This window comes from Bacillus rossius, chromosome 1, assembly GCF_032445375.1.
Source record: "Bacillus rossius redtenbacheri isolate Brsri chromosome 1, Brsri_v3, whole genome shotgun sequence".
NCBI classification, from domain to species: domain Eukaryota; kingdom Metazoa; phylum Arthropoda; class Insecta; order Phasmatodea; family Bacillidae; genus Bacillus; species Bacillus rossius.
The window spans coordinates 138,107,234-138,251,412 of NC_086330.1; the positions used below are offsets into that span (position 1 = coordinate 138,107,234).

Here is a 144,179-nt window from a genome sequence, read left to right on the forward strand (position 1 = left end):
GACGATGAAGACAGTTCAACATCATCAACATCGAATTATTACGGTAAATTGGGTGAAGACGATTCCTTCTACAGTGATTGTTACAGTGACTCTGAGGCTGTTGACAAAGACATAGACTATGATGAAACGCCTAGAGCTGCCAAGATCGAAGAATGTGGAGGTGTCCTGAGACCGAAACGGTGGAAACGTCGTGATATATTAAATAAATCTGATCAAGCTTGTGATGATCACCGTCTCAAACATGAAAGTTACCCTGAGGTTGGTGGTAAAACGGAAGACACCAGAGATCATAATATTTATTATAAAGGTGCAAGGAAGATGGTGGTAGAGGAGAATGATTACACATCATGGAAAGATCCAAACATATTGGTTGACCGGCTAAGACTTCTACATGGTTCGCTTTGTGCAGGAAACTATTTGTGCATCAAAGAAATATCCTTCATACTCAAGGAACTGAGGAAAGCTGGCTACATACAATAATGGCTTGTTTTACTTGCATTTGTATAATGTAAAGAAATAAAATAAATAATTTAAATTATAAAAATTTAAGGTTTTTATTTCTTGTATTCTGATTTCTAACTAAGACTTAGATCTCGTAACTTGTGCTTCCTTTTTGCCTTTTTTTTTTGTTGATGGAGCTTCCAAGTGTGCTTCCTTATTCGATGGAGCTTCCAAGTGTGATTCCTTATTCGATGGTGCTTCCAAAATGTGCTTCCTTATTCGATGGTGCTTCCAAATGTGCTGCCTTTTCGTTGTCGGTGCTTCCAAATGTGCTGCCTTTTCGTTGTCGGTGCTTCCAAATGTGCTGCCTTTTCGTTGTCGGTGCTGCCAAATGTGCTGCCTTTTCGTTGTCGGTGCTTCCAAATGTGCTGCCTTTTCGTTGTCGGTGCTTCCAAATGTGCTGCCTTTTCGTTGTCGGTGCTGCCAAATGTGCTGCCTTTTCGTTGTCGGTGCTTCCAAATGTGCTGCCTTTTCGTTGTCGGTGCTTCCAATGTGCTGCCTTTTCGTTGTCGGTGCTGCCAAATGTGCTGCCTTTTCGTTGTCGGTGCTTCCAAATGTGCTGCCTTTTCGTTGTCGGTGCTTCCGAATGTGCTGCCTTTTCGTTGTCGGTGCTTCCGAATGTGCTGCCTTTTCGTTGTCGGTGCTTCCAGAATGTGCTGCCATTTTCGTTGTCGGTGCTTCCAAATGTGCTGCCTTTTCGTTGTCGGTGCTTCCGAATGTGCTGCCTTTTCGTTGTCGGTGCTTCCAAAATGTGCTGCCATTTTCGTTGTCGGTGCTTCCAAATGTGCTGCCTTTTCGTTGTCGGTGCTTCCAAATGTGCTGCCTTTTCGTTGTCGGTGCTTCCAAATGTGCTGCCTTTTCGTTGTCGGTGCTTCCAAATGTGCTGCCTTTTCGTTGTCGGTGCTGCCAAATGTGCTGCCTTTTCGTTGTCGGTGCTTCCAAATGTGCTGCCTTTTCGTAGTCGGTGCTTCCAAATGTGCTGCCTTTTCGTAGTCGGTGCTTCCAAATGTGCTGCCTTTTCGTAGTCGGTGCTTCTATTTTTAACGATGTTTTGACTCTAGTATTATTGTAGATGGTTCTTGATTTGACTAGCGTATTATTCCATACGGTGCATGTATATAAACGAGTCCTAGACAGCAGGACGCTCAGTTTTGTTACTGACGTCGACGGTGTACGGATCACCTAGTTTGTTTCTTCTGGTGCATAAGACGTGTAATTGCTTGTTCTTGAGACTTCGATGGCATCTTTGCCGACTTTAACGTCGTACTCGATGGAGGATGTACCATCGACTACGGGAACCATGACGTCAGCGCCGATGTTGGAGCAGATCCCGTTGGCAACGCCTCTGACAACACTGGAGGAGACTTCGATATGTGCTGTTCCACCATTAGCTGAAGTTTCATCAGCATTGAATACTTCAATTAATGAAGAGCGTACTTCGCATCAGTGCAAATACTGTGGTGCATCATTTACTATCACCTCAAATGCTCGCAGATATGAAAGAAGCGGTTGTTCTTATAATGTTCAAAGAATACAATTTCAGTGCAATAAGTGCAATAAACTAATTTCACGTCTCGATAGCTTACATCGTCATTATAAAAAATGCTCCGAGACGTATAATGAACATGGTTATTGATTTGACTCATGTGTTGTACCTGCTAATGAGACTATATAAGTGATATGAACTTCAGTCCGTCTCTGGCTGCGGTGATGACCGGATCGGATAGACATTTAAAGTCATGTAAAAGGCTTAGTCCGTACAATAAGAAGACTGTTTGAATCGAGGAATCCAAAAGGCTTTAGTAATTTGTCAGTGTTTTTTTTTTGTATTTGTAGTAGTGTATTGAATTTATGTAATAAAATTTTTTTAAAAGAACTTGTGGTGTTTTTATTTTCTCAAACCTAACACTTTTTTAGTATTTTTTTAAATTGAAGTTGTTTTGTATCGGCCAGGGATTGAACCAAGGACCTTAGTCGATCCAATCAATCATTATATGGATTACTAATTTATTTAATGATTTTTGAACTTTTTCCCGAATCTCTAGCATTACAATTACGAATTTCCAATATGGTGGTCTTGTTGTCTGATAGGATGATGGTAGTAGATGATTTAAAGTCTCTTTACGAATGTTGAACATGGTTTATTGAAATTATTATTTTTTACATAAAATTAAACATTATTGCATCGATCGGGTATCGAACCGAGGACAGGAATCGATCGAATCAATATGTAAGTTAATGAGTGATTTATTTAATGAATTTTGGAACTTTTCCCGAATTTCTAGCTAAATAATTACACGATTCCAAGATGGCGGCCAAATTTCAAGATGGTGGGTGTCACAGTACTAAATGATTACTGCACTCTAGCGGATAAGAACTAAACTAACATGGCGTCAGTGCACTCTCGCCGACGAAAACAAGATGGTGGTCTCCAGCAACGAAGACAAGATGGCGGACATGATGTCATACTAGGTGACGATATATATGCTTTGAAAAAAAGTGGTGGGAGTCAGTCTGCCAAAAGTCACCACGGGGGGAAGGATCGGTCGCCATTTTTATTTTTTTGCCCTCACCGGGTTCGAACCGAGGGCTCCGAGCTCCGTGTCGTAAAAGTAATTTTTTTATTAATATTTTATTAAATTTTTATTAAGTGAATTTTTTTATAAATTTTAAAAAAAAATTCGTTTAATACGGATAATAAATAAAAAAGTTAAAGATGGCGGCCGTAACGGAAATTGTAACGGTGACGTCATCATTCAAAATGGCTGTCATGGCATCCTAATTTTCAAGGTCATGACCTCTGCGGCTTAGAGCGGCTAGCTCTTAGGAGTTTTAAGCCGCTTTTAGGAATTTGGGTTCTTTCTAGGACAAAACGACTTTTGAGGATTTTCGAAATCCTGATTTTTAAATTGTGGAATTTTTTGAGAATTTTTGGCGGAATTTTTTTCACAGAAATGTAAATTTTAACGAATTTTGTGGAATTTTGGGCAATTTTTGCCCAATTTTGGCGGATTTTGAGGGTGTAAGGTCAAGGTCAAACTTGTCCCGTTACGCTGTGTCCCGTTACACTCATACAAGATGGCCGCCGTGACGTCATAATCCAAGATGGCGGACACCGGCTCCGGCTCCACGCGCCAGCGCCAGTCCTCGGTCCGGCTATCCTATACTACTATCGAAAGAAGATAGCTTAAAAATAGTGAAAATAAGAAAATAATGGTATACCTGGTTGAGGTTATGACCGTCCTCTCGAGATAATTTATGGATTCGCGAGCTCAAGTTTCGCAGGTGGGAAACCCCCTCACACGTATAGACGAAGAATTGCTGACAATCCGTTTATTGCTTCACGTGACGAATCAATCATTTTTATGCAGTAGATGGCAACGTCAAAGGTACTTCCATCAACTCAAACACATTACGTTCAGAATTTGGCAATCATCATTTTAAACAGGAACGTTATATATCTTACATCGTGCAGTTGTGCGTAGAGAAGTTTAGCCTAAGGTCATATATTTTATGGGCGGATTCAACTTTTGTTGAATGATTAAAATTCATTTATGGTATATGTTAATGTTATTCTCCAATTCAAATTAATGCAATACACTCAAAAATCTACAAGAATCGTGAGAAAAAAAATATTTATAAAGCAGCTGTATCCAAGCTCATCAAAGAAAATTATATTATGTCCAGGCGTGTGTAAGAAGCTGAGTCTCTGTCTTAAGTCGTATTTGAGTAAAACGGGAACGCGGAGGCTATTTAACGTACATCGTTTCTTGCTGTTCACAAGTAAATTAATTTCCCCGTTGTCTAATAATGTGAAACAATTAATAGTTGATCCAAACCTGTATTTAAATGCCTTTTTGTTACAATGTTGGAAATTCTGAAGAAAAACACACACTTATCTTCACAAATAATATTTTGAACTCACTGTTTTCACGTTACCACAAATTATATTTCTCAATTTGTTTCCCAATAATTTCAGTAAATAAGAAACGTAATTTTTCATATGTTATGAGGTTTAGTATAAACTTCGATAAACGATATTTTATTTATAGTTACGTTCCTTAGTAATCGATACCATAAAAAGAACCAGTGACTTGTGGGGAGTTTTAATGGAAAAGGTTTAGGGTTGATGAATAATTATTACCAGCGTGAAAAGATCAATAGCACAAGTCAGGGGCGCATATCTGTGGGCTATTCTGGTGGTTGGGGGGGGGGGGGGGACAGTTTTGCGCTTAGTTTTTAACTAACACAAGTCATCACTGAAAAGGGTGTTTGTATGTTGTATACTACCCACATTTTGGTCTATATGCATTCAATAAGCAAAAAATCTTAAAATACACAGAAATTTTTCCACACAAAATAGTTTTGAAATTAACGTTTATTAACTCAATTTCACAGCCACGACTAAGCAAGCACATGCGGGTCCCCTCAGTGAGGGTCTTTTTAATTCCAGCCTTGCCTCCCCGGGGGGGAGGGGGGATCTACGCCCATGGCAGAAGTGTATGTTCCCCACGGGTCAAACGTGTCCAGTGGAACAGTGTATGGAAGTCTTGAAAGCCGGTACAGAGAGCTCAGACTTGCTCATTCAGGCAATACCGCCCCAGGGTGAGTTTCAATCGTGCTGTCATCGCAGCCATATTGCGGGCCTCGAGGTCCGACTGCCAGCACCGGGCATCGAACCGCGGGTGCCAATCCAGAGGGCAGATCAACTCGAAAGTTGATGCTTCGCACCCGTCATCCAACAAAGTTCGTGTTCTCCTGCAGGCCCGACTATCGTATTGGTCAGCTGCCCTGACTATACACAAATACTCGGGGCTATGTGGTACAACCCCATCTCGGGCATTTGTGTAACCTATTTGTAAGGGTTAGTTAGATAATATGGAGTCTCCCACGGCCCAAAAATTATACTTTTATTCCATTACTAAAATAATAGTAACCATTAATCGGCGATTTTAATACAATAATATTATTAAACACTTATCACTAACGGTTGGCATTTTTCACGAAAAAAACATCCGAGCACCCGTTAGACTATAATATATTATTCTCGCACCAGCGGTATTTTTATTGTAATTGACGACCTTTTTCAAGAGAAACCATTGCCTTATTTGACCGAACCATTCAGGGCGCTTTTTCTTCCACACTGGATGGCTGTGATTGGTGCGCTGATAGTAGACATGTATCTGAAATAAACTCACCCAATCACGAAACAGACGATGCTACTGAGTTATAACTCTCAGCTCGTATCAAAATCTTTTCGCGAAAACAAATGTCCCTACTTATAGCTAACCAATTTTTATTAAAGAAAAATAAAGAAAACATACCTACAACGTACGTACAAATTACTTTTCTAAGGAAACTAAAACAAACAGTTTGCAGTAGGTCCCTGTAAGGCCCGTTCTATAATTACACGGAAAAGTAGAATCAGATACTGATCCAAACACGTGAGATATTTACGTTTCACTATCCGTCTGTCGCTCCTACAATGCACGGAAACGTAACAAACAGCAACTAATGAGATTGAATTTCACTGTTACGAAAAAAAAAATTAACTAAAAACATTTGAGATCAAAGGACAAAACACGGTCAGGATTTATATATATTTAACAAAAGAAAAAGTGAGTTAGTCTTCCAGTAGTTGCCAGTGAAGTGTAAAAATCTAACTTCGGTAACAAGCAAATTCATGTGTTCTCATGATGCAAATAAACTTACATATAATATGTAATTCTTGCGTTACTGTGTTTCCTGCATCTATACTAATATTATAAAGCTGAAGAGTTTGTTTGTTTGAACGCGCTAATCTCAGGAACCACTGTTCCTATTTGAAAATTTCTTTCAGTGTTGGATAGTACATTTATCGAGGAAGGCTATAGGCTATATTATATTATCAATAACATTAGGGATCCTTACTAAAAGTCCAATTTAGAATCAAATGCGTTGGAGGGGGTTAGATACAACATGCAGTACACGTACGAAGTGTGTGTTAATGCCGCAGGCGCTATTGCCTTATAACATTGTTGCAACGCACTAGATGCCTTATCATTCTTAATTTTCCCATACAAGTAAAAAACACCCGAGTGATATTAACAACGAAGCAATCAGTACCCTCATAAGAGTTCAATTAGTATTTAAATACTTTTTATCACTTTAAATCGCAAACCTAAACAATTGTTTTTTTTCCTCTCTCTGTGTTTAATTTGTTTTTTTTATTGCCCTTTTTTTTCAAGTATATATATTTTACAGACTTGAAACTTTACAGTAATGTTCCTTATGTTACGCAGGATGACATTTTCCGAAAATTAGATCCCATGGGTGGTTAAAACCAGGCAACAGTGGGTACTTTGTCTGCATGAGAACAGGATTTTGCATTGTTCATGCCTTCTGAGTCTCCATGGCAACGGGCATCGCGCGGCAGTGGCGTACCCACAAGGAGGGGCATGTATAATGAGCGGCGCAAGAGTGATCTGCCTGTAGACTGCAGACTGCGTAGCGAAGTACGGGTACATCAGTTGTACGTTGCGTGCACGAGTCGGGAAACCATCGGTGCTATTCATTTTCTCTCCGGTACATTATACAGCATTGTAATAAATTTTCACTGAATTTTTTTAATTTACCATTACTGTAAATGGGAGATGTGGCTTAATTTTTTTCCATTAGTATAGCCGTGGGAAGCCGGGTCGGGCAGCTAGTGGTTTATAAACGTGACCTTAGTAAGTGTATTTGGTATGTTCTGGCCCAGGGGGTGAGGGGTTGGGATCCCAGGATCAGCGGTGGCCATCTTGTATTACGTCTCTACCGGCGGCTATCTTGGATTTCGTCACTTCCGGTGGCAATCTTTGATTACGTCACCTCCGGCGGCCATCTTTAATTCCACCATTTTGTTTTCTGGAAAATTCTGCCAAGTTGTTTTCTAGAACATTCCACCGAATTATGATGTCATGTCCACCATCTTTGAATATCATAATTATTAACTTAGAAAGTCGGGAAAAAATTTATAAAAAACATTAATAAAATTTTAATTTAAAAACTTGATGACTTCGTCATCGAACTCCTCACTCCTGTGCGTTGCACTTTTCGTTACGATGCCATCATCATCAAGCTCCCCACTCATACCCATGCATGATAGTCTGCTGGAGCAACCATCTTGTTTAGTGGAGACCGCCATCTTGACTATATCTGATGGATGTCGTCATCGGGTGTAGGTTTCTAAAGTATGTTAGTGTATGTAAGGTCAATTTTCAATTCTCTACCGATGATGTTATGAACCTTATAAATTAAAAATCCACAAAATCAACAACCATTTCCTTAAACTTTTATATAACAATATATATGTTATCATATCTTATCATACATAAGGAGAAAAACTATTTTCAAAAAAATCTAGATATTCATTTAGAAAACACAAGAAACTCCAATAAATTGAGGATAACAGTTCATAATACCAGTCAGTATGAAAAGGGCACAAATTACATAGGCATACAAATTTACAACTTACTGCTACAAAATGTCACAAATATAACCGTATTATCTATATTTAAAAGAACAATCGAACAAGTTCTGTTAGAGCATCCTTCCTACTCTCAGATAGAATTCTTTGACCTAATAACAGATAAGAAAACTTTGGTAAATCTTGTTTAAATCCATCACAAAACGAGGAGAAAAATATTGAGTTTTGTAAACTAACTCTTCGCAGGTGACTGAAGTCGTGAGGTTAGTGGGGCGATTACAATTTTAATGACTTTGAGGCTGGTATTAAAAAAGAAACTTCAGAGGTCTTAAAAGTATTAGTAATGAAAATTTACGTAAGATGTTAGAAACCGAAGAGATTTATTACACCACATGGAAATATTCTAAAATATTGGTAGATAGGTTAAGACTTCTACTTGCCTCGCAAAAATTAAGAAAATTTACCCATACCAAACAAATATGGTCTATACTTCGTGAAATAAGAAATTCATGCTACATAAATAATAACTTGTTTTGTCTGCATGTGTATAAAAGTGAAAAACAAAATCTGGATAAAAAAGTTTGTTTTATTTATTGTACTCTAATTTCTAGCTATGGTTGGGTTCTCGTAGTACAACTTCTAACTTAAAGATGTAAAATTCGTAATAAATGACAAACAAAATGGAGACTCATAATAACGTCTTTCCGGCAATTGTGACGGGTACATGCTACATTGTAAATAAAATCATTTGGAGCCAAATGTGGTTGGAGGCATTGTAGCCGGCTTGAGCTGGATCCTATCGTTTCCTTTAGTATTTTAGCTAATGTATCCTAGATATCGTATCCTACTGAGTTGAATGTTTTATCCAAATGTGTGCCCGTTTCATTGAATTTTTGTTGTCAATTCTGTAGCCAGGGCTGAATATTTAATGGTTCAAACCCCCCCTTGGTCTTGTAGGAAGCATTAAATTCATACTTCAGGGATGTTTCGGCTCTACAGTAAGCTTTAAATTTGCTGAGTTGGTATTTTTATACCAAGATTTTTTTCTATGTGTTTGATGTATCCTTGTAGCCTCGTGGTCTTGTAGCCTGGTAGTATTGTAGACTCGTAGCCGATTGGACCCTTGTAGCTTGTAGCTTTGTAGCCAAGAAGTCTTGTAGCCTTGTTCGGAATAAATAATTAAACTATGTTCACAGAGATAAAAGGATGGGTGGATGAATTATTTAATCCAACTCTAAAGGAAGCCATGTGAAGGGAGTTCGCAGCAAAAGGGAGTAAGTAATAAGTGGATTTATATGTAACAGAAAAAAAACAGAAGAATTGGCATGGTGCCTTATATTGTAAAAGATAACTCACTCCTGTAAACTGTTTATTGCGATGCAAATAAACTAGAACTAGACATAATGAAACTTAGAGCTAAAGTTGAAGATTTTGTATGTACTTCTAAATGGTCGACAGAAATATTCCGTGTTGTTAAAATACGTAATTACCGTCCTAGATGTTACTACTTGGAAGATTTACGAGGTTCGGCTATACGTGGCGGATTCTATGGGGAATAAATTCAGCCTACCAAGTACCCAAGCGATTATTAAGTATAAAAATTGATGCATTAGAAATATGATCCCTTGTTTGTGAAGTGGCTAGGATTCAATAAATGTGAAAATCAGTTGGATAAAATCTACTGATGTCATATAAATTATAATGTGTTTTAAAGTTGTTAATTTTTATGTTAATAAATGCAAGTTTTGAAATAAATGAAAAATTTATTTATTTAGGTACTGTTTGAAACTTTTCACTAGTTACTACCAGAGGCCGGGATGCTCATCGAAGGTGCTTGAAATTGTATTATGAGGCTGGGGACGTGTGGCGACAGGTCTAAATGACGCAGCTATTTGGGCTGGGAAAGGTCAGTGTGAGGGGGGAGGGGGTACGTCTGCTGACGTCAAAGGCTGTGCGTCAGTGGTGTGTGCACGAACTGGGCTGCAATAGAAAGGGTAGAGGGGTGGGACAGTAGTTGAACTATTGCACCCTTAGGATGTATCATTCGTAGTTATCAACAGAGCTAGTAAGATGTGTCTTGCCAGCGATGAGAAGATTGTTGAGGAGGAGTTCTATGCGTGCTGTCAGGAGGCTAGCGGTCGGGAAGAAGATCTTGCGATGGACGAAGACGAAGAGTCCAGGGAAGACATCACAGATGTATCTGTGAACACCTCCACTCTGACTGGGGAGTATATTGCTAACGTAGTGGGGGAATATTAGGCACTTATTCCTGAACTATCGAACTTGGAGCTGTGTGATGCTTGTATAGTAGTGTGGACAAAGTATTTGATGGGTAGTATGGAAAGTACTGCGGAGCGGGCTGTTGTGAAGGGGGTCGGTAACGCCCCTCTGAATGATATTGTGTTAGTGGGGGAGAAGATAGTGTGAAGGTGTGTGTGTTTTTTTTATTAAATAAATTTAAATATCTTTATCTTTATATATATATTTCTTGTGTGCGTGTGTATGTCACTGAACTCCTCCTAGACGGCTGGACCGATTTTGATGAAATTTTTTGTGTGGGTTCACGGGGATTCGAGGATGGTTTAGATTCACAATTGGATATATATATATATATATATATATATATATATTTCTTGCAGGGAATGAAAAAGTGAACATTTCATTTTATAACAGAAAAAATCATAGGTCATAGATATACAAATAGTGAGTGAGTGTCATTTCTCTATGTCTGCCACACGATCATACACATAGTAAAGTCTGGCAAAATCATATTTTTCTCCTTGGTGAGACCAGCCCGCTTAGTGGAGCTCGCAGCGGCTAGCAAAATAAAGGCGCTAATAACAGTTTTGTTCTTAACTTCGTTAATTGATAGAGTTGCCTTGAATTTTAAACGCACCATCGTTTGATGCGTTTGTCATGTCTTTAATTTTCGTTTGTTTGTGCCTTATGCTTTCCTATACCATTCATCCAATTGCGATGAAATTTTGGTGATTTGTTATGCGCATGCCTATGAAGGTTACTGAGACGGTTTAACTATTTTTCAATAGTTGGAGCACGAATCGTGTAAAAAAATGTGTTTATTTCATTTTATATAGCGGCACTTCGTCTGTTTTTGTTGTATAAGTGCGCACGTATGACACAATGTATTTAAATATAAAAGAGAGACAGAGATAGAGTGATATATATATATATAGAGAGAGAGAGAAATAGAGAGACAGAGAGATAAGTTGAGATAGAGCGAGGTATAGAGAATGAAATGGTTTAGATAAAGAGATATATAGATGTATAGCGCTATATAGAGATTTATGTATAGAAGAGATATAGTGGGATGTATATATGTAGATATAAAGAGATAAATAGAGATAGAGAGATACATATATATAGATGTAAATAGAGATAAATATATATTTTGAGATATGGATGGATGATTTGTATATGTGTAACTACTTTAAACATATTACAAAACAAAACTGAATGAGGCATTGCAATGCATGCTGAGCATTAGCTAGATAATGGAATCATTTCAATATTACTAATCTCTTATTTTTCAGCTTTTTTCTATAGTGCTTTATAAAGTCTAGATTACATACAGCCCACCAAAAAACTATACACTGGCAGAACAACGTCTGTCGGGATCTGAAAGTGATATAAATTATTTTGCACACTTGACATTCAAATTAAGAATACAATTACTAACTACGTCTGATTTTGAAAAAGGTCCCCTTCACCCTATTTTCAGCCCGGGCAACCCCGGGTACTGCAGTGGCGTGCCCAAGAGGAGGGGTATGTATAATGAGAAGATACAAAATGTCCAGCGTAGAAATACTTACCGCCATATCCATATCTCACAAAAAGTACATTTGGGCAGGACAATGTATGTCGGGTCCGCTAGAGATATAAAGAGAGATGCTTTCAGGGTTGGCACGTTTAAAACAAAATGTTTAAAACAATATGTTCAAAATTGTTTTAAACAATACACTCTGAATAAAACAAGTTTAAAACACAATGTTTAAAAACATTCTGTTCTAAACATGTTTTTTATATGTATTTTAAAAAAAGTTTTATTTCTTACGAAAACGAAAACTGCTTATTGACATTTTCATCGCAAGCATCACTGTCTCATTGTAAGTCACCAATTGTGATAAATATCCAGACTAGGATGAGAAGTTTTGTAGTGAAACACATTCCTCACGTAAACATAAAATACCAGCACTTCTTGGGGTCAAACCAGTCATACCTTTTAGGGTGCCAGTTCCACTAAGTTCATCTAACCTAATTAATATCTGTTTTTGTTGGTTAAGTGCACGGAAAACAGTTACAAGTTTGGCAGCCTTCAATACCAGCTGACGAAGCCACTGCACTGTGTAACTGATGTGCCAGGTTCAGAGTTGCATGATGAGTACTTTTCTCCAAAGCCATCCACCATACTAGAGGTTTAATCTCTTTTAGTGTTACAGGACTGAATAAGTACTCCTTGAAAGGTGAACTTTTTGCCTTGTACTTAACAATATCCGGAATGGCTACAGTCAGGGAAAACCGGGCAATGTCAGGGAATTCCATATTCAAAAATGTGTAGCAATATACCTTACAGCTGATGGGATTTCTGCTGAAACTATATGTGCAAAACATATTCTGGTGGTTTTGATTAAAATTAATATTAAAAACAGTTAAACTAAAAAACTCTTTAAAACATGACAAACTGTTTAAAAAAAACAGTTTAAAACAATAAAAACATGTTTTTTGATTTTTTTAAAAAAACTGTTTTTTTCCCAACCCTTTAGTATACGTTTAAAAAATTAAAAAATTAATTGAGGCATTGCAACTCATGCCGGGCATTATCTAGTTTTTATATATATTTTATTTACTTCGACTACATGTGACGACTATAAAAAACTATTTTTATTCGATATGAAGTGCATCTAGTAGTGGCAGTAATGGCTGAGGTGAGTACTGTAACTATAGCGATCAGACATTAAGTTGAAATTTAAAATGTTATGTGTTGGATGTGGTCTCTCTCGTGAAGAGCGGGCACATCTAATAATGTACCAATGTGAATCGGCATTTTTGTTTCTAGCATAATATTCTCGTGTACGATTAAGGCTGCATGTGTTTATTCGTTCATTAAAAATTTTAGGGGGGCGGATATTTACACAAAAATTTAAAATATCTGCTTCCATGCAGCTTTTTAAACATTAATACGCGAACATGTTCCTACTTAGAAGAGATACCTATCTACTTGTGGGTTAGGACTCTGAACAATTTCTGGTGTCTGTGATGACTATGAAGTAGTAAGTAATTAAATTTGATGGAAGAAAAAGTTATTAAGTATTATTAGTATAACCATCGCATCCTCAAAGCTGAAACTTTGTTTTATATAGTTTCCGTTTTTTGTTGTAGTTTCCGTTTTTTGTTGTAGTTTCCGTTTTTTGTTGTATAGTTTCCGTTTTTGTTGTATAGTTTCCGCTTTTGTTGTATAGTTTCCGTTTTGGTTGTATAGTTTCCATTTTTGCTATATGGTTTCAGTTTTTGTTGTATAGTTTTGTTTGATGTGTATGTATTTTTTCTTTTCTTGAGAATTTTGTTTTTGTAGTGTCCGAGCTTATTTCAATAAATATGATTATACATACATACTGCTTTTTATTTTTAATATAGAACCTTTATTCTTGAAGTAAATCATATTAAAAAGAGTGTAATTATACGCAAACATTAAAATATCTGCTTCCATGCAGCTTTAAAACACGAGTACGCAAACACGGACTTGTGAGGACTCTGAAAAATTTCTGGTCCTGAATGGAGTAAATAAATTAAATTTACTAATTGTTTTTTTAATTATTATTACTACAGCCATCACATCCAAAACGATGAGATGTTTAATTTGATATATGATAATATATATCTTGTTATATGAATGTTTAAGGAAATGGTTGTGGACTTGGTGGATTTTTAGTCTATAAGGTTCATAACAACACCGGTAGAGAATTGAAACTTGACCTTACATTCACTTACATACTTTAGAAACCTACACCCGATGACGACATCCATCAGATATAATCAAGATGGTGGTCTCCACTAAACAAGATGGCTGCCACCAGCAGACTATAATACATGGGTAGGAGTGGGAAGCTTGATGATGATGGCATCGTAACGAAAAGTGCAACGCACAGATGTGAGGAGCACGATGATGAAGTCATTAAGTTTTTTAATTAAAATTGTATTAATATTTTTTAAAAAATTTTTCTCGACTTTTTAAGTATATAATTATGATTTTCAAAGATGTTGGACGTGATATCATAATTTGGTGGAATGTTCTAGAAAACAACTTGGCGGAATTTTCTAGAAAACAAAATGGCGGAATTAAAGATGGCCGCCGGAGGTGACGTAATCAAAGATGGCCGCCGGAAGTGATGAAATCCAATATGTTCTCCGGAAGTGACGTAATCCAAGATGGCCACCGGAAGTAACGTAATACAAGATGGCCACCGCGGATTCTTAGATCCTGACCCTTCACCCGGTGTCCCAGGATGAACTATATATACCTACTGACCTTAGAAAAATCACATGACAATGCGTCGCGCTGTTCAATGCCGAGCGTGATAAACTGAAAAAAAATATTCGCTTTTCAAGTACGTATTTCTGACCCCGCCACTAGAATTCGCTGTCTGAATAGTAAGCATTGCCACCATCAAGCGCAGATGGCAGCTCGAAACAGCACGAAACAGAAGGAAATTTTTAACTATCAGAAACAGCTCCGATAAATCGAAAAAGACTTGAAAAAAATCCTAAACCCCGGCTTTGGACCTGATTTTCGACAAGGAATTTTATCAAAATATTGCCCAACTGGTTAAAATTCACTAAACAGTTAATACTATAATGATTCCTTACATGTTAGATGACTATAAATTATAATAACTTTTTAAAGGATAGTTGTACAATTATTAAGTTTTATTTTAATACTTATGCGAATTCATAGACATTAATTTTCTAATAAATATAATTAATTCAATTTTATTGTCAATAAAAAGAAAGGGTATAGGCCTACCTAGTATGAAAAATCAAACCAATCGACTAAGCTATGTATTTAGATAATAATACTGATATAGCGATAAGATAAATAAAATGTATTCATATATTTTTGTTTACAACACAATTATTTATATCCAGTAATCTGTTATTAAAAAAAATTTAAAATAAAGTTTTTCCAGCCAAATACTCGGCTTCTATTGATCGCACGGAGTAACATAAACGAAACAGCCAAGCGTTGCTGAGCTAATCCGTACGGGTGCTGATACGCATGCGTGCCATTGTCGATACTCCGTTTAGTAAGATCCGTCTCAGTTTACGTGATCCGTCTTCGTTTCCGCGTCAAGGTAGAATGAACCTTAAACTTGCAAAACCTTTCGTGAGAGTTTTGTTTGTGTTGCTGTAGCTTTGTTCAAATCAAGAAACGCTGGCTGGATGGAGAATCTCAGACAAAAAATAAATAAATAAGAAAGAGAAAAGAGGAACGACGAAAAGAAAGTTATTTTTAAAGTTTGAAAGGTTGGTCGCACGGACCCGTAATTCGCCGCTTGGCCGCCAGGAGCCGCCAGCGTCGAGGGTCAACGTAGTAATGGCGCACGCCGGCCGTGCCGTGGCACGTGCCACGCTCTCCAACTTAACGACCGTGAAAATACCCGTGATGTTTTTTTTTGGAGGAGGGGGGTGTCTCCCGCCCAGCCGCGTGGGGGCACTGCGCGTCGGCCACGGGTACCTGACTCACAGCTGCGAGACACCTGATTGGTCGTGGCGCCAGTCGTCCAATCCTTCCACCACCCCTCCACCATCAATAACGAGAACTACCTGGAAACACAACATGGTATACACCACGTTTTACAGGTTGGTTTAGAGTGCATTGAATTAAGTTAAATATATTTGCACATTATTTGTATTTGAATGTTGTTTCCATACCATAAATATTATTGTGCAGGTGTGTTTATTTTGCAATTGAAACTGAGGTTATCATTTTCAACATTCATACTTTGCGGCTATACAGGTTTTTTTTATTTTAGCAAAACATAAGATAAACCATTTTAATATAGTGTTTTTTTTTTCATATTGAAAAAATTAATATACTTAAGTATTATATCGTTAATATTTCCAGCACGACCAACCACCAAAAAATCAAGGTTGCCAACAATTACATTCGAAAAGTTAACGACTTTTAGTTTGTTATGTTGGTATGAATACTGCACAGTTCCCGGTTTCTAACGAAAATAAAAGCTTTAAGTTAGTTATTTGACACTCTTTACCTTACTTGTTTTGTGGTATACACCGTTGAAGTTGCCGTTACCAACAAGTGGCATGCTGCTTGCTAGGCAGTGCAGTGGTGGAGCACTTTAGGTTAGTAAATCAGGCCCGAGCGACTAAAATTCTCCATAGTTATAGCAGTGTCGTCTAACCAAGTATTTGTTCACGCATTAGTGAAAATATACACTATTGAGTATAGCTCTCGCTGGTAGTGTCGAGTGTTGGATGTACATGGTAGCATAATCAGGTTAGATTTATTTAATTTGATTAATAGGTGCCGCACACATACTTTCCCCTTCTTAGTGTTAAGGTCAGGCTGGCTAGCAGCCGGGTGTGAAACGATGGAAGTCCCCCCCCCAAAAAAAAATCATTACCGCCCAAACTGATCCAGACAACCATGCAGTGTCCAGTTCCCGCCCCTCGCTTAGTTGCATATGTTCTGCCCCGACCAGCTCTTCTTCCTGGACCATGCCTCTTTTACCTGTAACCAACCTGCTTGCTGGATGCATGATGCTTGCACCCGCATGAAAAACCAGGATTTTTCTGTGTCTATGCAGGTTTTACCTGGACTCAACTTAACTAGTTTTAGTCTAAAGTTAGCCATGGCTGGTCAATCCCCTCCTAGCACAAATTCCATACTACCCCTCCTGCGTGGCTTACACCCAGCGTGATTAGGAGTGTAGGTAGGCCTCGGGTTGGAAGCACTTAGAGTCTTCCCTACCTGTACCCCCTGTTTTAAGTTAGGATTTGGGGGAGAGAAAATTGCGTCGCACCATTCCGGTTACCGATGTTACTCCTTTTTACGAACACTCAAGTTAATCATACTTAGAGACCCGAAAAATTCACGGGTTCATTACGTGTTATGCTAAAATTCAAATAATTATACCTTAGTGCTGCTTCTGTCATTGGTTCACTATTAATCTGGAGGACTGAGAGCCAATTAGAGACCCTCACTCATAGAACTGTCGAATCACAGGCCACCCAGTTGAGACGACTCACAAGTCAGCAGCCAATGAACAGTTGGCATTTTCCCGAGTATGTAGAGGATATTGGAGTCTATCCTGGAGGTCATTGAACCCGCGAATTTTCCGGGTCTCTAATCATACTCCTGGTATAAAACTTGCAAATTAAAGCTGATTCATAATGTCTTATCCTTAGAGACCCGAAAAATTCGCGGGTTCATTTCGTGTTATGCTAAAATTCAAATAATTATACCTTAGTGCTGCTTCTGTCATTGGTTCACTATTAATCTGGAGGACTGAGAGCCAATTAGAGACCCTCACTCATAGAACGGTCGAATCACAGGCCACCCAGTCGAGACGACTCACAAGTCAGCAGCCAATGAACAGTTGGCATTTTCCCGAGTGTGTAGAGGATATTGGAGTCTATCCTGGAGGTAATTGAACCCGCGAATTTTCCAGGTCTCTACTCATCCTTCCCAGGAACTGACAGTCAATGCATGCAGCATCAGGCAAGCATTTTCCACGGAAAAAAAAAATCTGAACACCCGTTGGACTGAAGTATGGTAAGCCTGCGTCAGCGGTGTCTTCCTTGCAATTGGCTGCCGTCTGCAAGAGAAGCCATTTCCTTATTTGACAGGGCCATTCAGGACTCGTTTGCTTCCGCACTGAAGTAACACTGTGGTTAGTGTTCCAACAGTAGACACGTACCTGAAAGAAAGTCACCCAATCGTGAAACACAGACGAATATACAGTGTTTTAACGCTTAGCTAGTCCCGAAATATTTTCTTGAAAATACATGCCCATGCATCTTTGAACGTGAATAACTTACAAGTTATTTAGTTTATTTTCCCCCTTGCCTAATAGGAAGTACAATGATTATCGTCGTCCGAGTGTACTCCTAAACCAGGGAGGTCAAACACAATGATTTCCCATAGCCAAATCATGCAACAAATATTAAAAATAAAATAAAAATTTTAAACCAGTTTGTAAGAAAAAATATTTCGACAAGGGATTTGAAGTGATTTTTAAGGTCACTTAAGGGCCGCTTACAGATTCGGGTAAATAAATTTCAAGCAAAATCTTTGCAGGTTAATCAAATTGAGAAATAACTTACTTTTCCTCAAGTCACGGTAGTGCAAGCCAGTTGAGTATTGTATGCCACACACTTGAGACCGTTTGCCAACAACCAGCTTTGCGAATTATTTTTGTGAAATATTTGCAAGAAACCAATTTCATCAGGGAATAAGGACTGGCGTCTGTAACTGCTTGACATTGCCAGTCATAGAAACAAATTTATGTAGTATCCTTAACTATAGGTATATTTGAAGTGTTATTTCTTTTACGAGCTATTTCTCACGAACAAAAGAATTTTATAGGTATGTTGTAATGACACTCGTGTTGCATTTTGTAAATGCAGTAAATTGCACACATTCTTAAATCCATTAAATTTGAGTTGATAAACACTGTTTTTTTTTTCTTTTTCTTTTGGGACTTGATTAGCTAAAATTTCAACCTTGTATGAAACAATCCACAGAAATTCTAACACGACCAAAACTTCATAAAAATGGCTAGCACTTTGTAAAACCTTTCACAGAACCATCCATACCTTCTGGCATGGAAGTTTCTAAGCAACTTTTCAAGGAAACTTCCATCGTGGCCGTGATTTGTTTGGTTTCAAGCACGGAATCATGATGTAAGAACAAGTACGTGCTCCCGAGGTAGGGTGTGCCTTAAATATGATTATTTTTGGGGACACAAAACCTCTCAGTAATTTCTTTCTAATTTTGTAATTCTGAAAATCAATGAGTTCAAATTGTATTATAATGGAAGCTGTTGCGGGATAAAAATTAAATTACCCATAAAAACAAAAATAAATCTATAAATCCTGAACAACAATTTTTATACTGAAGTTCACCAATGAAATGAAATCTAGATTACTCTACTTAAAACGATTTTGCCTCACAGCCAATAATTTTATTTAAAAACTAGGTAGTTTATCTACCATACATTCAGAAACGATATTTTCTTGCAGTAAAAATTAAATTATTCTACTTTATTTTCCATTACCTTGAAATGCTGTTTGATTTTACTTTCTAGGAATAAGAAAACTAGTTTGTTTACATGTAATTCGATATATCTAATCAGGATGAAGTAAGCAACCCTCCGAAAGCCCCATGCAGCCCACCGGCAGACAGTTTGACCCCTACCATAAACAATAGCGAACGCATAATTTATTTGTGGATGAGTATAAAATTACTTTGCACGTTGTTTGTTCTCAAATACTTTGCTCTTGGTGGATTAGGATTTATCTCTCTCTCTCACTCTACCACCCCCCTTCCCCCCGTACGCCGCCACTGTCCATAAACTGTAGTGAGATGTGTACCACCCAAGGAATCTCAATTTGAATTCATCTACACCGCTTGTACTCTAATTTTTGGCTGTTAGTTTAATTCTTGGCTGCAGTAACTTTAGTTGTGGGCTGCTGGTCCTTTTAGTTTTAGACTCCTTGTTTAATCTTGATTTTAGGCTGATTTTCCTCTCATTTTTGGCAAAAATAAGTAGAAGAATATGAATTTAAAGGACTATCTTAACAAAATATTGTTAAAACTTTTTAATTTAGTAAATGATGTCTTTCTTTATTGTTATTGTTTATTATTATATGGCACCATGCACCGTTCTCCCCCATGAAAAAGGTGAGTTCCGAAAAATGCTTCCCACTTCCCTCATTTCTGTCGAATACCGAAAGAAAAAAAAATATCCCTTCTCTTGAGCTGGATATGCCCGTGCTAGCAGCCTAAAATATGAGAACCATCATTCAATATAAAGGACCAGCAGCTCAGAATTAGTGGAACAGCTGTCCAAATGAGAGGATAAGAGTACCAAGAGTCAAAACGGAAACGACCGGGCAGGCTAGTCTCCAGAAGGGGGAAGGGGGTTATGCTTTCCCGAGATATCTTTACTTATTTTTAAGGGTTATGTTTACTTAAATACTCATATGTTTAATTTTCTTTCATTTAATCTAATTATTAAGGCTCAGTATTTGAGACCATGTATTTGTAAGTATTCAAAGTCCAATCTCTGACTTATTTAATGTAATGTTTTGCAACTGCAGCCTTTCTTTGTACAATAGCCCCTCCTGAAAAGTCTTCCTAGGACCGCCCTGGGACCATTTGTCCAAAATAAAAGGGCCAGCAGACCAAAATTAATGTAACAGCTTATCAGACCAGTAACCACAATTTAGAGGAACCGGAGCTAAAATTAGTGTACCAGCAACCCAAAATTTAAGGAACAGCAAGGAATATTATGTACCCAACAGGCAAAATTAGAGGACCAGCAACCTAAATAAACTGGACCAGCATCCTACATTTAGAGAAACAGCAGCCCAAAATTATAAGAATAGGATCCTAAATTTAGAAAAACAGCAGCTTAACAAAAAGTCTCAAATCAAAGGACAGCCAAAAGTGTTATGACAACTATCTAAAAATTTGAGAGCTAGCAATCAAACATAGGATTTATGTAGCAGCAGCCCATAATTTGAAGAACAGTAGACCAAAATAAAAGGACATACAGCTCCAAGTTAAAATGTCCTGAAGCCAAAAAGTAGAGAAACATCAGCCCATAATAAAAAAAGACCAGTGGCTTAAAATGAGAGGAATTTCAGTCCAAAAATAAAAGCACACCAAAATTGCAAATACCGCAACTCAAAATTTGAGGGGAAATATAAAATTAAAGGAATCACAGAAAATATTAAAATAATGACTTACACTCCAAGATAAAAGAACCAGCAGTAAATACTTATTAGCCCATTAGGTCTTATTTTAATACTAGCTTTAATCCAAAGCTTCGCTCGCGTTGATGTCCTTAAATAAGTATCAAAAATCATTGCAAAGAAAATAAAATAATATGGTAATTGGTTTTTTTAATTGCGTGACTGGGATCATCTGTATTTAAAAATTCTTACAGACAATTTAGCTTAAAGAACTGAAAACATGCTTATTGAAATATGTTTCAATATTACAAAAATAAATAATTTTAAATACTAACATTTTAAAAAGTTAAAAGTATTAACATATAATAAATTAATTTTTCTTTAAAAAAGCTTAAATCAGAGTATAATTCTAATATGCTCCTGTATACTATGTTACATGTTTTTCTGTCCGGGGCATATATGTGCAGATTTCGGGCATTGGACACACGCGAACAGGCTACATATAGTTGGTCATGGGAAAAGTATGGCTTTTCCAAATGCACTCCTGCTACCTGCAATGTTTGCCCTTGCGCTTTGTTGATAGTAACAGCAAAACTAAGCCAGACGGGAAACTGAACTCTTTTGAATTGGAATGGTAGATCAGTGGGGATAATGGAAATTCGAAGTATGATAACACTTTCCCCTTTACCGACACCTGTTAAAATAGTGGCACCAAGTATATTCTGCCCCAATTGTGTGATCCGAAGCCTCGTTCCATTACATAGTCGAGGAGCATCTAGATTTCGCATAAGCATAACTTGTAAATTTAGTTTCATTTGAAGTTTATGTGGGGGTACACCCGAAAGTTTAAGTGAATTTAAAAACTCCGCAGAATATAAAGTGCTTTGTTCTGTGTCCATGATTGTATCTGTTTACAAATACTCCTTCATTTCCCCTTGTACATCTTTTAAAATATAAGTGTTGATTTTATTAACGATATCATTTGTTGGCGCCAATAATGCTCTTGCGCACAACCACTGACCACTATTCAAATTTTGTTGCAAGTCCGGGAAAACTTGGAGTAATAAGATCCACATTATGTTCTTCTAAATTTAGAAATTCTCTTGAAAGTAAAATATAATCATCATCATCAACGTTCAAACAACCATCGCCGAAGAAAATAAATAGACACCTAACCTCACAAATTAAAAAAAGTTTAAGTATTACTTGGCGGTGACAGAAAAATAAAATTTAATAGTGTATTGACCACCGGTATTACAGTATTAGATTGCGAATTATTTAATTTACTTATTTAAACGCCAGATGGCATTAAATTTCATTTAAATTACTCAAACTCTCAGTCGGACGATCGTACACAACAAAATAATTTTTTTTTGCCCTTCAAAAAAATATTGTTTTTTTTTTATTTTATAAAAAGTGTCCTATGTCCTTACTATACCCTTGAAAATATGTGTATAAAATTTCATGATTATCGGTTGAGTAGTGTCCGCGTGAAAGCGTAACAAACAAACAAACAATCTCGCACATTCGCATTTATAATATTAGTAAGGATGGCAGGATAATAAAGCCTATGGCTTTAACCGACAAAATAATGAAATTATACGCTAAATCTTTTACTTCAGATCAATAATAATTTTAATGCAGTTATTTCACGTGTAATACTTAAAACAAATCTATAAATTTCTTTGCCTAATCGCCATCAAGCCACTCAAAAGCATCAGCATCTTCCTCTGATAAACTGACACACTCCTCGTGATACCATTTGGCGCATTATCTGAATTGTCTCATGTGACCCATCCTGCTGTGCAGCTCTGGCTTCAGTCGTCTACCTTTAAATATGTGCATGGGAGGTATAGCAGTACCAAGCGCATTTACACATCCTATGTGTTCTGATACCTGTAAATGCACTCGTTTGGCTTCTTTTTTAACCAAAACAGTTGGTTGGTGGTGGATTGTGAGGCGGCAACCCTTCTCAACGATGTTGTATAATTTTTTCGGATGATTGTGGAGAGCCAGGTCATTATAAAGTTTTCTTTTGTTTTAAATGATCACGAACAATGAACTTGTCGAGTTTCTGAGCTTAAGAGGCCACTCCAGTGTTTCAGGGGCACTACGCAACCCGCGTTAACCTCATAAGATTCAATGCTATTTTCATTTTGCTTATAACTTATTAACTAATATAGATTTCGAAATGATGCTTGCTTGATATGTAAGACAACGATGCTCTTATCAAAGCCCCTTTCTTCAAAAACGTGCATAAATTATGGTTCAAACCTAGACAATACACTTATGCATATTAGTAAAGATTAGTATAAAACCATAATTTATGCACGTTTTTGAAGAAAGGGGCTTTGATAAGAGCATCATTGTCTTACATATCAAGCAAGCATCATTTCGAAATCTATATTAGTTAATTAGTTATAAGCAAAATGAAAATAGCATTGAATCTTATGAGGCTAACGCGGGTTGCGTAGTGCCCCTGAAACACTGGAGTGGCCTCTTAAGATTTTCTTTTAGAAATAATAGAATATCTCATTATAAATTCTTTAAACCAGTCTTTGCCTGCTTAGTGGTTTCGTTGAAATTATGTTTGATGTTATTCTGCTCACAAAATCTGAAAAACCTGGTGATGGAGCAGTCCAATTTCAGCAAACCTGATTATCGTTTTCATAAGATCATCTTCCTGTTCGTTCAGGATGGCTATTCGAACAAGATATTTTTTTTTAATCTGCCACTCTGGAGATGGTTTCTTATGGTTCTTCTAGGGACGATGTACCTCTCTGCAGCTTTATATATGCTTAGGATATTTGTACTGCTCTAACAGCCGACACCAAGTTTTCTTCAGACCATAATACCAGTTTGGTAGACATTGTGGTCATTAACACTGAAAACATAGTAAAAAAGTTGGTTGTCTGTAAAGTCGGTTTACTGACGTCGGACGATAGTTTAACGTGATAACGTCATAACAAAACATTGATGAAATGATTGATCCAGAAGAAAATGTAATATTCAATTTGGCCTGTGACTGAGCCGTAATAAGTTTTTGCAACCAAACCATTTAGGCATTAAAAATATGTTATTCTTTGAGGAAGTAATTTTTTTTTAATTTTTCTATATTTTGTATGATAAAATCTACCTCTGCATACTTTTATGAATAAAATTGAATCATTTTTATTGAATTATCACTATTTTGTATGGATACAAAGAAGGAGTGAAATGAAATCTACAATTTAATTGATAAATGTACTTTTATTTGCACTCATTAATTCAAATATATGTATTGCTTTTGTATTGTCGCGCGCCGTATTTATTTTTACAAGTACAAAAATGGGATGTATCGCGGCGGGGAATCGATCCGTCAACCTTTGAATAAATAGCCAGCGATGCTAACCGCACGGCCACGAGGCCATATTGGAAAAAAATAGTTTCAGATGTTGTATATATAATTATAAAAAATTTGTTTGGTGTTGTGGAAGTTTTAAAAATGTATGTAGTCCACCATGTTTATTTCTTATAGTGGTAGGCGGGAAATTAAAAATATATTGTCGGCTGCTAGTCGGCCACCATGTTTATACTAACTTCAAGATCGTCGAGAATGTTTTACGCTTTTTCGCAATTACACATTTAACGACGAAGTGGGTTCGTCGTGAAATTAAACGTAGAATTTTATAAAAATAACCTTGCTGTTAATAAAATAAGTATTAGTAAGTTTAAGAAAGAATTTCGGCTTTAATCTCCAACCCAGACGATCGTGGTGCGCTGGGGCCGAGATTAAAATTCGTCGAGAATATTTTACGTTTTTATATCTTCCAGTGCTCAAAATGATATGCAATTGTGGCCCCGGGCACGAAATTTTATTTATAATTCATTAATAATAACGCCCCTCGCGATAAAAAAAGGAAAATATGTATTAAGGAGTGCCTGGTTTCCGCGGAAGACAATGAGCGTAACGGGACACTTTATCGAGCGTGCAGCCGGCATTCATCTATTTATTAGACGTCACGTCAAAAATAAACAAAATAAAGTATAAAGTAACAAAATAAAGCACAAAAACAAATCAATAATTTATTATTTACATTGTTAGTACATTTAAGCTTTTAAAATAAGGTATTGTAATTGCAAGGCCTATAATCAAATCTGATAGGCTTTAATATCAAACAAACTAAACAATATTTAGTCTGTGATACTAAATTCAAACTTTAAGCATAAAAAACATGAATTTGTAAGTAAATAGAGCAGAGGTTTACATAATTAACAGTAAAGTTAGTAAAAAATACTTACGATTGTTTGCCACTGATTTTATTATTCTTTCGACATGGCCTCTCCGCACGAAATCCGGCTCAACACTGGCAAGGTGGAGTGGGGGATCACACGTTTGTGACACTGAAGCAATTCGACTGTTTGTAATTCGTATGTTGGCGTGTCAGTTGAATGCGAGCGTCATATTAAATAGGATTTCTGTTTGTTTAGGTCTTACTAGCAGACAGGCCTTATTACCCATGGGTACCTTAATTCAACCTGCTGGTTCACAAATGTTTGGCTGCTGGTCAAGTGTTTGGCTGCTAGACATATATTTTTAATTGTTGATTTTATATTCTTAAGCTGCTGGAGCTTAAATTTTGGCCTGCAGATTTTCAATTTAGGCTGTGTATTGACTTACATTATGGCTTTTGATCCTTAAATTTTGGGCTGCTTCTCCTCTAATTTTTGCTGTTAGTTATTTAATTTTGACACCATTCTAGCTGCCCTAGTTGTTGGATTAAGATGTTGATGCTCCTGGATGCCAACTTTTATAATGCACATGTGCACTAGTTCACATGAGACTTTTCGCAGAGTCGTGATGTGGCCACCTGGCTGGGAAGCAGCAGGGTTATAATCGACAGGGTTGTGTTATGCTAATAATTGGTTGCACTGGATATTCTGGTAAGAGCTGCAGTCATTTGTCACATGGTAATCATACAAATGCTGTCCCAGGGACCTGGAATGTCTCGCTACAGAGCCATAGATCGTCTCAGTCCATTTTGTGCAAATTATCAGGCGACGCGAACTATGCGTTATGCACTATGTTACCTAGAATGCATAATTACATAAGTCCGAGGGCCTTACGTCAAGATGTTGAGAATAACAATGAGCAGCCATGCGATGGTGTGCAGCATTGAAAATAATGTTACGAACGTGAGCAGGGCCGCGGCGCGCGAAGCTTCGGAGTTAGCTGGCGGCCCCACAAGGCCACTGACATCACGTGGCCGCCTAATGTGAGACGTGCCACATGCGCCTGGTGGATTTCGGGTGTTATCGCTTCCCCCCTCCACCCCTCCACTACCCGCGCAGTGCTCTGTCTCAGCGCCGTCAACCTGACACCTGACAGCTACGGAGTTACCCGAGCCGCCGACTCGTGTCTCGAGAATTCTGCCGTCGGGTTTTGGCCGCGGAATGACGCGACAGGGCCCACCCGCACTCGCTACTTCTAGAAGTGGTGCCTGGGCCTATATAAGCCCAGGATGCTAGCCTCCGAATTCAGTGAGGAGTTGGGAGTTTTCATGCGGCGGAGTTTCCGGGGCGATAGTGCCGCGGGTGCGGCGGAGCAGCGAAGTCCCTGGACGAAGGTTCCAGGGCGGAGAGTTCAGTTTTGAGTGGAGTTTTCCGGGCGATAGTGCCGCGGGTGCGGCGGAGTTCCGGGGCGAGTGTCTGAGCGAGAGTGTCGTGGGTGAGGCGAGAGTCCTGAGTGAAGTTCCGAGCGAAGCGTCGAGTGAACCTCGGCAAAGGGAAGTGCGACGGCAGCAGTGGAGTGCGATGATGGAGTCCCGCGACGGAGGTCCACGAGGAGTGCTGCGGCGCGAGTTGCGCCAGAGGTGCGGCCCAGCGAGGTGTGCGGTGTGTAAGAACCGAGTGACTGGGAAATTAACATTTAACTGTAATTGATTATTAGGCATTTTTAGAAGATTATTTGTTAGTGATGTAAGTATTGGCAATCAATAAAGCTGTGTAGTAGTAAAATCTTTGATTGGGCTATCCATTTACGAACCCAGTAGTTTTCCCACGACGAATTATTGTTTTCATTTTAATAATAATTCGTAACAATAAATAAATATGACGGACCGAAAGGCGCGGGCCGATTAAAATGGAAAATCACTGGTTAGTGACGCAAATGGGGAGTTGTAGATTACAGATAGGTAGACACTGAGCCGAATGACTGAAGGAACGATGTCACTGATGCTAAGAGAGATGGCTGCAGGCAGAAGGTCTGAGACAGCGTGAAGCACGGTGGACCAGTCTTGATGCTAAGTGAGATACAACTGTTCGAACTCCCCAATAACCACTGTCATTAGGGGTCGTTTCGCGCGCAAAATGTTGAGAGAACTTAGGTTCGGGCGATGCCAGGATTTGAGTTCTAGTGCACTTGTGAAAAAAGATGATAATTAAATTTATTGAATGTTAATTAAGAAATGTTACTAAGATGAATATCCATGAAAATGAGTTTAATGAAATACAAGAAAAACCCAAGTTGTTCATAGATTGTCGACCACGCAACAATCGATACACTGGTGATGGCATCAGTTCGATGTGCTGCACCTGTGACGTCGCACATGTAATGTGCCTTAGTGAGGTGCGGATGAAACATAACAGAGTAAGGCGAGCAGAGCAAGCACCAATGGTTGTCATCTATTTTGTGATGCCACTAGTTATCATTAATTTTTTCGGCTGGTTATTTAATATTATAATTGTTTGTTGTTCACTAATTTTCTACTGTTGGTCTTTAGGTTTTGTGTCGCTTGTTGTCTAATTTGGGGCTGCTGGTTCTTATATTATGGATATCTGGTCTTAAAATTTGTACTATTTGTGCTTTATTAACGAATTGGAACAATAGCTGGCAACTTAATAGGATTAGTAGTATAAAAAGTTTAAAGACGAAATTATCAAAATTTAATGTCTAGGATAGTAACACAAAATTAGAGGACCAGCGATCCTAAATGAAAAATCATTACAGCCTAAAATAATAGGACTGTCGGCCCAAATTTAGACGAAAAATGTCCTAAATTAGTGAATCAGTGGCCAAAAATTAGTGGACCAGCATCCTAAAAACAGATTAGTATTAGCAGCCTAAAATCAGTGTACCTAACACCAACCTAAATTTGAGGAAATGGCATTTTTGATGCCTAGCCACCTTGCTGGGTATGGTAATAATTTAGACACTGGCTAACAATGTACTTGATGACTCTGGGCTCTTGGGCGCGACGATGTTACATAGCTGCAAGGCAAAAACACAGAGGCACAGACAAAAATACCCCAGGGTGTAAGCCCTCAAGGATGCTATACTACTGAAGACGTAATTAAAAAGGAGTTTAGGTGAGATACTGTTTTATTACTAGAGAATCACTCATACATATGCCATTTTAGTATATGGCTTGTTCCAGTCCTAGAGTGGGAGCTTGTTACAGCATATGTTTTAAGTCGCAAACTATGTGGATATTATGTGATTTGGTTTGACAGCATTATGACCCGTGCCCTCTCCATGTGGTCGTACACGTATGCAACAAAGAGACAGAAATGCTGAATGTTCTGAATGGTATGGGGAGTGTAAGGTTATCGTCCACGTGATAAGTGACTGACATTTACATTAAGAGGCACACTTTTAAATCTGACATATTACACTCAAAACACTGAAAAAAAACCACCATATCCCTGTTACATAAATACTAACATAAAAAAAATCTAGCACCTAAAAGCCATAAGCACTTGATCATGTGGGTCGAATAAAGAAAGGTGTCCCAGAAGACCCTTGCGATTACTTTAAAACATGTCAATGCACCTAACCAGTGGCCCTGTGCGGACGAAGCTGAGCAAAGTCTTGCCACACGTTAATTTACAGTGAGATCCAGGCCACATCCTGTGAGTAGACAGAGGCGTCGGAGGGCTGACCACAGAGCATGAAAATAAAGATTATTAAAAAGAAAACTTTATTTTGTATAGACAGTCCATGAGTACAAAGGATGAGGGGCTGCACTATGCGATATGTGTCTAGATATGGGGAACTAACTGTAACTCCGAATGGTTCGTTCTGGCCACTAGAGACCTCTTCCCATGAAAAGACATGTGCAACTGTGGAGTAGACGAAGCCATGTCTTTGAGATGAGTCATATCATTTCAAAAACTCTTAATAATTATTAATTAAATACAGTGAAAAAACATTGTCTGGTAGACCATTTACATTATAAATAAAGCATGTTTTAAACAAAAATGAGCACTATCGGTTGTCGCGCGGGCGGCTTTCGATATGTCGGTGATGCCGTCTGTTCGCCGCGCAGGACCACGCTGCAATCTTCTGGCAATGAGTGTGTTCGATGCAAAAGCATAGCCACACATTCGCCGTAGTGATGCAATGACAGTCCCTAATAGCCTGTGTGAGCAGAAGAAGCACCAACATATGTTGTCAAATTTATAATTGCATAATAATAGCTTCAAATTTGAGAACTATTAGCCCAAAATTTGAAATCCAGCAAAAAGAACTTAAATAACCAGCAGCTGAAAACTATAGGGCCAGCATCCTAAAATTAGTAAAACACAGTCAAAATTAAAGGAACTGTCAACCCAAAATAAAAAGAACTAGCAGTATTTGTGCTGCTTTTTGTTTAGTGTAGGACTTCTGGGATTCAACTTTAGGGTAACTGTTCCTTAATATTTTATTGCCTTTGGTTAAATCGTGCTAAAATATAAAATAAATTAATAAAAAATATTGATAACCATAAATTAAAAAAAAATTATTTCATTGCTAGAATTATGTTTGGTATTGTACTTCAATCAAATATCTGTATATATTGAAGTTGATTCTAAAGAACTCTTCAAAACTATATTTTTAAGGGGTTGGGGATATTATAATAACATTAAACTTTATGATTAATAAAAAAATCAACATACGCAATATTCGTATCACCCGATTTTATTAAGCCAGAACTATTTCCTGTCATTTATTTTCAAAAATTGACTCTGTTAAAGATAGCATTTAATTTATTTAAATACTTTAACTCAATAGTGATTGGCCATTACTGTTAGTTTTCATTCAAGTCATTGGCAATTTTATTGTTTTCTATTTGGATATTACTTTTGAATTTCTCAATGTTAATTATATGCCTTACCAAAGACAAATTTGACTATAAAAAGTATTTCAAAATTAAGGCAAATTGTGGTTGAATCCAAATCGTCGTGTTTCAGTTTCATATTTCCCCCCCCCCCCCCCCCCCCCCGTCTTAAAAACAAACATTGTCTATGATATTAGCCCTGGGATATGATTTGGGGGAATTATTAGTGTTATATTTAACAACATTGGCTGTACTGATACGGATGGCTCAATTGTTTAAATGTTATCAAATCAAATCGAGGTACGGAGGCTAATTGACCTGTCAACGTTTTGTGCTTAAGGCCCTGTCACACTGTCAAATTTTAGCTTCCAACACCTTCCAATATGTTGGATCCAATATCTTTGAGGGTTGTGACGTCACGTTAAACGTCACTATCGCAGCCATGTTTATTTGAGAGATTGAATGTCTAGAGTTTCCTTCAAATATTTTACGTATAGGACTGGTTCTAAAATATGTTGGATGTTGGATGGGATCAGCCAATCAGAGTTATCTAAAATAAAGCGGCCGCTTTTGTTTCCGTTTCCAAAGTGTAATAGTTTAAATATCAGCAATGGCGAATGGGAAATAAATGCAGTAATTGAATTAATACTATTTTATTTCCTGCTGGAATAATTGTTATTGTATATTTTCCTCCAATTGAATCTGTATGTACGGAAGTGCAGGTTAATATATTTGACTAAAAGAAGTTACTGTAGTTTTGGAATATTATGGTCCTTAAACCAGAAAACATCTTCTATTCAACTTATGATCATTATTTGATTGCTATACCAGTTTTGCTTATGTTCAGGTATTGTTGATACACTAAATTAAAACAGCAAGCATTGCGTACAAAATGTGCCATCAGGAATGAGGTATCAAAACTAGGATATGCATTTCGGAACTTTTACCTACAAATCCAAATTAATAACACCTAAAATAAATTTTAAAATATTTCAATTCAGAGACTTAATGTAACTAAAATTATTTTGGCTTACCCAATCAATCTTTCTTATAAGTCATTGTTCTCCTTATTTCACAATAGCTGCTACTCTGTAAGTATTGTCTGGAATTTTCTGGAATATAGACTCATAATTTCCTGACAATAGATGGTACTGACTTATGTTAAAGCAGCATCTCTGAGTAAGCAAGTAGCTCTGGTGATTTGCAAGAAATGCCTAGAAATATTAAAATTCTGCCTACGTGTTCAATTATTATTATTTAAGTTTTGAAAGTAATACCATTTTTCGTGAATGTAAATATTTGTGTAGCAGATCCTTGTCAGTAAGCCTATACTTCCCAGGCTGTACGAAACAAGCATACCTGGTCTAATATCTCGTTAAAAAAATTATTTTAAAGAGATAATGTGACTGAGGTGAAGTTAGCTTAAAGGCTCAGGTTGAGGTTTGTAACAGTAAATACACTTAATTCAAAATAAAACAAAATTGCCAATTTCTAAACACAGCAAAAATTAACACATTCACTTTAAAGTATAGAAACAATTTTGATGAAATACAAGTGAAAGTGTCCATACAACAGCAGCTAGTTGGGTGAGAAAATAAGCGGGAATGAGAAGGGATATGCCTACTTGCAGATTTAAATTTAATTATATGTTTTATTCTTACTAAACATACCTTTAAATATTGTTTTTGAAGAGCACTATAAATTGCACTACAAATTTCAGGTAAAAATTTTGAGATGGTGTTGTGTGGAATACTTGTAGAGAACATAAGGGACTTAAATGATTCCCCTGTCGCCAAAAATCTTAATGTAACTGCCAGCCTCTGCTTTGCTGGTATAGACTGGCACAAATGAGTATCCTTCTTTGCAATGCGAGACTCCACAATTGAAAGAAGAAGATCAAAACTTTCAGATTCCATTATTACATAGTTCGGAAATGAATCGGCATCTTCGTATCGAAGTTCATGACAAAAAGGGGTAAAACACCATTTGTTTGCCGGGAAAGTATCCACTGTCTCGTCCACCATCTGCATTTCCTTTTCTTAGATTTCTCTTCTAGTTTACTGAGACTTGCTACAATTGCAATTACAGCTACAGCTTTTGAAACACTTTGATGCTCTTAATCCAGGCATTGCAAACACCTGGAAAACGTAAATTTTAAACTGTGTATGATCACAATATACCTAAATTGGAATATAACCTACTTAAAAAAGCACGCGTTCCTTGACCCAAAATTTGTTTTTGATTCTAAATACTGTCATTTACAGTTCTCTACAGAATGTTTGGTAAAACGAGCTCACTCAAAGAAAATTGATAGTGTGAAATGACTTCAAATATATTTTACATTGCTCGTCAAATAATATTGAATACAATATATTTGAAGACGTATTTCATCCAAAATCACCCTTCAAATTTTGTTGTCCAATTTATTGGATACAATATATTTGACAGTGTGACAGGACCTTTAAATGTGTTAAAAGAAAGATTATAAACATGAATGTGTTGAAAATGCCTGTCGGAGTAGGATGTTTAGAAGAATATGGCATTGACGGGCCAAGTGTCTTGCGAAATTCATTAACTAGTTGCACAGATCCACGGTCTAAGAAGGGGAGGTCTGGACACTCCCCAACCAGGCCAGCATGCAAAAGTGGCACACCTAATGTCTCCGTAGTTCTGCTCCGCTCCACCAGCTGACCTGTAGCGCTGCTTGTTCTGCGGTGGTATTTTAACCTTTGTTGTTATGAACAACTCTACATAATAATCATTTAAATTTTCATTTAAATGTTAAAAATGCATTATTCCAGATATCGATACAGTATTAAATTGGATGTGTTTTTGTTTCATAAGTTTGGGAATTATTTCATAAATGAGGTACTTAAATTAGGTTACGTAGTATTGTTTCCACATTAGCATTGGCGGGAAGACGGGAACTTCATTGTGAGCAAGGAGCATTGATTGTTAGTAAAGAGAATAAGCGTGTATTATTGTAATTGTGAAAATGCTTAACCATTGTGTTGCACCTGGATGCAAAACAAATTATCAGGCAAAGTCGGACGAGAAAGTTGCGATATTCCGAGTTCCCAATGATGACAATGTTAGGCAATTGTGGCAGAAAGAAATTCCACGAGACAAGTTTGTCCTTAAAATATCCCATTATGTATGCGAAAAACATTTTGTGGAAGACGACATTCTCACAAAAAAGGATCACAAAGATCAGTTCGGAAACGTCATTTGAATAGTAAGTTAAATTTTATTATTTGTATGAATGTAGTCTAAAGAATACCTACTTATTTTTGTATAGGCCCGACTTTTTAAAAAATGGAATGTATGATGAATTTTATTAATGACCAGCAAAACCCTGATAGCCTGTTTGTAAGTAGTTTGACAATACACCATTTTTTATTAAAAAAACAAAATTTGCAAAACGAGTGCGGTCTCTTCCTTAAAAAAAATAATAAAAATCCCAAAATACTTTTATTCAGTGCTCTAAACTTTCCTTTGTTATTTCAAAAGGCGGAGATACGAAATTTCAACTAGTTTAGGAGTAATCGCCGTTTGTAATTTACATTTCAATACCTGACGATGGCACTTATTCGTGTAGTAAATAATGTATTGTAAATGCAGGTTTGGTATTGTTATTCAAATTTAAATTGCCGTCGTCCGGGGTCTCGGGCTCGAGTCCCGGTGTGGCTCCTAGTGGGAAAAGGCGGTTCTTGATCTGTGTTGTCCGGGTGGGCGCCAGACTAGCTCGTTTCTAGTCGTGAATTTGGGGTCGTGGATGTATGTGCCCCTGCGTGGCCCACTAGGGCCGGCGGCGGTGTTGCGTGAGATGATTTTAAATAAGATACGTGGAGTTGAGGTGGCGGTGTCGTACCTTTTATTCAGAGGAGCGAGTCGTACACGATACAACACTCTACAGAGGTCCCCGGGGGGTTTTACTTGTTATTCCGTGGCGCCGTATTGTTTGTGTTCCGCGTTACGTGGCCTCGGATGCTGTTATGTCTCAGACGTCTCACTGGGTAAGCAGGTAACGTAATTTCGTAACACAAAGGCGGGACACAAAATACACTGAATTAAGGGGGTGCGCACAAGTTACGTGGCACTCGTTACTCGGGTAACGTAAGTTAGCAATACAAAATACGGGATACAAAAATACACTGAATTAAGGGGGTGCGCACAAGTTACGTGGCACTCGTTACTCGGGTAACGTAAGTTAGCAATACAAAACACGGGATACAAAAATACACTGGATTAAGGGGGCGCGCACAAGTTACGTGGCACTCGTTACTCGGGTAACGTAAGTTAGCAGTACAAAATACGGGATACGAAAATACACTGAATTAAGGGGCGGGCGATTGGAGACGGCCAATCCCGTATGCAAATGTCTCGGCGCGGGTGTTGTGCCCACTGTGGTGAAACACGCACCGCAATTAAGTTTGTCCAAGTTCCCTTGCGGGTTTGTGGTCAGCGCCGTGCGCGTGACCTTAAACAAAGTTCTGTACGTTGCGGGAGACGGCCCGTGCCGTATGCTGAAGAGCAGCCCCGCTAACCAAGTGTGGTGCGGGGTGTCCTTAAGTTGATGCGGCCGGAGTAGGTCCGGGACCGAAAAAAGGGACCAGGTACTCACGGAGAGGTTAAGTAATAAAAGGGGTTTGGTTAATTAGTGACTATATTTACCGGACGTTACTTTCAATGTAGACAAAGGATGTTGCCTCTCCGTGGGACGTAGGTCCGCCCCGGTCCATGAGCTGCGCTGAACTGCCGAACTGGCATGGCGTCCGAGGGAGGCTCGGCCTCTCTCGCGCCAGGCGTGACCTCATTACGCTAGACTCCAAACTGGTGTCTCTGGAAGAGATTTTATTGTCGCTAAAATCCTCATTTAATGTTTCAGGAGGAATGGGTACGGTTCTTCTCTTGTCTACTCAGGTTTCCGCGGCTTTGTCTTTAATGGCTGTTCGGGTTGACAGTTCATGGACTGGTACGGGGTCCGTTCCCGTTCGGGTATGGCGGCTGATGCTGAGGCGGCGATCTCCGAGTCGGTCTCTCCGGGTTGCGTGACGATCGGCGTTGGCCCGTCGTCGTTGCATGCATCGGATTGACCTATGCTGTGCGACAGCTCGGCGATCTCCACGGCCTCTTCGTCCTTGCCCCGTGGGTAGTATTGCGGTGGGGGGCTCTCGTACACCACGCTCCCCTCCCAAGGTACTACTGCCGTCTCCGGTGCGTCCTCGTGGATCTCTTCCGGCTCGTCTGGCACGTCGTGGGCGGGGTCGCCCCCGGTGTCCCCCGTGGCCGTGCTAAGTGCGTAATCGTCGAGGTACGTGGGCGGGCGCCGCCACCGCCGTGGTCGTGGCCTCGCCTCGTCGTCTGACGCGGCCTCTGCGGGTGATGTCACGGGCGTGTCCGCGGGTTCGTCGCGGGGCCTGTTGGACGTGGTGTTCGTGAACACCAGGGTGCGATATGGGCGCGGTTCGGGTCGGCTCCTAGCGGGGGTCGCTTCTGGCGAGTCGTCCTCTTCCTGGACTACGTCGCTTTCCGGCGTACGGCGTCCGTTTTCGTCCGGAGTGGGGGGTCCTGCGTCTCCGTCTGGGTTCCTCTCCCCAGGTAGGGCGGTGAGCCGGATGTCGTCCCTGTGCACCTTCTTCAGGCGCCGTCCCTCCGTGCGGACTAAGTACGTCGTCCTGCCTAGTCGTCGCCGTACCGTGTATGGCCCGCCCCAGCGCGGGGCCAGTCCCGCGCAATAGTTGCGGGGTGCGGCTGAAAGTGGGTGTAGTCGCGCGAACACCTGATCGCCGACCTGCACGGCGGGTGGAGGATGATCTGTTGTTGGGGTGATCCGGTTGGCGTACCTCTCCTGTCTACGTCTTGCCTCGTCGTGCAGAGTCACCCGTCGTTAGTCACGTTCCTCCGTCGTCTCGTCGGGGTGTGGAGTGCCGTGTGTGGCCCATTCTCCCGGTAAGGGCAGGTTGTGGCCCTGTATCATTTCGGCCGGTGTGCGGCCGGTTGCGGCGTTGGTGCGGCGTCGTACACAGAAGAGGGCGCAGCCACGTGCAGGTCCCACTGCGTGTGGTCTGCCCCCAGCCGGATCCGTAGCTGTGCCTTCAGTTCCTGGTTCCGGCGCTCTGTCGGGTTCGCTCTCGGGTGGTAGGCGGGCGTCGTGTGGTGCTCGATCTGGTGTTCGTCGCACCAGCCCTTCCAATGTCGCCCCAGGAACTGACTGGCGTTGTCCGTCAACACCGACTGGGGGTATCCCCAACGTGACAGGAATTCCCTGGTCAGCAGGCTGATGATGGTAGATGTGCGCACGTTCCCGCATGGATACGCCTCCGTCCACCGCGTGAAGAGGTCTGTCACGACGAGGAGGAAGCGTTTGCCGCGCGGCGTGCGGGGGTAGGGGCCCATTACGTCTAAGGCTATCGTTTGGAAGGCGGTGGTGGGTTCCCTGGGTCGTTGTTGCTCCTCGCCGTCACGCCGCCTCGCTTTCCTCGCCTGACAGACCTCGCATTCGCGCACGTACGTACGTACGTCATACGTGACGCGGGGCCAGTGGTAGTGCCGGGTGACTTCTCGTCGTGTCTGATCGGTCCCCGGGTGTCCAGCGAGGTCGTGGTCGTGGAAGAACCGAAGGACCGCTTCTCGGGCTTCCGTCGGGACGTAGGTCCTCCAGTCTTCCTGGTGTCCGGGTGTGTGAGTCTGAATCAGGCTGTCTTGCACGCGCCACGCCTCATGTCCGGCGGTCGCTTGCTGGCGGCGTCTTGCCGCGTCTATTGACGTTTCCTGTGCTCGACGTACCCGGTCTTGGACGTCGGCCACGGTGTTGGGTGGGTCTTCGTCCCCGTCCGCGTCGGCCGTGATGCGCGCGCATGCCGAGTCGTGCGATGCGTGTCCGTGTGGTGTGTCCGGGGGTAGAATCTCCTCCCAGTCGTCCTCGTCCGTCAGCTCTGTTCGGTCGTCGGGTTCCCGCGACAGTAAGTCGGGGAGCTGGTTCACCGTGCCGGGAACGTGCTCGACGTCGAAGTCGAACGACTGGAGGAATAGCGCCCATCGTATGAGTTTGCCTTTCCGCCCCTGCATCGTACGCAGCCAGGTGAGGCAGCTGTTGTCCGTCCTCAGTGTGAAGCACTTCCCCTCCAGGTGGGGCCGGTACTTCTTCATGGCCCAGACTACGGCTAGGCACTCTTGCTCGTTGCTGTGGTACCGGCGTTCGGCCGGTCCGAGCTTTGCGCTAGCGTAGTCGATGACCTCGCGGACCCCGTTCGGGTCCGTGTGGAAGAGCACCGCGCCCACACTGAGTGCGCTGGCGTCGGTCTGGAGGTAGAGGCGGCGTCCGGGGTCTACTCGTGTGAGGGTGTGACAGCGAGTGAAGGCGGCTTTTATTTCTTCAAAGGCGCGTTGCGCGGGTTCGCCCCAATGGTACCGTGCCCGTGGTGACAGGAGGTCGGTCAGCGGTGCGATGGTACGGGAGAAGTCGGGAATGTACCCCCTGAGCCAGTTCACTAGGCCGATAAACCGTTGGAGTTGCTTCCTCGTCCGCGGTGGTGCCGCCTCAGCGATCTTGCGCAAGTGAACGGGTTGGGGTCGGTTGCCAGCCGCTTTTACTAGGTGGCCCAGGAATTCGACCTCCTGGGTCCCTATATGACACTTGTGGTGTGCGGCCGTGAGATGGTGTGTGGCTAAGCGTTCTAGGACCAGCGCCAGGTGTCTGGCGTGGTCCTCCCACGTCTCGGAGAAGACGATCACGTCGTCGAGGTACGCGATCGCAAACCGGCCCAGGTACCCCTCCAACACTCGGGTCATCATTCCCTGGAACGTGGCCGGTGCGCACTTTAGCCCAAAAGGCATGGCGCGAAATTGAAACTTCCGCCCGTCTGGTATCGTGAACGCGGTTTTCCCCCTGTCTTCCGCCCGTATGGGCACTTGCCAATACCCAGCCTTCAGGTCGAGCGTACTGAAGACTTTCGCGCGGCCGAGTCCGGCTACGGCGGCGTCGACGCTGATTTGAGGTGGGGGTGAGCTAATCGTGATCGCGTTTAGCGGCCGAAAGTCGACGCAGAAGCGTAGCGAACCGTCTTTCTTTGGGGCTAATACGACGCAAGCATTGTAATGACTGTTGGACAGTTCGACTACCCCGTCGCGAAGCATGTCCGCCACTTGCTCCCGGATGGCCCTCTGCTCCCGGAACCTGTAGCCTCTCGGGGCCTCGTGTACTGGGTTGTCGTGGGTGGTCGGGATGTGGTGTTCGGTGATGGTGGTGCGCTTCAGTGGGTCGGCTACCGCGAAGACGTCCTGCCTTTCTGCCAACACGCGTTCCACTGCTGCTCGGTACTCGTGGGGGACGTTGTGGCGGAACTGGTCTAAGGTTACTTTCTCCCCCTGACTCTCGGGGGTAGTGCCTATGGCGTACACCGTGAGCCGCTCGCGGGTACCAATGTAAACTCGTCTGGGTTTCATTTCGATCACCGCATCTTGTCTCGCTAACCATGGTTGGCCTAGTACTATCCCTTCGTGTAAGTCCTCTACCACTAGGGCGGTTACCGTGGTGACGTCGTCCCGAATGCGTACCTCGAGTTCGGCTTGCCCCACTGTCCTTCCCGGTTGCGTGCTGGTTGCTAACCGTAACTCGGCTTGGTGGGGCTGCAGCGCGCCGGGGGGTACCAGGTGGGGGGCCACAAACACGTGGCTCGCGCCCGTGTCTACCAGGGCCGCCGTGGGTTGTCCGTTGACTTCCACGGGGATGCGGAGTAGGCCGTCGCGGGGACGGACTAGCTGGTTTAGTTGCGGTGTGGCTATTTCCGCGGCGGGTGTGGGTTGGCTCGGTTTGCTCGGAGGCGCGGGTTTTACCGCCGTGCCCCCGGGTGGGCGTTTCCCGACGTGTTGGTGACGTGTGGTGTTTGCCGGCGTGGGCAGTCGACATGCCAGTGGCGGGTACCTGCGGGGCAGCCCAACTGGCATCGCGGTAGTGGGGGTTCCTGCTGTGTCGATGACCCATCGGGCCTACCAGGTGGTGGTGCGTCCTCGATGGCTCGTCGCGGGCGGTCGGGTGGGTAGCCTCCTGCTTCCCGGTTCTGGACGCTGGCTATTCTCTGACCCATTGGGCGTCTGGCCAGGTCCCGGTCGGTGTTCGGGGGGTCGTAGTGTCGCAGTCCCCGGATGTTCCGTTCCGTGTCTATGGCTTGTCGGACGTAGTCCTCAACTTCCTCTGCGCGGTAACACCGCATGAACAGTTGCAGTTCATTGTGTAGGAGGGTGGTAATGGTTGCGAGCGCGGTGGCTGGCGCGGCGCCGGGTGCTACTCGATTGAACAGTTGCATTTTCTTGGCCAGAAACTGCTCGACGGGTTCACCGTCGCGTTGGCGTTCGCCATAGAACTGTGTCGTGCATTGGACCAGTGCGTGTTCCGTGTCAAATCGGCGGTTGAACGACATGGCAAACTCCTCCCAGGGCATGCCGAAGCGTCCCCAGGTGTTCCACCATTGGCGGGCGGTCCCCTTCAGCTGTTCGCTCGCTCGCCCCGACCACTCATCGGTCGGTATTCCGGACCGTGCCAGTCTGACCTCGCAGTGTGTTAGGAAGTCTCTGGGTACTTCGTGCCCTATTCCGCTGAACTCGGGTAGTGCTAACTTCCCTGTGTAGCATGGGTTGTGTGTATGCATCCCCGTGTTTGGTCCGGTGATTGCGCTTGGTGGTGGGATGTATTTGGGTGCCGGATTGGTCCGCGCACTCGTGAGGCCCATAGTCGGTAGTATGCCTCCCAGTGTGACGTTAGCTTGTGCCTCCGCCTAACCGGTGCCCATGACCACGGTAATTGGGTGTGCGGCTCGCCGAGTAACGTCTCGCTCCAGGGCTTGCCCCAGGTCTGCTCAGTGACGTTGTCCCGGGTGTTCGCGCATTGGCATGTCCTGTACCACGGCAGTGATCCCGTCAATAGGTCTATTTCCCTTGGTAATAGGCAACGCGTGCACACGAGGTCTGTAGGTGGTGCCTGCATGTTGAGTTGTATGTTGTACGTTCAAGTTCGCCGTCTGTGACGGGCTGTTTGTAGTCTGGGCGCATGTTGTAGCGCGCGGGTTTGAGATCGGCGGCGGGCAGGTGCCCGGACAGCCGCACAAAGAGGAGGCGAAAACGGTCCGCGCGGAGTGGGGGTATCAGGATGGTTGCCCGAAGCGGAGAGCGTGAAGCGGGGTGACGAGGTGGGGGTAGGTGCCCGGACAGCCGCACAAAGAGGAGGCGAAAACGGTCCGTGCGGAGTGGGGGTGGTGACGTCGCTCCGTTGCTCGCCTCGCCGTGATGACGTGCGGGGGTGGGGGTGGTTGGAGTGTCCTTTGTCCGCTCGCCTCGTCGCGCCGGTCTGTCTGGCCTTCGACCCTTCCTGTGTCCAAAATGGCCGTTTCTTGTCTCCGCTGTCGCCTGTTGGTGAATTTATTTCGAAAATGTCCAGAAGTGAGAAAAAAAAAATTTTTTCACGTTATTTTCTGCCCCACGCAGCGGGCGCCAAATGCCGTCGTCCGGGGTCTCGGGCTCGAGTCCCGGTGTGGCTCCTAGTGGGAAAAGGCGGTTCTTGATCTGTGTTGTCCGGGTGGGCGCCAGACTAGCTCGTTTCTAGTCGTGAATTTGGGGTCGTGGATGTATGTGCCCCTGCGTGGCCCACTAGGGCCGGCGGCGGTGTTGCGTGAGATTATTTTAAATAAGAGACGTGGAGTTGAGGTGGCGGTGTCGTACCTTTTATTCAGAGGAGCGAGTCGTACACGATACAACACTCTACAGAGGTCCCCGGGGGGTTTTACTTGTTATTCCGTGGCGCCGTATTGTTTGTGTTCTGCGTTACGTGGCCTCGGATGCTGTTATGTCTCAGACGTCTCACTGGGTACGCAGGTAACGTAATTTCGTAACACAAAGGCGGGACACAAAATACACTGAATTAAGGGGGTGCGCACAAGTTACGTGGCACTCGTTACTCGGGTAACGTAAGTTAGCAATACAAAATACGGGATACAAAAATACACTGAATTAAGGGGGTGCGCACAAGTTACGTGGCACTCGTTACTCGGGTAACGTAAGTTAGCAATACAAAACACGGGATACAAAAATACACTGGATTAAGGGGGCGCGCACAAGTTACGTGGCACTCGTTACTCGGGTAACGTAAGTTAGCAGTACAAAATACGGGATACGAAAATACACTGAATTAAGGAGCGGGTGATTGGAGACGGCCAATCCCGTATGCAAATGTCTCGGCGCGGGTGTTGTGCCCACTGTGGTGAAACACGCACCGCAATTAAGTTTGTCCAAGTTCCCTTGCGGGTTTGTGGTCAGCGCCGTGCGCGTGACCTTAAACAAAGTTCTGTACGTTGCGGGAGACGGCCCGTGCCGTATGCTGAAGAGCAGCCCCGCTGACCAAGTGTGGTGCGGGGTGTCCTTAAGTTGATGCGGCCGGATTAGGTCCGGGACCGAAAAAAGGGACCGGGTACTCACGGAGAGGTTAAGTAATAAAAGGGGTTTGGTTAATTAGTGACTATATTTACCGGACGTTACTTTCAATGTAGACAAAGGATGTTGCCTCTCCGTGGGACGTAGGTCCGACCCGGTCCATGAGCTGCGCTGAACTGCCGAACTGGCATGGCGTCCGAGGGAGGCTCGGCCTCTCTCGCGCCAGGGGTGACCTCATTACGCTAGACTCCAAACGGGTGTCTCTGGAAGAGATTTTATTGTCGCTAAAATCCTCATTTAATGTTTCAGGAGGAATGGGTACGGTTATTCTCTTGTCTACTCAGGTTTCCGCGGCTTTGTCTTTAATGGCTGTTCGGGTCGCCTGACTCGGGTGGGCCATGGCCAGGGGTGTGTTCCGTTAGCGGGAGCGTATACTGGCGGGTGCAGGTCGGGCTCTGGGGTGGTCGTCGGCCAGACGACGTCAAAATGTTAAAATATAGTGTAATTATTACTATTCGATGAATTTTAAAACGTACGTTTTAAAGAACGATGTTTGTTTATTAAGTAAAGTATAATTTGGAAATTCGTCGTACAAGTTTTTTACTGTGTAGACAAAGTTTCAGATTGGAACAGAAACGTAAGAAATAATTTTTTACAAATTAGAAATAGGATGTATGTTTTTGTTTTTTATTATCGCGTATTTTCACGTTTTTTGTTCTTATCTTAAAATAGATAATATAATAAAGCCGCTCTAATGAGATTTAATTGTTTCTTGTTTAACAAAAACGGTTAATTATCAAATATTGTTAAATGTTAATATTCGATTTATTATTATTTACGCGACGTCATACTGTACGCGTATGCAATACGACTCGATTCGTTGCTGTAACATAACATAGCAGGTTATGCGGTATCAGAAGTAATGAGTACTGTAACGATACGAAAGTAACGAGTACTAATTGTTATAGTAACGAATACATACGGGTACATTTTTTTCGTTACTTTTACACCTCTAGTTTTTAAACTATCGTTGTATCGTATATGTATTATTTACCTCTTGTTTGTTTTTCAAGAGAATTGACAAATTCATAATGTCTAGTGATATATTTCCACCGCAAGACACCTAGCGCTAGAGTTGAATAGCGGACGTCGAACGAACTATGGAGACAGTAAGTAGTCACTTTTATCTGGCGAGTGTCCAGACCTCCCCTTCTTAGACGAATTTCTCAATGTTAATTATATGCCTTACCAAAGACAAATTTGACTATAAAAAGTATTTCAAAATTAAGGCAAATTGTGGTTGAATCCAAATCGTCGTGTTTCAGTTTCATATTTCCCCCCCTGTTATAAAAACAAACATTGTCTATGATATTAGTCCTGGGATATGATTTGGGGGAATTATTAGTGTTATATTTAACAACATTGGCTGTACTGATACGGATGGCTCAATTGTTTAAATGTTATCAAATCAAATTGAGGTACGGAGGCTAATTGACCTGTCAACTTTTTGTGCTTAAATGTGTTAAAAGAAAGATTATAAACATGAATGTGTTGAAAATGCCTGTCGGAGTAGGATGTTTAGAAGAATATGGCATTGACGGGCCAAGTGTCTTGCGAAATTCATTAACTAGTTGCACAGATCCATTGAAAGCTATTGAGGAATTCCAGGTAATCGCAGTCGGTATATTGTACAGTGTATTAAAAGATTCACAATAATTTCTGCACATGTTTATTTGTTTGAACAAAGCCTTTCCCTATTTTGAAGGAAAGATACTTTTCTGGGGGAAAATAAATAATTCCAAAATGCTATTTGTTTACATTCTGATAAGTTTTTTTTAATCATTCTCTTAAAGTCCTGGCCACAACTAAAATAAGCAGTTAGAGACTTTATGTAGTAATTTTCCACCCGTGATATCGTGATACATCGGTTGAGTTAGGATAGCCACATATAATATGCTTTAAAATAGTGTGGATGGTTAGTGAGGTTAGTTGGGCCGCATTTGAAATATGGTAAAAGTATCATGTATCCAAGTTCATCCTTTGATCCTGATAGCATGATCCTGTATTCATTGATGCTGTCGTACATCACGCTTACTATTTTAATTTAGTACGTCAAAAGATCGGGACATAAAAACTTGTGATATAACAGTGAATTAGGAAATCATAGTTTTTACACACTACACACATCCCTAAATTTACTCCGAAGAGATAGTTGTGTAATTCTTACTAGTTTGTGAAAAAATTCCTATTTTATATCATACATTACAATACCTGTGCTTTTACTCTGCTGCCGCCATTCATTGTTTACCGGCAAAAAATAGGGGTAGGATGTTTTCTATATACTTGAGATGTTACTGAATTAACTCTGAAAGGAAGGTTTAATTCCTACTGGTTGATGAAAAAATAACAGTTTACAGCTTACATTACAATACTTATGTATTCACGCAATTGCCGACATTCATTGTTTACCTGTGTGGGTTTTTAAACATTTTTGAAGAACTTAAGTCAATATAGGTGTAATAATGAAATTTGTTTAAATAAAAACTGTATTGCCATTGTAAAGAATTTTTAATGCTAATATTTCATTTTAGTTATTTTATAGAATAAGTAATTGTATTACAAAATGTATGTTTTGTTATATTGATCTAAAGTACATACCTACTATTTTGATTCTCGTAACAGACAGTTCTAATGTGAGGCAAATATTTGAATAGAATTGTTAACGTCGTTCATTTGTGAGGAATATGTGCTGTGCACTGAAGTAGCTGACACATTGAATTTTGCAGTCTTTGCAAGGAATTCTTGGATTACAGCTGTGGTATATTCGGTGTTTGATATAGCTGGGGTTTCATGTATCCCAGTTTATCCCTGGATCTTGAAGGCTTGATCCTCATGGCATGATCCTTTTGGCTTGATTCTGTGGAACATGATGCTTGCTGTTTTAGTTAAGTATGTCGGAAGATCCTGCACATGAAATAAATTGCGGGAAAAAAAAATATTATTCTGGGTTAAAAAATATATATATATTTTTATTCAACTTACGATCATAATTCATTATTATATGACAATTTTTTTTTTAAGTACAGTATCATCCGACGTACTGAACTAAAACAGTAAGTGTTATGTACCTACCACAGGATCATGCCATAAGGATCTTCCGTTGTACGGAATTAAAACAATAAGCATCATGCACCACAGGATCAAGCCAACAGGATCTTGTCATCTGGATCCAGGGATAAACTTTGATATATGAAATGGAAGCATTACATAATTTTTAATTCTCCATAATTGGCTACAGTTGTGTTAAACAAAGAGATACACGATCGCGGATAAACAATGAATGGCGGTGGCACTGTGTAAGCACAGGTATTTTAATGTAAGCTTTAAACTGTTATTTTCATGAACCAGTGAGAATTAAGAAACCATCCCTTCAGGATAAATTTAGGAACGTGTGTAGTGTGTGAAAACCATGTTTTCCGTTTTTTTTTTTCTTTCCGTTCTAAAAAGCAGCGATGTCCAATAATTACCAAATTTAAAAAAAAAAAATACTTTATAAGACATGATATAATTGTACGTGTATTGTGATATTTTTTTTATAACCAAGATGTTTTGATGTTCTAAATCAAAACACAAGTGTCATGTACAAGAGGATTAATGTATTTAGGATCATACCATCAGTATCAAGGGATAAACTTGGATACATGATGTGGAAAATTTACCAAAATTCTTGCTTTTTGTTGTGAAAAACTACCCTCTTACAGCTTTATTTTTTTAAAGGCTTACTTCGTAGATGACTACTGATACTCAATGATTTAGTCTCAAAGTGAAACATGGTCTAATTTCTTTATACACTTGATGATGAGTTGTTTTACCCATTTCTGGGTGTAGTTAGCACAGGCAATGCCATGGTCATGACAGCCGTGACATCCCTATGCTTGCCTAGGTAGGATGATTCCGTGGTGTTTTGCCATGGTTTTCTGCAGGATGAAGGTGAAAGGAACATCACATAGGTACATCCAAACTTGAACCCAGGAAGGAAGTCATTTACACTAATATTGTAAAAAAAAATATTAAAAATTTTAAAAATGTACAAAACTGAACGATAATCATGCAAATATGTATTTCAAAAAACCAAAGAAATAAAATAGATTATACTAAGTTTCATTTTTCAGAATGTGTAAAATGTTTACACAAATGTATACATATTTATGCCAGGAAAAACCTTTTATGCCAGGAAAAACCTTTTAAATATTTTTTTTGGGGTGGTGGGGGGGGGGGGGGGTGAAATTTTATTTGAAAAGCTCTGTACCTGCCATTCTGTAATCCAACGCAAATTAGTTGCTCTCATTCAGATTTTTTTGGATGGATTCTAGTTGTTGACCTTCTGTCAAGTTTTCTTTTCAGTACATCATTTTCTGTTTTCTAGTGTGGTACATTTCCTTGATTTCATAGTTAAATTTCCATAATGATTTTTTTAAAGATAATCTGAATTATTGATGCAGTGTGATAGCAGCTTATTAGAACTTCTTTTGAATACTTAATTTGAACCATATATTATTTTTGGTATTCCTGTTAAAAAGATATTGACAGTTGATAATCCAGCAAAATCGCTAATCTGGTATGCTGCTGTTAGTGCAGAATGTGCCAGATTATAGACCTTTCTCTGTGCATGCTATTTATGGTGTTTAGTTTTAAAAATCTGTTAATTTGTTTTAATACAGTAGCATACTGTTTTCAGTTGAAGAATGGAATTTCATTACCATCTCTTCGACCAATGTTACCTCTTTTGGATCTGCATGGTGTTAGGAGATTGGATTTCCATCAGTCTGTGCTGGAGGTTGGTAGAATTGTTACTTTCATTGCATGTTTAAGAAATATTGTATGTTGTTAATTTTGGCATGGAGGGTTTGTAATAAGAATGTGGCAATTCATTGATAGGAAAAAAAATTGTGGATAACTTTCTTGGTGAAATGTTTTACAGTAAATGTTAATACTAGAATAAATATTAGGGAATGAAATTTGGAGACGAGATCGCTAAGTCGAGATCTCGAGGGATCAGAAATTCGATCTCGGCGAGATCTCTGAATTGTCGAGATCTCGAATGGATTTTGAAAAGTATTGTTTTAATTTGATAACTGAAACATGATTGAAACTGCTTAGTAGTTGTGATTATGATGCGAGTAAGATACAACATGAATTATTGAAGAAAAGTCTTTACTTTTAAAATTTTTTACTTATGCTATGTTAATGAACACAAAAATTCAGACCAGTAAAATCTCTTATAAAGAAAGTAGGCTACTTATTTTAACAAAGATAATGATAGTGAAAACAAAAATTTACAAAAATTGTTATTTCCAAAATCACTCCTGAACTAGGAGTGATTACGAGTGATCACTCTTAACTTAATTAAGAGTGATTTTGGAAATAGCTTCTTAGAAAACAAATAGTGCTTAGAGTGCTGTCGGATGAACGTCATCTTATGTCAGTCGCTATGTTGCCAGCGGATGAAAAGGCCCTCTCAGATTCAATGCTAGTTGGTATCAGCGTGAGCAAGCTGTTGTATGCAAATTGCAAAAACATACCCCTCAATCCTCCACACTCATAGAGATCCATCTCATTTTTAATCACGGACTCTAGCCTGTCTGTAATAGTAGCAACCAGCAAGAAAGGACTTTTACAGGCTTTCAACGTATCTTCTAGTTCCTCTTGAAGACTTCTATTTGATCTTACAGCAGCACGTAAATTCATATCCTCTGCAATCATTGAAAGAAGCAAGTCATCCTCGTTTGCCAAGTTTGCTGCAGTACTGGTATTTATTTCATTACCAGAAGATGAGGTCGAGGCTTGAGAAAGAGTATCTGGTTGTGTAGTGCTGCGATGTAATCGTCTGATTATATTATTAATTTCCTTTCTTATAATATACTTGCTATGTAATTGAAAAGTTTCGTCACCCTTCAATAGTTCTAAATCATCCTGATAACTAGCCGGATTTTTTAAATACAACAATGCAGCAGTTGCATTTATACGACGCTTGGAGATCCGCTTTTTCATCGACTCGGCTAGTTTTTCTGACAGTGGAGTCTTCTGGTCCTCTAACTTGCAAAGCATGAGCCGCAACGTATATTCTGCACTTACTAAATCTGTATCGCGGCGGCACAATACCTCGACTGCCAGTTTTATTGGCTAGAATGTGTTTTCAAAGTCGCTAAGGACTACATGTTCTTCATCCGTTAAAGAGTAATCGGAATTAGAACTGAGAGAGAGATTGATTAAAGCATTGGCCACTCACTGCTTTACTTTATTTTATGTGCTTATCATATTGCAAAGTCTAGACCAACTAGTTTAACAGTCAATAATCATTTGAATTGTCTTGCCACCAAACTCCTGCTGAATGTAATTCTGAAGAATATCATTCTTGGTGAGAGAGTTCTTAAAAAGCCTGACACATTTTCTTAGTTTTGCTACAATCAAATGGTATTCCGAAGCCAGATCAGCTTGTCTTACAGGTAAAGAAAAGTATAAACCATCGTAACTATCTGGGTTATCTTCCAATTCTTACTCCTCTTCTGTGCTGTGATTTGTATTTTGTTCAGGATTAGGTTCTAGATTTTTTTTATAAATGATGTCTGTTATACCCAACTGTATCCCGTGCGCGTAGCAAAGCTGTTGAAGCGGTTCAATCAGACGTCCGATTTTCTTCATGACACTGGCTTCGTCTGTGGTTATACCAACTATGTCATTGTCTAGGGATAAATCATAATCTCTAGGGATAAATCATAATCTGATAGTTTTTCTTTTAAAAGCTGAACACAAGACTCTGAGGACATACTTTCCAAATATGCGCGCGAGTCCAAGATTCCAGAAAGTAGGCTGGTTGTTGATAGTTGTATGAACATTAATATTCAGAAAGTGCCTACTCATTCTAGACGTCCATTCATCAAAAGAGAGTGTAAATCTATAGTCTTTGTTCTTTAGCTTTCCAAGATCTTCTTTCACTTTCATTTTGAGTGTCATACCATAATTCATCACAATTAATTTAATAGTGTGTGGTGAAGAAGGTAATTTATAATTGTTACCTTTTGAAGCAAAAAGATTCTTTATGTCCTCGGATGTGCAGAAAATTCGAAAAGGCAGTCCATCTTTCGCTACCATTCAAGAAATCAATTTTTTCTTTAGTCACGTCACAGTTGGATTGAAAGTAATCACTGATTTTCTTATCTTTAGGGGGCTTTTGGCATTCACTATTTTCTTGAGCCTCTTTGTCTATATATATTGTAGTAGACGCTGACGACGACGACGACGCAGCATCAAGTTGCAGAGTGGTTGATGTCCTTCGAATTCCCGCATTCAATATTTTTGTGTCAATTTTGTGGATTGACTTCATATGAACATGTAATCCTTTTGTGGAACTGGCTTTAGTTTTCAGAATAGCTTTACATATTTTGCATTGAGTTGTCAAATTATTCACCGCTTTCTTAAAATATCTCCATACCGGCAACTAACTATTAAACTCCATGTAAGGTTCATTTTTATTGTTTGTCAACATTTTAAAAGTATTAACTTAACCCTCTAGCACTTGCGTAACAAAATAATACAAATTTTCATTCAATTAACCCATAAAAACACATAATTTAAGCACACCATGACAGTAACTGCACAACCAAAACAATTGTAAACAAAAAAGTGCCTGCACGCACTCGAATATCATCCGCTCACTTACTCTAGTCAGAACTATATCACTTATTCTTTTCTATTCCGCTCGCCCAACATCGTGAATACTCGGGAATAGTCGGGATAGTTTGCGTATGCAGTCCGACATTTTCTTTCACCAGTCAGCGACTCGCTCGCGTGCAGAGAACACGCGTCATGCGTCGCTGACCACTGCCGCTCGATCTCGTCAATCTCGGCCGAGATATCGTAATTTTATGCTTCGAGATTGATCCGGAAAAGTGAAGCGAGATCTCGGATGATCGGGATCTCGCAAGATCGAGATTGCATTCCCTAATAAATATACTACTTAATTTCTGTAGTTTATTTTCTTTCTGTGAAATTAAATTGAATATTGTATATAAAATAGCTTATTTATAGAATGTACTAGTTTTGCATTAAAATATTATACTGCCCTTAGTATCACGTAAGTATTAAGAAATAAAATTATCTACCCTAATTATTTTACCATAGAATCTTTCCAGTGGTCTCTCTCTACTTGGCTTACATGGACAGAATATGAACGACCCAAGATCATATTTTGCTGGTCCACTGCAGCCCTGCCAATTGTCCCCAGATGCTGCGAGAGAAGCTGGTTCAGCAGATCACCGAGATCGGCCAGAAAGAAGGCAAAGACAAGGACCGTAAGCTGCGGGATCTGCTGGCCAGGAGTTTCCCTGTTGTCAGGATCAAAGCTCTCCGTCCCGTCGTCATGTGCATCCTCCGTAACATCCCCCAGATTGAGGACAAGTACCTCAAAGTGCTGGTAAGCTCCATCCGAAAATACTGGTTTATGGTGGTTGAATGGTCAGATCTTTTGCCTCCCACCAAGGTATTCTGGGTTCGATTCCCGATAGAATCGGTCCCAGATTTTTTTCAATTGGAAAAAATGACTGACTTTTCAAAAGCCTTCGTGTTTTCTCTGGTTTCTTCCATTCCACCCACTCTTTCATTTCAGCTCCCTTCATCATTTATAATGACTTTAATCACAATTAAATGTTAAATCTTAATTTATTCATTTAATTATCAGGATTCTGTGATAAAAATGTTCTGATATCAGAGTCTTTTTCTGTGATTTGGTATGATTAGTTTAGCAAGTCAGTGTTTTAGGACCCAGGGTGTTTTATTAATTTATCCCTACATAGATAAGTGGTTTGCATTGTTAGAAAGTAAAATATATCTACTGTGAAAGTCTTTAATCTGACACTTTCTAGACCACAACTATTTTGCCAGATTATTGAATGGCAAAATAATTGTAATGGGAATAGCAAATGTGAAATGTAAGTTGCTATAAAACAGTAAACACTACTGAAATTAAGAACTACAGTAATGATAACCTCAGAGCAAACTAAAAATACTAGCATCGCAGTAATAAGGAGGAGTCCACCGGAAAAAATCTGAACTAGAGGTGCTTGATTGTTGCTGGATTATAGTATCTACCAAATAATAGAATGCTGAATTAAAGTAAAGACCTTACCCTGTAGAAATTTCTCCCTTAATAACCATAAGTAGGATACCTTGACCAGCAGTGCAAAACCTTTCAGCTGATAACCTTTTTCAGTGGGAAATATGCGTTTAGAAAATTGATTACCACATTTATGAATGGAGTTTCACATGAGTGCTGATAGTTTTCTTCAGATTTTATTTTCATAGGTAGTGTTTTGTAACTAAACATTTTATGTTTTTTTAGAACATCACCTAACCAGCCCACTATTTGATAAACTGTACATTTATGTGCGTTTCTATAAATCTCATACATTGTTAATTTTTAATTATTATAGTATTTTAATCATTTTGTTTATTAATCTTTGATGAACTCCTCATTTAAAATGAAATCATGAGGCTGACTGAACAACACATGTCTATCTCCTAACAGACTATGGTAAAACAGTAGGTTGATGTTGAACACGCTGACCCGAGCAGTGACAGTGGTTGCTCGACTTGGGAGGCTTGCACGTGTCTGGTGTTGAGGTTCGCGACCGGGAGCTGTACAGCGACACGGACACTGAGGTGAAGAGGCAGATCTGGAAGGACAACCAGTCGCTGTTTGGAGACGAGGTGTCGCCTCTGCTCAGCCAGTACATCAAGGAGAAGGAGACGGTGCTGTTCGACCACTTGAACTTGAATAACCTCTTCTTCATGCCATCGCCGAAGGTGACCACACTTTTAAATACAACTTGAAAACTGTTGTAATTCACATCAATAATATTTTACAAAAAAAAATCAAATTTAATTAGTTAGTTAGTGCAACATTATAACAAAATTTCTTTGGAATAATTTTTTACTTAAATGAATTGCATGTAGCAGACTGATATTTTTAAAAATCATAAAAACATAATGGGTGTGTAAAAACTAGCAAGACGAGTGTTAAACTGCTTACATACACTATTGAACTGGTTTAATCGAACTACAGTAGAATCCTACTAAACCAGATACCCACTCGTCGAGACATCCGGTTAATCCAGATGGAAAAAAAATGTTTGGTTAATCCTACATCAGTTTGTAGATTAAAAAAACTTTGGTCTATGTAAACGTAAATTAAAATGTTGGAAATATGTAAAAAAAAAAGTTTTACCCGTCTTAAACTAGTGTTACTTCCACTTTAAAGCAAATTCCGTTTACTCCGGACTTTGAGTGATCTGGGCAGGCTCCACTCCCATCTAGTCCAAGCTAGCAGGACTACTGTATACTAAATGTTGGTTGTTTCTTTTTCTACCTTTAGAAGCGTAACATTGTGAGCAGCGTTGAAGCGGCAGGGTGTGGTGCGTGAACAGGTGCGTCGCCAGGGCGAGGTGGTCCAGAAGCTGGCGCACATGATCGGCAGCAGCGTGAAGCTGTACGACATGGTTCTGCAGTTCCTGCGCACCCTGTTCCTGCGCACGCGCAACATCCACTACTGCACGCTGCGCGCGGAGCTGCTCATGGCACTGCACGACCTGGAGGTGCAGGTGAGGGGCGGTCTCCGTACTTCCGAGCGGGGGGGCAGCACGTCCTGGTACAGGAAAAGGTCCGTGATACGACACATTTGAGATGATGGTCATGCTGGATGAGCAATTTTGCCTGACTATCGAACACCGATGTGGGAATACTAAGTGTAAAAATGTGAATTGTAACCGGTTATAAGACAAGAAACACTGAAACACAACGAAAACCATCATAAATGATAAACTCCTATCGGCCAAGGTTAAAAACCCAAAAAAAAAAAAAATCTTAATGCAAGCGGACAATGGACGACTTGAAATGGGGAGGAGCTAAGTTGTTCAAGTAACCACCAGCGGAAGTGCCACTGTCAACTGTGGGAAACAGTTGGTAAACAAACAGCGGTTAATCATGGAAGAAGCTACGTTGAGAGAGTTGTCGTGGATAAAATCTTTATATGATTTGAATTCCTTTGATATTAGATCTAGTTTTAGGTTTGTCGGGGATTTAGGTTGTAAGAGGCTTTCTAAAGAAGGGTGTAGTTTATTTGTTTCTTCGTACTACAAAGATGTGTGGACTGCGACATGTGGGAAAGGTGTTTGTGAAAGCATACTGCTATCCACGTCAAATAAAAAATGAAAACGCCCGGTTTCTCTATTTTCGTGGAGAGGAGAAACCTAACGGTTTTGAAGTTACTCACGAATACCGTGCGTGTAAAGCAGGGTACGTAATTATTATTTACGGTTTATATAGAAAAGTTGCAGTTTTTACGTGTTGATTTACAGCACGTGATTCGGAACTAAAAAGTATTTATCACAAGATTAATCTTCAGTGCATAAACCAGAAAATCTGTTTACATATAGCCTATTCTAATGTGGATCTAAATATATTTTGTGTTTCTAAAGTATATAGTATGATGCCCAAAATCGGTTTAATAGTGGCTTGACAACTCCCGGCCCCGTATTAAAATGTGATATGAACTTGAATCTCTTCATATGTTCTGTCTTCTTTACTCCTGTAACGGCAACTTCTGCTATTTATAAAAAATACTGCCTATCAGTATTATGTTTACTGAAAAACACATATCACTGCAAAAAAAAATAAATAATATTTTTGCCCCCTCCCTCTTCCCAAATCCTGTATCATTCATTTTGCTTTTGTAGGCACACGCCTATTTAGAGAATAATTTAGGGCCTGTGTTGTATGAAATACATATTTATATAAAACTAGTGGACCCAACAGACGTTGTTTTGTTCAAACGTTTTAAATTTGAAAATTCACAGGAAATTTCCCTGAATATAATCGCAGCACCATCTGCCGGGTCGAACTGAAATAAAAATAAAATATTTTTGAATATTCGATAACGCGACCACAGCGCTTCCGACCGGATCCTATGTAAAACATCGAACGTTCAACAACAACATTAATTTAATTAATTAATTAATTAATTACAAATATTATTTATCGGCTTGAATTGTGAATCTAAACAATTTTTAAATCCACCTGAACACACACTTTAAAGTGGACCCGACAGACGGTGTCCTGTTCAAACGTTGTAAATCCAAAAATCACTATAAATTAAAAAATACAAAACTTTAATTTTAAATATACTTTAAACTATAATTACTATAAGTAATTTAAATTATATAAATTTTATAATTTATTTTACAAACTTATATTTTTATTTTCAAAGAGACATCAATACTTCATAAGTTGCATAGAATAAAATGAGAACTAACAATTTAAAATTGTAGGTTAAGTTGATTGTTATTGAATGCACGTCTATACATAATTAAAAGTAATGAAAAATCGTGTTAAATACTCACTTTGATACTGCACCTTACATATTTTGCATAATGTATATTTTTTATTACATTTTAATATGTAGAATAAAATGAGAACTGACAATTTAAATTTGGAGGTTAAGTTGATTGGTATTGAATTCACGTGTATACATAATTAAAATCACGAAAAATCATGTAAAATACTCACTTCAATACTGCACCTCACAAAACCTATATTTTTAATTACACTTTAAAATGTTATTTCAATAAATAATAATATAATAATCTCAATAACCAATTCTATTTTAATTTTAATGTAATAACATTAATTCATAAAATCCATCCAAAGATTAACAACAACACATAAATAAATACACAACACACACATATATATACTGTAAACCTAAACCATTCAAAGATCAACAACAATTTATAAATAAAAAATTAATTAAATAAACGTTTTCCAGTGGACCAAATTGTGAATCTAAACCATCCTCGAATCCCCGTGAACTCACACAAAAAATTTCATCAAAATCGGTCCAGCCGTCTAGGAGGAGTTCAGTGACATACACACGCACACAATAAATATATATATAAAGATGTGTGTTTTATTTGCAATTTAGTGTGTTTTTTTTACTGTGAAATATTTCTAACATTTCGTAAAGTATTATTATTTTATTTTATGTAGCTAACATAACCCATCCATCAGTAGTGGTGTGAAAAAATGGTGTAACCATTTTTACGCGAAAAAACGCGAAATAACGCGATAATTGGACTTAAAAACGACATAAAACGAAAATCCGTTTTTTAAACTACTAAGTCTGAAAAACAATATACATCGTAAATCAGCTATATCGGTGAACATGTTTTGACGTTGTAAAATACTATACATATATACATTCTTTTATTTTTATGAATGCACTAATTTCTTAGCATTTTTAACATTGATAAATGGTTAAATATCACGTTCACTGAGGTAACAACATAAATATTATTCCGTTCTAACGTTCGCTTTGTTTTAGCAGAATCGCCAACATACGAGAACACATAACTCCATGAACTCGACTTAAAACTAATTTCAAAAAGTTAAATATTAAGTCCATTTCCAACTAATTTCGCGCGAGTTAATATACGTTTAGTTTCTTCAAAACGTAACACAATTTCATTGTAATTTTATTTTACCAGCACTTATAGATACTGGTATTTTTATTACAACTTTGGCTTGGTAACGTTTGCTACGCGTAAATACTGGCAATCCTTTGTCACGTACACACGTTACGTTGCTGCTTCAAAACAATGCCGAAATTAAAGCCTACAGCCGAGTCCCGAGCAAAATAATTTAAATGTGAGGGTTTATATGCTTCTAACAAGATTTTATTTGCAAGTGGTGCAATTGTAGAGTTGACCACGAAAGGCGCGACACTGTTGTAAAACGTCAACAGTAAACACCACGTTAAAGTTAGGTTAGGAAGTGCAGCTGGTGTCAGCAGCAAACGTTTAGCCACGATGGAAGAAGTGACTACTGTTGCCAAAAAAATGAGAGAAGACAGAAAAGTTCATCATTAAAACTACACAGGCGTTTATCTCTGCAAATATACCACTTGAGAAATTGTTTTTAACAGAGATTAAATGCGTATAGTGGTGAAACTATGTAAATTTATTGACTAGTCATAAAGTTAATAGTCCATTTAAAACAGTTTAAACTGTTTCCAATAGCATTACAGTGTACATGGTTACAAATTTAAAAATACGTATATTTTTATCCTTATTTTCTGCTGCAAATTCCTATAAAAACACAAAACACCGAAATTGTTGATTTTGGAAACGAAAGTGGCTAAATTATAAAACCATAATTTCACACCCCTACCCATCAGTTAACACATTTTAGAGTATTTTGATGTACCTCACCTAACCGTTCACATTTCACCTAACCAAACATTCTCATAGTTGTATGTAGATTTTATAATACATAACCTAATGAACCAATAAAACAGCATACTACTTGTAATATTACAACATCCTCTTAGCATGCCAGAAAGTAAGAAATTTCATTTCTAAATATTTGATTTTTTTACAGGAAATTATCAATATACAGACATACTGTAAATTTCGTAGAACACATTTATATTGAACAGGCGAATGTTTATGCTGAAAATATAACACTTTGTCACCCTTTCAAGGCATTCTTTATAAAATAGGCTATATTTGAACTAAATAAAACATTGCATAGAATAAATAAATAGTACCGTATATACTTGTGTATAGCGCACCTTTTTTTCCCCTCAAGTAAAGGAAAAAATAAGGATGCGCGCTATACACGGAAGAAAAAAAGGTTTGGGGGGGGGGAGGCGGGGAGGAGTGAAAGTCGTTAACTGCCGGGTGGCGGGTGACGTTTCTGGCCAGCCCCCACACATACGCACAAGCAACAAGGCCTCTCTTTCACACACACACACACACACACACACATATACACACACACGTGCGCGCGCGCGCGCGCGCGTGCAAGCTCGCACATCATGGTCTCTTGTTTATTTTTAGACCTCCCCCCTTTACAGAAAGCCAGCTCAGAAGCTAGTAAAAAGAGAGAGAGAGAGAGAGAGAATGTTGTCACCAGTTTACCCCCCCCCCTTCCTCCCCGGTCCACTTTCTTCGCTTCCTCCATTCCTCGTCCCAGCAGCGACCGGTGAGTCATCTAGTGCTCCGCGCCAGCTTAGCAACGTAGCGCGGCACGTCTCCCTCCCTGCCTCCCTCCCTCCCACCCTCCCACCCTCCCATGTACCAGTTGTGACGATACAGTGCTTCATTATCTTCCGTCTACACAGCAGAGTTTAAGTATTTTCCTGACGCATCACCACACATCAATTTAAATAATCAGGTACCACAAAATGTTAGTAAAATTTATTTATGGGGAAAAAAAATTTTCAATTTTTTTTTCTTTGGAATTTGTTGCAAAAATCGTGGTGCGCGCTATACACGAGGGCGCGCTATACACGAGTAAATACGGTATATATATTTAACAAATATAACTTATAGTTAAAATAAACCATTCGCTTTTCAGTGCAAATGTCTAATGTATTACATAATATGGAATAGTTGGGAAATAAAGTGAATATTAAATAAAATTAGATGTTTTATTGTAAAGGTGTAGCCATTTCTTTGAAAGTTTATTGCAGTTTATTTAATATTTCTGAGCAGGCAAATTATTTTCTAATATCTACTCATATTTGCAAGCATATAGTTTAAAAGATTTGTTTTATTAAAGTCCATTTGACCATATAGATGTTTTCACATAATGATATAGAACATGTAAAAAAAAATGGGTTATTAAGCAAAAGTAGACAGGCATGTAAATATAAAAAGATAAAATACAAAAATTACAGGTACAAAAGTAGTGTTAAAGATAAAATCACAAATAAGTATACACAGATGTTTTATAAGCAGTAATACAATTACATAATAATGCATAAATATAGGTCCAAAAGTAAGGAATAGGCCACAGACTGCAAATCCTACTATAAATTGTTTTCAATGCATAGGAAATTCTTAGGTAGAAAATTCATTTTTGTTAAAAGTGTCAGTCCTAATAAATTTAAAAAATACTAATTTTGTATTAATTTGTAAACTTGTAAACAAATTAAATGAGAGTAGGTACATTTAGTAGCAGGTATTAATGAACTATTAATTCAGCATGTGGTAAAATAAACACAGAGTTTAAAAAATAAAATATTTCTTCTTGTGTATTTCAGTAACAGCAAATATAAATTTTAGCAAGCTTAAATTATGAAAACTACAAAAGTGTTTTCTTTAATAGGTACCTTCCTAAGTTTGAAATAATATAGTCTAATATGTATTAGCCACATCTGTAAGACATTACTGCCTAGTGATGTAGTTAGGGGGGAAATGTTTTAATTGAGAAAAAATAAAGTTTATTGCATAGTTTAAATTTTAACTTACGGAATATTACAACCACTGTGCTACAGAGATGAAGAGTAAGAGATGACTTGGGGAAGAAGGGGGGAGGGGAAGCAGGACCTATTTTTTTGCCTTTATCAGCTGGTGTGTTTAAAACATTTTTCCAACAAGAATTTGAATGGTTTGAACCGGGTGCAAAAATTATTAATATTTTGCCTATTCAGAAATCGAGGATAATTTCTGGTGTTATTCAATACTTAGAAAAGGAATCTGCAAAAATTAATAATCTAATCAATAATTGTTTAAGCCTTTGAAAGTAGGCTGTAATTCGGTTTATTCCCTCCATTTAGTTTTTTTTGTTCAAGTCATGTTAACACTAAGGTATAATAAAGAATTTTTTAATGAGTTCACAAAAACTCATATTAAAAAAATTACATAACCTTTAATTATTGAGTTAATACCTAGGCCATGTAGGTGTGATATGTAAATCTTAATAATTTAGGGTGTTTTTGTGCTGATTATGGATATTATGTTTGAAAAAAATAATCAACATGTAAATAATTTGTAAACTTAACACTTTTTATGTCTTAGTACATAACTTTTTAAATTAACGAATAAGCAGTATGTACCAGCCGTTAGGTTTATGCTACCCGTACAAATTCGTGATTTATAGTGCTTAATTTTACTTAATCTCCCGTACAAAAATATTTAGATTGGTAATATCGTTCATTATTGAATAGTTCTCGGGCATGCGAGCGCAATCATGTTTACGGCCTACTTACATTAAATATGTAAAGAAGCTTTCTGCGTGGGGATTTCAGTTTCCTTGGAGACGTGAAAGTAAAAACTCTAGGCACTGCAGTCTTCATTAAAAATTTACCGTTGCATTCTACTTTTCTATAATCTGCAGCGACGAAATGTTTTGAGCATACACGCATGTGCGCTGAGACGACATTTTCGATCGTCCCTGCGAACTTTTATTTTCCATAATTTTAAACGTTCTGGATTTTTTGGAAAGGCGTGGAATGCTATTCCAGGCGTTAAACTTGAGCTCCTACAATGAGGAACAGAACAGTACTGCACCATTATTAAACAATTTAACGAATAACCATCACTTAATGCGCCGTTGTAGGTTGCAGCCATATACAACAATAGATAGCAACTGTTTTGTTTCCCACAGTTCATCCCCTCTCCAAGTGTATCACGTGACGCCGTGACGTCAGAGGGCGGGTACCTCTAGTCGTCCATTGGTGCAGGATTACCGAATATGCCAAACCATAGAATTATGTATCAAAGACATTCACTGTATGTAATTTCTGGACTTAGTCTTATAACAAGTACATATAAATGGACAAGTCTCTATTTTAAAAAGCCCTACTTTCAGGACATTAAAAGTTTGATGTGTTGTTCAAATAGATGATGTACCAGAGACTTTCATCCCAAAAAGCCTTGCCAAACGTAAATAGCGGGATGTACATTTTCCAGGCATTGTAATTTTATAAAATAAACCATACATCAAGAAAACAGCTTAAATTCAGGAAAATGTGAGTAGTGAAAAAATATGGATACAAGGTTTCCCTGTTACATGTTTTCATAATACGGATGATTGATTTTGTATTTGGTGCACATGTCAAATATGAATTGAGTTTAATAAAAATATTGACCATTCTCGTTTGGCCAAGTACAATTAACATTTTACTTAAAGCTAAGTTGAGCTGATGCTATGTTCTCTACTTGGCTTGAGTTTTATAGTTTGTCCATTTCTAAAAAAAAAAATTACATGTTTGAATTTGGTAACAGCTTAAATTGGTTTATTTTCATTTATATGCATTAAAACAAGATTAGGTGAAATAGCAGAAAAATTTGGGGTTTCAAAAAATTTAACATTTTCGGGTTGCTCATTCAGCTCATGGTTGATGTTAATACAAGGTGTGTGGGGGGAACGATACTAAAAGTAGAAGAGAACACTGGAAAATTATTATTTAAGTGTGAACCAGCAGTAGGTCCTACCCTTTGAAAAGACACAACAGTTATGTTAGGGAAATTAGTACGTACCATTTTGGATTATTTTGAGTTTTTTTTTTCCACTACAATTTATTTTACTAAAAGGTCCTGAAAGAGTTCTGAAATTTATTATTATTTGTTGTAGACCCTGTGTAAAATGGTTTTACTGTAGTATTTTTGGTAATTTTAATTATGTTTATTTGATTATGCATTGATGTTATTTTCACCAGTGCATGCACAATTTTGTCTTATTATTTTTATGGGTAAATGCTGAATTATCGATTTTTTTGTGCTTCATTGTAAATTTTTAAATAGTGCACATCCTGTCAAGAAGAAAAATATAAGTATGTACAGTAGAACCCTGTTATAATGTTTTTCAAGGGAGCACAAGAAAAAAAACATTATAAGCAGGAAAATGTTATAAGCAGGAAATCTCAATTTAGCACTTAACAATATTCGAGCTTTGTACCAATGGACTCACCAAGCAATGTAAACAACTTTAATGTTAAAAACAAAGATAGTATACTTGATACATGAATTTTCTGAAACAAGCCAACAATTTTTCAACTTCGTCTTGTTCCCTGGTTAAATTTTGTTTGTCTTTAAAGATACACTGCCACATTTTTTGTTAAATTGTCTCACGATTCATGATGACAACATTAAGAGTGAGAACGTCTACTCCTTCGCTACCTGAAAATGTTTAATTTTGGGATTCCTATGTATGAATGAAAAAAGAATTATTTGTAAGCGATAGAAAACACTTTTAGTTATGCCCTCGCTCAATGGTTGGCAACTTAAATATCGTAGGACTATGTACGTGCGTCTGAATACCCACTGGAATGGCAAGGAAGAGAAGAGTTGACTAAGGGTGCCAACTGACACGTAACTATGAACATTGTGTACCTTCAGTATATTGCATAAAATTGTATTTTAACAAACTTCATGTATTGTATGGCAGTGATTGTAAACATAAACATACATAAAGAAAACTTTTTATCGTAAGTGTTGGAATAATTTGGTTTTAAAACATTTTTTCCCCATTTATTGACTGTTAGAAAGCAAACATTATAAGCAGAAAATTACACTACGTATTTATGAACGTTATATGCAGGAAATAAATACATTGTCCTTATGGGGGAAATATTGGGACTTTAAAAATATGACATTATAAGCAGGAAAACATTATATGCAGGAACATTATAACAGGGTTCTACTGTACTTAGTTTCAATAATTGCAGAATATTAAACATTTGTATTTGACTGGTAGTGTTATGTATGTTACTAAGGGTCAGTTATTGCGTTTACAACATTCTTTGAAAGCGTTAAAAAAATATTTTAAGTATTCTGTTAAAAGATGAAAAAAAAAATTATGTGCTTAGGCAGTTGGTTGGCAGTATTGATAATGGAAGCTCATTCTTTTTTGAAGCCTTATTAGTTGAGCACAAATCCAAGTTCAGCACTTCAGGTAAAACTGTATTTACTTCAATATAAGACTCTGTTTATTCTAAGACACATTCATTTTTCAGACCTTAAGTTTCTATAAAGAAAGGTTACCTACAAATGTAAAATGCATTTCAATTATTTATTTGTAGTGGTGAATGTTAAGATTCTACTGGTATTAGCTGCGCACCAGGCAATCTGAATTTCTGTCTCTGTCTTACACTCCCTACCTTTGGATGCAGTACATTTCCCCTTCCGTGGCTCAACTTCCCACCACATTCTTCAGCGCACGCCCTCCCCTACCGCCCGCCCCTTCTTGGTTGATAATGTCCAAGGTTAGTAGAAGGGGAGGTTGCCTCAGACGGGCGAGCATCTTTCTGCGCAGGCAGCGTAGTGAAGTCACGTGCAGTACACCGCCTCGACCTTGCTCCCGTCCCGTCCCATCAGACAAGACGCACGCGCTTTCACAAATATATTTTTGTGTTCCGACAAAACTGGACATACTGTCAGAGGCGATCTCATGACACGCGTATTTATAGTTTCATGTGCACGACGAATTCAGCCACCTCATAAATGTATATTACAAATTCCCTAAAGAAATTGTTTTCAGAAGCCAGAGTGCAACACTGCAAACGACAAGAAAAATTCAATTATGATATTTCATATGTTTGTTCAGATCTTTTTATGGTAGAGGACTGTGGAAGAGATCTGCAGGCAGAACTAATATTTACATGTAGTCATACATTGCAGCAACAAATCAGTACACTCTATACTAGTGACAATTCAATATATATGCTTGAATAGTTGTGTAGCATCAATAATTACAACATGTTCTTTGCTTTAAGGTACTCATGCTTTTGCTAAGTACATTAGTTACCAATATTTACATGAAGTCATACATTTTTATATACCTATACAGTTTATTTACAAAAAAAAATATTTCATGTGAGCGAGCATGTTTGCTTGTGAGCATATACAGTAATTATTTTTCATTAGTTTTACGTTTTGGTGTAGGGAAAAAATTGTAAAATAAAACACGTTAGCGCCTGAAATTTTTTGCTTTTCCAATATTTAATTGTGAACTTGCAATGAAAATAATCTCAGGCACATAAAGCAAACATAAAAGCTAAGGCAAGCACGCACACGCATATATATATATATATATATATATATATATATATATATATATATATATAGATTATTGTATTAAAAGGTATTTTTTTTATCTAATAAGCTACCTTTTTAATTACATAATCATTTTTATGTACAATTATTTACCATGCAATCATAATATTTTTTTTCAAACTGATATCCTTCTTTCTTGTGCATTGTTTGTAATTTTTAAAAATTAAGTTAGCAATAATAATTATAGGCTCGCATAGTATTTACTTTGAATTTGATAAATTTTTAAGAATATTATGTGGTTTGATTAGAGTTTAAGATAATTTAAGATAATTGTATGAACTATACATTTAACCCTTAAAATTCATCTAGGCTATCTGGTTTTGTAGGTTGTTTAGATTGTAAAACACGTACATGTGTAAACCGGCCTGTGGCTGAATATGTCGTGTATAAATAAATTCAAATACAAATACGAAATACATCACAACTGTATCAGTTCTAGAAAAGTAAAATTGAGAAAACAGTTATCATCACAATAAATATCTTTCAATATTAATAACTACACATGTAAAATTGTTTTTTTTTTTTAACAACAGGATAAATACATTCATATCGATAGCTAAATTATGAAAGCAACTAGGCCTATACATCATCATGCCAAATATGATTACAAACGTAACTTCCTGAGATGCTTGGGAAAGATTTTTGTTATCATGTTAGTTTTTATAATAAATTTGACATTCGTATTCAGAAGCTAGCACAATTTACCATCGCGCTAAGGTAACAATTTCATAAATTGTCAAATAGAATTTGAAATCTGAATCGTTTTAGGATGATGCTTGTCCATGGCTTTGTTTTTCACTATATTTCTAATTGTGAATATGGCCACAACATTTATGATAAAACACTTTAAATCTGGAAATTTGTTAACAAAAATATTCATTTTTTAAACATACAAGTAAGAACACTTCAAACTGTAAACAGTTTTTTCATAGAATTCAAAACTGCTGTTTCACACATAAAAAGCGGTAGAAAAAATAATTTCTTAACAGTACTGATAACAGGTATCAATAGAGCAAATATTGTCTCCATTGGGATATTACGCCCTGTCTATGATACACGATTTATTATAAAAATTATACATATTGCACATTCAAATAACTTTGTTGTAGACAATTTAAAAGAGGGATTTATTTTTATTCTGAAATTAATTGTGAAATGGAAAACTTGCGCCAAAATGTTTGTCTTGTATCTGCTCCCCTTGTCTTGGTACGTTGTTGACCTGAATGAGTCTGTTTTTTACTTAGCACGTGTCTTTCAACATCTTTACTTTTGTGTGTTTCATAGTTGTGGACTTCGCTTGAGCTCTTGTTATCCATTCTGGATCTCTGATTGGCATGGAGCGTGGGTGGCGGGGATCAACAAGCTCTGGTAATATACAGTCTGTATAAAATTTTGTCAAGTATGGTTCCATTTCTTCTTTCCAGAAATTGTCATCTCTCCGGATCTTTAAAATTTGGCACCCTTTGATGATCAAATACAAAAAAAAAAAAAAAAAAAACTCCCTGCCGGTCACACGTAACTGTCCTTGGACCTGATAGTGATAATTATGCTTTCTATTAATTTAAATGTGGTTATCTCTTACTTTCAAAAACTCCAAAATTCCATCTTCAGCAGCTTGACATAGGTGTATTTTTTCGATCCGCTGAGGACATTTGATTTCAACAATTCCTTTATCATCAGTTACTAACCCATCAGGAGTTGCTGATATGTATTGGTATTCACTGTCAACAAATAGCCCACACTTCTGTATTTCCTTTCCAGTCATGTGCTCTACAGCCTTGATTGCGCGTTCTTCATGAAAGTGCCCATACATCATGGCTTGCGTAATTCTAACCATGCCGTAAAGTAGATCACGGACTAGGTTTTGGCAAATAGTTGTAGGCCTTCTTTTGCAGATTCTTCCGAAGTTAGATGCTGTTACTCTCTTCCGGCGTTCCTCTAACCACTCTGGTGACTCACTATGCTGTCTAGTTTTCCTTTCAAGTTTAACGTAAAGGCATGTTAAAACTTCTCACAAGCAATGTTAATGATTATTTACAATGCCATATTTCTTTCCAAAATGATATAACAAGAAGTCTTAATAAAATATGTCTAGCGAATGACAGGATGCCTGGTCTACTCAGAGGATCTTCGGGGCATACTTCACAGTTTGGGTTCCCCTCCATTTTATCTTACTTTTAACATAAATATAACTTTTTCAGCAACTTGTACACCATTGCCCCCCCCCCCCCCCCAATTCTCCTTAGTGGTGGACCTGCGAGGTAAAATGCAGTAATTCGCTCTTTTATAACATTCTTGTACCACCAACCAGCCTTCACTGAAAAAAATATAGCAATACAAAGGAAAACATCGTGAATAAAAATTATCTCTGTAACAAACCCAACAGCCTTTTGTATCATACGCATCACATCCTACGTGTAGTAAGTTTAGCTGTCTACAGTTTTGGGTAAGTGTTTTCTTTGAAACCACGCAAAACAATTTCTTACATTACAACTTAAATAATCAAAGAGAGTTGCTCACAATCAGTTTTTGAGGGAGGAAAAATGTGAACATAAGAATACAAGTAATACTTACTGCCTATGGATATTTACACAATGGTTACAGTAATGGAATATCATCCTAAGGATTGAGGGTTCGATTCCAATCTTCACCTTATTATAAAATTTATCAATGGATGTATACAACGTAATCATTGTAATGTCTTCTTTTATAACAGTACTTTCAAGATAAAAAGTGGTTTACTATAAATAATTGCATAAAACGAATACGAATAAAACATTCATACTAGTACACACATTTCTCATAGCCTTAACTGTAAACAATTTGAGCTGCGTGTTTCATAGCAGTTAATTGTAACATGAAAACAGACACATATTTTCTTGACTTCTTAAAAAAAATAAACAAACTCGTTGACAGCTAGTTACAAAATTTTGTATTGTTTTAGCATAAAGTATGTTACAGTACAGCTTACACTGTGTATTATAGGGACTTATGAGCATCTAAGCTGCAGTTTTGATTAGCATTAATTTAGTTTCTAAGTCACTGTATCTTTTCAGAGCAAGTGCGCTAATACCACGGTAGAAAAAAATACTAGTTAACATAATCCCTATGCTAACTTCTCATTGAAAATGATTTCTGGTAATAGAATATAATTATACGTATCTATAGCCCGTACCACTCTTAGATTGCAGTACACGGCTTATGGCGTGCGCTGTTGCCAAATCTCTAACACATTACGAATTTCAGGAGATGCGTGTATTTGTAATTTGGATCGAACAAGAAGCATTTTAAGATATCATATCGTAATTTATAATATTTTATACTATTACACATATAAATTTGTAATAATGTCACTTTTACGTAAATTTCAAATAAAAACTACCTATTGTAGACAAAAATTTCTTATAGTTTTCTTTTCTGTTCTAAAAATCCCATATATATATATATATATATATATATATATATATATATATATATATATATATATATATATATATAATTATTTATATATATATCACATTTTAATGGGCCCGATAAATGCCGTATTTTTGGACAAGTCATGTCCAAAATTATAAATAAAATACGGTAATGGAAATTCTCGGTCGAGTAAGTTATGGGAAAAATCCGAACAATTGGTTCGAAATGGGGAAGATTTTTTGAAAAACAGAAAAATCGCAAAAACTCTCATAATATGAATAATATCGAATCCGTTTTAACATATGATAACTCGGATTACCTAATGCCGAAAAATGTTTTCTAAATACATTTTTGATACGACCAGCCATAACTGCATGGGTTCTGTGCACGTACTCGTGGTACTACACTAATAATAATATGACGACAGACAACTGTTATGATGGATTGGAGTGACCCAAACGTAAACAAACACCTCGTTTGTTTACAAACACAGGACTGACTGAATGGTAGATGATATTTATCAATACACGAGTGCCTAACATTACTTGGCCCTGTTTGCCATAACTTTTAAATATTATCAAGGAGACTAACCTGTAATACAAATAAACAATATATGATTTTAAAAGAAATTTTAATAATATTGATGAATTTGAGGCAAAAACAATAACATAACATATTTGACAATGGCTAAAGTTCTCTGAGGCACAATGTGACTAGCAAAAGTAATAATGTTATTGAAACTGCAGGACGTTACGGAGGGCACCCGGCTCGACAAAAGTCCAATTCAAGTTCAGTCTCTATTGTTGACATCCGACACAACACGTAGATGCCGCCTACACATTAAATAAGGGTGGGGTTTGCTCCGGGCTAAACTCTGTCGGTAGGCTATTTCTACCCCCAGGACCTCTGGGGGGACCGCGTACATTTACTATTAGGAGGCACAGTCTCTGCGATAACGTCTCGTAGCTGGAATCACCGCGCAAGATGAGGGGAGTTTGCAGTTCAACAATGGGCTGGCGCCGACTCAAGGCGACCGCGCCTTACCTTGAGAATGCTGCGCTGGCTCCACGGTCTCCAGACTGCGTGAAGGCTGTCCCATGAAGTGCGTTGAGATGCACCAGTAGGCACCACACACTTTTAGTCACCAGAGCACTCACACAGGCGAAGTTCCGGCGCGCGCGAAGTCGTTTCCCGGACCGCAGACGCGTTGATGAATTCGATAATTACCGTCCCAAATGTTGATAATACCGAACGTTCAACTTCAAATCGCGATTCCGCAGCCCGGAATCGCGGGTAGCGAAAATTTCTTAAGCGGAGCGATACGTGCTCCGACTCAGTGCAGCGGACCGACTCCCTGAGAAATCGCCAGAAGGCTCTTTTATACTTCCGCCGAGCGTCCCCAGCGGCCTCTCCTATTGGCTCGTTTTTAAGTTCAGTCGGTTGCCGATTGCCGCTAATTCTCCTGGCGCTGGCGCGCATGCGCCGTCACACTGGCACTTCGAAAGTCGAATATTTACTACTGCCTCGGACCATTGTTGACTAGGTCCCTTCAAACACAGTTTATATTTAATTAAATAAGCCATATTGACAATATATATTTATATGTGGGCCGTGTATCGGTACACATTTGCCGCTTCCTGTTGCCATTTAAACTTACGGTCCACTATCGCACCAAGGAAGTTTTAAGTGTCAACAGTATCATACACAGTTCCACACAACACTTATCTGAGAGAAGGTGGTGAAATCGCCGAAACCCAATAGCACACGACGAACCAGAGTAAGGGATGGCAGCAGCCTCCATCAGGGTTTGGAGTGACGGTAAGAACAGCCCGCCAACAGCTGGTGTCGGGGCCTCCAGATGACAGCTGCTACGCCTGGTACAGGATCCAGGGCGTTCCATGTCTCGTGACAGCGACAGCTCCCGCTGGACACCGAAGCCGGGGAAGGACTGCCCATTTCTGCCGCAAGCTGCTCCTTGACACACTACCAGTCCAGTAGCAGGATATGTTGACCAACGTTCACCAAACTCATGGATAAATTCACTCAAAGTTTATGACGAAGGTGCCATTATTCTCTTGCTCACTCTTCTGTTCTTAATGTTCTAGTCACATTAAGCCTTTTCTAATTTGCCAGTAATAAGAAAAAATAAATAAATTGCCTTCCTCTGAACATGGTCTCTGTATACATAACGATTAACCACAATCATAAAAATTATTAATGAAATTGAGTACAGAACCTACAGCTATTACAAGAAAACTTTGCTAGGTATGAATTTACCTGCCTATAGTCTCCATCTCAAATCATAACTTCAGCAGCTGGGTTGAGTGGCTCGTTGCGGGCAAAATAGCCCTGCTGTGATGACGCTTCTCCCTGCTGCGCCGTGATGTATTGTTGCGCGCTGCCGTCACTTGAGACGCGCTGCAGCGGGACACTACGAGCGGTGTCATTTTGCAATCTAGTCTTCCCCTGCGTCTGTGCGTTTCTCGTTTCCGCCGGGCCGTGGGTCTCGGCTGTCTGGCGTTGCAGCCCGGAGTTATCGTACTCATTTTCAGAGTGATACCGGCGCCCTCGATCGCGTGACCTTGACCTACACCGGTCGTCTCGCTGTTGTCGTCGCGCGCTGCGGCTGTCCTCTCCATCGCTGTTATACTTTGACGGTGATGACCACCAGCTGGTTTTCCGTTTGCCGCCTCTACTGCGGCGCTGACGTCCACCCTGTTGTTCTCCGTCGTTCGGCCCGCGTTGTCCGTAGCCTGCGTCACGCTCACAGCGCAACATGTTGACGGGTACCTGGCGGCTGTCTCTTTGCCGATCACGCTGCTGCCAATAATTATTGACCGGCTGCGGCTTCGGCACGAATGGCGCCTTGTCCGTGCTGTCCTGTGCTGGCTGGGTCTTGGTCAGCTTTTCCAGCCTATCTAGCAACAGCAGTTGCTCCCGGAAATCGGCGACGTCACGATACGTCCGTCCAACCAGCTGTTTCTGGTAATGTAATGGCAGCTGTTCCGTGACAGTGGCGTAGAATTCTTCGTCGCTCATTGTGAGGGTCAGGTATCTCGTCTTCTCATATATCTGGGATATGTGAGATTCCAGTGACGAGCCTCGCTTGGGATCGTAGCGCTCCGAGTGCAGTTGCGCCCTTAAGGTGCCTTGTATCCGCAGACTCCAAAATTGTTGAATAAACAACTCACGGAACTGCGCGAAGGATGTCGTGGCAGGGATGATAACCTCCCACCAATAATAAGCATGGGACTTCAGTGCAGTGCTGAGACATTTTAACTTGTCCGAGTCAGTCAGTCCAAATGTCCGTGAATATTCGTCCAATTTATTAAGGAAACGTATTGGGTTCTCCCCAACTTTGCCGGAGAAACTGGGCATCGACTCCGACCAGTGCCTAGCCGGGTGGTGCCGTAGCGCAGCCGAGTCCAACAATGGTGTGCTGAGTGGCGTGCTTGCCTGCGCTGACGCAGAGTCCGGTACAATAGGCTTGGTCATTGCGGTAATTCCCGCAGCTGGCTCTGAGTTACCGCTGCTGTAGGTGACACTGTGATGGGGCGCGCTGCTACACACGGGATTGGAACCCAGGTTAGCCAGGCGCTGCTCCAATTCCTGGAATGGACGGTCAGATGCAATGATTGTTGCCGAGTCCCGCGATACAGCTGGTCGATCTTGTATTTGCACTGCGCTGCTGGCCAACGCATCGACTCTACTGAGCAATGTCGCAGCAGATCCTTCAATTACTTCCAGGCGCGACGCGATCATTGTTGTCTCCTCTCGGAGAACTGCATAGTTTGCCAGGCAGCGATGCTGTAAATCCTGCCGCTCCTGCGCTGCAGACTCAATGCGGCCCTCAACAATGCCTAGCTCCTTAGTGACGTCATCCAGGCGCGACGTGACGACAACGACCTCATTCTCGACGTGACCAACACAGGTAGTGAGTCCGTCCAGACGGACGCCCATGTCCGTCATGGCCGTGTCCACCCGCGTAGTGATGTCGGCGACGTCCGTCCTAATTTGATTGATACTGTCCGTAACACTGACGTGAACGGCTTCGAGACGTACACCCATGTCAGTCATGGCAGTGTCCAGTCGTGCACCCATGTCAGTCGTGGCAGTGTTCAGACGTGCACCCATGTCAGTCGTGGCAGTGTTCAGACGTGCACCCATGTCAGTCGTGGCAGTGTTCAGACGTGCACCCATGTCAGTCGTGGCAGTGTTCAGACGTGCACCCATGTCAGTCGTGGCAGTGTTCAGACGTGCGCTGATATTTTGATTAATGTCCGTGGTAGCTGTGTCTAGACGTGTACCCATGCCAGTCGTGGCAGTGTCCAGTCGTGCCCCCATGTCAGTCGTGGCAGTGTCCAGCCGTGCACTCATGTCAGTCATGGCCCTGTCAAGGCGAGTACTAACACTAACATCGAAATCAGCCACAACACTGTCCAAACGTCCGTTCAAATCGGTACGGACAGCACCTATGTCGATCGCCAGCCTCAAAAGTAGCTGTTCGATCCTGTCCGTCCCCGTAGACGTCGGCTCTGGACCGCTGCTCGGCTCGTCTCTAGACGCATAAGCGGCCGCCAATACATTGTGTACTACCCCGTCATGGTACACACCGGTGGGTACATATAATGGTTGCACACCCAACAGAATGGTGGAGTTCTCGGCCTCAGGACTTGAACCCGGCGTAGACCTGCCTACAGCCACGTCCGCCGTGTGAACTCCAGCACCGGCTTCCGCCGTACTCATTACCCTAGTCGGTGAACACTCATCTACAGAGGGAGCCGTGTCCGTTTCACTGTCGCGACACAAGTTGTCACCCTGCTCCTGCTGATCCTGCCCAGGTCGCTTGCGGACCTCACGCAACGGTTGATGGCGAGACATAGTTCAGGCAAGAAACTGTCACTACTAAAATAATATGTGTACTGGTCACCTCTACTCGAGCCCCACTTGGCGCGACAGATTATGTGCACGTACTCGTGGTACTACACTAATAATAATATGACGACAGACAACTGTTATGCTGGATTGGAGTGACCCAAACGTAAACAAACACCTCGTTTGTTTACAAACACAGGACTGACTGAATGGTAGATGATATTTATCAATACACGAGTGCCTAACATTACTTGGCCCTGTTTGCCATAACTTTTAAATATTATCAAGGAGACTAACCTGTAATACAAATAAACAATATATGATTTTAAAAGAAATTTTAATAATATTGATGAATTTGAGGCAAAAACAATAACATAACACATTTGACAATGGCTAAAGTTCTCTGAGGCACAATGTGACTAGCAAAAGTAATAATGTTATTGAAACTGCAGGACGTTACGGAGGGCACCCGGCTCGACAAAAGTCCAATTCAAGTTCAGTCTCTATTGTTGACATCCGACACAACACGTAGATGCCGCCTACACATTCAATAAGGGTGGGGTTTGCTCCGGGCTAAACTCTGTCGGTAGGCTATTTCTACCCCCAGGACCTCTGGGGGGACCGCGTACATTTACTATTAGGAGGCACAGTCTCTGCGATAACGTCTCGTAGCTGGAATCACCGCGCAAGATGAGGGGAGTTTGCAGTTCAACAATGGGCTGGCGCCGACTCAAGGCGACCGCGCCTTACCTTGAGAATGCTGCGCTGGCTCCACGGTCTCCAGACTGCGTGAAGGCTGTCCCATGAAGTGCGTTGAGATGCACCAGTAGGCACCACACACTTTTAGTCACCAGAGCACTCACACAGGCGAAGTTCCGGCGCGCGCGAAGTCGTTTCCCGGACCGCGGACGCGTTGATGAATTCGATAATTACCGTCCCAAATGTTGATAATACCGAACGTTCAACTTCAAATCGCGATTCCGCAGCCCGGAATCGCGGGTAGCGAAAATTTCTTAAGCGGAGCGATACGTGCTCCGACTCAGTGCAGCGGACCGACTCCCTGAGATTTTTTTTTTTTTTCCTAACCTAACTAAAAACTAAGTGTGTTTGGGAGGGGTCCGGGTTAGGAGGGACTTAAGTGTGTCTCAGGCCGAAGCCTATACGCTCTACTCATGCAGGGAGTACCATGCAGACAAGAGAGCATGCATATTGTGCTAAGGAGGGGATTGGCCAGCCATGGCTGCGATTGGCGCCATGACTAACTCCCCTCACTTGACTATTCTAGACTAATACTAGAGATAAGTTGGGCCCAGGTAAAACCTCCATAGACAGAGGGAAAACCCTGGGCACTCACATGCGGGATGCAAATTTCATGCATTAATAGCAAGTAGGTTGGCTACGGGAACAGAGGGATGGTTCAGGAAGAAGAGTTGGACAGAGTAGAAAGTCACTACTAAGCAAGTTTGGGAGGGAACTTGGACTTTTTGTCCGCATTATGCTTTATTTGGTTGGGTACTGGTCTTTAGGGGGCGACTTCGTGACTCCCTGAGAAATCGCCAGGAAGCTCTTTTATACTTCCGCCGAGCGTCCCCAGCGGCCTCTCCTATTGGCTCGTTTTTAAGTTCAGTCGGTTGCCGATTGCCGCTAATTCTCCTGGCGCTGGCGCGCATGCGCCGTCACACTGGCACTTCGAAAGTCGAATATTTACTACTGCCTCGGACCATTGTTGACTAGGTCCCTTCAAACACAGTTTATATTTAATTAAATAAGCCATATTGACAATATATATTTATATGTGGGCCGTGTATCGGTACAGTTCGAAAAAAATTTTCACCGGACAAAAAAACGTAACTGCCTTAGTAAACACCTTATCAAATCTGTTTAAATTGTTTGTAATAATATCATAATTATTTTCCAAAACTTTGTCTAAAACAATGTTTGATAAGATGCTTGGTGTTGAGAAGGATAGAAAAATAATTCAAAATTTTGTACCATGATCGCTATTGAATTCCTTCGTATTTATTTCATACATTTTACATATTATGTTCAAGAATCGATTATAATATTTTTTGTTGACTAAGGAAGCCATGTATTTGAAATTGCTTGTAGGACAGAACCCCACTTATCTAAACACACGACCCTGTTTCCTCTTACGACGGCAGCGCGCGCTCTTGTACTGATAAGACACATCTTTAACAGCTATTTCCACGGAAACTGTAGAAGCAATTGAGATGGGGCTGCTTTTAAAAACTAATTCAATTCATTGTGAACATTTTTCTCGCTTTTGTCTCCCATCTATCTTTAACAGAAAAAAAAGTTTTCCGCGGGTCAACTTTTTTATGTGTCAGTTTATGAGAAAATGCATTTTAATATATTTAAAAAAATTATTTAAGTGAAACCTGTACAGTTTTTGTCTTAACATTTGTTCGGTGGCGTCCTAAGGCATTAATTTACTAATAAAAAAAATCTGAATGAAATACACAAGTAGGTTTTCTTTTTTTGATGTGAAACATATCGGAATACTTCAAAACAGTTCGCAGCGAATAAGTTACGTTTTTTAATTTTTTCGGACACTTAAAATATTGTTAAGTATTCAAAATAAGCATTGCCTGATGCGTACTTTGATTCTATACAATATGAAATAAAGCTTGGTCCAAAAATTAAAATTTTAAATTTCGTTTGATATTTGGCAACAACGCACGAAGAAACAAGGACAGTGCTAACGGCAATCGGCGTGTGTTAGAGAGAGAGAGAATGCGCCCATTTACTTCCACACTGCAATCTAAGAGTGGGATGCTCTATAGTAATATACTTCGTATGCATAATTTAAATACGTTGTTCGATTCCCGGTGGTGTCGGATCCCTATTTTTTGTATGTGAGGAAAATTACTGACACTGCTATTAGTAGGCTAGTTTTTTTTTGAGATCTCCCATTTCCCCCACCTTTCAACTTATGTAATTTCTCTATTGTAAGACTATAGCTCATTTTATTCTTCAGGGCGTGCAGATTCCTACGGACACAGAACGCTACTATAGACATTTGACAATTACTACGTTTCCATGTCGGTTTCAAAACGTTTTTATACTGAATCCCGATTGGAAACCGATACCATTTTCCCTGCAAAATTGCGAACCGACAAAATCTGACGAATTTGTGCGAGTGTTAAAGTTGTTTCAACTTCTATTAGGTAGGTTACCTTATCTTAAAAAAAAATTAAAAACACGTTTTTATTCCTGCTGTCTCTGTAATATGTGCGCATACATCCCTGACCATAATATTTAATTTTTTTTCTAAAACAAGAGGACATTCCAACAATTTAAAACAAAGTCAAATTATAAAAAAAAAAATGACAAATGTTGCCATGAGCATCTTAGAAAACAGTTAAATATGGTAATAATTAATAATTGCAAAATACACACACATTACATTTTTTCAAGCAACATCGTCAACAGCCTAGCTCAAAATCATGAAAATTAAAGTTAATGGAATGTAAAATAACATGACAAAATTAGTGTTTGCATGTAAAAGTTTACATTTTACTCAATATCTTACAATTGTCCGATCCTGGGTCCCGGGTTCGATTCCCGGCCAGGGATGACAGATTAAATGTCGCTTTCTGGATTCAGAATCTCTATACTACGAAAGGCAATGGTGAACCACTACAGAATCACTTCGTCTAGTCCGCCTCGGATGTGTCTTGGTTCCACCACCCGGAGTCCCCCGGGGATCCAACTTGCCCTCGGGATGCCAATCCATCATCATAATCATCTTAAAATCGACATGAATAGATTCTAAATAAACAATAATTTATCCGGTTCATTTTTACAAGCTTGAGCGCTTGTAGTGTCTACTCAGTTTGTTGGTTTGAAGTTACCGACAGTAGTATTATTTCTGCCAGTCTAAGTTAACCAGCAGCTGAGTGTCTGCCCCCCCCCCCCCCCCCCCCCCCCAACCATGGACGCAGAGAGAGCCCTGGGCAGTTGCCTGGATCCGCCACTGTTCCCTAGCCTTTGAAATAATTATTATTGCATTAAAAAAAAACAGACATATTTTATTCCAGTACTACAACAAATTGGCACCTGTTCTTTTCTTTCTCTTTGCGCTGAGGATCAATGTTGATCGCTTTTGATCCTTCTAGCTGAATCTGGAATTACGCTTCATGTTGTCCACTTTGCACTAGCGTGTTACCGGCAAGGAACTTGTGAAGGACGAGGAACACGTGGGCGGCTCCAGATAAACAGCTGGAGATAGCGAGTGAAGGGCGGGGGTGAGTCACAGGAAGTATCGCCGAAGGAGGGGAAAGTCGCCCGCTCCTCTGCCATGGAGTGGGGGAAGAGGAGCGTGTGTGCTGCCTGCTGACGGAGGGGAGCTGAACTACGCGCGCGTCCGTTACAGTCGAGGCCTCGCAGACAATAAGGAATTTTAGCATCCTAAATGCTCTAAAATGGAAGAGAAAATTAAATAATTTGAACTGCCGTTACAAAACTGTTGTAATTCTGAATACGTCTATCTGAACAAAAATTTCGAAGGTTCTGATTTGATGATAATTACACTTAATATTGAAATGTGGTAATACTTAAATTCAATGGACATTATTGGAAATTGGAATAGATAGCCGGGTTTAAAAAGGATTGCTCCTTCATATAATACCTTAATCCTTAATCCTTATGTTAAATATGTTCACGACTTCCTAAACAGCATGCGAAGAGGTAGTAAAACCTCTTCAATTTGCATCTCACCACAAGGGTACAGTAGAATCTTAACTATGGTGCATTATTTCTTGTAAGTAGCACTTTCCAGCAAGTTTTTTATATACAGGCTGTACTGATAGACTTTTTACTTTCTTAGCTTTTTCAAACTAAGTAAAGAGAGGTTGTTCTTTGACAGAGTTTTTTTTTTATAAACATGATTTTTGTTTACTTGGTGCACCTGTGATAACCACCATTTTATTGTAATATTGGCTGTTCTGCCCCTATTTCTGTTTTTTGTCCTGAATTACTATCTTGTTTAATAATTTGTTATGTTTATACTTATGCAAATGTTGATGAGTGTGCCTGCAAACATAGCAAGTCATCAATATTGCATTGTGCAATCAATTTTCTGAACTCAAAAAATTTACTAAATAAAGTAAATTCTGTAACTTTTTTTTTCCATCCCAGATTCTCATTTTATCTGCCCAAAATCTCTTAACAATAGAATTTAAGGCCCATTCTATTTTTAAACCACTATGCTGCATTTAAAAAATGGGCTTAAAGTACATAATGTTTAATTACGACTTATGTCAAATGATAATAAATGCATGAAACTGTCAAAACCAAAAGATAAACAGTAATAATTTTTAAACAATGTTTTGGGTACATGTCATCACATTTATCATTCATGTTAGAGAGACAAAAATATGTTTTAAATTAATTCAAAGTATGGTTACTGCATAAAAAAAAGTTATTACCTGGACATCTGTCAGAAGTTCCATGTTAAGGCTGGAAGGACTTCTTTTCTTCATACATTTTGTTTAGTTTGTATGTATATTTGTTGTGAAATATTCTTGGCAGATATATTATTCTCTGTTTTCAGGACATCATTTCAGTGGACCCTTGTCACAAGTTTACATGGTGCCTCGATGCTTGTATAAGAGAGAAGAATGTTGACATCAAGAGATCAAGGGAACTGCAGGTAGAAAACATGAGCTTAAGAAATTGTGATGCAGTAAATCATCCACTGTTTCTTGCCCATTCTTGTATGATGACTACCAACATAACATTGATTTTTCTCAGGAAGACTTTCAAGTTTTGAAATTGCCCTTAAATAAATCCAACATTGTGAAATGAAAATCGCACTAACATCTTGCTAGTTAATTTTTTTTAGTGTGTAAAAGCCTAGAATTAAGATTTGTATTTGACATACAATTGTTGCTTATCATGAAAATGCTTCCCTTGCTGTGTGCTTCAGTATTCTTTCAAAATCTTGGACTAAATGAAGGAGAAGCTCTCCAAGCCATGGTTCGAGCATGATATGGTCAAAACAGGATATTAGCCAGTAGATGCAAGAAACAATGGATATGACAATGCAACTGAAGCATAGTAGCAAAATATCAAGATGTGGCAATGTAATTACATTGCAACAGTTTTGAGTTGGACACATTCCAGTGCTCACCAAAAGGTAGATGTAGGTAGACCACATTTTGCACTCAAACTCTACATTCACCAGTTGACAGCATGTGGTGTAACAAATGATACCTTTTTTCGATTTTTAATTTTTATCCTTCCAAAAATTGTATTACATGTATTTTACTGCAAATTCCATTTAATCCGCAGTTCAGATGATCTGGACAAGATCTGGTCCCATCTAGTTCGTATTAGCTGGCCTCCACTGCACCTCTTTGTAATTTCTTCTGTTTCATATATATAATCTAATCATCATAGTTGAGCCTCACGCAAAGCTTGTGTGGTAACCTACAGTCAATGGTTATTGCTGTCATACATCAGGGTTTCCTGGACAGCATCAAGCGAGGCCACGAGCAGGTCCTGGGAGACCTCTCCATGACGCTGTGCGACCCGTATGCCGTCAACTTCCTCGCCTCGTCCGCCACCAAGATCCTGCAGCATCTCATCAACGTCGAGTCCCTGCCCAGGGTAACGGCAACTCTAGTGTTGCTAGGTGCTTGGTGGTGCTCGTACTCCCCTTCTCTTTGACTGCCACGGTGATGTTGTGCTGCCGCAGGAGAACACCGTGTTGATCCTGCTGCTGCGGATGCTTGCGCTGGGCCTGAGCGCGTGGGTCATGATAGACTCGCAGGTCAGTGGTCGCTGGCAGTGTTGCCTATCAAGGAAAGATTAATTGGAACATTATCCTAGTTACCGTATTTACCAGACTAAGCCAGGCCTTTCAATAAGTCTCGCACTCCTTGTATTTTAACCATAACCAAAAATATTTGTTGTTTACCAAGTGTTATCACATAATCGTCGCACAATTTATACTAAAATATTGTTTGAAAAGTAGGGGTGTGACGTTTATGTGGGGAAAAAAAATTTTGTTAGGTAAAGTTATTCATAAAAACAAAACCCATTCATGGAAAGTACGTTTATTTAAAAAATGAAGCATAAAAGAACACACCAAACAATTTAAATTAATAAGTCGTGCAACACGATCTGTGACCCGAATATGAACCTGAACGAACGCGTAACTATTGTCGTAGTACATACTACGAAAGAGTGAGGGCCATCAAAGGTAGTTAACTCGGCACTCGACAGAGAATGCATGTTGCATGCAATCGGCGAAATATCGATATTCGACTACTTGTGTGCACTCTATACGGGAAGCAACAGCAACATAACCAAACATGTATGATGCCAACTAGCGCTTGCTACATTTTTGTAAGTGGTACACTACGGCGACGCAAACAAACCGATAAACGGATAAAGGTTATAATGTTTAAAAACGTCTTTAATAGAAAATTTACACATCAGACAACTTTGTATTTCCGTTAATTAGGTAACTTGACAAGGTGAAAACCAGTAAAGAAGTAGTTAAAAGGCTTTTCAAAATCAAAATAATTACTTATCGGAAAATATAACAAAATATTAACGACAGTAAAATACAAATACAATTACAATACCATGACCTTGAACCTGTGTAATAAGCTGTAACACTTCATTACTAAGAAACATTATTTCATAAGAATACTCTGCAAAACTGGGGAGTGCAGGGGCTTGCAATGCCACAATCATTTGTCTTTTTTTTTTTTTTTTTACTTTATTAATTTAAATTATGGTAGAACTCAGATTTTACATTTATCTCGGAAAAGAGAAAAATTTAGGATAAGGTGAAAGGGTAAGTTAAGGCAAACATAAAATTTAATGTAAATTGCTATCATACTATTGCAACGTGCTTGAATCAAGGTTCGAACACGCTACAATCTCTCACGCGTGAGACGATAACAAGGAGAGGCAATCCCTTCCAGTAGGGATCAACAGAGTGTGACCTAGAGTATGTTAAAACTGTGCCAAATGATTACCGAGATCAAATATCTAATCAAAATATTTATTATTAACAGACAACGTGATGACACAACTCTCCGGTTACAAATGTACAATTACACAAATGACGTTCCGATAACAAAGACGGCTAGGAACTGCCAAATTGCGGGCATACAAATAAATATAGGGGCCTAATTTTTGATGCAAAAATGTTCACGAGTATTAAGCACAAGCATGAGTAAATAGCCCAAAGCCCAGCCCACATGAAATAAATATTTAGCAACAAGAACACATGCATGCTCTAAACCAGGGTCCAATTACTGTAGCATGCATTGCTGGCCAAATGCCTAGATTTAATTTCAAGTTACATAGAGTTTGACGAGGCGTCAACAACAAGGCCGGCGGTTCAGTGCGGGCGGAGGTTGTCTTAAACTAGCCCGTGGGATAGGGCCCGCTCCACATGACACGATAACAATACAGGGCAGAAGAATTAGGAAAACAATACGTATTAATACTGCCCAACTGAAAAACTAGGCGTCCTATACAACTGCGGACGCATTATATTAAAAGTAGGGATGGGCCGGTCGAATCCTCGAATCCCACCGAATCTCTAGTATTCGAAAGATTCGAAATTGGAGGGAAAAGATTCGGGATTCGAGGAGAAAAATTGATGTAAATGTAGTACTTTAAAAACTTAAATGCTTACAATTTACTTGGCCTGTTTACGTTTTCCTTGGAACACATCCTATTAAGGTACAGTAGAACCTCGTTAATACGTGATGGTCAGGACCGAGATAATCACGGATTACCGAATTTCACGGACTAGCGATTAAAAGCCTGGAAGGTCTTGTCAAGCTTCTCAGACACTGACGTGCAGCTGGGTTAAGGCCGTTCACGGTAAGGGCCGGCCGTCTTCGAATTAGTGTCTCGGCTTAAAAAAAATACAGCACTGCCTAGCCATTAGTTCACGGTCATTTACAACAGCCGAAGAGAGAAAGATAAGATCGTGCTGACCTTTCACCCCCCCTCCCCCTCGTACAATCGAATGCCAGCCAGACACGTCACTCGCCAGGCGCCTGCCGTGCGTTGGCGGGTGGAAACAAACAAAGGGAGACGGGAAGCAGAAGTCAGGACATCCCCCTCAAGTTTAATGAGTGACAAATGTGACAGCTGAAAGGGGGGCGACACAAAGGGTCCGTACAAACAGCGTTGTAGAGTTTGGCGGCCCACGAGATGGCTTGTAGTGTTTTGCCAGCCGCCGGCCCGCGTGACGTTAATTTTAAACGCTGACAATTTTTACTTCTCTTTTTTTTCTTCTCTTTTAAATGGTCCCGGATTATCCGATTCCCGAATTAGCGCATCACGGACTAACGAGGTTCTACTGTATTGTACTTTAATTCGTTATTATATAAAAAATATTATGAAGCATGTACTGATTTGGGAAACTTACTTTATATTCATGAACATGGATGCATTGTCGCTATATTGGCATTAAATAAGACATAAATCACATATGTATTCTCATAATATGCTAAAAAATAAAATAAAGCACATTTAGGATCTAGACTAAATATGATTTTTTTTTTTTTTAAATAACTTTACCGAGAAATCTGTTATTTAGTAATACAACAATAATGCCGACTTTCATCACAAGTTACGGTCGCACATGTAGTAATAACAATGAAATAATGAATGACAAAAATTAATACATTATACAATTATTATTTTAATCGCAATTCAATTTTAAATATTCTGATACACGTTCTATTTATGAATTTTTTTAGGACCAAGTTTGGTTTGTGTAGACTACCAACGTTAAAATATGTATTATCTGAGAATTCCATGATGGCCAACCAATGAATTTGTTAGCCAGTCATTTTGAGCAATATAAAAAATAACTAATTATTAGGTAATATAAAAAATTTTAATGGGTAAACTAGAGAAAACACCTGTCACTTTTAACTTCGGGCATATTAATCACTATGCTTTAGTGAGGCTTAATTTTAAAAGACCCACAACAGTATTTCTTATGGCCTAAAACCATTGAAGCCAAGATGGCGTCTTTCAGTTTCCATTAAATATTTCAGGAAAGCGTTTACCTTCATTTGGGACTTTAAACAAATGTCAAGTTGGTAACTACAAAATATTGTTCCGTCGGATGTTGAATTTCGTTTTCCGATTTCCGTGGATACATGAATCACTGTACAGATAATGCTTGAATGCCTTAAATCCACCAAGTTGGATTCTACAGCAATTGATGAAGTGACCAGATTCTTACATGATCCTACAGTTAACCCAGAAATAAACATTCTCGAATACTGGAAAACTCAGTCTGCGTGTTCACCCAGGCTACATAAACTGTCCAAAAAATATTTTGTTCACCACCTGCGACAGTGTTCTCTGAACGTTTATTCAGCACTGCAGGAAACATATGTGACCAAAAACGGAATCGTCTTGATCCAGACCGTGTCAAAATCCTTGTTTTTTTAAATAAAAATTTAAAGGGTTAAATAATTCTGCATAATGTTTAATTTTTTCTCTTAACTTATAAATTATTTTATATTTAACCCTTGAGAACTGGATTCGGATTCGAGGGGTGGATTCGAGGTACTGTTTGGGATTCGGATTCGAGATTCGGATTCGAGAAAAATGGGATTCGAACCATCACTAATTAAAAGCATGAAATGCTACAAGGGGAAGACGAACAAGTGGCAATGCAAGCCACACAACAAAACAGCAGGCAGATCGGCTGGGCGCAAGAATTTACAGCCCAATAGCATCAAACTGCTATGGTGAGTTACGTTAAGACATCTACGGGCAATGTAAAATGGTAAAATGGCCAAATAAAGGCACGGCCATATCGTGCATGCACTTACTATCTACAGTTTTCGCTCGACAGCACCGCCGATACTGACCCGTCCTCCATCTCCGACCGCAACCAAACGACCCGAGACAAGCTCATACAGCAGCTTAAATAGCAGCACCCAACAGATAGCGCTAGTGCGGCGGAGGCGAAATAAAAAGGGGTGGAAGGTGGAAATGGAGAGGGAAATCTAGCGGTAGAAGCGGCGGTGGGGAACGGGGGGTGGGGAATGCTGATGCCGCGCGGGAGCTATTAAAAAAGCAACAGCTTCACTATCTCACAGACACTGTACACATAATTTGTGCCTGTTAATAACTTATCTTGGCTAATAATCCACAATTTTGTGTACCTCGGGAAACTTTTCTACAGATTTTATTTTAGTTTAATTTTTACTATTTGCAGTTTATGTGTGGCCAAAGAGTTAGTGTTTTCCACACCAGCTGTGAAGAGTTACGTTGCTGGTTTCTGTGCTTGTAGGAGTTCAAAGAGCCCAAGCTGGACAGCCAAATCGTGACAAAGTTCTTGCCTGCTCTCATGTCCCTCATGGTGGACGACCAAGTGCGTGCACTCAACAGCAAGTTGCCACCCGACGAACGAGAGAGTGCAATCACGATTATCGAGCATTCAGGTACTATGAGTGTTGGTCTATTGTAGGCCTGTGCAAATACTAGTTTTTTGATGTGAATCAAATATCAAATCGAATGCTTAAAATATTTGTCAAATCGAATTGTGAACATTGTTCTTTGAAAAGCTGTTTTACACTTATTTTATAAAAAACGTGATTGCGTAAAAAAAATAGTTAAATATTTGTTATGTTTGAACGTTTGAACTAATAAGTGACTAACCAGTTGGGCCCTATATACAACATTGTTCAATAAAATTATAAAATAACCATGCATATTATTAATACTGATATTTCATAAAAGCAAACGGAGCACATTCTTTTGATTTGTTAAGTAAACAGGTTTATTCAAGCAAAACATAAACAACACAAAAAAAAAAACAACGTAAACATTAAACTTCAAGTGGTTTAAAACTTAGGAATAAATTTGAAGCTTCACATCAGACACACAGTTTTGCATCACAACCGAAGCTTCAAATAAAGCAAATAGCAAATTTCCTGTGTGAAAGTCAAATTGAAAATTAAAAAAAAGATTCGTTTGATTGACTTAGTCGAAGCTTCGCACAGGCCCAGTCTATTGTCAATGGTAAATATGCAGCTTGTAGGCTAATTAAGGCTTAAATGCCATAATGTTATTTTTTTTTGTTTTAATGAAATTGTACTGAACATTGTTAATAGACGATTTAATTAGTGTATTTTTTGATAACACCAGTTGTATTCTTTTGATTCTAAATTACAGCATTACTCTATGCTTGTTCATAACATCTCTGTGGAAACATTTTTTTTTGGTTCTATAGACTAAATACTCTTTGTAATCAAATTTTTTAATTTTAAAACAAATGCAGGGGGACAAAAAAAAGTGGAGGTTTTATTAATAACATTAGCTTTGAAAAACTTTGGATGAACAAGCCTGAAAAGGACTGTTTTTGTATGTGTTAATATATTTATTAATTTGAGTTCTACCCTGAGATTTTAAAGACTATCTACGAAGGTAAAGTCTTATTTTTAAAAATATTCAGGATTTTTTTAAATATTGTAACATCAAGATTATTGATCACTTTCAGTGATAATGGACTGATGTATGTTTTTTCTCTGTTGAATCTTCGTATGAACTACTAAAATTATGACAATTTAGAGGTATCTTCATGAACTAAAATAATTTTCAATAAGACCTCATAAATTCATAATATACTACTGAAATTTGAAACAACTTTCTTCGAGTGTAAAGACTTGTGTTCCAGCAAGATTAGTGAATGTGAAGTTGACCCTAGTAGTCCGGCAGAACTGAGGTATGGGTTGGAAAAGTGGTCTATAGTTCTGTTTTTGGTCTTAAATGAAAGATTATTATGTCTAGTAACAGGAAATGCCGGGTGACATTGGCTATATGTTGAGCAAATTAAGATATTCAAGATGGCGGCCAATATGGTGTTATATTTTGAAAAATTGCAATACAAAAACATTATGGTAATTTTTGGAAACAAAATACCGTATATACTCGTGTATAGCGCGCCCTTTTTTCCCCTCAAGTAAGGGAAAAAAATAAGGATGCGCGCTATACACGGAAAAAAAAAAAAAAAGGGGGGGTGTGGAAGGGAGGAGGAGTGGAAGTCGTTAACTGCCAGGTGATTGTTGACGTTTCTGGCCAGCCCCCCACACATACGCACAAGCAACAAGGCCTCTCTTTCACACACACACACACACACACACGCAACCTGGTCTCTCACGCGCACGCACGCACACACACACACACACACACGTGCGCGCGCAAGCTCGCACGTCTCTTGTTTATTTTTAGACCTCCCCCTCTACACAAAGCCAACGCAGCTAGTAAAATAAAAGAGAGAGAAAGAATGTTGTCGCCATTCCCCCTCCCACTTCCTTCGCTTCCTCGTCCCAGCTGCTACCGGTGAGTCATCTAATCCTCCGCGCGTCTCTGTTACTGCCTGCCTCCCTCCCTCCGCCCAAGTACCAGTTGTGACGATACAGCGCTTCATTATCTTTCGTCTACACAGCAGAGTTTAAATATTTTCCTGACGCATCACCACACATCAATTTAAATTATCATTTGTTTCACACGTACAGGTACCACAAAATGTTAGTAAAATTTATTTATGGGGAAAAAAAATTTTTTTCTTTGGAATTTGTTGCAAAAATCGTGGTGCGCGCTATACACGAGGGCGCGCTATACACGAGTAAATACGGTACATGTTTTCAAGGGTACTGAATCAAAATATGTGTTTAGATATCGTGTAAAATTTTATTTAATTACATATTCAATATGTATGCCGGATTTTTTTTAAATTTATGCCTAATGACATGTGAATATTAGTATAAAATGTAACTCTTCCAGTTGCTGTGGCATGAACATAGTTTTTTTGTGGATCATGCATGATGGAAGGAATTGGCTAATACTTTTTTATTCTTGCAAGTGTAATGTGAAGTAAATTAGAGAAGAAAATGGCAGAAAAATGCCTGTTTGACTGGAAATTTTATTGTGAAAACTACAGTGAAAGACTTATTGAAAGTGGCGATAAAAGAATTCAGACTATTATAAAATGCAGTAAAGTATACAACGATAATCTCTACAATGTGCTAGAAGAAAAAATAGCTGTAACAAGTGAATTGATTGTGAAGTGCCACAAGACTTATGTATCAACATACTGTTCAGTGACACAGCTGGAACGACATCGCAAGAGGAAGCGCCAAGAAGAAGTGTCCTTGAGATCTCCAAAAAGAGCAAGGAAAAATGAAAACACACTTGCACACTTGCAAGCTTGCACACTTTCATACTTGCACACTTGCATACTTGCACATTTGCATTCTTACACAATTGCATACTTGCAACTTGCGTGCTTGCTCAATTGCATACTTGCACACTAGCATCCTTACATACTTGCACAATTGCACACTCGCATACTTGCACACTCTTACATGCAGGCACACTTGCATACTTGCATTCTTTAGTGCATCAATCCTCTTAATGCAACACAACATGCAGATGGACTGTTAAATATAGTGAGTGGAAAAGTTGCTTGAGCAGAGGTGAATGTAGATTATTCTCTAGAAATTGGACTTGCACAGATGAAAGAGTTCGAAAAAGGTTTACCTGAAAATTTTCACAAGGCAATTGCAAAGAAAGTGGTTTCCATGGCTGATAAAAAAAAATGTGTTGTGAAAAATTCAAAAGGCATACCATATCCTAACGTTATCTATTCAAGGATTATTGGAATACAGGCAAGTTCTCATGAATTAGATATTGGCAAAACACTTTATCATGAGCTTTCACATGTTCCAACATCAATGTTTACCGAGGAAGGAGAAATGCGCATAGGTAAAGCAAAATCAATGCTTAAAAAAGTAAGTGTGTCTACTAGAACGATACCCAAACGGAATATAATCATTATAGATGGAATGGCTCTTTTGTGAACTGTTCACTGGTCAAACCAAGGGACAGTCACTACGCTTATTTCAAATCTCAAGCATCTACTTAAATTAAAGTTGGATAGAAGTGAGGTGTACCTAATATTTGATCGGTACTAAGACTACAGTATAAAATCCACAACTAGGGGGACAAGATCTTCATCTGATAGTCGAGTGTATAAACTCACAGAAAATACACCACTTCCAACCCAAAAAGTTGTTCTAACAGTTACTGGAAACAAAAAGCAGTTGGTTGGACTGATTTGTGAAGATCTCTGTAAAGACAAATCATTTCACAAAGATGTAATAAACAAACTTGTCATAACTGGGTTGGACAAAACACCTTATTAAATATCTCCTGGTCGTGTCATCCAGAATCGAGAGGATTTGTACACAGCACACGAAGAACCCTAAAGTCATATCTAGAGTTGTGCGAGAATGAGATTTAGGCCTCGAGAAATTTTCGAGAAAGAAAATATTTTTCTCGCGAGAAACGAGACGAGAATGAGAAATTTTTAAATAATCAAGATATACTGTAGATATCACTTTCAAAATACATTGTTCTGTATATAAAACTGTTGTTTATCATATAGAATGTCAATTTAGTTGCCTGTGCACAACTGACATGCACCAATACGTTATGTAAGCCTACACTAAATTATAAATAAACATTCACTCACTTAGGTAAAAGTCTAGTAGCTAACATGTTAATTGTGGTTCCCGTTGACTATCGCCACTTTTTGTGTAATACTGCCACACTGATACATCCACATCTTCCATTTTACCATCAAAGTTTAATTTGACAACAAAGTTTACTTCTGTTAAACATTTCTATTCCCGCAACACTTTTTTTTCCACTTGGTTACGCCGCAGTTAGAGATAAAGCAGTATTATGAAATTATTCTCCTAATAACATTTTACAGGCGTCACATAATTATTCATACCCGCAGAGTAGGTTGCGTAAACGGGAAACTCTGGTACTGTAATGAAAACAAAGAAATTGATACTAGGGAGGCTTTGGCGGGATTCATTACTCGTGACATCTTACGACTGAGTGAAACAAAGGTGGAAAAGGAAATGGGATGAACATACTATTTATTCTGCCTTTTCAATGGGTTTGAACACACACATTCACGTAATTTTACGTAATACAAGGGCGTGAATTGTTCTGCGTGTTCAATCCATTCCTTTACATTCTAGTCCATTTAATAATCACATGACTTGCGCAGTCTTTTATTGGAAATAAAATAAGAAACGGAACAGCTAAGCAGACTCGGTCAGTCAGCATGACCACCATTCCCTTTTGTTCGTTAAAAAGTAAAATTGTATTTTGCCGTAATAATCAACATTTCAGTATGCTATTAAACATTACCAAACAAAATATTATGACTGAATTAAAGGTAATGCTTTTTATAACTTTACCGTAATAACGTGTATGTAAACAAAACCAATTTTGTAGGTTAGGTTCGAACGTATTTTATTATGTATTACGCTTACGTAAATTAAAAATTAAATACGGCAGTTTTTCTTTCAGGATAAATTGGAATTTCATATGACAGTTTTTATTCACAGTTTCGGTTATTGATAAAGGTTTTGGATGGTTGACTATCGGGTAGTCTAATATCTCTTAATGATTGCATCATGTTTGCTTTGTGTTCCGCCAAATCATTTTTCGTCCAAACAAACAGACGCGTTTGGTATTTTTAAAACATTTAAACTAAAATAATGGCAGTGTGTATGTAATGTTCAACATATAAAAATACAACTATAAATATCAAATTTAGTTTCCATTCCAAATTGAGTTGTTACCGGTACCAAAAAAATTCTCGTTTTTTTTTTTTTTTTCGAGAAATTATTTTTTTCGCTCGCTGTTCAAGAATGCAATATTTCTCGAAATTTTTCTCGAGGTTCGAGATCTCGCACAACACTAGTCATATCCATTGTATTAGATGACACTGATTTATTTGTTCTTCTATTGCATTACTATCAACAGTACAATGTCTCCACTTGCGTGTTAATGGAATCACCAGTACAAGAAAGGACTGTTGTGGATATTGGAGAAACCGTCAAAAAACATTCTTCAATCATTTCAGATCTTTTAGCTGTTCATGCACTTTCTGGATGTGACACTGTGGCGTAATACATTGGGATAGGTAAAGGCAAAGTTTTAAAGGTCAGGGTTATCGCTCTCCTTGCTTGGAGATGAGAGAGCAGAAATGAATTATGTTACAGATCAGGCAATAAGCTTCATATCGGCGTGCTATAGTCAACGTGGATGTAAAACAATTTCAGAAACCCATGTAAAAGTTTGGGCGAGCAAAGCTAGTACAGGTTCTGTTACTGCTCCAAACCTTCGTACACTTCCCCCAACTGCTGCATCATTTCTTGAAAATGTAAAACGCGCACTTTTTCAAGCTTGTATCTGGCGAACAGCAAACAAACCTGAACTTACAACCTTAGATCCAGTAGAATATGGCTGGTCAAAGGATGTGGCGAACAAATCACTCGTTCCTGTTGCAGTTCCAGACGGGATTGCTTACGCCCCTGAATCTATTTTGAAGCTGGTGAAATGTGGCTGTACAAAACTGACTCCTTGCAAATCTTCAAAGTGTAGTTGCTATTCTTCAAGACTTACTTGCACATTATTCTGTGCCTGCAGAGATTTGGAATGCAATAACCCATCTTAAGTTATTGTAAGAATATACTTGCTTAGTATAGGTATATATGTTTTAATGGTCTTATAGTGTTAATGTGTATTTGTTAATTTCTTTGTTGTGAGAATACCGTATTTACTCGTGTATAGCGCGCACCACGATTTTTGCAACAAATTCCAAAGAAAAAATTTTTTTTTTCCCATAAATAAATTTTACTAACATTTTGTGGTACCTGTACGTGTGAAACAAATTAATAATTTAAATTGATGTGTGGTGATGCGTCAGGAAAATACTTAAACTCTGCTGTGTAGACGGAAGATAATGAAGCGCTGTATCGTCACAACTGGTAAGTGGACTGTAGGGATGGAGGGAGGGAGGCAGGAACGTGACGCGGAGGACTAGATGACTCACCGGTAGCAGCTACGACGAGGTAGCGAAGGAAGTGGGAGGGGGAATGGCGACAACATTCTCTCTCTCTCTCTCTCTCTTTTATTTTACTAGCTGCGCTGGCTTTCTGTAGAGGGGGAGGTCTAAAAATAAACAAGAGACGTGCGAGCTTGCGCGCGCACGTGTGTGTGTGTGTGTGCTGTGAGCGTTATTGTGTGCGAGAGACCAGGTTGCGTGCCTGCGCGCGTGCGTGTGTTTGTGTGTGAAAGAGTGGCCTTGTTGCTTGTGCGTATGTGTGGGGGCTGGCCAGAAACGTCACCCGTCACCCGGCAGTTAACGACTTCCACTCCTCCTCCCCGCCGCACCCCCTCATTTTTTTTTTCCGTGTATAGCGCGCATCCTTATTTTTTTCCTTTACTTGAGGGGAAAAAAGGGCGCGCTGTACACGAGTATATACGGTACTTTTAGGTATATGACCGATGATATATGTATCTAAGTTATTTAAATCTTGTTCAATAATTCAATATCCTATTCATTAATGTAATATCTGAAAGACATTACATGTTTGTAAGAATATTATTAAGTATAGGTATCACTAATTTTTATTTTTTTGAGCTTTAGAATTTACTCATCACACTTTTTCAAGTTTCTTCCCCTTTCTGACATACGCCTGAAATATGATGTACAGCCAAGTTTCAAGTATGGAGCTACTAAACATGTCTATTTATACAAAAAAATTAACAACATAAATATGAATTGAGGAATTACGAAATTGTACACATTTGTTTTCGCAAATATGTTGCTTATCTGCTAGTTTTTTTTTATTTTTACACAGTGTATAGGCTAGTATTTTGATTCAGTGCCCCTAAAACATATATTTTGATACCAAATTTGACATACATATAATTTGATTACAAGTTCTGAACATATTACACCCTATTGGCCACCATTTTGAATATCTTAAAATGCTCAACAGATAGCGGATGTCAGCCAGCATTTTCTGTTACAAGACACTTATATATTTCATTTGACACCTAAAACAAAACTATAGACTCCAAATTTCACTTCATGCAAAAAACGGCCAATTTCTGCCGGACTATAGTATAGACATTAATAAGCGATTAGTTAAATGAATAGCCACTGATATAAAACTAATTCTACCACATACTACTACAAGACTGCACCTGATACTTCGCTGCGTACTATCTGGACTGTCATAGTTCTCTTCAGTAGCAGTATCATCATTCTTCTAGTAAACCAGCTTCGTCTAACTACTCTGAAAGACTACAGATATTATTTCTTGAAGATATTGTATTGACGAGATATTTCTTCAAATTTATGTATGGTAATGTTAATTATATATGTAGTGTTGCTACAGGTATATGTATGTTTTAGTTTGTAATAGAGTAATATAGTGAAATATTTAGTTGTATCCAAAATTCTACTTATTTTCATTTATTTCTGTTAAAGTTTGGGTAATTATTAATGGTAAATATGTAGTTGGGCAATATTTGCTAAAAAAAAAATTCTAAAATCCCGAGAATACTTTTATTCTATGCTTTTTAACTTCCTCTTTTCATAAAACCCGGCGGAGATAAGAAATTACAAATACTTTAGGCGATATCAAATTTTTTAATTTTCATCACAATACCTGTGCATTGTTTCTTGTTTACGAGTATCAATTTTTTTTATTGGAGAATGTTGTCACATGACCTAGGTGAGTTTTTAACGTTTCAAATTTTAATGTTTATTTTTGTAATTTGGATATTGTTGCGCAAGTAATAAGTAAAAAAAAAATACGTGAGTTCCTACTGTTCATCCTTTGTCCCGGTTTGTTAGGTCAGGTCAGTTACATTATAAATACTTTAAAACTAAACAACCATTAAAATTAATTCATATTATTTTTAATGTCCGCTTAGTTTGAAAGTATTTATAATGTAACTGACCTGACCTAATCTACCATTTTAATTAATTAGGCATTCACGAACACACTGCAAAATAAAAAATTACAGCGGTCGAATGATTGCACAGGTCTTGTATTGCAAAATAAGAACGGCGATATCTCCTAAAGTATTTGTAATTTCTTATCTCCGCCCGGTTTGATGAAAAGAGGAAGTTAAAAGACATAGAATAAAAGTATTTTCAGAATTTTTTTTTTTTTTTTTTTTTTTTTTTTTTAAGCAAATGTCACCCAACTACATATTATATTTACCTTAATAATTTAAAGTTAACTTTGATTAATTTTGTATACTTCTCAACTATTCTAGATAAGCTTAGCATTTTTCCTCAGTAGTCTTGAGAGATTTTAAAAGATTCTTTGTGCTATTAAAAGGAGCTAATTTGATAAAGGTAAAATCATTTTTTTAGGTACTTAATCGAATTACTGTTTTTCAAATATAATTTATTTTCTTTTGGATTTTCATATTATATAAGTATATACCAGTAATTAGGTTTAGATACAATTAATTTGAAGTGGTCGGTGCGCGTCACTTGAACTTCGCGCCGCGCGGCGGGCTTCGGCGCTCCTTCCCTTCCTACTTCCCCCCCCCCCCCCCCCCCATTCTCTGCGTCCAGTGCTGTGTCTGACTTCCCCTCGTGAGGTGTCCGCGCATGCGCGTGGCGCCCTCTTGCTTAATTAAAACTAGGTGTAATGCCTTGAAGGCTCTTCTTGTTCGTTAGCCTTGAACTCAAAATTTAATTTAAAAATATTTTTTTCTAACCTCAAGCCTCTTCCTCAACTTGATAGCTGCGAGCCACGAGCTGTTTTGGATTTTTTAAGTGCGGCATCACGTCTTGAAGGGCTGAAATTAGTTAGTGAGGCAGAATTGTTAAAGGCCCTGCTGAGTCTCTGTGGAGCCGCATTTTTGCAATTACTTACTGACGCAATTACTCAGAATCTTTCTTTTGCTCAGTTCAAGAGCTCAGTTTTGCAATTTGCCTGTCCTCCACGTGTGCTTGAGAGCTGTAAACGGGACTTAGTATTAGGTTTCAATTGCCTAACGAGCCCACTCTTCAGTTTATTAATTCCGTGGCCAATTATGCGGCCGTTCTTAATTAAAACCTCACAGAAACTGAGTTAGTACAAACTATATTAGGGAATGTCTCTCCGCTTGTGCTTCAACATAGCGCCATGCTTAGTCCTCCCACAACTTTGAATGCTTTACGCAAGTGGAGCTCTGAAGTGGAGAATCGCTTGCTCGCAGTTATAAAATATAAGGAGGAATTCCCCATTTCATCTACATCGCGGTTTTATAAGCCTAAAAACTTAGAATTTCAGCCTGCTGTGAATGTTTATTCTCAGTCCGCTCGTGCTACGCGCGCGCCGCAGCTCGTTGATTGTGCGGTTAGTGTAACCGAGCCCCTTGTCGGCTCCGGCCGCGCTACCGACAGGCGCCCCCCTCCCACTAATGCGCCCGGCCTTAAGGCCAGCCGGTCAAGGTGTGCCAACTGCGGAAAGTTCGGTCACGCGGTGTCTGAGTGCACGCAGCCCGCTGTGAGCCGCGATTTACGCAAATGCTTTAGGTGCAACCGCGCAGGGCACTATAGGGATCAGTGTCCGGGAAACTGGCCCCGATCGGGCGTATGAGCGGTCGCCGCGATCGTCGTCAGAGAAAAGCCGCCTTTCATAAATTTTACAATTTTGTTCATGTTAATTTGTTTAGTGATATTGTTCCGGCTTTAGTGGATTCCGGAGCCACTCGTTCTTTGTTGAGTGCTGATTTTTTTTTATTCCTTATGTAATAAATTTCCTGCATTGCAGAGCCGTGTGGCTACGTGCCCTGACGTCATTATTTGTGTAGCTAACGGAGAAGTAGTACGCGCTAACATGACAGTTGAGCTTCACATAAAAATTGCCGGATTTTCCTGGAACTGGCATTTTTACGTTATTCCTGGTTTGTGTCATTCACTTATCCTTGGTCTGGATTTTCTGGGGAAAACTCGTTGTTTGATTGACGTGGCTAATCAGCATCTTGTTTTTGGCTTTCACCCTTCATTAAAAATTAAATTAATTCCGCAGAATGCCGCCCCTGAAGTCATGTCTTGTCCTGACAGGAGTGATGTGACCTTCAGAGACTCTCTGATTTCGGACGTTTTCAGTCGTTATCCTGACGTAATAAACAGTCGTATAGGTAGGTGTGATGTATTGCCCTACAAGTTTTATTTAAAGGATCGCACGCCTGTTAAGGCCAAAGGCCACAGAGTATCACCCCCTAAACTACAAAAAATGAAGATTATTGTCGATCGCCTCTGGGAAGCTGGGGTCATTGCCCCATCTATTTCTGATTTTAGCTCGCCTACTTTTCTAGTTCCTAAAAAGGAGGCTGGAGAATTTCGCTTGGTTCACAACTTCAAATCTCTAAATGATAAGGTCATTCAGGACTCATACAAATTACTGACGGTAGAGAGCGCTCTACAACACCTAGGAGAGGCAGCCATTTTTTCCGTCATCGATTTGAACGCCAGTTTCCATCAAATCCTCTTGCATCCTGATTGCCGTAAATACACCGCATTTTCTACCCCTTGGGGACAATTTCAGTTCAATAGGGTGCCCATGGGAGTTTCATTTGGTAGTCAGGCCATGAGCCGCGTGCTGGACCATATTCTTTCTGATTTGAAGTATAAATTTGTCTTTAACTATATTGATGATATTATTGTTTATAGCGCTAGCTTAGAAGAGCACAAACAACATCTAACTCAGGTGTTTGACCGTCTTCGAGCGGCTGGGTTAACTGTTAATCCTGACAAACTTCGTTTGGCCCAGGACCATGTTAAGTTCCTTGGTTACATTATTTCTAAGGGAAAGCTCATTATGGACCCTGACAAGGTTTTACCCATAGTTAATTTTCCGCCCCCTAAAAACGTCAAGGGAATTCAGAGATTCCTAGGCATGACAGGTTACTATGCACGCTTTATACCGGACTATGCTGCGGTCTGTGGTCCGTTGAATAAGCTGCGCAAGAAAAACACAGCCTTTGAATGGGGTGACGCGCAACAGAAAGCCTTTGATAATCTTAAGGCCCTTGTCTCTTCTCCTCCCGTTTTGATCCTTCCGGATTTTCAGCGTAGGTTCGCACTTCAGGTCGATGCGTCTAGCATTGCTCTAGGAGCCGTCCTAGGTCACCTCGAAAATGATAGATTACGTCCCATAGCTTATGCTAGCCGATCGTTGACAGACGGAGAAAGGCGTCTCGGCGTGTATGAGAAGGAGGCGCTTGCATGCTTGTTCGGCGTTGAGAAGTTCGCCTCGTACCTGGACTGTCAGGAATTTGACCTGTACACTGACAATCAGGCACTTAGCTGGTTATTTAACCACCCTAACCAGCTAGGAAAATTAGGGCGCTGGGTGTTACGGCAGTCCCGTTTTAACTTTAAACTACACCATCTTAAGGGTAGTGACAATGTGGTCGCGGACACGTTGTCACGGATGTTTACCCCTGAGGAGTTTGACACCAGTGCCTTGCCAGTATCCTGTTCTGAGCCTATTAGTGCCGCGGTGTGCAAGGTTTTCCCAGAGTCTTTCCTTAGTATCCGTGATTGTCAGAAGGATGACCCGCTGTGCGTTCGCATACGCAGGGATTTGAATCATGGCACTGTTACGCCCTACGTAGAGGAACAAGGTGTAATTTATTACACAGGGAAGTCAGGCAAGCAGAGGAAGGCAGTGGTCCCTGCCTCCCTTCGTCCGATGGTTCTTAAGTACTTTCATGACTCATTGTTGGGTGCTCACTTGGGTATCGAAAAAACGTTCCGCCGCATCAGCGCGCATCTGGCATGGCCCGAACTACGAGCAGACGTGCGTCACCACGTGAGGTCTTGTGTTGACTGTCAGGTTTCTAAACCTCCGCAATGTGCCAAGGTTGGCCTGTATTGTGCGGATTCCCTGGTTGCTCCATGGCACGTTCTGCATATGGATATTTTTGGCCCCCTTACACGCTCCAAAAAGGGAAATATTTGCATTCTAGTGGTTCTGGACATCTTTTCCAAATTTGTGTTGTTACTCCCCTTAAAAAATATGAAGGCGATTAGTATTGTTAAAGCCTTAAGAGAGCAAGTGTGGAAATTTTTTGGTGCTCCTGCTATGATAACCTGTGATAATGCCCGTTACTTCCGGTCTGTATTATTTAAGGATATGTGTTTTGAATGGGCTATTAAACCCATTTACAGTAGTCCCTATTGCCCCCAGGGTAATCAGTCTGAACGTGTAAACAAGGTGCTTAAAGCCACTCTTACTGCTTATTACAGGGATGACCAGTCATTGTGGGACAGTGACCTTGAATTCATCAACGTGGCGTTTAATTCTGCTGTCCATATGGCGACAGGGTTTCCCCCTTCCATTCCCTTCATGGGCCGTGAGTTGACCCATCCCTTGCTTAACTCCTGGGGACTGCCGCCTCTGGAACTCGCCTCTGACAGTGATTCCCTGGAGGCCATGCTTGACGATGTGAGTTGTAATCTTAAGAGGGCCCGCGAGGCTGTAGCCGCCTCTTATAATGCTACGCGGAGACCACATGGTTTTGCTGTTAATGACTTGGTTCTCTTAAAGAATTTTAAATTGCCAAAACTGGCTGATAATGTTAATTCAAAATTGATTTCTGCTTTTGTTGGGCCATTCGTGATTGATAAATTTTTGGGAGACAACACGGTCCTATTGCGTAACCCTTCTGGTTCTAGAAAATATAAAAAGGCCCATGTGGGTCAATTAAAGAAATTTCATCAATAACTATTTTTTTCTCTTTTTTTTAGACTTAGTTTTTTTGTTGTTGTTTGGGTGTTCGTGTTTCCTTCTCTTTATTTTTTCCTTTCCTCCCACCGATGCTCCCGCCACGCCCAGAAGAGGACTTCGCGCCGCAGCGCACCCGACGCTCCTCGCCCTGCCCGAGATACCGTGACCGCAGCCGCCCGCTGGGTTCATCATGTTTGCAAGGTCACTTGCTTGCTGGGACGTTGGTCGCCGTCACGTCACCGATGAGGAGCGGTGGCATGGAGTCGCCGCCGTCTCCTGCCCGTGAGGGGCCGTGACGCGTGCGGAGACTGACTCTTCTGCAGCGGCTGCTTCGGATGGCCCTGCCTGCCTGGCGCCGAGCGTGGGCAGGCGGTGGGGACGCCCGCCGTTCTTGCCCTGGGTTCGCGCTGGGTGATTGCATGCTGTTCCTGCTACTCTGGGATGAAGAAGATGCTGTTCGATATTGAATTTATTAGGGACGTCCCGTACTCTAAACTTTCTCTTCAGCGCTGAAGACTCTTTATTTCTGTGGATACACATAGAAATGTGTTGAACTCACTTCAAGAAATTGTTATTTAGAAACATTGTTTGTATTTGTATACACATAGAAATGTGTTGAACTCACTTCAAGAAATTGTTATTTAGAAACATTGTTTGTATTTGTATACACAGAGAAATGTGTTGAACTCACTTCAAGAAATCGTCAGTTAGATACACTTTTGTTATTGTACACACATAGAATTGTGTTGACTTGACATTTGAGTTACTTCAAGAGTGTTGTGACCGGACCTGCAGTTCCTCGTGTCCTTGTGACTTGGTTGGCAAGGCTCGCGGTTGCGTTCGTCAAGGGTGGGGGAGTTGAAGTGGTCGGTGCGCGTCACTTGAACTTCGCGCCGCGCGGCGGGCTTCGGCGCTCCTTCCCTTCCTACTTCCCCCCCCCCCCCCTTCTCTGCGTCCAGTGCTGTGTCTGACTTCCCCTCGTGAGGTGTCCGCGCATGCGCGTGGCGCCCTCTTGCTTAATTAAAACTAGGTGTAATGCCTTGAAGGCTCTTCTTGTTCGTTAGCACACAGTCGGTGCTGGTCGTGAATTAAGCATGTAGTCAGTTAATTGCTTTAGAGAGAGAGTGTGACAGCGGGGAGAATGCACGTAAGTGTTTGTAAGGTGGTGACCCTTACAGTCATGTAATCGGTACTTGGTAATAGCTGTACTATAAATTCTTGTTTCGGCCGTCACCGTCTAAATTCTATTTGGCATTCATTTCTTACCTTGCTCGTTTTGTATTAATACCACGTATGGTTTGTTTGACGTTTCTCCCCGTCTTGTCTACAGTCTTTGTTAGGACTTGTTTTTACGTAATGTATTTAATGTATTAATTTGTGAGTTTTCTTTTATATCATGCTTTATCATGCTTTACAGTAAGCTTATACCGCCTAGTGTAGGTTAGGCCGCGGTCGCCTGCATGTTCATTTAACGTTTTTTGTATTCTCTAATGAGGCATTTGACTGTTAACGACATTCATTATCCCTGTGTGTAAGCGTTATATTAATTGTAAAATTTCTATCCATCAAGTATCTACCAAGTTTCTATCATGTATTCTATCAAGTATTTAATCTTAAAGAGAACATAGATATGCGTTCACGTATTTTGCCGTGGCATTTGTACCGCTGCTTTTTTCTAGCTATCAGTATTAATAAATACTCAGTATTACTTTTGTATGTGAAGGAATGATGAATTTGTATAAGGTTTTACGTGAGGCTTTTGCCCAGGATTAAACGAAATGTATTAAATTCATTTCTTGCTAATTTAACCTTTGCATCCATCCTTGGCTATAAATTATTAGATTACCCTTTTGAACACTATTTACTCAGCATAATTTATTTTAGTATTTTTAAGGATTGTGTTACACGCAGTTGAAGGTTCACGTGAATTTACTTCACCTGTTTACACTTTCCTATGAAGCTCATGGAAGCCTTCAAATTAATTAGTTGTAATTTACTTTACATTTAAGGATTTTTATTAAAATATTTTTCTTTTAATTGATGAATTTTTGAATACCATTGGGTTAATAGGTAAAGTTTGTTATCAATGACTTTATCTGAAAAGAATACGTGTTTCAATATTGTATTGCTTAATTTGAAGTTTTCAGGAAATACAACTAAATTAATTTAGTGCTAATTTCAGTTCAGTGATTATTTTACCAGAACAGTAATTTCTTATCAGTAATATTTTACCTTACTGGGCATTTTATTTATTGAGACTTACACTTACATAAAAATACATCAGATGTATTAAAGTGTAGGAAAACTACAGGTTAACACAACTTGGATAATTTAAACCAATAGTTTAAACTTCAGTGATCACCACAATGTGGGACACCAAATAAAGAATTTAATTTCATTGTATTTGTCGTCATTGCTATTTAAGGTCTTTTCTTGTAAAATTATTCCAATAGATCTCCGGCATTTTATGCGAGTCTAAATTTCTCAACAGAATTGACTAAATTTTAGCTTAAATCTGGAAAAAAGTAGATCTGGGCCGGATCCCTTTTTTAAGGATGAAAAGGTAACGTGTCTTCCTTGAGGTACCTATCTGGCAGAAATTACTTTTTTCCATTTTGACATATTGCAGTAGTATGTGCCAATACTTTTGTTAGTAAACTATGTATTTTCAAAGAATATTTTATGCAAGCGATCAAAACATCACCATTTTTAGTAGTTGTTATTAGTTTTAAATACTTTCACAGGCTCGATTGTAAATAAGCACTTTATTGAAAATATAAACTATTTGATATGCTAAATATGTAAGAATCATTTATTTGTTTGTTTCATATGAAAATCATGTACAGCAACAAATTAACACTGGATCTGTTATGCTATAAACAAAATTTTAAAATATTAGTTGAAACCATGTATAATTTGATAGTATGATCACTCTACCACCATGTTCACACAGTAGTAGATTACCTGCTACGTGTATGATATAGACTTTGTGCTTGAGACTCGAAGAGCAAAATAAATGTAAATAAAAGTGCCAGATTAAAGTAGAAAATTAACTGTAAACATGTTTGTAATATTGTTGAATAGGTATGTTGCCATTGTAAATAACTAGAGTTAAAAGTATTAATTTTTAACTATGTAATTCCATAAACTATTCCATATTTTGTTTAGTTTTTTTTTGGTTATCATAAAATTAAATGAATTTAACTTTATTAGTTGGTGTCTTGCAGTTTGTGAAAATTACCTGCCTCTTATCAATATTTAATTCCAATTTTGATTTTACTAAAAATGAAACCATTTTTCCTTTGAGAAATATTGTAGTATTTGATGTTTGTAATCTCAAATAATTACAGATCACATCCTATTGCCTGTGGGGAAAATGTTTTTCCCACCTGAAATTTCCCCCAAACAAAATTCTCTATCCCGCCCATATTTAGTTTAAAGTCATGTTTACAGCTAGAAGTTAGTGTTTAATAAATATCTGGTGAGGAAGTGGATGACCCAGCAAATGCAAGAGACCTGTTGGAATAAATTTACCGGGGCGGATAGCAAGAAAAAGAAATGGCCAACTCAGCATGTGAGCTAGAACCTTTAGAAATGTACATTGCAGTACAACCTGTTGTGAAGTATGTCACATGTCTTGAGAACTGAAATGTCTTGTAAGTTAGAATCAGTAGCCCCCTCAAAAGCATCTGGGTCCTCCCAATTAAATTAAACTTGATATTATCTTACTTTCTTAGAACTTTAGTACTACACTACCGACATAACTTACTTAATCCATTTTAAGTAGTTATAGTATGTTTTCAATTTTTAAATTTCTATAAGAAGGCTCTCCGCTAGGTCAAGCCCCTCCCAAACCAAAATATTGGATCCACCACTGGTTGGAATAGGTTAGATAAAATCCTGGAAAAGTCATGGAAATTCACCAGGTAATAATTTCATGGTCCACTCTGTTTTTTGCCCAGACTGTAAAAGATTTTTTTTCCAGATGGTGTATTATTGAATAGTCATAATTAGTATAAAATGGCATATGCTTGTTTTGTTTGAATTTTCATTTTTGTTATATATTCTAGGCCAGCAATGTGAATGGTGGAGCCTGTATTTTCATTATTTCAGAAAATCAAAAATTAGGTAAAATAATATAGTTAGGGACATTTGAAATTTTGGACATAAAAATTCCGGGAAATTTTATTGCTTGTTTGTGTGGACATCCTGTGGAGCTTGTGAAAGCACTTGTACAACTGTGGAAGTGTGATTGTGCAGGGCCGCCGCCAGACGCATGCCAAGCGTACGTGCAAGAGAGCAGCGTGGCTAGTATCCTGGCCATGTACTACACTTTACACACAGCCCGCTCCAAGGACAGAGTGGGTCTCATGAGAGTGCTGGGCACACTAGCCAACTGCCACAGCGACATAGCTTTCGACGATCCGTTCCTTCACTCCCTGGTGAGTATTGTACATTTAATTTATGTTTTACATACAGTAAGTTATTCCTAATTTTCCTTTTTTTTAATTTTTTAGTAGACATTTAATTTTTGTTCCGCATTCCTTTCCCAAGCTGTGTCAGCAGTCCATTCCGGTTTAACCCACCTATGCACATGTATAGACGTAATTATGCATGCTGCCACTCGAGTATCTCATCTTTGTTGCACTTACTCCTGTCATCACGGCTGTGATTGGGGATCACAGCTGCACTGTGCAGCTTTCATCATGCTCTCATGACTGTTCCAGCTCCTTCAAGCATGTAATGCCAATAACGGCATTGAGTTCCAGGCAGCCCTGCACCATGCTTTCTGTCCACTCAAGCATGGACACAGTTTTTTCCCTCTCTTGTCTCTCTCGTACACTTCAAGTGCGAGCGTATCCATAATACCCTCCTCCTCCCCTGAGCTCTAATGTCGCCTACCATTTTGTCACCTAATGGTTCCCATTTTTTTTTTCGGACATGCCCTCTGCATTCCAATGAGCGGACACGGTGCTCCATGTCGCCAAATTTTCAACTACTTGCTCCAGTCCTACACCTAACTCCGTGGCTCTAAAGGCTATCTCTCGGCATCTTTGCCAACTAAGTTAGGTGCTGTAGTTCCTCAATTTGGTACTCCGAGCGCCACCTCTCTGCCCTGCTTTTACGCAACCTGTTTCCCTCCTTCCCTATTTGTCGTTCCCCCCCCCCCCCCCCCCCTCTCCATTTTTCCTAATTACACTTCTGCCATTGAGGCAGTCTCCGTGCAACTTCATCCAAGTATTGTCCAATGGCTCTACATCACTTTATTCAGGAGTGAAACTTCAGAAAGGAATCATTATGTAATTCCTGTAAATGGGGATTTGGTCCTTCTTCATCCTTTGCTTTTTCTGTTAGTTATTTAGTTTTCTGGAGTTTTTATTTTCTGGTTTGGTTTTTGCCTAGTTCTTCAGATTTTGTGTTATCCCTCTGTACAATGGTCTAACTTCAGTATATCTCCCACGTTTTTCGGTAAGTGGAACCACTAGCCTAGCTTCATCACAAATTTATAAATGTACAATTTGTAAATCTTGTCACCATCAGTTTGTTTCTTTGTAATTTAGTTTTTACTACTGACCTTTTTTGTATGCACAGCTAATGGATTTCCCAGTCTACAATCTTTCAGTTTCAAATGCCAGTTCTATACAGTGGAACCCCTGAATTACACTTTTCAAGGAAAAAACTGAAAATGGTGTTATTCGGGGGAAAGTGTAATTGAGGGGAACGTAAAATTTTACTAAAAACTTCATGAAGATATGTATAATTCTTCAAGTCAACGCTTGCTGTAATAAAGTTTTACAACAATAATTATAGGTATTATTTTTGTTTGCAATTAACTTGAGTCGTTAATGGCAATCTCAAAACTTAAGTAAAAATATGTTATAGGCCTAACATTTAACAACTTGACCAGTTTTATCGGCATTAAAAATATGTCCTTAGGGTGATAACCCTTCAACACATCTGGCAAAGTGTTTTTCCAGTGTTCAACTGTTTCCAGATCAACACTTTTGCTTTCACTGCAAACAGTATGATACACAACATTATATCTCTTTTTGTAGCATCAAACCACTCCTTAACTAAGCCGTCTAGTTCTTGGTAGTATTTGGACACCACAGTTTTGATTTTTTTTTGCCATTGGTCCACTTTGTTCTGCGGCATTTTCGATGGATGTTCGATTACGAACAATTGTGTTTAATGTAGACACAAGAATATCCAATGCCTTGGCTAAGGCCACACGCGATCCAACATGATTGTCAAACTGCCTCAAAATATTACATTTTTGCTCAACTGTTAAAGCGTTTCTTTCACGAACACTCGCCTTTGCACGAATATTGCGAAAATTTAATCACAAACGTGAATAAATTATCTGTAGAACTTGTCAATAAAGCACGAAAATTTATGTCAAGGTAAACAAAAATAAAGCCCAGAATCACTGGTACCAAACCAACACACGAACACAGCGGTTCGTAGTAGTGTTGCCAACATTTGCCAAGGAGCGAGAAACTGTACATGTATGTGCTATGCGGACGTGTTCCTTTCACTACATGAAACAATCTGAAGAACGAAAAAAATTGTGTAACAATAAAAGCACCCAAATTTCCATTTGCGACGTAGTGCACAACATGCATGTACGTAACGGAACGATACTCTGTTCGAGGAATCGATAGAATCGAAATGTAATATGTATTCTTACTACAGTACAGTTGTGGTTGGCAACACATAACAACAAGCGCTTTATTCGATGACAACAACTGTGTATATCACGGGAAGGCATTTGATTTTACCGTGTGATTAGCGGGAATGTAATGTATTGTAAACATAGGACAAATGGCGGGACCAGCAAAAAATGATTTAATTGACGGGAAAACGCTATTCGCGGGAACGTAATTTCCGGGTTCCACTGTACCTGTATCTCCCCACAGCACTACCCTGTGGGTGCTTTACTCCAAGGTCGGAGGTGCACCATCACCAGAAGTCTGTGCTCATCAGTGATTCTCACTCATTAGCGTCCCGCTCCCTGATTAAATATCCACCACATGTCTGATGCGCAGTATCAGTAAATGGAATTGCTGTTTTTACTTGCCTATCCAAAAAACTTTTAACATCTCAAAAACAATTATCCAAATTTCATTATAACTTACCGATCTCATATGGGCATAAAGAATTCCTATAGCATTTAATATTATTAAAAGTGTTAGGCACCTAGGGCTGTATATAATAAATAAATAAATATATATATATATATATATCTGTGTGTGTGCGTGTGTGTGCATGCGCCTGCACTCTTTTGTGGTAAGTATGTACCACGAAGATAGTTATGCGTTAGTTCTGGCTGGCTCGCATTCGGGTCACAGATTTTGTTTTTCTATTTAAAGTTGAAGAAAGGTTTTTGTTTCATGACTTATTAATTTAAATTGTTTGGCATGCTTTTGTATACTCTGTTTTTTAAATAAACGTACTTTCCAGGTTTTTTTTTAATGAATAACTTTACCTAACAATTTGTTGTTTTTTTTTTCACATAAAAGTCACACCCCTACTTTTCAAACTTGATTTTAGTATAAAATGTTTGACGATTATGCGATAAAACACGTTATATAATTTGCTAGTGATATAGTACCTACTTCTTATTTTTTAATAGGAATTATTACTCTCTTGGTACACTAATGATTTTTTTTTTTAAAGGTTTCACTTTTAATCCATTCTTCGGATGAGTTTTCTGCCGAAGACTTTTGCACGATAGTGTTCGACGAATTCTTCTCAGCTGGTCTGGGACGGGACAACGTTCCCAAACATCTCCTGAAGTTGCTGTGGTATATTTACCCTAAGCTACCTCATAGCAGGTTGCACATGCTTATGAAGGCTCTGCAGCCAACAGCCATGGTAAGCAAGCTCTTCATAGTTCTCATCAGTATTATTGGAGATTTTACTATAGAAATAGTTCAATACTACATCCCATACATAGCCTTTATATGACTTTGTGTGAAATGAGAAGATTTACTCTTTGTTAAACCAAAAAAAAAAATTTCTGAAGTTGAGGATGCAAAATTGGTAAAATATGTGTTGAATTTGGTAAGTTATTTAGACCATTTCTGTAACTGAGAAGGCATTGTTATTGTAATATTAACTAACCATACTTTCTGTATGCATCTGGGCAATGGTTAAAAACTTGAAAGTGGTTAAAGTGATGCTGTTAGATGACAAACTGTTAACCTACTTTTCAAACCAAGTTTACCTAGAAAATATGTATGTTCTATGCATATGAGGTGAAGTGATAGGTCAACCTTCTCTGTATTATCATATGCATACTTAACCTTAAGACTCTATAATGCCAACGTCCAAGAGATAGGCCTATGTACCTTTATTTTAAAATTTAAATGGTGATCAGTGATCACACCTTTTTTATTACTAAAAAAGAATAATCATTGTATAACCTAGGGTTTTCTTATTCAATTTGGGCTACACAATTTGAATATAACTATTTTCACTCAATTTAAATGTTTTTTTTTTTAATATTTGAATTAATGCTGTTTTCCATACTATCTTAATGATTGGGTTACTATAGTCTACAAGAGCAAGCTTGGGCTTTACTATTTAAATGAAGTTTTTTTTTATGACATTGATGGTATCTAATTTAATTTGATTCTTCGAAGAAGAAAAACCATATTTGTGTGTGTGTGTGTTTATGATTGTCTGATTGCCTGTGTGTGTGAGAGAGCGTGATATTAATTTTTATGAAATAATGCTTTTTTTTTTAGCCGTTAAAAGAATTTTCGTAGAATACTAATAAATAAAGAAATGTTGCTGTTGCAAAAATTCTTTTTGAATGTAACTTAAAATAATTCTAATTATTAGTTTATAACATTCAAAATAATTTTTTAACATAATATGTAATATTATAGCTAATTCAGTTAAACAAAAATTCTCCCTGGCACTGTTGCATATGAAAGTCCTTTCAGAAACTTATTAACAGGGTTTGCTATATATTACTGTCTCTTTCTTTAATAAAACTGTAGGCAGTATAATAAGAGTTGGCTTGTTCAGATAATTTTAATTGCTTTGTTTAGGCTTAGGTTTATGATTATTGAGCTTAAGTTCAATCTGAAGTTCACAATATATTGTGCCTGTTTACCCTAACATATGAAATATAGTATTAAAACTTAAACTTTTTTTTACAATGCAATTCAATCCAAGGTATAAATCTTCTAGTATAGGCAGTATCTTGTATCAAGGTTGTCATATATATATAATTGTGTTTTGCTGTATAATAGTTTGTGGTGGTGTCATGTAGCCTTGTTATGGCTAGCCGGCTGTAGGTGAGGAGAAAGGTGGAAGTGCAGTGCATCTGATGGAAGCTTTTCATGAATTGATAAAAAAAAAATTCACATGGCTTGATTGGTCAAATTATTATGGGGTTTCATTTAGTAAGGTCAATATCGTTAAGGGTTTTTTACTTTTTTTATACTGTTTTTCACTTATATAATAAAACATGGATAGCGTATAATTAGTGTGAAAATGTGTTTTGGGTTTGAACATAGTAGTGTAGTATTACCATTTATGTTAAAGAGATTAAGTGCATACCATTAACAGTGCATACTATTCATATTCTGAAAGTTAAAAGCTTATGTGACAAATTTTCTGCTTGCAGCACAATGAGTCGGTGCACATGTTGTACAACTCTCTGGTGGAAAGAATCGGCAGTCAGCAGGATCCGCCACAGATCCCATCGAGCATTGACCCTTATGACTCTCCTCTGATGAGCGTGCCAACGCCGGGACCCCTCTGAACGACACGACAAAGAACAAGCAGTGTTCTCTAATCACTTGACTCGCACTTGGTTGAGCATGTCCAAGCTTTGGATTTCGATTTGGGTGCAGTGGTAGTTGCCGACAAGTTTTACATGATTCGCCTTAGCTTGTAAGATGAGAGACTTAAACATTGAAAGCAATGACTTATGAGGAGGCTAACACGGAACACATTTTATCTCCTGTAATATTTATGTATAAAAAAATTTTTTTTGTATTCCAACATAGGCTTTTTAAATCATGACTATGAATCTTACAAGAAGATAACTATGCAATTATTATAAAAATGATTCATGAATACAAAATTCTTTAACTATTTCCATATTAAAATATATTTATTAGTTAGTAATTTTAGAGAATAACAAGCACCCCGTCAAATGCTCAATTATATTATGATGCTTGATTCATTATAAATGTCTGACCCTTTATAGTAGAGGTTAAATAAATCTAGGTATTTTGTTCAATGGTGGCAACTTCAAAAATACTATTTATATAAAAAAACTTGCTTGTAGTTGGTATCTCCTCATGGTATCTTTCTTAGCTACTAAGTATTCTGCAGAATAAATTTGGCAAAGCAAAACAAAAATACATAGTATTAATAGGGTATTGCAATTTTTGGAATCACAAAACCAAAACTACAGAAAGCATGAAAAATTATGAAATCTGATTTTCCTGCGAAAATTGCCTTCTTTTGACAAATTCACGAAGAAGGAAAAAAACCAGTGAAAAACAAAAATTAATGTTAACTCTTAATGAACAAAACAGAGACTACTTGTATCATCTTGCTATGAAAATAATATGGAATTAAACAAGTCTTAAATATGTAACAGTCATACTTACAGTATTGAACTTTCGTATGATGTTAAGAATCCAAACAGCATTTTTTACCTGTAGATTCTTTAGTGAAATGTTGTCAATTGATAAATTTTTTCTAATCCCATATAACTGTATGGGAAATATAAAGCAGTTGAAAAAAAATAAATGGAACCATTCATAGACATATTTGTGGTGATATTTTATTGATAAAGTCACATGCCAATTCTTCTTTGTTCATGCTGCAAATTAGACCATACCTTTCTTTTGACAGATGTGCCCTTCTGGATATGGGAAGAGAACCACACGTGAACAGTTCCGAAGCTCTTCAAAGTTTGCCATTTGCTCAGGAAAAAACACTATATTGCAAGGATTTATATTTTTACAGTCATAGAGTATTTTTAATAATGCTAATCTAACCTAATAAACCTTTGATTTCAGTTTCGATAAGCTAACCTACCCTCCCAGGGAAAAAAATAAGGAACTTATTTATTACACTGACTGTACCGGACCTAACCTTTTACTTCATTTAACTTGGGAACCGTTCGGGTTGTGATTATGGGTTTTATCCCTGTCAACTGTAGGTTTTACATCCGATACAGCTCAAGAAGGCAATATCACCAACACACTCAAATGGTGTCATTGCGAAGTTGTTGAGTATTTACAATGAATGCTACACATTCTTTGTCTTTATAATTTGGATGCATTGTTCCGCACACGTGAATGTACATCGTGGTATGGACTATTTTTGTTAGTTCAACTTTCCTAAATTTCTAACATAAGACGGAGCTTGGAGGCCTGAAGCAGCAGTTGGGTTTTTAAGTGTTACAAAACTGACAGATGAGGTGGTGGGTGACACGAAGGGTTGGTCCAAACAGCTTCCAGACTCTGTAACAGGGTGGTTAAAAATATATAATGGCCAAGTGAAGAAGTGTGCCAGAGCACTGCGGTTGTTCTTTTTTTTTATAACTTTAGAATATAACAAACTATTAATTAAACTAAATTTAAGCACGGATAATTGAATACTGGGTAATCTGGGCCCGGATAATTGAGCGTTTATTATTGCAAGTACCCTTGTTAGTCAGCGTCTGTACTGGGTACCAAGAGGTTGTGTGTCGGGCTGTAATCGCTAAAAATATATTAATGTGAGTAATAATATATATTTCGTGGCTGTGGTCTGGGCGCTACTGTGTATAATTAACCTTTTTCTTCATCATTTCAAATTTTTAACTAGAATTTTTTGACATGAGTCATCGGTATTACCCCACAAGGATCGAATGAACTTTGTCTTTGATCCAAGTGCTGAGTCTGTTGGTTTGTACGATGAGTTCGTATGTAAACACATGATTTACTTCCTAATTATATTTTAATTTTCATCATTTGTACCAGCGAACATTCAACTTTTTGAGTCAGTAAAGAGGTTATGTGCGATTTGCTTGTAAATTCTACGTGTATTTGTTCTTGTGGTTTGAAAGTGGTGGCCATGACGACTTGTGAATATTTGTTAGATGTTAATAAAAACAGTACAAATCAGTTTGTGTTCGAGAGACATTATTTCCGTAACCAATCGTCTTCCGGAACTTGCATATTTTTCAGCAAGTGTTCATGAAACATGTTAAACAGAATGTTCACTCTAGACCGAATATTTGATGAGCTAGCTGGGAATTCTGGAGTAATAGCTCAACTAGTTTATCAATCTCCATAAAATTTGGCATTCATATAACATTTGATTGGTAGGTAATGAACTTAGAATAGTTTTTATTGTGGTAGATCATGAAAATTTCTTGGATTATGCTAATTATTAACAGTGAAAAAGTGCAAATACTTATTTAAGTAAAAATATACACCATCAAACATAGGTGTAAGAGTATTGTGTAAAATCAGGGCCCAAATTTGTTCTATTTATTATTAGTTAGGTACATACATGGTGGTAGACATTAAATCTTTTATATGGGCTATTTATTGTTTTCTACCAAGATAATTTGAACATACATAATTTATAGGTAATTCAGAATTGTTTAATATCATTACATATCATTTGGGTACAAATTTTGTTTCATCTGATTTGAGATAATAGGCAAGTGGTATGTGTTAACATAAAAAACATTATTCCACATGGGTGAAACAGCAAGTAAAAGTTAGTATGTATATGTATATTTAAAAAAATTCATTTTCATGTATTTTAATACTTTTAAATCTATTCAAGGTAGAGAATTTCTATAAAGCCTTTAATAATTGGCAGAAAAAATTAACCGCAGAAGAAAAATTGTGCAAATTTTCACACATTCATGTAATGAAATTTATTCAATTGGATAAATTCCTTTATTAAACAGATTGGATAAATTCCTTTATTAAACAGCTTATAAGAAATACTGAATATATCGTCGGTCTAATTAGCAAACCTCGTAACTCCCTGAAGACAAATTTTGCAAGAGAAGCAAAAATCTGAATAACTTTTTTGTTTGTACTTAATATGTGTTTAAATCATCACATAAAAGTTAAAACACCCCCTGATGTGTGTCAATAAAATCTGTGTCAGTTTTTAATTATTAAACCTTTTTTTAATGGAGTTACGAAGTTTTACAATCATAAATTCAAACTAAATATAGAGATACAAGGTTTGATAAGTAATAAATCTTCTTATTGGCGTAAACTTATTATTAATATTAGAACAATTTTGAGATGAATAGTTATAGCATTAAATTTATTCGTGTATTATAAAAAGTATCTCTAACAATACAAGGGTTATTCCCGATATTGAACAGTAAGGACAGTATACAATACACATCAGCAATATTGTATAGTAAGTACATAAAATCAACATTGACTATGAATACGTTTGAAAGAACATCAAGATAAAACTAGCTTTTAGTACTGATAAATCAAGCAATATTACTACAACAAATTAGAAGAAAAAAAATTACTCCTCAGAAAATCTATGCTTCAGTTTTGAAAAGGAAGGCTATCATAAAATAAGTGATAAGCTGGACTCCCAATCATCCGTTTCGTCCGTCCGTCACCCGTCCGTCCGTCAATTTCGGTCCGTTATTTCTCTCGGCAATTATTACTGACTCTCAACCATCCGCCATCCGTCCGTCCGTCACTATTCTAAAATATCAGTGCTACAACTTTCCGCCACATACTTTCTCAATTGTAGGTAAACTTTTGGTGAAAATAATTAACTTGGTATAATTAACTTTTGTTTTTATGAATGTGGTAATAAGTTGACAGGCGGGAACCGGGCTTTGACAAGTGGTTAAAATGGGTGCCGTCTTAAAAATAACATTCGTCATGCCAGCAATAAATAAAAGGTTTATGCTGCTTTTATTACTGCGTCAAAGGAAACAGAGAGAAGCTGAACATCAGAGAAGTGGAAGAAGGTTTTGGGTTAGACCAATATTTACAGAGAGAATTCTCAAAGGAGCATGGTTCTGTCTGATACCTCGTTTGCGAGAGACAGACACAGACCTTTTCATTAATTATTTGAGGATGAGCCCTAGCAAATTTGACAAACTTTTGTCAATAGTGTCTCCTCGCCTGAAAAAGTATTCCCATCGTGATAGTATTTCACCAGGTGAATGACTGGCAATAACTTTGAGGTAAGTAATATGCTGTGTTGTCATTGTGGAGTTATGATTTTGTTAAACATTACTTTTCCAATGTCCTATACATGTGATATAACCAAAAGCAGATTTATTCTTCTCAAAATCTCTGATTTATATATCCACAGTGACCTTATCACTAATTAATTACTTATCGGTAATTAATTACTTATAACTTTGGGTTTTCAACCTACCTGTTGGACACTGAACTGGTGCACTAAAATGATAGCATATTTTGTAAATGGTCTGAATACTTACATAATTGTAGTAAACTTAATTTGTCTAGTAGCCCCATGACTTGTGTAATGTGTAATTTTTTTTTTTCAGGTACCTTGCATCTGGTAACGACATGCGTAGCATATCATACCAGTTTCTGGTGTCTCCTAATACAGTGGGGAGAATTATTTCAGAAACATGCAATGTTCTATGGGATGAATTATTAGAAATAGTTTTCCCACCAGTCAACACTAATACATGGTTAGCGATAGCATCTGACTTTGAGAATTTATGGAACTTCCCACACTGCTTGGGAGCTATCGATGGGAAGCATGTTGTTGTGCAGGTAAGCACTTATGAGTAGCAGCTGACGTTTAAGACTGAAATTAAACATTGTAAAACCAGCATGTACTTTCTTAGTATTATATTGATACATAAATTTGGCATTTGTATTAATTTCATACCACAATGCCAATACAAAATTTTATTTTTTAATAGGTTTACAATACACTGATGGATAAGTTTAATGGAATCAGTGTTATTCTCTAAGCCATATTCCAAACAGCCATAGTTTCATGTTAGTAATGTTATGAAAACAAATCACACCAGCATTCCTTCATACAAACATTGCACAAACACATTATTATTTATTATCTACATTAATGATCTGGTACTTCAACTAGATGATTTATCTGTTGTTGCATTTGCAGATGATACAAATATACTAGTTAAACCCAGTGTGTTACTGTCCATAGAAGATGTGGCAACAAATGGTTTATCTAAACTTATGGAACAATAAATTTGATCGATTGTTTGATTGACACTGTTTTTTTTAGTGATTTTGTACGTTATGTGTTTCAGGCATTTGGTGGTTCGGGGTCAGAAAATTTGAACTACAAAAACACAAACAGTGTTGTTTTACTTGCTGTCGCAGATGCAAAGTACAAGTTTGTGTCAGTTGATGTTGGTGCACCTGGACGTTGCAGCGATGGTGGTGTCCTAAAGGCATCATTAATTGGTAAGAAGCTGGATAATGGAACACTTTCCATACCACCACCAGATCCTTTGGCTGCAGTAGGAAATGTTCCTTATTTTTTTGTGGGTGACTGCATTTCCACTGAAGAGTTACTTAATGAAGCCTTTTAGTGGAAAATTTCTGCCAGATGAGCAAATAATTTTCAATTATCGTTATCAAGAGCAAGAAGAGTTGTTGAAAATGCATTTGGCATTTTAGCTGCACGATGGAGAATTTATAGGCGCCCAATAAATGCTAGTCATAGCACAGTGAAGGCTATTGTTAAAGCGACAGTCTGCCTCCACAACTGGCTCTTGCAAGAAGATGATAATATGCAGGAACAAGAAATGTGTTATGCTCCACCAAGACTTGTTGATGGTGAAGATGCTCAAGGACATGCCGTTCATGGGCAATGGCGTGAACAGGTTGGTACCAATTGCGCCATTCAAAATGTGCCATCAAATATGAGAATGGGTGCAAGGAACTTTGCTGCTGCACCTGCTGAATATCGTGACAGACTTGTTAATTACTTCTTGGAGCGTGGTCAAGTTGACTGGCAATGGCAATTGCTCCCTGAAGTATGGTGATTTTTTGCAAATATGTTTTATTTGCATATTAGTATTAATTTGTTGCTGGGGATTTTATTGTTTTATAAGGTTGTATCAGCATGATTTGTTACCCTATTACATTGATATTTGTTTTGGTCTAAATTATTTTTATAACCGAGTTTATGTGATCTTTTCAGAGTAAAAGCCAGCTGTGGGGTTTTATGTTAGAAAAAGAAACTGTTTATCTAATGAAAATTTGTTCTTGTACAACATACACTGAATGTGTTACAATTAAATATTTCATAATGTTTTAAATTCCATGTGCTGAAAACTATTGTGTCAAATCATTTGATTATCAGCCAATAGAATGTGTAATTATAATGATCGCAGGCTTTTGCAGCCATTGTCTGAAGATTCTTGGCTTCTGGGTTGTACCGAGTCGAAAGTGTATATTTATATCACACCGACGCGGCTACAACCCAGAAGCCAAGAATCTTCAATGTGTAATTATGTTGTAAATTTGATTTAGTAGCCTACAGAATTAATAATTCTTCAGTTTATCTTTTATTTTTTATTAACTAAGATCCATTACAACTGCAAAAAAAATCCTGTAACTGATATCACAGGCTAAAAGTTCTTTATATTTAATATACATGTTTCCCCAGCTGCCTACAAACACAATTTAAAAAGTAATAATATATTTTATTTAGCTTAAAGTAATTCATGCAAATTTTGTAAGGTACATATTGATAACACTAGCATTAATTGGTTAATGTACAATATATTTAGCTCAGAAATAACAACAGGCCTTACTAAAAACTCGTACCAGAGGCTTCTTTAAATGTTTTGAAAGTGAATGTAAAGTTAGAGTATGTACATCAATTTGTAAATTACAGCTAACTTCATTCTGAACTTTAGCTGTGATATTATCATATTATAGAACTAAAATTAATTAGTATTCTCCAAAAAAAAGTTCATGTGGAATTAATTCTGTTTTATAAAGAACTAGAAACTTGTTGAATAATTCAGTCATTCCATAGTAATGGATGTTGCATCCAGACAACAAAAAAATTCAATATTAAATAAACTAAAAATGTTAAGAAATCATTTAACATACATGTTGATAGCACTTTGCTAAAAGAATATAAGTATTGCTGTAGAAGCAGTTTATTAGCATATCAAATGCAAAATAAAGTAGGAAAAATATGGTAACCAGTGTTACAGCAAATTGACATCTTACTTTAGTTCAGAGTGATTAATCTCAAAACTCTGTGAACGGATTTTTAAAAAAAAATTGGAAAAAAGTTATGAATCAAAGCCATTATAGGCTTCGCACTGATATAAAGAAGTTGTTTGTAGACAAACTATTAACCAATCCATTAGTAAAATAGTAAAGTAACGGGTGTTACACGTCTTAAGCAGGGCGGCAACTAGAGTCTCTGGCACCCGGGGCATGAATGGATTCTTGCGGCCCCCCCACCCCTCTTTTTTTGCACATACCACACCAATAAAGCGGGGGGTCCGGGGGCCCTCCCACGGAAAAATGGTGCTATTTAAGCATTTTCCATAGCTACGTGTTTCTGTGCTACTGTACCTTCCATGCATAACCCGCTATGTCCATAAAGTAGTCCGTATAATCACTAGACTTGTTCATTAAATATATGTTGAGACGTTATATTGTAAATCAGATTAGACATTCCTGGCATGCAAGTTAAAAAACTTTTTACCAATTACCAGTTGTAGTAGGAATTACAATGCAAGCGATTTCGGCCCCCACAGCTTTGCGCTCGGGTGTATGCCAGTATTATGTGAATAAAAATTGTTTATATATTTTTTCACTTAGGCTCATTTTGGTATGAAATGGCTGAATTGCACCACCTCAGAAAAATGTCAACAATAATTGTACCAAGCACCAGTTTTATTAAGGATAATTTGTTTCCATCTAGCTAGTGAATTCATAAATAATCTGGAGAAGCTGAGGATCTCGATTTTGAATCCTAAATTTTGGAGCTCCAAGTCGGTGAAACCGAGCAAGGGGCTGAGGAACCCTTTGTTGTTACAGAACACCTACAATTTATTAAGTGTGTGTGTAAAACAAGTAATGAAAGGATTAAATTAATTCCATATAAAATACATATTCCACTATAATTTTATTACTTATGTAGTGTCATCAAACTCTGCCTCATACAAAAGCCTCATGATCTCTGATTTTACATAAGCCTTTTTCATTCGACTCATTCGCTTCAGAGTACACCCTATACTTTTTCCGAACAAACAGTCTTCATCCTTAGCCGTGTCCATTTTACTCAGCATTTCCGTTTCAAAAAGGGACATAGAATCACCTTTTACTTTTTTCACTTTCTTTACAGAAGTGCCTTGTGGTTTGTGACGTTTCGATAAGCTTGCCTCCAAAACATCACCATGGCTACACATTGCAGCATCCACACTGTCCCGATCACTCACATCTTCACATGACTGATCATGTTCCTTGGACTGTGACTGTTCACACTGTGACTCTTCACACTGCAAACTAGTGGTTGTTGTTCCCAGCGTCTTTGTTGTTGAGGCCAGGTATTGTTCCAAGAACAACAGGCAATCATAAAATGGCCATGGCTTACTTTTTTTGGCAGCCTGACCAGAAGTGTGCTGCTTCAGCTCATTCCTTTTCCGCACAAAAGTGTCTCTTAGAGAATACCAGCGTTTTGCACAGAAGGAAGCTGTAACAAAGAACCCAAACCGTTAAAAGCAATGTGTACATACTCTAACAAAATACAACTAAGTAAAATTATTTCTAGCATGATTTTATTAATTAGAATTTAGGTAATTCAGAAGGAAATTGACTTTTCCTTAAAATCAGAAAAATTTTGCGCATATTTTTGTTTCTTGACATGTTTCCCAAACATTTGCTACTTCAAACAGTTTACCTAAAAATACTTTAAAATAGTGTACGTAGTTGATTAGGTCCGTTACCAATGTTAAATTATTTAAATGGTCAGTAATAAATAATAAAATTAAAATTTACCTAACTTAACCAACCACCTTCACTGTTAAATATTTTTGATGTAGCTAACCTAATCTGACCATTCTCACAATGTTGCAGTATTTTTTTTTTTAATTTAAAGGCATTACCTATTTTAAATGTACTTAACCTAACCATCCAACACTTATTTCACAGTATTTAATTCGAACCTTGACGTCGTACCGACCATGGCCGTTAAGCCCGTGCTCCGCACCGCTAGTACCGTATCCCATTTTCGGAGCGCGCCCCTTTGCCCAGCCGGAATGAGTCAGGCGAGCGCCTCGGGGGTGACCCAAATAGACGTAATGAAACTTAAAGGTACGGAACCCCTGAGGCTCGAACCCATAATTCAATTAAGCGAAAAGCCATTAGCATGAAATTACTAATTACCCGACATGTAATAAGTGCGTCGTAGCCACTCCGGGCGAGTACACCATGTACGGAGCAGACAACAAACCTCATTAACAGTCACTGCGGCCACTGGCCTTAATTAAAATGCCCGTGACTATGATCAAGTCAGACTAGGAGAAATCCCTCTAAAACAATTCGCAGTGGGACAATATGTTAGTAAATTTACAGTCGCCAACTTGATGTCATAATTTGAATAATTAAATCCATTAAAACCATTGTTAAGCCTTAAGCACCCAATTACCAGGTGCTACATTTTAATCAAGCACCTGGAGCATGTTTTTTTACTTATCATGTAACCAATTAAATTATTATAAGTTTTTGGTGCCGACTCACAAAGAAGAGAAAGTTTCTCTTCCTTGCGAGGCGGCCATGTTCGGCAGTCTCCAACCACTCCGCGCCGGGAACAGACGTGTGTCCGCGGGCAGCATTCAAGTTTGTTTCATTGATTATTTTTATTCTGTACTACATCTTCAAATTTAAAACCTTTTGTTAATTCATCGCTGCCCACGTCGACTCGACGCGTATTTTGCGGAACCGGGCCTATTCCGACCATCTTCAAGGTGATACCGCGCTGCGTACCGTATCACTCACGTAAGTGTTTCGCCGAACTTAGGAGCCCGCTCATCAAGCCCCCCCCCCCCCCCTCCCCCCTGCACCCGTTAACTTTCGGCGCTGGCCGTCTCCAGCGAGCATCGACCCACGTCCCGCGAGACTGCCACGGTAACCATTTCAGTGTCACGTAGTGTTGTGTTTTTTTTTTTTTTGTTAATTGTGTAACCGCTAGAAGTCGCCAAAAGTTGGTGAGAATTTTTGTAGCAGGACTGAACCGCGGAGCGGACTTGTAGAGCGTACCGTGTACCCACATGGACCCCCGGTGAAACTATTACCGTTATTATGACAATAATGTGACACAGCCTTCTATATATTGCAAATTTAAAAAATCGAACACTGTTTTCGGAAAGTCGTATTGAAGACGATCGACTTAACAAGGCGGTGGACCATCCGTTGGTCCGTCAAAAGCTACACCTTGGCAAGGTTTTGACGGACGGACGGACGGACGGATGGAATTTTTCGGGCAATCTGATTGGATGCAGGTGACGTGATTGACGGACGGACGAAACGGATGATTGGGAGTCCAGCTATAGTCTGACTCCATAGTTGTTTTCAGGGACTGCAAATGGTCGTATTTAGTTTTCTTTATCTTCAGCCTCTCAGTGTACAGTGCTGGAAAACTATCAGATGGCTTAGCAATAATGTTCTTTTTGCGAATAGACAAGTTTTTCCACTCTTCTGTGAAACCCAGCTCTGATGTCTGTAACACATGGATACCCAGTTATTCTGCCTGGTCTGATAGAGCTATACACTTGAGCATGATCAAATTTTTAAAAAAAAACTGAGTCAAATAATGAACTTCATATGGATGTGGATTTCTGCATGCTTCCCTGCAAGTTGCAATGTAGTCAGCTGGAACATTAATCTTCTTGTTTTTCAGCTTATTTTCTATCTTCGAGTGCATGGAGTCTGCCTCCATTTGTGTGTGTCGGACCTCCAGAAACTTTTGCTCTATCGTTACACACTTTGTCACCTATATCTGTAAGAGTGCATTGGCGAGAGTCACATTTCTGTTCTGATAGCAGCAACCATCACTATACAGTATCAATTTGTCAGCATCGTTCCTCAAAGGTAGTTGCTACAAGATGAAGTTGCAAATTATTGTAGCAACCTCATTTGAACCAAGGCCCCCCTCAGTCTCGTTCCACAGATAACAGAAGCCATCTTTGGTTTTCAAATCGAAAACAGTACAATTGTGTACTGCTAACTTGGTATTACAGTACAAACTAGACACATTTGATTTTGGGCACAAAAGTACTGATTGCAAGTCCATTATATACAAATGCTCTTCCTTGGCTTTATCATATTCTTTCTCCAGTCTTGCTTCCATCTTTTGTAGATGGTGTTTGTGGCTTTTTTCATTTAGATTGCCTGTATTAAACGCTGCACATATGCTGCACCAATTTTTCTTGGACTTAAATAGACTTAAATTGTTGTCCTCAAAAACTTGCGTGAATATGCAAGAAGAGAGAGGTTGAACTCCTTTACTTGTGCACCACTCATCTTTGTATGTTCTGTACAACTTCATTTTGGATGTCCAGTTTGGTTCTAAATATAATTTTTTGACGAAGCCCTGCAATAATGAGACTCGACTTTTGCAAGACTTGATAGAAATTCTTCCAAAGATTTTCTTTCTTGAGCTTTCCGAAGTTTTGGTTCAGCATTGTTGCCCATATTTTCACTCGGAATTACATTACAATCTCTTCTATTTGCAGCCTCTCCAACAGTTTGTGTTATCTCTTCATTAGTTTTATCATCATCATCATTATTTGTTCCTTCATTCTGCCAGTTCAGTGCAGTCCATTCCCCAATGCACAAAGTATTTAAAAACATGGTTATGCAAACTCGTTGTTTGCCATCCAACGTCGAGAATTTCCTCCTGGATTCATTTTCGTCCTTTCTATCTCTAGCTCTCTGAACTGAACTATTCTCAGTAAGAAAGTTCACGAAGATTTTCTTCTCTCCCCATTCCAATGACCAGAATTCTTTAAAAAATTTGTTCTCTCACTGCATCTGTAATAGAACAGCACTTCGAAGCATTGTTTTCTTTTCGTACACACTTGCAACGGGGTTTAATTTTATTTTATTTCTTCTGTACATCATACTTCCATTTTCCACTTTCTGTCAATTTCTTTCCTTTGTATTCTTTACCCAACTTGTGTGCATGTTTCTATTTGTTGACATTCCATAAACTTCCATCAACTTGATGCTGCTTCCTTCTTTTACTCTTTGAAGACAGAGATTATTCATTATTTTCTGCTCGAGATGTTGGCGAAATATTGTTCAGATTGTCTTGTGGGACTTGAGAGATCATAGCTGAAGCCAGGCAATAGCTATGATCATTGTACAAGTTTCGTGGGTTTTTCTTTCACTACATTTGCAGTACTGTCATTAGCTTCATCAACTGGAAACACTGGCATTACTTCATTCGGTAGCATGTCCTCATTTTCATTTGTTGTTAAGATTGGGGAATTATTTGGATCGTTTGTGGCCTCTGGTCCAACTTCTATAAACATTCCTACATCCTAAATGTTGCCAAACGCCGATGGTAGTTCAATGTCCATTGCATTATGAGACACCAAGTCCTCACACTCATCATTAGTTTCCATTTCATCATGTTGAATACATACCTGCATTGTTTCGTCAGTTGATGAACATGGGTTGCAAATATTTGATATACTTCCATCTGTATTGACAATGAAAGTGCCAATATCATAAAGAATGTATGATGTTCTAGAATGGGTACTCATGAGATCCATGCCGAAATCATTCTTGGCTGTTGACGTTCTGAAATGAAGATTGGATAGCTAAATCGTATAAAATAGTTTGGACATTACCTCCAAAAACATTTGATATTCAGGCCTGTATTACAAAAGTTTTAAAAGTATAATTTATTGCAATAAGTTTTTTGTATGCATAAATAACCGATGGACCATACTTAAAGTGTGAGATAATAATAAAATTTACCTGTTCCATACGTACAAACAAAATCGAAACAACCAGAATAATATTTTAAAAACAATTAATAGACAGTCCAACAATAACAATGTGTTTGTTTACTAACAAAATGGAGTTACGAGGTATGCTAATATGCAGGAAATCGACAGCTGGAGATAAGAGGTTTTCTGGAAATAGAATTGTAGCCCATAGGGATTGTTTATTGTTATGATCTTTGGAATGGTCATAGAACACATAACTGAATATTTAGTAGTACCAAAAACCAATTTTTGACCAAAAGTTGAGTTACAAGGTTTGCTAATTAGACCGACGATATGAAATCAACTCAACACACTGCAGCAGAATATGTATATGTACTCGAAAATCGAGCTCGAGCCGAGTACTTACTTCAAGCTCGGGCTCGGCTCGAAAAAATTGTTAGGCTCGAAAATTTCGAGCAGCAGCATCAGGTTATTTGGCCGGAAAGCATTGTGACGGTGTTTTACTATCTACGGAAAAAAAATACAGTAAAACTCGCTTACGAGGTCCCGCATGGTAGGTTTTTCCGTATAAAGCTTTTAAATTGTCCGGGGTCTCATCATTTACGCCATTAAATGTGTCATATAATGTCCCGTTTAAAATTTTTCTGAAAGTTACTGTCTCAAATAGTAATAACGCACGTAAATATGAAAAAAGACAAATGAACGACAACTTGAAGAAATATTGATGTACCATAACTACAGTACAAACCCAATAGTTATCTTAAGATAATTACCATAATATGATCTAAAGATTCTTTGTCAATACCATAATTACTACAGAAGCATGATAGCTACCACATTTGAACTATAGTTACCGTAACAACCGAGATGTATATTTACTGTGATGCCGTCCCCGCTGCCTGATTTGAATTTTACGTGAATTAGAAATGTTTTTATTAATTTTGATCTCAAGGGCGGGGTTCCTGGCCTCGTGGCTGCAGGCAGGGACGCGTCGGCAAAGGGCTCCCCGGGCTGTTATGGCCTCCCAGGACGCCGTATTAGTAAAAACACACACTTACTTTTAACTGGTTTATTAGGTCGCACACTTTACACTTGACACGCTCACGCGACTGGCCGCTTCATCGTCGACCTAAGCTCCACGCACGCCACCCTCTATTGGCGGACTTGTTACGGCCACACGGTAACCCGGTGGCTAGTACGTTAATAGGGGTTGTTCCTGGCGAGTTGCGAGTTGGATGCTCGGGTAAGCGGTAAGTCTGTTCCTACCTACGTGAAAGTTTGCGGAACGCAACGTGAAACACGTGGACGACTGGTCATATAAAATTACTTAATACAAAACACTACACTACAGTCACTGTGGATAGTCCCGGGTTCGGACCAGGTCCGGGTGTCCCACACAGGTGGTTATACAATGGCTGCTACTCCGCGCGGTGGCTAGGGCCACGTTATGCTGGGTACGGACGCGGCGGAATCCGGCAGGATATAGCACCCGCGACCGTGGCACGTCCCAGTTAATGACTCGTCTTAAAACTTAAGTTCGCGTTTGGCGCAGTGCCGCCCCGCGTGGGCGATGAACTAATTCCCGAGGTGGGATTTCACTAGCGTGAGGCACAGGTGCCATGGAGGGTCACCTAATTAATTACGTAGCACACGAAAAGCCCGGTATCGGGCTACACATTATATTGAAGGACCGTGCGAAATCTCGAACGGCCGATTCGGGCCGACCGGGGAGCTGAGTTAAACGGTTTGACTATAATTACCTATTGCAGTGAATGGTGAAGTTGGCGCGAAAGTTGAGAGCTCCCCGTGCGCGGGCTGCCAGCCCTGGCGAGTGCTGGATGGTGACTGACTAACCTCCCTGGCCACCTAGGCCAGGGAGGGGGAAAATTCCGCGGGAAACTGCGGAGCGCGGGAAGATGATTTCGGCCAGTTTTGTGAATGATCCCAGTTTACAAAATGATTATTAAATTAACATTAATTATAAGTTATTTTAGAAGTATTAGTTTTTGTTTGTTTTATCAACCTCGTCGGGAGGTTGACGTCAGTGGGTGCAGTGTCTGGACCCGTCGGGAGGGTGACATCAATGGGTTCAGGAGAATCGGAGTCCCTCGCGCGTCTTCCCTTGTCCCGCCGATCGGTGTGTCGGGGGTTGGCCCAGGTCCTGGTGTTGCGTCGTCGCCTCGCGACGAGTTCCCCGCGCCCCGGGTCGTGTTCCCGCTGAGTCCGGGGTCATGGGGGTTTGGTGCGTCTGGGAGGGTAGTTACTAGCCTTAAATCGTCCCGATGTATCTTGGCTGGGCGCCCGCTCGGGGTGCGCACGGCGTAGGTGGACGGCCCCGTCTTCCACAGTATCTGCCGCGGCGGGGACCACTTCGGGGCCAGCCCGGCGCAGAAGTTCTTTGCCCCCACCGAGAGGTGGTGTTGGCGGACGTAGACCCACTGTCCGGGTGTGAGGGGGACAGGGGTGTGTGTGGTGGTGGGCGTTTTGTGGGCGAGGAACTGGGCCTGTCTCTCCTTCGCCTCCTCTCGCATGGCCTCGATTTGGGGCCGCAACTCCTCCCCCCACCAGTCCTCGGTGGCTGTGTTGGCTATTCGGCACTCCCCCGGGAGTGCCAGATTTTCCCCCTGCACGAGCTCCGCGGGAGAGTGGCCGGTAACGGCGTTGACGCGCCACCTCAGGCAATACAAAATCTTTGGTAAGTGAACGTCCCATTTTGTGTGGTCATCCCCCAGGCGTAGCCGGAGCTGGGCCTTGATGTCCTGATTCCTCCTTTCTGTAGGGTTGGCGCTGGGATGGTACGTGGGTGTAGTGTGGTGGGCGATGCCCCAACGACGACAGTCCGCCCGCCATTGTTTGCCCATGAACTGACTTCCATTGTCCATCAGGAGGACCTTCGGGAAGCCGTAAAGGGAGTAGACCTCTCCCTCCAACAGGTTGGTGATCGTCCGAGCCCAGACGTTAGACACCGGAAATGCCTCCACCCATCGCGTGAAGAGGTCGGTGACGACCACGAGGAAGCGTTTCCCCCTGGGTGTCCTCGGGTACGAGCCCATGACGTCTAACGCCAGAGTGTAGAAGGGTGCCTGTGGCCTGCGGGGCTGTTGCTGTTCGACCCGTCGGCCCTCCAGGCCTTGCGTTGTTGGCACGGCTGACAGCCTCTGACGTACTCTCGTACGTCCCGCGCTACCCCGGGCCAGTGAAAGGTGTGTCGCAGCGCCTCCTGTGTTTGTTCCGCCCCTGGGTGCCCCGCCAAGTCGTGGTCGTGATAGAAGTGCATTACCGCCGGACGGGCGGCGGCAGGCACGTGTGTGCGCCAGCTCTCCATATCGCCGGGGGCGCGTGTCTGTAGCTCGCCGTCCAGACACTGCTGGAAGGAGCGGTGCCCGGCCGCGCACACGGCCACATCGGCGAGCGCCGTCGCGTCCGTCTGTTGTGTGTGACGCACGACCTGGACGAGGCTGGCCAGATTGTCGGGCCGGGGTGTTTCCGGGGTTTCGGGGTTTTGGGTGGCGTACAGGGTGGCTGTTCCCCCCCCCCCCCCCCCTCGGGCTGGACATGGGAAGTTCCTGGTGGCGGCAAAAACTCATCCCACGTCCCCTCGTCCTCGAACTCTGTGCCCGGGTCGGGGTGGCGTGACAACTCGTCGGCCATTTGATTCTCCCGACCCGGCACGTGCTCTACGTGGAAGTCAAAGGTCTGTAAGGTGAGCGCCCACCGGGTGAATTTGGATTTCCGCCCCTGTACCGAATCCAGCCACTTCAGGCACTGGCTGTCAGTCCGGAGTGTGAAGGGTCGACCCTCGAGGTGGTGCCGGTAGCGTCCCACGGCCCACACGACCGCCAGACACTCCTGCTCTTTCACGTGGTAGTGGCGCGCCCCCGGCCAAAACTTGGCACTGGCGTATTCTACGACACGCCGCTCCCCGTCGGGACCCAGCTGATAAAGGACCGCGCCCATGCCCTCCTGGCTGGCGTCGGTGTGCAGGTATATGTGCTCTGCGGGTTTTAGACGAGCAAGAGTAAGACATTCCCGGAACAGGCGTTTGACGGCGTTCAGGGCGTGGTCGGCCTCCGGGGTCCACCGGAACCGGTACTTTGGCGACAGAAGGTCGGTCAGGGGGGCAGTGACGACGGCGAAATCGGGTATGAAGCTCCTGAGCCAGTTGAGCAGCCCCACCAGCTGTAGCAACTGCTTCCGGGTACATGGGGGAGGCTTGGATTCAATCAGATCGAGCTGGGCTGGCAGAGGCCGGCACCCGTCCGCGCTCACCATGTGCCCCAGGTAGGCTAGCTCCACCGCGCCGACATGGCACTTGTGGGGCGCGCAGGTCAGGCCGTGGCGGGCCAGCCGTTCGAGGACCATGGCGAGGTGGTGCGCATGGTCCTCCCACGTACGCGAGCAGATGATGACGTCATCCAGGTAGGCCGCGGCAAACTTGCCCACGAACCCATCCAGGATGCGCACCATCATGGTCTGAAAGGTCGCGGGGATGTCCATCAGCCCGAACGGCATGGCGCAGAACTGGAACCTGCGCCCGACGGGCGCGGTGAAGGCCGTCTTCGGCCAATCCTCGGGGCAGACTGGTACCTGCCAGTACCCTGACTTGAGGTCCAGTGAGGTGAAAATGCCTGCTTCCCCCAACCCAGCTAGGGCATCCGTGATGTTGATGATCGGTGGAGGGGCGGGGATGGTGACTGCGTTAATGGGCTTGAAGTTTACGCAGAACCGGAGTGAGCCATCCTTCTTCTTGGCCATCACTACCAAGCAATTGTACGGCGACTAACTCGGTTCGATTACCCCGACCCGCAACATCTCCGCGAAATGGGTTTGAATCGCCTCTCGCTCCCTTGGTCCGAAACCAAAGGGCTTGACAAAGCGGGGCTCGTGGGGTCGTGTCGGGATGGTGTGTTGGGTGACTGTGGTTCGCCGCAGCATGTCCGCGGCGGCGAACACCTGCATTTGTTGTGCCAGTACCTCGTTGAACATGTTCCTGTACTCAGTGGGCACCTCATTCTGCAGGTCCGCTAGGGTGATGGCGGGGGTTGGCGGGGCTGTCCCCCTCTGGTTGACGCTTTATAGCGTTCTCCTCCCCTGACGCCCGACGTGAATTCTACCCTCACCTACGTCGATGGCGGCGTCCTCCTGTACGAGCCACGGTATCCCAGGATCAGGTCGTCCCTCAGCTCCAGCACCAACAGGGCTGTTGTCCGACTGCACATATCCCTGACGGCGATCCATACCTGGGCGCGCCCCGTCGTGAGCGCGCTAACTCCCCAGGTGGCCAGCTGGACGCCTCCCTCCTGCTGCTCCAGGTCCGCCTCGGGCACCAAGTGGGCTGCAACGTAGATGTGGCTCGCCGCGGTGTCCACCAGGGCGTGGACGGGCTGGCCATTCAGCAGGACGGGCACCCGCATCAGCTTGTCCGTGTTGTTTCCCGCTCGCCCCAGCCGCGGCGATGGTGCCCAGTCAGGCCCCGCAGGTGGTGCCGGGTGCGTCGGGGGCGCCAGTGACGCGGCGCCGCTCGCCGATGACCTGGTGCGGGGTGTTGACGGGTGCTGGGGGATGCCACCGTCTGGTCTGACGGGCGGCGATGGTGCCCGGTCAGGCCCCGCAGGTGGTGCAGGGTGCGTCGGGGGCGCCAGTGACGCGGCGCCGCTCGCCGACGACCCGGTGCGGGACGTTGACGGGTGCTGGGGAACACCACCACCTGGTCTGACGGGCGGCGATGTTGCTGTATGGGCTGGCCTCGTGGTCGATGCGATGGCCGAGATCCAGGAACAGTAGCCCGCCGGTATCCTGTTACCTAGCGGGCATTTCCCGACTGCGTTGCGCCGGGCTGGCGGTCCTGCCATAGCACGGCCCGGGTGGGACACACCTCGTGCCAGTGGTAGGCCTCCTCCCTGCAGTAGCGGCACCATGGGGGCCGGTCTCGCTGTCCATCGGCCTGTGGATTAGCGCGCGCGGCCCGCTGCGTGGTGGTGTTGGCCGAGAGCGTGGCGGGTTGCATCGTGGCCCCTTTCTCCCTCGCCTCCCCCCCCCCATCCCGCCGGGTGGTGCCGGAAGGGGAAGGGGGGTTCACGTACGGTACTACCGCCCACGCATCTTCCGGGGCCACCGTAGGTGACGGGGACGCCCCTCGGCGGCGGGCTGCGGTGTCCCGCGGGCGCGTTGTCAGGCGTAGGTCCCGCTCAATTTCTTTCGCCAGCTGGACGAAGTCCTCGAGCTCCCTGTCCACGGCCCCCGCTGGTGCGGGCGCAGCTCCCTCTTCATTAGCTCTACCGTCACGTCAAGCGCCGCGTTGACCGGTCCGCCGGCGTCTAGACGTCGGTGTAACCTCACCTTGGACCGCTTGAAGGTTTCCACGTCCTCGTCTGCTCTTTGCGGTTCGCAGAATAGGGCGCGCTGGCACTGGGCGCGTGCGCGGGCGGCATTGAACCGGGCTTCCAGGCGTGGCGCAAAGTCCTCCAATTCCACGCCGTATTCGCCCGTCATGGACCACCAGTCCATTGCTGGCCCCCTAAGCTGCTCCGTGACGCGTTCCGTCCACTCTTCCTTAGATACGCTGTACCTGGCCAGGCGGTCCTGGCACGCCCGTGTGAATTTCTCCGGGTCTTCGTATGGGTGCCAGAGAATTCTGGCAGCTTGACCCGGATGTTGTCCCGTCGGGTTTCGCTCACGACGGCCACGGGTGCGGGTGAGTTCACTTTGCCCTCGCAAGTCGTGCACATGAATAGGCCATCGCGAAAGTTCAGGAATTACCTAGCTTCCGTGCACGTGCAGTGTCTAGTGGTGCGGCACTGGTGGCAGTAGGCTATCTCGTTGAGCTGGCGGTGGCACACCTGCGGCATGGCAGCGTCGCGCCGACGCGACCCTGACCTCCCTTTTGATCTGGGCCATTGCTTCCCGCGCGCCGCCTTCCCGTGTGGTCTGCGCTTCTGTCCTCATGGTTCCTTCCGCCCCGCCTGTCAAGAAGTCCGTATTCCACCACTCCCCCATGTCAATCGTGACATCAGTCTGCATTGCGCCGCGGCAGGAAGGCCCGGGCGGCGGGGTGTGACGTCGCTGTCCCGACTCCGTGGTGGCGCGGCTGTGTGACGTCACCCCTTACAGCTGGCCAAGGGGTGGAGCGTGGTGGGGAGGGGTGGATAGCGGAGTGACGTGCGTGTTGAGGGGTGGTACCGAGTGGAGGAGGGGAGGGGTGTTGTGCGGGGTGGATAGCGGAGGAGGGGAGGTTGTCTGGCCGGCGTGGCGCCGCTCCGTCGCGCGGTGTTGCCACGCTGCGCGATTTTGCCCTATCCCTACTCGAGCCCTTTGTCTGCTAATTTTTCCGTCTCGTTTTCTTGGCTTGGTTGTCGAAAGAGTTTGATGATGTTATAGCCACACAAGTTGGGCGCCAATTTGACGCCGTCCCCGCTGCCTGATTTGAATTTTACGTGAATTAGAAATGTTTTTATTAATTTTGATCTCAAGGGCGGGGTTCCTGGCCTCGTGGCTGCAGGCAGGGACACGTCGGCAAAGGGCTCCCCGGGCTGTTATGGCCTCCCAGGACGCCATATTAGTAAAAACACACACGTACTTTTAACTGGTTTATTAGGTCGCACACTTTACACTTGACACGCTCACGCGACTGGCCGCTTCATCGTCGACCTAAGCTCCACGCACGCCACCCTCTATTGGTGGACTTGTTACGGCCACACGGGAACCCGGTGGCTAGTACGTTAATAGGGGTTGTTCCCGGCGAGTTGCGAGTTGGATGCTCGGGTGAGCGGTAAGTCTGTTCCTACCTACGTGAAAGTTTGCGGAACGCAACGTGAAACACGTGGACGACTGGTCATATAAAATTACTTAATACAAAACACTACACTACAGTCACTGTGGATAGTCCCGGGTTCGGACCAGGTCCGGGTGTCCCACACAGGTGGTTATACAATGGCTGCTACTCCGCGCGGTGGCTAGGGCCACATTATGCTGGGTACGGACGCGGCGGAATCCGGCAGATATCGCACCCGCGACCGTGGCACGTCCCAATTAATGACTCGTCTTAAAACTTAAGTTCACGTTTGGCGCAGTGCCGCCCCGCATGGGCGATGAACTAATTCCCGAGGTGGGATTTCACTAGCGTGAGGCGCAGGTGCCACGGAGGGTCACCTAATTAATTACGTAGCACACGAAAAGCCCGGTATCGGGCTACACATTATATTGAAGGACCGTGCGAAATCTCGAACGGCCGATTCGGGCCGACCGAGGAGCTGAGTTAAACGGTTTGACTATAATTACCTATTGCAGTGAATGGTGAAGTTGGCGCGAAAGTTGAGAGCTCCCCGTGCGCGGGCTGCCGGCCCTGGCGAGTGCTGGATGGCGACTGACTAACCTCCCTGGCCGCCGGGGCCAGGGAGGGGGGAAATTCCGCGGGAAAACTGCGGAGCGCGGGAAAATGACTTCGGCCAGTTTTGTGAATGATAACCCTTTATAAAATGATTATTAAATTAACATTAATTATTAATGGTTTTAGACTTATGAGTTTCTGTTTATCTTATCAAATGCATGAATAATTAATACCCTTGCGCAGTGCCACACCCGGCCGGGCGCTTTGCACACGTAGGGGGCCGTGACTGACGTCACGCCGTTCGGGGCACTGCACTATGTTGCGCGCGCGGGCGCGTTCGAGGCGCGGCACTGATCAGGTGTTGAGGACACATAACGACCTGTGCTCTCAGAGGGAGCACTGACGGCGGCGTCAAAATTTACTGTATTGTCTTCGGGTGCTCTCTCCCCAGACCCTTCTCTATATAGAAATTTAAGTAACCTACTAATTATACTGACATGTTCCGACAACAGTGTGCTGGAGTGGCTTGAGGTGGGGTGAATTCCCCCCGGGGTGTGACGTCCTCAGTAGTCACTGCCGAACAGCTCCTGTAGTCGGGCAGAGAGGGGCTGCGACCTGCCCTCTTGCCGGACAGGGGAACAAGGTAGAGGAGGGGGGAAAGGACCTAGATCGTAATCCTTGAAAGGTTGCTCCAGGAGGAAGGTCTGACGCCAGCCGATAGTGCGCCTCTTAGTCGCACAGGCCGCGATGCCTCTCCGACGCCTCTCAAAGCCGTGTGCCACGAACACGCCCGCGCGTGCAACATGGTGCAACGAGTGTGAGTGCACCGAACGACCCGCAGCTAGCACCACTACCGGCCACCTCGGCGGAAGCACTCCGCCGGGTGTGGCAATGTGCTTCCGCCGGACTATAATAGCATCAAGGGCACATGTTTTCTCTCACAGACATAAACTATGTAATGTATATTTCATCAAATGTTTTTATTTGTTAATTCCATTGTTCAACGTGCGAATAGGTCCTAAACTTGGCCGCGTCTGTTTCCCGAGCGCTGCGCTTCTGGCGCGCAATTGGCAGGCCTGCTGTAGCGCTGTGCTACACGAGTGAGTCAGTACCCACCGGGAGCTCGAAGAGGCTGGTCGTCTTCGCGCAACGTTGAGGGGCCACCTTCGCGCCAATTCCGCAACCGCATCTAGATCGTGAGTACAACACCACTGGCCGTGCATCACCGCGCATCACCGCGCATCACCGCGCATCACCGCGCAGGTCTTAGCAGCAACGTCCGCCACGTACTGTTCGCTCAAAACTCCCCCCTCTCCATAGTAAGCGGGGTCATCGCCGAACAGCCGTATACGCGCAGAGCTCTCTAACCCCGAACAGTCGCGGCCAGGGGATGGATAGCACCATGTAGAGGTTGATGTGTAATAAAAACCACACTTCACGTAGCAGAGTGCATCATTTGTAGTATAAGGCGTCTTGGGTGGCCTAAACAGCCCAAGGATCACCTCTACGGACACGTCCCTGCCTCCCGCCACTTGGCCGAACCCAAACCCCGAGACCCATCCCGCAAGACTTGATAGCTTTGACGAGGAGGCAGCCGGAACGGTGTCAGGTCCTAGAGTATAATCCTCGAGTGGCCACTCCAGGGGAAGAGATATGCTAGAGCATAATCCCGAGGGCCACTCCAGCGAAGGATTCCAGAGCGTAATCCCGAAGGCCGCTTCGGCGGGGGGGGGGGGAGAGAGAGCAGGGGGGGCGAACTTGTATATACAAGTCGGTTACATATTATCGTTACAGTCTATATTTACAGATTTAGCCTTTGCAACATGTTCTATAATATGTCACTGACTGTCAGGGCCGGCGCGTCCATATAGGAGAACTAGGCAACCGCCTAGGGCACCAAGTAGCTGGGGGCGGCGCTGCACGACACATAACAGCTGATATAATATGTTAAACGATTATTGAAACTAGATGAAAATGGATTTTTGTAACAGTTTGGAATGTTTATATTGATGTAAGTAATTATTTAAAGTCCACGGTGACCTATTTATGATTTGTAATAAATAAAAAAGTAAAAATAAACACAAACATGCTTACATTTTATTGTTGACAAAATCTTAGGCTTACGTGATGTATTTTGAGGCAAGGAAAATTTTTTTGTGGTGTCAGGCCTTGGGGGGGGGGGGGGGGGCAATTAAGGTTTTTCGCCTAAGGCGCCAATTTACCTTGCACCGGCCCTGCTGACTGTCCTGGTAATATGCTGATTTCGGAAACTCGGGATGCTCCCAACACGAGCTGAAGCCCACTCCTTCCCTGAGTAATGCCACTATGAATCCCAATTATTTACATTCTGCAGCAGGTGCCATCTATTGGCGCCGGGTGCATCACCATCTTACAGGATGACTAGCTTGGGCATAGATATTAGATAAAATTTCCCTGCAGTGTCTGGGGCAGCCTACAAGTTCGTTTCAGGAATGACCATGCAGCACTAGCACAAGGGGGCCGAGGCCAAATGAATGACACTACAATACTTACCTATTTTTCGAGAAAATGATCATTTATAACAGTTAAAAAAATAACATTTTTGACCAGTGGCGAGGCGTGAGGTTTACATGAGGGGAAGTAACAACTCCGTTCACCCCAAAACATGACCAGGGGGGGGGGGGGGTCCGAGAGCCCTCCCCCGGGAAAATATGGATATCAAGGTACAAAAGGGTGCTATTTATGTAGTTTTCTTACTGAACATTGACTATTCCACAGGTAGAAAAACTGACATATTTTTTAATTATAAATTATTTTTGAAAAAAAATAATGTTTGACTTACATTATTCTGATAATAAAATACCTACTCTACATTATTTATATGCTAATTGGGAGTGTAGTATCATCGATATCTGGTACAAAATATATAAACAGACAACACATGGCAAAGTAAGTACTTAAAATAAAGAGACGAACCTCATAAAAATGTACTTCTTACCTTAAATTTTATATTTCAGCTCAATTCTGCAGTTTTTAGTTGCGAAGATATCGATCACATCATCATTGAAAGATGATCCACGACGTAGTTTCTGCAGAAGTTTTTTTTCAATGCTGAGTAGTGCAAGGGCAGACAATCTTTCCTGACGCTGGCTGTTCCGCAAGTAGTCTTTAATTCGCTTCAAAGCTGAGAATGATCTCTCAGCTGAAGCACTTGTAGCTGGCATTGTCAAGATAAGCTTTGACAGTTTTAGTGTTTCTGGAAATACGTCACTTAGTTCGGATGCTACCAAATACAATTGGAAATCTGACACAGTACATTTGTGCATGTCACTGTCCGTGAATAAAACGTACAACTCACTTCTTAAGCTTGGTAAATCAAAGAATTTCCCGTAGTTTTTATTCAGAGATACGAAAGCTTCTTCTGGGAAGTTTTGTGAATGCTGAAGGAAAAGTTTGCTATCCAACAAGCTTACGAATTTTAGCTTGGGTACTTCTGAAAATCTTTGATTTACATGCACAATAATGGCATCCACAATTTGAAAAAAAAAGTCTTCTGTAAATAACTTTTTTATCCTCACCCGAGGAAAAATCTACACGAGCGCGTTTTGCTGTTAGGAGAGTATTTTCACACTCTGAGCAAACATTTCCCCACACTCGGTCAAAATCATTTCTTAAATCGTTTAGAAAGGTTTTAAAGTTTTCAATCTTCTTCATACAGAAATTTATGTCACTGATTTTAGTTTGAAGTATTTGGAAAATTGAATCCGAATGCGGGAAAATGTACGAAAATATGACAAGAAAGAAATTAAAATCGAAATCATTCAAATGTGATAAAAGACCACGGGCATAACATAATGTTTCGGAATCCCACTTGTCAGCATTTTCTATCATAGCTCTTAGAAGATCTGCTATATTTCCCTTGTGTTCGTTCACAGTTTCTACAAGCTTACTATTGTAATTCCAGCGAGTTGGAGCAAGCGCGGGAAACCTCTTTTTCACCTTTGCATCTAGAGCCTGCATCCTCTTCGTTGATTTTCCAAAAAAACTGCCAAACGCTGTTAGAGAGATGAAAAATACCTTGCACTGTTTGATGTAACTTACAGACTGCGAAAGAACAAGATTTAACTTGTGGGCGTAACAGTTAACAAAAATAGCTTGATCACAGACTGCTCTAAGTTTTGTTTGCAGTCCACCATGCTCTCCAGCCATCACTGCAGCTCCATCATATGTCTGCGCTACTAATTTATCGACACATTTAAAGTCTTCTAAAATTTGTATGGCATGTTGGTAAAGTCCATTAGCTGTTCTATCATCACTGACATCCACGAACTTTAAAAATCTTTCCTCAACATCCCCATTTCTTGTAACATATCGTAGTACTGAGGATAATTGAGATTTGACTGATATGTCGGTTGTCTCATCCAAAATCAGTGCCACAAAAGGTGACTCCGATATTTCTTTTTTTACTTCAGACAGAGATAACAGAATATCAAGGGGGCGGCGCGCGCAGAGGTCGAACGTGCCATAGTGCCGTACACGGGTCCGCCGCCGCCGAGGGGCAACTACCGGCCCACCGACCCGTCCCCGATGGGGGAGGGGATGCCCCTACCGGGCGCTCTTCACCGTGGCGCTGTACAGACGCGTTGCGACGACCACCGCGGGTGAACACAGGGCGCCCAGGACAGCCGGCCACCCCGCTGCCGCTACTGCGCGACAGAGCAGTACCACTGGCACATGGTGTGCCCGACCCGCGAGGCAGTCTGGCGAACGCGAGGGGGCAAGGTGAAGCTCCCGGGAAACTCCGTCTAGGGGGCGGTGACGCAGCTGGCCACCACCCCCCAATTAACAGCCCAGCTCCGCGGAAAGACTCACCCCGGCGACGCGGAACCACCCAGCCGCCACTCCGCCCACCTATTACAGCTGGAGAGGGTCCGCCTCACCTGGTCGCGATGTTCGCGTCCCGCCCCAGGTCGCCTGCGAGCGACGCCGTCCACCTGACGTCGGCGCCGCCCACACACGCGGCTGCGGGGGCCACCCAGCTGCCGTCCCATCCACCTGGTGCGGGTGGGGGCCGCCCGCCTCACCTGGTCGCGATGTTCGCGTCCCGCCCCAGGTCGCCTGCGAGCGACGCCGTCCACCTGACGTCGGCGCCGCCCACACACGCTGCTGCGGGAGCCACCCAGCTGCCGTCCCATCCACCTAGCGCGGGTGGGGGCGGCCCGCCTCACCCGTTCGCGGCCTGCCCCAGGTCGCCGGCGAGCGACGCCGTCCACCTGGCGTCGGCGCCGCCCCCGCACGCTGCTGCGGGGGCCACCCAGATGCCGTCCCATCCACCTAGAGCGGGTGGGGGCGGCCCGCCTCACCCGTTCGCGGCCAGCCCAAGGTCGCCGGCGAGCGACGCCGTCCACCTGGCGTCGGCGCCGCCCCCGCACGCTGCTGCGGGGGCCACCCAGCTGCCGTCCCATCCACCTAGCGTGGGTGGGGGAGGCCCACCTCACCCGTTCGCGGCCTGCCCCAGGTCGCCGGCGAGCGACGCCGTCCACCTGGCGTCGGCACCGCCCCCGCACGCTGCTGCGGGGGCCACCCAGCTGCCGTCCCATCCACCTAGTGCGGGTGGGGGCGGCCCGCCTCACCCGTTCGCGGCCTGCCCCAGGTCGCCGGCGAGCGACGACGTCCACCTGGCGTCGGCGCCGCCCCCGCACGCTGCTGCGGGGGCCACCCAGCTGCCGTCCCATCCACCTAGCGCGGGTGGGGGCGGCCCGCCTTACATGTTCGCGGCCTGCCCCAGGTCGCCGGCGAGCGACGCCGTCCACCTGGCGTCGGCGCCGCTCCCGCACGCTGCTGCGGGGGCCACCCAGCTGCCGTCCCATCCACCTGCCGCGGGTGGGGACGGCCCGCCTCACATGTTCGCGGCCTGCCCCAGGTCGCCGGCGAGCGACACCTTCCACCTGGCGTCGGCGCCGCCCCCGCACGCTGCTGCGGGGGCCACCCAGCTGCCGTCCCATCCACCTAGCGCGGGTGGGGGCGGCCCGCCTCACCCGTTCGCGGCCTGCCCCAGGTCGCCGGCGAGCGACGCCGTCCACCTGGATCGGCACCGCCCCCGCACGCTGCTGCGGGGGCCACCCAGCTGCCGTCCCATCTACCTGGGGCGGGTGGGGACGGCCCGCCTCACCCGTTCGCGGCCTGCCCCAGGTCGCCGGCGAGCGACGCCGTCCACCTGGCGTCGGCGCCGCCCCCGCACGCTGCTGCGGGGGCCACCCAGCTGCCGTCCCATCCACCTAGCGCGGGTGGGGGCGGCCCGCCTCACCTGGTCGCGATGTCAGCGGCACGCACCAGGTCGCCGGCGAGCTACACCAGCCACCGGGTGCCCCCGTCGACCCCGACAGCACCTGCGGTGCCTCCTTATGCACCGGCGTACCCCATCAGGACTGACGGGGATGACCAGCGCTACTTGTCAGCGGCCCGCACCAGGTCGCCGGCGAGCTACACCAGCCTCCGGGTGACCCCGGCGACCCCGACAGCACCTGCGGTGCCTCCTTATGCACCGGCGTACCCCGTCAGGATGGACGGGGATGACCAGCACTACCCGTCAGCGGCCCGCACCAGGTCGCCGGCGAGCTACACCAGCTACCGGGTGCCCCCTGCGACCACGGCAGCACCTGCGGTGCCTCCTTATGCACCGGCGTACCCCGTCAGGACGGACGGGGATGACCAGCGCTACCCGTCAGTGGCCCGCACCAGGTCGCCGGCGAGCTACAACAGCCACCGGGTGCCCCCGGCGACCCCGACAGCACCTGCGGTGCCTCCTTATGCATCGGCGTATCACGTCAGGACAGACGGGGATAACCAGCGCCATCCGTCAGCGGCCCGCACCAGGTCGCCGGCGAGCTACACCAGCTACCGGGTGCCCCCGGCGACCACGGCAGCACCTGCGGTGCCTCCTAATGCACCGGCGTACCCTGTCACGACGGACGGGGATGACCAGCGCCACCCGTCAACGGCCCGCACCAGGTCGTCGGCGAGCTACACCAGCCACCACGTGCTTCTGACGACGTCGGCAGCGCCCTTGGAGCAGTCGGGTGAGTCGCCCCACCTGGGACAGTTGGGACCTGAGGCTGGGTACCTACTTAGGATACCGGTGGCCATGAATGGGCAACCTGTGCATGCATTAGTGGACACGGCTGCCAGTCATTCCTACGTGTCAGCTCAACTCATACCCGAGGGGGACCTGATCCCGGAGCGTGAGAATGTACAATTAGCCACCGAGGGGGCGAAGGCACTTACGGTCGGCCGCACCCAAATCACCCTTGCCATTAGAGATCACACCAGTCAAACCACCGCCCTCGTGATGGATGGGCTCAGGGACCAGTTGATTTTAGGGTTGCCATGGTTAGCCCAGGAGGATGCTACAGTAGAAGTGCGGGCGGGGAGGGTGCACGTCGGCAAGCAGGAGAGGCGTACCGTATACGGCCTGGGTCGGCGGCTACCACCGCAGCGAGAGAACCCCATCACCCTAGATGAATTGCAAAATGGTGTACCACCCGAGCAGATAGACCTAATTAACCGGGTATTGGCACAACAACCGCAAGTGTTTGCTGCTACTGATATGCTACGACACACCACGGTCGCTGAGCACGCCATTCCGACCAGGCCACATGAACCCCGGTTCGTCAAACCGTTCGGGTTCGGGCCCAAGGAGAACGAGGTCATCCAGACGCAGATCGCTGAGATGTTGCGCGATGGCGTCATTGAGCCAAGTGAGTCCCGTTACAATTGTTTGATTGTGATGGCCAGTAAGAAGGATGGCTCAATGCGCTTTTGTGTCAACTTCAAGCCAATTAACGCAGTCACCATACCTGCCCCCCCTCCCCTCATCAACATCACGGATGCCTTGGCGGGGCTGGGCGATGCATGCATCTTTACCTCGCTAGACCTAAAATCAGGATATTGGCAGGTGCCGGTACGCCCGGAGGACCGGCACAAAACAGCTTTCACCGCGCCTGATGGGAGGCGTTTCCAGTTCTGCGCCATGCCGTTCGGGCTGATGGACGCCCCTGCGACCTTCCAGGCCATGATGGTCCGCGTCTTGGATGGCTACGCCGGCGAGTTTGCTGCAGCGTACCTAGACAACGTGATCATCTGGTCGCGGTCGTGGGAGGACCACGCACGCCACCTAGGCCTGGTCCTTGAGCGGCTGGCCAGACATGGACTCACATGCGCCCCCCACAAATGCCACGTGGGTGCGCGAGAGATTGAGTACCTGGGGCACCTCGTGGATGCCGAAGGCTGTCGGCCGCTGCCCAAACACCTGAACCTCATTGAATCCAAACCTGCACCCAGCACCCGTAAGCAGCTACAAAAACTCCTAGGTCTCTTGAACTGGCTAAGATCCTTTGTACCCCACTTTGCCAGCATAGTTGCCCCTATGACCGACCTATTGTCACCGAAGACCCGGTTTCGGTGGACAGAGGAGGCAGATCATGCACTGGCCACCGTCAAGCACGAGTTCCGGGAGTGCCACCGACTCGCCCGCTTGAGGCCCGACTCCCCGCTATACTTGCAGACAGATGCAAGCCAAGAGGGGATGGGGGCCGTCCTATACCAGGTAGGGGAAAACGAGGAACGCCGGATAGTGGAGTACGCGAGCGCCAAGTTCGGCCAGCCCGAGCGGCGGTACCATGTGAACGAACAGGAGTGCATGGCCGTCGTTTGGGCGATGCGGCGGTACCGACACCACCTGGAGGGCCGGCGTTTCACGTTGAGGACAGACAGTCAGTGTCTAAGCTGGCTGGATTCCGCCCAAGGCCGCAAGTCGAAGTTCACGCGGTGGGCACTCATGCTCCAGAGCTTCGACTTCGCGGTCGAGCATGTGAAGGGGCAGGACAACCAGCTCGCTGACGAGCTGTCACGTCACCCCGACCCTAGGTCCACTTTCCAGGACGACCACAGCTGGGAGGGGCTACTACCCCCACCAGGTACCCTACCTGTCGCCACCGGGGAGGAGGCACCAGCGGTGTTGTGCGCCGTGACCACGCCCCCGGACATTGCCCCAATCCAGGTGTTCGAGACCCTCACTGCCCTAGTGGCGGCCGTGCAGCATGCCCAGCAGACGGACGAGGCCACTCAGACCGAAGTGCAGGCAGGTGAGGGAACAGTCCACCCCTTCCAACGGGTAGTAGACGGAGTGCTACAGACACGGGTGCCTGGCGACATGGAGGCATGGCGTCTCTACGTACCCGGGTGCGCACGAGCTGGCGTACTACATTTTCACCACGACCATGACTTGGCTGGCCACCCCGGGGCAGACCAGACGCAGACGGACATCCGCAAAACATTTCATTGGCCAGGCATCACCCGCGACGTTAGGGGTTATGTGCGACAGTGTCAGCGCTGCCAACAGCGGAAGGCGCGGCGGATGGACGGAGTGGAGCAACAGCGCCCCCGTCGACCCCGTGACCCGTTCCACACACTGGCACTCGACATCATGGGGCCATATCCCCGGACCACTCGGGGCAAAAGATTTTTAGTGGTCATCACGGACATCTTCACAAGGTGGGTTGAGGCCTTCCCAGTGTCCAATGTGCGAGCTGGGACCATAGCAGCTCTACTGGACCAGGAAATTTTCCCGCGCTACGGCTTCGCGAGGGTTCTACTGACAGACAATGGGTGTCAATTCACTGGGAAGCGCTGGCGAGCTGACTGTCGTCGGTGGGGCCTAGACCACCACACCACCCCTGTCTATCACCCCCAGGCCAATCCGACCGAGCATCGGAACCAAGAAGTAAAAGCACAGTTAAGATTGCGCCTGGGGGACGACCATTCTAAGTGGGATGTACATATACCCAAGTTACTGTATTGTCTTAGGCGCCGTACGAATGCCGTCACAGGCCACAGCCCGGCCGAGCTGCTGTATGGACAGAACCTCGCCCTACCAGGGGAGTGCCGGGTGGCAGCGGCCATCACGGACACACTAATCCGTCCGGAGATTGAGGAAGGGAGGGAACAGGCCAGGCAACAGCAAAACCAATTCCTATCGGAGCACACACCACAGACCAGTCACCCCCCAACGCCCCTACAACCTGGACAGTGGGTGTACGTGAGGCAGCACCATCTGTCATCGGTCGCTCGCAATTTCTGTGCGGGGCTGGCCCCCAAGTGGTCGGAGCCAAGGGAAGTGCTCTGGAAATCCGGACCCACGTCATACGCGGTCCGTACCCCCCGGGGACGGCCTGCCAAGGTCCACAGGGATGACCTGCGGTTGGTAGCACCCGGGGTAATGGAAGGCGTGTCACCAGGGCCCAACTCGAGGGTGCCTCAATCAGAGGGCCAGCAGGTAACGAACCAGCAGGTTCTGCCAAAGGGCACCGCCCCACCATCTGATGATAACATGGGACTTGAGCCGATACATATTGCCCCCCCCGAACTGGAAACTCCAACTGCCCGTACACTGAGCCCTCCGATCGACACCGCGGGTGGCACCCATCAGGACTCCCCGATATGGCAACAGAATGACGAGGAGGAGACAGAGGAATGGGATGAGCCATCATGGATGCTGAACATGAGCTTGGTAGATGCCAACCCCCAGATGTCTGTCGATGAGTCAGGTGATGAGTCAGAAGGGGGGGGAGGAAGGAACTGACATTGGGGGAAGGTACCCATCACGCACGCGGCAGGCTCCAGTCCAGACGTGCTGTCTAGACGAACATGAGTCCATGGATATCACGCCCCTGGACGAGCCCGGGAAATACATAATTGAGGATGTCACCCCCCCGGACGAGCCTGAGACCAAGTTAGCCATGCCTACACCCTGGCCGAACATGGGACATACATAATTGAGGATGTCACCCCCCCGGACGAGCCTGAGAGAGACCAAGCTAGCCAGGCCTACACCCTGGCCGAGCCCGGGAGATACATTATTGAAAATATCACTCCCCTGGACGAGACTGAGGACAATACCTCGGACAAGTTCTTGCCCCTGAAGGGGTGCCTCCCGCCGAACATCACACCCGAGCAAGCGGCAGCCCCCTCCTCTCCACGGCGGCCACAGAGGACCCGCAGGGCTCCGGTTCACCTTGCTGAGTACGAATGGACCAATCATCAGGGACAGGCCAGGGACCCTACAGTGCCACCACAGTGCAACTCAATGGAGCTTATCCACATCAAAACATCACTGCCCCTACTGAGGGGGAACGAGCATAAAGAGGGAGGCACACAGTCATTTTCTTGTTTGAAGAGAGATGCTCAGGGCCTAGAATCTCACCCCAGGCATAGTACACCACCCCAGTGCCGCGCTTCGAGTGCGTCACTCCCGTGCGATCATTGTGAGGCGTCGGTGCACATAGCGGCCTCAGATAGAGGGGGGCATTTGACGCCAGCCGATAGTGCGCCTCTTAGTCGCACAGGCCGCGATGCCTCTCCGACGCCTCTCAAAGCCGTGTGCCACGAACACGCCCGCACGTGCAACATGGTGCAACGAGTGTGAGTGCACCGAACGACCCGCAGCTAGCACCACTACCGGCCACCTCGGCGGAAGCACTCCGCCGGGTGTGGCAATGTGCTTCCGCCGGACTATAATAGCATCAAGGGCACATGTTTTCTCTCACAGACATAAACTATGTAATGTATATTTCATCAAATGTTTTTATTTGTTAATTCCATTGTTCAACGTGCGAATAGGTCCTAAACTTGGCCGCGTCTGTTTCCCACGCGCTGCGCTTCTGGCGCGCAATTGGCAGGCCTGCTGTAGCGCTGTGCTACACGAGTGAGTCAGTACCCACCGGGAGCTCGAAGAGGCTGGTTGTCTTCGCGCAACGTTGAGAAGCCACCTTCGCGCCAATTCCGCAACCGCATCTAGATCGTGAGTACAACACCACTGGCCGTGCATCACCGCGCATCACCGCGCATCACCGCGCATCACCGCGCAGGTCTTAGCAGCAACGTCCGCCACGTACTGTTCGCTCAAAATTCCCCCCTCTCCATAGTAAGCGGGGTCATCGCCGAACAGCCGTACACGCGCAGAGCTCTCTAACCCCGAACAGTCGCGGCCAGGGGATGGATAGCACCATGTAGAGGTTGATGTGTAATAAAAACCACACTTCACGTAGCAGAGTGCATCATTTGTAGTATAAGGCGTCTTGGGTGGCCTAAACAGCCCAAGGATCACCTCTACGGACACGTCCCTGCCTCCCGCCACTTGGCCGAACCCAAACCCCGAGACCCATCCCGCAAGACTTGATAGCTTTGACGGGGAGGCAGCCGGAACGGTGTCAGGTCCTAGAGTATAATCCTCGAGTGGCCACTCCAGGGGAAGAGATATGCTAGAGCATAATCCCGAGGGCCACTCCAGCGAAGGATTCCAGAGCGTAATCCCGAAGGCCGCTTCGGCGGGGGGGGGGGGGGGGAGAGAGCAGGGGGGGCGAACTTGTATATACAAGTCGGTTACATATTATCGTTACAGTCTATATTTACAGATTTAGCCTTTGCAACATGTTCTATAATATGTCACTGACTGTCAGGGCCGGCGCGTCCATATAGGAGAACTAGGCAACCGCCTAGGGCACCAAGTAGCTGGGGGCGGCGCTGCACGACACATAACAGCTGATATAATATGTTAAACGATTATTGAAACTAGATGAAAATGGATTTTTGTAACAGTTTGGAATGTTTATATTGATGTAAGTAATTATTTAAAGTCCACGGTGACCTATTTATGATTTGTAATAAATAAAAAAGTAAAAATAAACACAAACATGCTTACATTTTATTGTTGACAAAATCTTAGGCTTACGTGATGTATTTTGAGGCAAGGAAAATTTTTTTGTGGTGTCAGGCCTTGGGGAGGGGGGGGGGGGGGGCAATTAAGGTTTTTCGCCTAAGGCGCCAATTTACCTTGCACCGGCCCTGCTGACTGTCCTGGTAATATGCTGATTTCGGAAACTCGGGATGCTCCCAACACGAGCTGAAGCCCACCCCTTCCCTGAGTAATGCCACTATGAATCCCAATTATTTACATTCTGCAGCAGGTGCCATCTATTGGCGCCGGGTGCATCACCATCTTACAGGATGACTAGCTTGGGCATAGATATTAGATAAAATTTCCCTGCAGTGTCTGGGGCAGCCTACAAGTTCGTTTCAGGAATGACCATGCAGCACTAGCACAAGGGGGCCGAGGCCAAATGAATGACACTACAATACTTACCTATTTTTCGAGAAAATTATCATTTATAACAGTTAAAAAAATAACATTTTTGACCAGTGGCGAGGCGTGAGGTTTACATGAGGGGAAGTAACAACTCCGTTCACCCCAAAACATGACCAGGGGGGGGGGGGGGGTCCGAGTGCCCTCCCCCGGGAAAATATGGATATCAAGGTACAAAAGGGTGCTATTTATGTAGTTTTCTTACTGAACATTGACTATTCCACAGGTAGAAAAACTGACATATTTTTTAATTATAAATTATTTTTGAAAAAAAATAATGTTTGACTTACATTATTCTGATAATAAAATACCTACTCTACATTATTTATATGCTAATTGGGAGTGTAGTATCATCGATATCTGGTACAAAATATATAAACAGACAACACATGGCAAAGTAAGTACTTAAAATAAAGAGACGAACCTCATAAAAATGTACTTCTTACCTTAAATTTTATATTTCAGCTCAATTCTGCAGTTTTTAGTTGCGAAGATATCGATCACATCATCATTGAAAGATGATCCACGACGTAGTTTCTGCAGAAGTTTTTTTTCAATGCTGAGTAGTGCAAGGGCAGATAATCTTTCCTGACGCTGGCTGTTCCGCAAGTAGTCTTTAATTCGCTTCAAAGCTGAGAATGATCTCTCAGCTGAAGCACTTGTAGCTGGCATTGTCAAGATAAGCTTTGACAGTTTTAGTGTTTCTGGAAATACGTCACTTAGTTCGGATGCTACCAAATACAATTGGAAATCTGACACAGTACATTTGTGCTTGTCACTGTCCGTGAATAAAACGTACAACTCACTTCTTAAGCTTGGTAAATCAAAGAATTTCCCGTAGTTTTTATTCAGAGATACGAAAGCTTCTTCTGGGAAGTTTTGTGAATGCTGAAGGAAAAGTTTGCTATCCAACAAGCTTACGAATTTTAGCTTGGGTACTTCTGAAAATCTTTGATTTACATGCACAATAATGGCATCCACAATTTGAAAAAAAAAGTCTTCTGTAAATAACTTTTTTATCCTCACCCGAGGAAAAATCTACACGAGCGCGTTTTGCTGTTAGGAGAGTATTTTCACACTCTGAGCAAACATTTCCCCACACTCGGTCAAAATCATTTCTTAAATCGTTTAGAAAGGTTTTAAAGTTTTCAATCTTCTTCATACAGAAATTTATGTCACTGATTTTAGTTTGAAGTATTTGGAAAATTGAATCCGAATGCGGGAAAATGTACGAAAATATGACAAGAAAGAAATTAAAATCGAAATCATTCAAATGTGATAAAAGACCACGGGCATAACATAATGTTTCGGAATCCCACTTGTCAGCATTTTCTATCATAGCTCTTAGAAGATCTGCTATATTTCCCTTGTGTTCGTTCACAGTTTCTACAAGCTTACTATTGTAATTCCAGCGAGTTGGAGCAAGCGCGGGAAACCTCTTTTTCACCTTTGCATCTAGAGCCTGCATCCTCTTCGTTGATTTTCCAAAAAAACTGCCAAACGCTGTTAGAGAGATGAAAAATACCTTGCACTGTTTGATGTAACTTACAGACTGCGAAAGAACAAGATTTAACTTGTGGGCGTAACAGTTAACAAAAATAGCTTGATCACAGACTGCTCTAAGTTTTGTTTGCAGTCCACCATGCTCTCCAGCCATCACTGCAGCTCCATCATATGTCTGCGCTACTAATTTATCGACACATTTAAAGTCTTCTAAAATTTGTATGGCATGTTGGTAAAGTCCATTAGCTGTTCTATCATCACTGACATCCACGAACTTTAAAAATCTTTCCTCAACATCCCCATTTCTTGTAACATATCGTAGTACTGAGGATAATTGAGATTTGACTGATATGTCGGTTGTCTCATCCAAAATCAGTGCCACAAAAGGTGACTCCGATATTTCTTTTTTTACTTCAGACAGAGATAACAGAATATCATTCTGGATGTCACTCGATAAACCTGTGAAAACTGTTGAGTTCTCAAGGTGAGCTTTGAGCTCATTGTCATATTCAGCCAATTCATTAAGAAATTCTATATAATTACCCTTGTTAAGTGACAAAGTAGACTCTTCGTGGCCACGAAAAGCCAGTTCTTGTTTAGCCAAAAAACAAGTTGCTCTTATCAGATGGCTCACGATCCGTCTGTTTTTACGCACTTTCTCATTATGCATCTCAATGCCTAGCCGATACTGACTGCTTACCGCGAATTCAATACGTGTTTTACCGAACTGTTTGAGTTCTTTCAAACACATAATGTGGCTGTGGGATAATTTGTGCCGTTTTTCTGCTTTCTGAAGATTATTTAAATCGCAAAAACCGGAAGTACTCCACACTGAATTTTCTTTTGAAAAGAGTAAGCAAGGCCAACAAAAAAGTTTCATCAGTTTCATGCAGCCACATAACCAGGTTATATGTTCGTAAGTGCGTGGATGAAAATGCCTAGTACATGCTTTTACTTTTGTCTCCAGAGCTAACGGAGGTATAGGTCTGCCACTGAGGATTATTTCATTTTTTTGTTCAAAAGTTAAAGCACTAAACGGACTGTTTATTAGTTTTTCTATAATACATTTACAATTATTGACGCATGATTCCTCTGAGTCCAACAAAAGAGCATTACCTGAAAATCCAGGTTGAGAAACCTCACTACTCGCCATTATTCTGGCGTGGAAGCTCTCTTCACCGCAGCTTCCAGCCCGCGGTATAGCCCGCCACACTACGCATGCATATCGCAGCTCGTGTATTGAAAGAAAAGTTTACGGTTTATTTATAGACCACCACTATTCACTTTAACAAAACAAAACGTTTAAGCATATTTTAAGATAATCGATACTCATTAGTTAATGTTAAAACATACGTATAAAGTTTTATCCTTTATATTTCACACATGGTTCTTATACTGTTTTTGCACAACTGGAAGCTGCAGGCGAGGCCGCTTCCAGGCCAACGGCAACTCCCGCAAGCCCAGTTCGTAGTTCCTTTTATCCCTCCTAGATAGCAGCACCAGTCCAGCTGCGCACGCAGATAGCAGCTGGTCGTTGTTTGTATGGGCGGACTGCTCGTACGGTTAGATTGTGACATGCATCTACACTGCCCATGATTTTTTTTGTTACTTATTACATTTTCTAGATAATATAAAAATTAAATATTTTTATTGTTTACTGGTTAATGGAAGGGAAGCGCCACTTCCACAGCTTCCATGGACGCCTCGCCTCTGTTTTTGACTCTCAACCTTGAAAACCCAGCTCTAAAAATATGGCTCTATGTACATAAATGGCTGAACCAGTAATACTGGAGATAAGCAGCTTTTAGAAAATAATTGGTCAGTAAATGATTGTTTGGATCAGCTACCTTAATAATGAATAATATCTTGTTGAAATTGTAATTAAAGTATGATTAACTTTGCTTACCTAACCCACTCAATCTTTTCACTAATTTGGCTGACATAACCGAAACTACTATGCACACAATTTCAGAGTATTTTTAATGTACCTAACCTAACCACTTGTTGAAATGGTAAACTATTTAAGGTATCACAATTCCCTCCTAGAGAATGGGTAAAAAGGTTATGACACAAATATATATATATATATATATACACACACACATACATACATGATGTATCAAAATTCATAGTACAACGCTTGAGGGTAGAAAGCTCTTATTATTTGCAACCATTTTTGCCAGTAAACATGTTGCCAGAAACGCGTAGTTAAGCCCCTGTAGCCCCAGAAAGAGTCAGCGTAGGCAACCCGTTGTAGAGTGTTACGTTGTGGATGTGCGGGCGTTTGAGTAGAGAAATAACCTTTTTAATCGTGGCACAGATTTTAATTTCACTCTGAAATCAATCACAGCTTCGGCTTTGTTTCACAACATTGAAATTGTTGCATACGTTTTATCAACGTGACAGCCTAAAGCAACTGCTCAGAAACACGCCCACCTTGAGCGACACAGAGGTGGCAACGGTGAATCGTGTTTTCACGGATACGCTGGAGCATGTGTGGAGTCGACCTTATGATTTCGAACACTTCAATGATTCGCTGTGTAAGCTCTTCTACCGTTTCTACTGGCGTAGTGTAGATAAGCCCTTTTACTTAACCCCACAGAAAGAAATTTAACGGGGTTAGGTACGGTGACCTTGGCGGCCATGCGACAGAGTCCGCTCGTCCAATCCATCGGTTTGGAAATGTTTGGTTTAAATACTCTCGCACTTGCAGGGAAAAATGAGGTGGTGCCCCGTCATGTTGGTACCACATTACATGTCGAACATGCAATGGAACCTCTTCAAGAAGACCTGGTAGTTTGTTCTGAAGGAAGTGGAGGTATCCGGCGCCAGTAAGTCGTGGCAGAAGAAAAACAGGCCCGATGAGTACGCTATCAACAATACCGGCCCACACATTAACTGA

At 41.5% G+C, this 144,179-nt stretch overlaps 2 protein-coding genes across 3 annotated transcripts; one reads left to right on the plus strand and one right to left on the minus strand.

Annotated features, from left to right (window-relative positions):
* Positions 1-42,764: 42,764 nt before the first annotated feature.
* LOC134546206 (negative elongation factor B) lies at positions 42,765-107,442 on the plus strand. 2 transcript variants are annotated; one of them, XM_063388816.1, is made up of 12 exons: positions 42,765-43,074; positions 46,145-46,243; positions 49,691-49,879; positions 51,085-51,267; positions 51,888-52,061; positions 76,225-76,323; positions 77,136-77,282; positions 77,371-77,445; positions 81,967-82,117; positions 99,557-99,738; positions 102,977-103,174; positions 104,940-107,442. In XM_063388816.1, the coding sequence occupies exons 1-12, from the start codon at positions 42,949-42,951 to the stop codon at positions 105,075-105,077; spliced, it is 1,761 nt and encodes a 586-aa protein (XP_063244886.1). In that variant the 5' UTR covers positions 42,765-42,948; the 3' UTR covers positions 105,078-107,442. The 2 variants fall into 2 exon arrangements, with proteins under 2 accessions (XP_063244886.1, XP_063244887.1); XM_063388817.1 differs by having other exon boundaries at positions 42,780-42,884.
* A 3,164-nt stretch (positions 107,443-110,606) lies between these two features.
* On the minus strand, positions 110,607-121,324 carry LOC134536197 (uncharacterized). The gene is made up of 2 exons (XM_063375889.1): positions 120,451-121,324; positions 110,607-110,620 (listed from the first exon to the last, which is right to left on the minus strand). Exons 1-2 carry the CDS (start codon positions 121,322-121,324, stop codon positions 110,607-110,609), a joined length of 888 nt encoding a protein of 295 aa, XP_063231959.1.
* Positions 121,325-144,179: the final 22,855 nt, after the last annotated feature.

Coding starts and splice junctions, on each gene's coding strand:
- LOC134536197 (XM_063375889.1), bottom strand. CDS start 121,324: ATGGGCTCGTACCCGAGGACACCCAGGGGGAAACGCTTCCTCGTGGTC.
- LOC134546206 (XM_063388816.1), top strand. CDS start 42,949: ATGAATGTGTTGAAAATGCCTGTCGGAGTAGGATGTTTAGAAGAATAT. Junction 52,062..76,224: donor TGCACGACCTGGAGGTGCAG/GTGAGGGGCGGT, acceptor CTCTGTTTTCAG/GACATCATTTCAGTGGACCC. Junction 99,739..102,976: donor ATCCGTTCCTTCACTCCCTG/GTGAGTATTGTA, acceptor TTTTTTTTAAAG/GTTTCACTTTTAATCCATTC.